At 37.0% G+C, this 144,179-nt stretch overlaps 6 protein-coding genes and 1 non-coding gene across 16 annotated transcripts; 4 read left to right on the top strand and 3 right to left on the bottom strand.

Annotated features, from left to right (window-relative positions):
- The first annotated feature begins 5,579 nt into the window (after positions 1-5,579).
- LOC149936124 (uncharacterized) lies at positions 5,580-6,941 on the top strand. Its single transcript, XM_090153631.1, has one exon. The coding sequence runs from the start codon at positions 5,580-5,582 to the stop codon at positions 6,939-6,941; it is 1,362 nt and encodes a 453-aa protein (XP_090009757.1).
- A 17,757-nt stretch (positions 6,942-24,698) lies between these two features.
- Positions 24,699-34,809, top strand: LOC149936123 (uncharacterized). Of its 3 annotated transcripts, XM_090152883.1 has the most exons (5): positions 24,699-24,871; positions 24,986-25,150; positions 25,949-26,316; positions 33,470-33,698; positions 33,891-34,809. In XM_090152883.1, exons 3-5 carry the CDS (start codon positions 25,967-25,969, stop codon positions 34,071-34,073), a joined length of 762 nt encoding a protein of 253 aa, XP_090009009.1. In that variant the 5' UTR covers positions 24,699-24,871; positions 24,986-25,150; positions 25,949-25,966; the 3' UTR covers positions 34,074-34,809. The 3 variants fall into 3 exon arrangements, with proteins under 3 accessions (XP_090009009.1, XP_090009008.1, XP_090009007.1); XM_090152882.1 differs by having other exon boundaries at positions 24,699-25,150; positions 25,953-26,316; XM_090152881.1 differs by having other exon boundaries at positions 24,699-25,150.
- A 9,324-nt stretch (positions 34,810-44,133) lies between these two features.
- LOC149936122 (dynein intermediate chain 3, ciliary-like) lies at positions 44,134-45,283 on the bottom strand. Of its 3 annotated transcripts, none has more exons than XM_090153896.1 (5): positions 45,232-45,283; positions 44,962-45,049; positions 44,720-44,866; positions 44,495-44,665; positions 44,134-44,440 (listed from the first exon to the last, which is right to left on the bottom strand). In XM_090153896.1, the coding sequence occupies exons 4-5, from the start codon at positions 44,642-44,644 to the stop codon at positions 44,333-44,335; spliced, it is 258 nt and encodes an 85-aa protein (XP_090010022.1). In that variant the 5' UTR covers positions 44,645-44,665; positions 44,720-44,866; positions 44,962-45,049; positions 45,232-45,283; the 3' UTR covers positions 44,134-44,332. The 3 variants fall into 3 exon arrangements, with proteins under 3 accessions (XP_090010022.1, XP_090010024.1, XP_090010025.1); XM_090153898.1 differs by having other exon boundaries at positions 44,495-44,650; XM_090153899.1 differs by lacking the exons at positions 44,720-44,866; positions 44,962-45,049; positions 45,232-45,283 and having other exon boundaries at positions 44,495-44,707.
- A 3,713-nt stretch (positions 45,284-48,996) lies between these two features.
- On the bottom strand, positions 48,997-53,284 carry LOC149936121 (G patch domain-containing protein 2). Of its 4 annotated transcripts, XM_090153231.1 has the most exons (12): positions 53,108-53,284; positions 52,577-52,662; positions 52,183-52,513; positions 51,676-52,074; positions 51,532-51,605; positions 51,188-51,384; positions 51,077-51,121; positions 50,899-51,012; positions 50,755-50,840; positions 50,592-50,692; positions 50,195-50,287; positions 48,997-49,467 (listed from the first exon to the last, which is right to left on the bottom strand). In XM_090153231.1, exons 2-12 carry the CDS (start codon positions 52,584-52,586, stop codon positions 49,220-49,222), a joined length of 1,698 nt encoding a protein of 565 aa, XP_090009357.1. In that variant the 5' UTR covers positions 52,587-52,662; positions 53,108-53,284; the 3' UTR covers positions 48,997-49,219. The 4 variants fall into 4 exon arrangements, with proteins under 4 accessions (XP_090009357.1, XP_090009354.1, XP_090009356.1 ...); XM_090153228.1 differs by having other exon boundaries at positions 51,676-52,513; XM_090153230.1 differs by having other exon boundaries at positions 50,195-50,284; positions 51,676-52,513.
- Positions 53,285-63,745: 10,461 nt separating this feature from the next.
- On the top strand, positions 63,746-124,332 carry RSG7 (Regulator of G-protein signaling 7). 3 transcript variants are annotated; one of them, XR_016482323.1, is made up of 17 exons: positions 63,746-64,790; positions 75,371-75,467; positions 94,800-94,850; positions 101,943-102,046; positions 104,044-104,095; positions 104,168-104,309; positions 105,864-105,945; positions 106,018-106,092; positions 111,141-111,230; positions 111,367-111,428; positions 112,239-112,352; positions 112,514-112,639; positions 112,793-112,867; positions 114,822-114,933; positions 117,564-117,656; positions 120,278-120,653; positions 122,907-124,332. XR_016482323.1 is itself a non-coding variant. In XM_090181048.1 (16 exons), the coding sequence occupies exons 1-16, from the start codon at positions 64,698-64,700 to the stop codon at positions 122,952-122,954; spliced, it is 1,416 nt and encodes a 471-aa protein (XP_090037174.1). In that variant the 5' UTR covers positions 63,746-64,697; the 3' UTR covers positions 122,955-124,332. The 3 variants fall into 3 exon arrangements, 2 of the variants coding, with proteins under 2 accessions (XP_090037174.1, XP_090037173.1); XM_090181048.1 differs by lacking the exon at positions 120,278-120,653; XM_090181047.1 differs by lacking the exon at positions 122,907-124,332 and having other exon boundaries at positions 120,278-120,915.
- TRNAT-GGU (transfer RNA threonine (anticodon GGU)) lies at positions 113,410-113,482 on the top strand. Its single transcript has one exon. It is a non-coding gene; the product is annotated as a tRNA-Thr (tRNA).
- Positions 124,333-138,671: 14,339 nt separating the features above from the next.
- On the bottom strand, positions 138,672-142,688 carry LOC149936118 (BTB/POZ domain-containing protein KCTD3). Its single transcript, XM_090152940.1, has 16 exons — positions 142,512-142,688; positions 142,380-142,433; positions 142,269-142,314; positions 142,074-142,206; positions 141,934-142,014; positions 141,338-141,866; positions 141,084-141,274; positions 140,902-141,017; positions 140,394-140,481; positions 140,209-140,325; positions 139,979-140,149; positions 139,749-139,904; positions 139,593-139,683; positions 139,393-139,525; positions 139,275-139,323; positions 138,672-139,208 (listed from the first exon to the last, which is right to left on the bottom strand). Exons 1-16 carry the CDS (start codon positions 142,571-142,573, stop codon positions 138,898-138,900), a joined length of 2,328 nt encoding a protein of 775 aa, XP_090009066.1. The 5' UTR covers positions 142,574-142,688; the 3' UTR covers positions 138,672-138,897.
- Positions 142,689-144,179: the final 1,491 nt, after the last annotated feature.

Here is a 144,179-nt window from a genome sequence, read left to right as displayed (position 1 = left end):
TTACCTACTCACCGAAATTATTGGGGTGTATCTCCCCCACAAAAGACAGCCCCTGATAAAACGTTACGCAAATATTAAGTAACATTTGGTACGTGTTTATTAAATTTTAAATAGTACTCGATAAATACGACTACTAAAAATTATCAGTAATGACCTCTGTTGAATCTTCAGATCGAATTTTAGGAACGTGATCCGTAGTCGGATGATTCGAATGCAACACGACGCCCGCGAGCAATAAAAGACCGATAAAGCGATCCTTTTAGATTTGCATTTTCATTTTACGTCTTTTTCAATTTCGAAGAGCGGCTCGTGTCCCGGAGAAGATCGGCCAGAAAAGTCGATTTGGGGAGTGATGTTGAGCGGATTCCGGAGACGCGGCGAGGAAACGATCGGGAAAAAAGGACGCGAAGCCAATCGTTTTTGTGGGCTTGACACGCGTAATAAAAGGCTAAAGAAAGTTGGAATCCGGGAAATAAAGCGTCATTCTTTATTCTTTCGCGTCGCGGCTCCCACCAGAGAGGAGCCCGCTGACAGGCTAATCCCGAATGACGAATGCCTCCCCGAAAGACTTTTTCTCGAAATAAGGTGTCCCTGCCTCCAAGAACGCGTACTGTAGCGCCCGTCAATCCGATAGATAAAACGATGGAAAACTCATTTCCAGCCGCGACGTACGCGACGACAAAAACTAAGCGTCAGTTCCTCAGCGTGTCTGTTAACTACAGATAAAGCGCGAGAGGACATCGGTAGGTGCTCCGGATAAATTACAATCGTCTACTGCCCTCGAATTTGATACACTGTCCTATTACGAGGCGATATCGCGGCGTTGAAAGAGGGCTACCTTGACGACTTGATGGATGGAATATGACGGACACGGATAGCCCGATTCTGTTAGGCGCTCTGTCGCGTCTGCGGCTTTTATCGCTCGGTGGCGACACCCTTTCTAAGACAAAGCAAGAACACGAAGAATAGAGTGAAGCCAAGTAGAAAATAAAGCTAGCAAGAAATGGCACCGCCTCGGATGAAATAAATATTTCTGGGGCCTCTGTCTCTCGAACCAATTCGTGATCAATCTGATATCAGTTTCTATCTTTTCCACTCAGGACTTTTAGATTCATATCGAAATATATTGTTTTTCCCGATTTGTAATTGGGTGTAGTCGTCATCGTCAAATTTCCGATAAGTGACTCAGCGAAATAGCCCTAAGAAAAGGTTAATTTTCTGAGGTCATTTTTCGGTGCTGGTAGTGGGTACACATTGGTCTCATTTAGTCTTATAGTTCACAACAGTGGTGGCGCCATATTGGTTTCTATATGTCCCCTATAGGCATATTTCCCAAAAACGTGGTGGTGCCATATTGGTTTCTATATGTCCCCTATAGGCATATATCCCAAAAACGTGGTGGCGCCATATTGGTTTCTATATGTCCCCTATAGGCATATATCCCAAAAACGTGGTGGCGCCATATTGGTTTCTATATGTCTGCTATAGGCATATATCCCAAAAACGTGGCGGCGCCATATTGGTTTCTATATGTCTGCTATAGGTATATATCCCAAAAACGTGGCGGCGCCATATTGGTTTCTATATGTCTGCTATAGGTATATATTCCAAAAACGTGGCGGCGCCATATTGGTTTCTATATGTCTGCTATAGGTATATATCCCAAAAACGTGGCGGCGCCATATTGGTTTCTATATGTCTGCTATAGGTATATATCCCAAAAACGTGGCGGCGCCATATTGGTTTCTATATGTCTGCTATAGGTATATATCCCAAAAACGTGGCGGCGCCATATTGGTTTCTATATGTCTGCTATAGGTATATATCCCAAAAACGTGGCGGCGCCATATTGGTTTCTATATGTCTGCTATAGGTATATATCCCAAAAACGTGGCGGCGCCATATTGGTTTCTATATGTCTGCTATAGGTATATATCCCAAAAACGTGGCGGCGCCATATTGGTTTCTATATGTCTGCTATAGGTATATATCCCAAAAACGTGGCGGCGCCATATTGGTTTCTATATGTCTGCTATAGGTATATATCCCAAAAACGTGGCGGCGCCATATTGGTTTCTATATGTCTGCTATAGGTATATATCCCAAAAACGTGGCGGCGCCATATTGGTTTCTATATGTCTGCTATAGGTATATATCCCAAAAACGTGGCGGCGCCATATTGGTTTCTATATGTCTGCTATAGGTATATATCTCAAAAACGTGGCGGCGCCATATTGGTTTCTATAGGTCTGCTATAGGTATATATCCCAAAAACGTGGCGGCGCCATATTGGTTTCTATATGTCTGCTATAGGTATATATCCCAAAAACGTGGCGGCGCCATATTGGTTTCTATATGTCTGCTATAGGTATATATCCCAAAAACGTGGCGGCGCCATATTGGTTTCTATATGTCTGCTATAGGTATATATCCCAAAAACGTGGCGGCGCCATATTGGTTTCTATATGTCTGCTATAGGTATATATCCCAAAAACGTGGCGGCGCCATATTGGTTTCTATATGTCTGCTATAGGTATATATCCCAAAAACGTGGCGGCGCCATATTGGTTTCTATATGTCTGCTATAGGTATATATCCCAAAAACGTGGCGGCGCCATATTGGTTTCTATATGTCTGCTATAGGTATATATCCCAAAAACGTGGTGGCGCCATATTGGTTTCTATATGTCTGCTATAGGTATATATCCCAAAAACGTGGTGGCGCCATATTGGTTTCTATATGTCTCCTATAGTCATATATCCCAAAAAAGTGGCGGTGCCATTTTGGTATCTATAAGTCTCCTATAGTCCAAAAAAGTGGTGGCGCCATATTGGTTTCTATATGTCCCCTATAGCGCTGCCTACGTTAACGTAGGCAGCGCCTATAGTCATATTACCCAAAAAAGTGGTGGCTCCATATCGGTTTCTATAGGTCCCCTTCAGTCATATAGCCCAAAATAGTGCAGTTTTTTCTATAACATTGGTCTCTTGTACAAGTCTTGTTAGGATTTAAACTGGTCCCCTAAACTTTGGTTAAGCTTCTCTGTTCTTTTGCAATTTACTTCTGATCCTTCCTCTTACACTTTGGTTCACCAGGAGGACCCGGAAATAATCAATCGATATTGAAATTTGAAATTTGATATATCGTAGATCGTTAGGGTAGGAAAATGTAAATTTGATGTCAAAATAGGGTTTTGGGGGTTTTCGATATTTCCGTCATTATTAAACTAAAAACTTTAAATAATACATCTATAACTATCAATTTCTCGCGTGACAAATATCGATTTGGGAAAACTAATGCATAAAAAATTGGGCATTTGACTTAACCGTTATCTTTTTAGTCAAATACGTAATAAGAATAATCAGTTAAGCTAATACCCGAGGCACCACCTAGTGGGGGCAATTAGGCATTTGATATAATCGAGATCATTAGGGCCAAAACTGTTAATTAGATATCAATCGACAAGAAATAAGAATCCCTCACCGTCGCATTATTTTGTAACTTGGTATCTCCAAAATCTTGGATTAATAATAGTGTTGCCTAAAGTAACGCGTGCATTTTGCCGCATCTACCGATGCACAATTGCGGGGGGGGGGGGGGGGTAAATGAAAACGCGACGATGTGTTTTCGACGGAAGTCGTTTGAAATCCGTTTCCGTTTGTTACAGGTTCTGCTCTTGCGATAGGGATTTTGAAAATAACTGCGGTTAAGCTTAACGACTTGGATGTTTTGTTTGCGTATGTCTCGTATCCTTGAGTTATTAATTATTATTAGTTTGAAAAGTAAATTATAAATTTGTTATAGGTTAAACGGTGCTCGTATCCGCGATGTAGAAGTGATTTAAGATATGCTCAAAAATATTATATCAAAACACGTTCTTAGGCCTAGTATTAAAAGCACGAGGTTTCCTGCTCGTTACGGGAGTTTCAAGAATTTCCCGTTACGCGGTGCGCGGGTCGTAAAAGCCATTTGTGGTCAGAAAATTGTCGAAGTGGTATATCCAGGTAGCACTATTGTTAATCCCAGCCAAATTTAATAGGGCAAGTAAATGATGCGTTAAATGTTTTTATGTTCGACGTGAAACTAAAATAACGGCTAGACCAACTTGTTTTTTTATTAGTTGTTGTATTGCATCGAGAGATTGACAATAGCCTCGTCCAATATTGATTTTTCGTCGACTATTGTTCGATATACGTTACCCGAAAAGACTGATGGATATTGGCAAATGGTTACATTGTACTCTGAAAATACATGACACTTTCTACGAGAAAATTTGGCAAAATTTGAAAGACTGTCTCGGGTTAATCTAAATTAATATTTGTCGTATGGAAGGTCATTTGGCACGCCATAAGCCGTTATAGCTTGAAAGCAGGCACGACTTTTCGTTATTTCTTAGCTAACGTCCTCCGCTTCTCTAAAGTGGAATTTTAAGAGCCGAGTGTAGAAACTTCCGACTTTGAGAGCGTCACGGGAATTTTATATACTCGCGTCAATTCCCTCTCGGAATTCGCAACGAGCGCGAGGATCCATTTAGCCCTAATGAGCCCTATTCACTGTAAAATGTGAACCTGTGAAGCTTCTATAGTAGTCGAAGGTGATCGAAGTGTAGACTGATTGAAGCTCGAGAATATTATCCCGCATATGTTTTCTCGGTCTTACTCGAAGCTTGTAAAGGTTCGAATATAGGCCCTTGTCGTTAATATTCTACTCTCTTCTTGGCTCCATTTATACGTGACCTTTTCCAGTTATTTAGACCCTCTCTTTGATTTCGTCCATAGCCTTAGCCCTATAAGTTTCGTATCGGAATTTTTCTTTTAGAAAGGAAAATTTGGGTGTCAAACCAAAGTTGGCGAGAATTTTACGGGTAACTCTTGAAAAACAGAAAATTCTTAAAACTGCCTACTATTAAAATATCATTAGCATTACCAAGAATATATTGATTTATACTTAGGGAGAAAGACTATGTTATCCAGACCGGCGTATGTATTAATCGCGTCGGAAGTCGGAAAATCAAATCAAAGAACAAATGAGATACCGAGCTGATTAGATGTTTCGGAGGGGAAGGATCCGGCCCCTTATAAAATATTCTTAAGAATGCTTAAGAAAATCTTAGGGGTTTTTCCAAAACGATTCTTAAGATTTTCTTAGGAAATTTTCTTAAAGAGTTTCCCTAACGCATTCCTTAGGATATCCATAAGGGTTTATCTTAAGTATTCCATTGGACATCATTAAGGGTTTCTCTTACGTTTTGCATTGTCAGCGCCAAACAAACTAATATCAACCAAAGTTTAGGAGACTAGCCTTGAAAAATATAATGTGGCCTGTTCTCCTATGTCACTTCTATTGATTGAGATTAAATAAAGCTTTACTCTTGACGGTATCCTAAATTTGAAAATAAATAATATTCATATTTTATTTCTTACATAATTCCTCCAACAAGAAAGTTACTTATCAAAATATTTTTTTTAAATATTTATTGACAGGGCCGTGCTTTGGTCTTCAGCGGCCCGGGGCGAAAATATCTTAATTAGCTCTATTAGTATAAAACAGCTAGAGCAAAAACACGAGAACCACCACTATGGATATTAAATCTTTGTATACGGTGATTCCTCACGCTGATGGTCTTCGTGCCCTCCAACACTTTTTGAACAAACGGACCGACAAGTACCCTCCCACCGATACCCTCGTTCGTCTCGCTGAACTGGTGTTGACGCTGAACGCTTTCTCTTTTGACGGCAAGTTCTACAGACAGGTTAGCGGTGTTGCTATGGGCACTAAGATGGGACCAAGTTACGCGAATTTGTTCGTTGGCTGGGTTAAGGAGCAATTCTTTTCAGGTTACGCTGGCCCTACTCCGGATTTACATGGACGTTTCATCGATGACGTTGCCCAGTTCGCCTCTTGCAGTCGTCTTGACCTTGAAACCTTCCTCGCATCCTTTTGCGCCATGCATCCTGCCCTGGAGTTCACGGTCAAAGTCTCCGAGACATCTATCAACTTCTTAGATTTGTGTATTTCGGTTTCCGGTGATGGCGTGTCCACCTCGTTATATCGCAAGCCAACTGACTCTCGTTCATACCTTTTGCCGACATCTTCCCATCCTCGGCACACCACTAATTCAATTCCGTTTTCCCAGTTTCTTCGCTTACGCAGAATTTGCTCTTCAGATAATGACTTCAACAACAAGGCCATCGAAATGCGCGATTGTTTTTCGGCAAGAGGTTACTCTACCAAGGTTCTACAGCTTGCTCTTACCAAGGCCTCTGCTGTTACACGCGATGATGCTCTTGCCGTTCACCCCGAGAAGCCCGCCACTGAGAGGCCTTCTGTCGTCTTGACGTATCATCCGCAAATTCATCGAATCGAAAATGTTATTCGGAAAAACTATCACCTTTTACAGATGGACCCAGACACAAGCCATATTTTCAGTGATCCGCCTAAATTTTGTTACCGCCGTGATAATAACGCGCGATCTATCCTTGTTTCTAGCTCCTTGCCGGGACATGACGCCAGCGTGACTTACGAGGGTACCCAAAAGTGCAATCGCCCACGGTGTAACACTTGCGCTTTTGTGTCTGGTGATCTACTGGTGCGTGGTCCGAAGCGAGATTTCCAGATCAAAGGGTCTTTCACCCGCACGACGTCCAATCTCGTTTACGCTCTTAGCTGTAAAGTCTGCTCGATGCTCTACATCGGCGAGACGGAAAGGCGGCTCGCTGACAGGTTCAGGGAGCATCTCAACGACATTAGAAAGACGCCAGCAAAGAACCACGTCACCCAACATTTTAATTACGTTCACAACATCAATGACATTTCCATCCGCGTCATGAAAACTACTAATCTTCCCACGAAAGGCCGCCGCACTGAAGAAAATCGCCTCATTTTTAATTTAGCCACAGAGTTTCCGTCGGGGTTAAACATTAAATTAGTTTTTAGCTAGGGTGGTTCGTTTTTAGGGGGTATTGTTGTGTGTGTTTTGCGGTCATCCCGACTTCGTGTTTTTCCCGCCCGCGTTCGACATTGCTCGATTGTCGTCTGTTTCGAACGTGGACGGTTTTTTGGTTGTCGGGTAGGGGTTTGTTCGCAAGCATTTGATGTTTGGTTCCCTCGCCTCTCGTTTTCCTTTCGTCTTTTCCCCTCCCCCCCTTTAATTGTTCATCAAACTTATTGCGAACATTCCCCTTTTATGACAGTCCTTTTTAGCTTTTTTAGCTTTTCTAGTCTCCCCCCCTTTTTTGTCGCGTGTTTGTATTATCCTTTTATTGTCGCGTGTTATCGTCTCGCGCCTCGCGTCTCGCGTTTTTAATAATATTTTTAAACATTTTCAAATTGTCGGTTAGTCGTTATAAAGTTTTTCGCCTGGAAGGCCTATCGGCCGAAGTACCGCATATTTTTCCCCATTAAATAAGCTTAGTTTTATCCCCCACTTCTTGGTCTCTTTACTTGTTCGCGTTTTTACTACTCTATTAGTATAGGCATTTATGGTTTTAGCGGTACTATTTTTAATTACTCTTTGCAAATTAAAAAATGATATACTTTTCTAGATGGGTCATTTTACGACAAATGGTCACAGGTTGTCAATTCTACACCCTTAGATTTCTTTTAAAAGACGTTCTTAGGGTTATTTATTTTTTCGAAAAAGCCGATTTCCAAAATATTTTTGGCATTCGATGAATTATAGTTTTTAAGATATTAGACGTTGAAATAATGCAAAAAAATGGCAAAAATGGCTATAAAAGTCGCTTGATGACTTAGGCCTATGGTGGTACCTTGGGTATTAGCCTAGCTGATTATTATAAGCAAATAAATATCGGAATGAATAACTATAAAATTTTAATAAAATGAACCTTCATTGAAAGGCATTTTCCAGCGCGTTCCATAAATAAATTTATAAATTTGAACCTTGACCTCTTTAATGTAGGTTAGAATCTTTGAATTTTGACCTTTGCTCTTAACCTAGGTTCTTTTTTATTTTAATTATTTATATGGAATTCCCTGGACGTATTTCAGCAGAAAATGCTAAAATCCCAATATAATATTTTTACCTCTCCTAGGAGGGGTTATACAGCGTGTCCGTCTGTGGGTGTGTGGGTGTGTGTGTGTCTGTGTGTGTGACCTGCGAACGCGTTCGCATTTTCGGGGCAAAAACCGTTTTAGCAATTTAAAGGTTGGCAAAACCACCGCGTGACGGTAAGCGTTAACGGATAAATTTGCGATTGCGTTTTTTTTCTTTCGTTAACGCCCACCGTCGCTACGTTTGTTATTGGTGTGTATTCTCCAACTCCTTCTTACTGACTTTTGGGACGAAGCGAGTGCTGAGTGTTATGGCAACCTCTCAACTTCCAATGGCAGGGTTTCCACCAATTGATTACGGTAATCGTCTTAGTATCAATTTGCGATCGCATCGGGCGGGATTTGAACCCGAGACCTTCTGCTTGACAGGCGGACGTTCTACCACAGAACCACCGACACTTATTACGCTTTATCGAAAATTAGACCTTCAGCTTTATCGGAAACGTTTATTACAAATTAACAGAGTATTAAATTTTGGTTGTTATTAAATAGAACGAAATTTCGTGTTCCATTTAAATTATTGCATCGAAGTAATTCTAATGTAGCGTATTCTCTGTTGATTAAAAACGAAAGCGCCGCCAAGGTTTCGAACCCGAGCTCTTCTGCACGACAGGCGAATATTCTACCACAGATCCACCGATAGATTTTACGCCTCTTTGAAAATTATAAACTCGAATGCAATTTTAAAGTTCAAATCTTGTTTTAGCGCAGTCAGCCGAGATAAGAGGGTTAAAGGGTAGACCCTGTGGGTGGTCCACTTTGTTAGTTTTTTGTTATTTATTTACGGGTATTATTAACGACCTATATATAGTTGTGTTAATGCAAAGGCGATAATTCAACGTTTATTGCTTTTAGAGCTGGCGGTTAGTCAAGTGGCTCTCTGTGCTTTGTTGATGGTAAGGTTTTTGCTTCTTGTAAATATATTTGGTGTGGATATTTGGATATCTACGATTTCTAACGCAGTCAATGATTTCCTGGGTGTGCGAGTCATTATATGATATTGGAAATTGGACGGCATTGGTCTTTTTCAAGCGGTATGTGTCACAACGTCAACTAGAAGTCTACGAGTGTTGAAATAAAATGAGCGTTAAAGATGCGGCAAGTATTTCGTAAGCGAGAAAAATACAAATAACATCTGTAGATATTTATTTCATTAAAATTTGCTTCGTATTATATTCAACTGATAAACTTGTACTGTAAAAAGGGTTAAATTCAATTGTGCATTGTTCGTCTAACTCACTGTTGTAACTACTTAATTTATAATATTTTGAATAAATTAAAATCGGTTGTTTCGTCTCATTTATTTTAATTATAATTAAAATTTTATACCGGGCGGGATGGAACCGGGATTACGTTGTTAGTAAATAACTCTGAATTGCGGAGATATATCTTTAAGGATCATCTCGAGAAATTAATACCACTAGGGACAATTCTTCCGAGGAGAGGTATATTTTGGCAAGCTTGCCAACTTATTAGTTTTCTAAAAACGGTTTTGATAGGAGGCTCACTACAAAATATTTTTTCTTCTCTAGAATTTAAATTATAATAAGTACTGCCATTTTCGAATTTCATAGTAAAAAAACACTCTGGGAAATCCAAAATATAGATGGAAATATTTTTGAGTTTAAATATATGGGTAAAGGTCAGAGGTCAAACATTTTAAGGGTCAATGGTTAAGGAAAATTAACTTTATAAAATTTAATTGGAAAACACAAGAAAATAGGTTTAAAATGAGCTTCGTCACTATAAAATCGGTCAATTATTGAAAAATTTATGATCTTACATTTTTAGGGGTCAAGTTCATTTTTGACAAATAACGGAAAATGAAATATGGGTTATATAAATTATTACATTTCTCGAGAACACAAAATTATTATATTGGGGTTTTAGCATTTTCTACTGATATACGTCCAGGGAATTCAAAATAAATAATTAAAATAAAATAAAATAAAAAGAACCTCGGTTAAGATCAAAGGTCAAAGTTCAAAGATTTTAACCTACATTAAAGAGGTCAAGGGTCACATTTGCAAAATTTCTAAAATTATTTATGGAATGCGCAGGACAATGTCTTTCAATCAAGATATTTACTTGCATATTTCCGGTATCAAGAGCATTTTTGCCATTTTTTACAATTTTTCAACGTCTAATATCTCAAAAAATATTCATTGAATGTCAAAAATATTTTGGAAATCGGCTTTTTCGCAAAAAAGAACCCCAAGAACTTATTTTAAAAGAAATCTGAGGGGGTAGGGTTGACAACCTGCGACCATTGTTGGTCGTGGAAAGACCTAGATCTATCTAAAACGAAGCAATATGAAATGTATTTAGAGGGCTTGGTTTGTAGAAGCCTCTAGAAATTGCTAAAATTAGGAAAGTTTTTAGCGGCTCTTAAAATACGTAATTATTATGAAAAAATATTTATTATTGCTAATTAAAACTTCACCAGTAGTTACATGATTTGATTTAATCTTAATTAAAAATAAATAAATATTTAAACTAAATAAACATCATAATCAGTTCTGATAGTTTAGTTGAAAGTAAAAATTGCATAATTAATTAAAATTTAATAATTTTTAAAACAAAAGTTAATAAAAATAAGATTCTGTAAGCAATCCCTAAAATATTGAAGATATTCTTAAGAAAGGCCAAAGAAATTCATATGGAAAATATGTAATTGAACATTTTTAAGAAAACTATGGAAAACTTTCTTAACGATATACAATTCGAATTTCTTAAGAAAAATATTGGGAACAAATCTTAAGGTAATATTTTCTTAGAACGTTAGTGAATTTCTTAAGACATCTAAAGGAAAATGTTCGTTTGAAACAATTCCCTAAAGGAACCTTCAAACTTCCAAGAGTTTTCCGAACGTTTCTTAAGAATGTTTTTATAAGGGGGGTTAATAAAAACCACATATAGAAAAGGTAGAAACGTCCAGAATAAAAGGGGGCAAAAAAGTTAAACTCTAACAAATTTAAAGGAATGATAAAACTTACGAAATTCTCGGACCAACAGGTCTTCGAGGATAAAATTATTAAAATAAAAGTATTTCGTAAGTTTAATCATTAATTTAAATTTGTTAGGGTTTAGCTTTTTTGCGTATTTGAACTTTTTATCTTTTTATAAGGGGAGCTAGCTCTTCGAGCCTTAAGGAAGTAACGCAAAAAAAATGCAATGCCAAAAATAAACACCTTTTTGGCATTGCATTCTTGGGTATAACACCCAAATGAACTCTAACACGAGAGGTTGATCACTTTTCCTAAAAATGGTATTAAAGCCCCACCTAAGTCCTTGTCAGCTAGCGAGCTTCTATGTCGCGAGTCCAGGAGGCCTGGTTATATTACGTCGGAGGGTGGGGATAAGTCCTTCATGCCACGCGAGCTAACTCCTTTAACCAGTGGATAGAGAACCTGCAAAACTCAACGCAGCAAAGCGAAAATGCTAACCACTTCACCATTTCACTAATAGGTGTAGCTTTTTCTGTAATAAAGTGATTACGTAACTGATTACATATATAACATTAAAAGAGGCTGCAAGAGTTTATGGAAGTAGTTACAACATCTATATCCAAGCAACTGTCTTCAGGGTTGTTCAAAATGTTAGAAAAATAAATTTTGCATTTTACATTTTGCATTTTGAGTTTCTAGGAAACTATTTTGAATTTTACATTTTGCATTTTGTGGGTTTGATATGTGGAAAAAACAAATTCAAAATGCTTTTTCAAAATGCCACTATCTTCAGGGTTGTTTCAAAATACATTTTGTATTTTTATTTTGAGCAGCAAATATCATTTTCAAAATGCATTTTGTATTTTTATTTTGAGCAGCAAATATCATTTTCAAAATGCATTTTGTATTTTTATTTTGAGCAGCAAATATCATTTTCAAAATGCATTTTGTATTTTTATTTTGAGCAGCAAATATCATTTTCAAAATGCATTTTGTATTTTTATTTTGAGCAGCAAAACACTTTCAAAATGCATTTTGTATTTTTATTTTGAGCAGCAAAACACTTTCAAAATGCATTTTGTATTTTTATTTTGAGCTGCAAAAACTAATTTACATTTTACGTTTCGCATTTAGATAAATAAACCAATTTTCAATATGTAGTTTGTATTTTGTAATTTGAGTTATTGAGAGAGTATTTTGCATTTTGCATTTTGAGTTATTGAGAAAGAATTTTGCATTTTGCATTTTGAGTTATTGAGAAAGAATTTAGCATTTTGCATTTTGAGTTATTGAGAAAGTATTTTGCATTTTGCATTTTGAGTTATTGAGAAACAATTTTGCATTTTGAGTTATTGAGAAAGAATTTTGCATTTTGCATTTTGAGTTATTGAGAAAGTATTTTACATTTTGCATTTTGAGTTATTGAGAAAGAATTTTGCATTTTGCATTTTGAGTTATTGAGAAAGTATTTTGCATTTTGCATTTTGAGTTATTGAGTAAGTATTTTGCATTTAGCATTTGAGTTATTGAGAAAGTATTTTGCATTTTGCATTTTGAGTTATTGAGAAAGTATTTTGAATTTTGCATTTTGAGTTATTGAGAAAGTATTTTGCATTTTGCATTTTGAGTTATTGAGAAAGTATTTTGAATTTTGCATTTTGAGTTATTGAGAAAGTATTTTGCATTTGGCATTTTGAGTTATTGAGAAAGTATTTTGCATTTTGCATTTTGAGTTATTGAGAAAGTATTTTGAATTTTGCATTTTGAGTTATTGAGAAAGTATTTTGCATTTTGCATTTTGAGTTATTGAGAAAGTATTTTGAATTTTGCATTTTGAGTTATTGAGAAAGTATTTTGAATTTTGCATTTTGAGTTATTGAGAAAGTATTTTGCATTTGGCATTTTGAGTTATTGAGAAAGTATTTTGCATTTTGCATTTTGAGTTATTGAGAAAGTATTTTGCATTTTGCATTTTGAGTTATTGAGAAAGTATTTTGAATTTTGCATTTTGAGTTATTGAGAAAGTATTTTGCATTTGGCATTTTGAGTTATTGAGAAAGTATTTTGCATTTTGCATTTTGAGTTATTGAGAAAGTATTTTGAATTTTGCATTTTGAGTTATTGAGAAAGTATTTTGCATTTTGCATTTTGAGTTATTGAGAAAGTATTTTGAATTTTGCATTTTGAGTTATTGAGAAAGTATTTTGCATTTTGCATTTTGAGTTATTGAGAAAGTATTTTGAATTTTGCATTTTGAGTTATTGAGAAAGTATTTTGCATTTGGCATTTTGAGTTATTGAGAAAGTATTTTGAATTTTGCATTTTGAGTTATTGAGAAAGTATTTTGCATTTTGCATTTTGAGTTATTGAGAAAGTATTTTGAATTTTGCATTTTGAGTTATTGAGAAAGTATTTTGCATTTTGCATTTTGAGTTATTGAGAAAGTATTTTGAATTTTGCATTTTGAGTTATTGAGAAAGTATTTTGAATTTTGCATTTTGAGTTATTGAGAAAGTATTTTGAATTTTGCATTTTGAGTTATTGAGAAAGTATTTTGCATTTTGCATTTTGAGTTATTGAGAAAGTATTTTGAATTTGGCATTTTGAAAAAAAAAAGCATTTTGAACAACCCTGACTACCTAATCGGCGCAATAGACGATAGCATAAACTCTATTTATGTCTTATTCAACTTGTTAAAATGTTAAAAAGTTCCACGCGCATTTTCATATTTTAGCGTAAACGGGCTCTAGCGATTTCGCGCGTGCTTCCTGAAATAAAAAAAATGCGCGAGCCTTTTACGCTAAAATATTAAGGAGCGCGTGGAACGTTTTAAAAAGTTGAACAAGACACAAATAATTTATGTTAATACCTATTTTGATTTGTATATATCGTTCTAATAGGAACGCGACCCATTTTGGGAAACATATTTTTGCTTTTTTCCCGCTTTCTTTGTCGCGGACATTAGCAATTAATTTTAGGAAATTCCAATTATTGAAAGTTCGTTGCATTCGGAAAATAGCCCTGAAGGGAAGAAAGGGGAGAACCAACTTCAAAGAGCAGAGAGTCAGTCACGGCCAGAAAGAGAGAGAGAGAGAGAATTCTGCTCGGCATTCGTACTTAAAAATGTGGGGTTCGTCTTTGGGGAAATCGACGTAATATCGAAAACCCTCTAGAATGGCGCTGCGCCATTTCCCCCTTCCAGCGGGCTTGCCTTTTTCTCTCCAGTCGAAAATCATTCCGCGATCAGAAAAGAGAAGTACGAAAGTTTTCCCACTCTCCCTTTTCTCCTCCGCTAATCTTCTTAAGAGATGCGCGCCTGGAAGGATAAAAAGAAGGATTTGTCGCGAATATACTCTGGCAATTACGTAAACGAAGTCCAGCCAATTTATACCGAAAGTAAAATGACTCCGGGCATTCGAAGTTTACGTTAAAGTTACTAAGACGGAATAAAAATTTTACTTCCGAAATTGTAGCTTAGAGATCAATAAAAATTTAAGGGCTTTTAGACTGGCTTATTTTTAGCTATATTCGCCACCAAAAGTTTCGATAGGTGGCGCGACCGTTGCGTCAAAAATAGTATTTGTGTGCAAAGATAATATAGAACCTAGATTCGAATTCTGAGAGCTTTCTGATTGATGGTTGTGTAACCGAGGGGTAAGACACTTATGATTTTTGTGTACACCGGGAGTTCGAACTCTGCAGAGTTCACGGGAGTTCGGGAGAGTTCTCGAGAGTTCGGGAGAGTTCTCGAGAGTTCGGGAGAGTTCTCGAGAGTTCGGGAGAGTTCTCGAGAGTTCGGGAGAGTTCTCGAGAGTTCGGGAGAGTTCTCGAGAGTTCGGGAGAGTTCACGGGAGTTCGGGAGAGTTCACGGGAGTTCGGGAGAGTTCACGGGAGTTCGGGAGAGTTCTCGAGAGTTCGGGAGAGTTCTCGAGAGTTCGGGAGAGTTCGGGAGAGTTCTCGAGAGTTCGGGAGAGTTCTCGAGAGTTCGAGGGAGTTCGAGAGAGTTCGAGGGAGTTCTCGAGAGTTCGAGGGAGTTCCGGGGAGTTCGAGGGAGTTTGAGGAGAGTTCGAGGAGAGTTCGAGGGATTACGAGGAGAGTTCGAGGGAGTACGAGGGAGTACGAGGGAGTTCGAGGGAGTTCGAGGGAGTTCGAGGGAGTTCGAGGGAGTTCGAGGGAGTTCGAGGGAGTTCGAGGGAGTTCGAGGGAGTTCGAGGGAGTTCGAGGGAGTTCGAGGGAGTTCGAGGAGAGTTCGAGGAGAGTTCGAGGAAAGTTCGAGGAGAGTTCGAGGAAAGTTCGAGGAGAGTTCGAGGAGAGTTCGAGGAGAGTTCGAGGGATGTCGAGGGAGTTCGAGGGAGTTCGAGGGAGTTCGAGGGAGTTCGAGGGAGTTCGAGGAGAGTTCGAGGGAGTTCGAGGAGAGTTCGAGGAGAGTTCGAGGAGAGTTCTTGAGATTTCGAGGAGAGTTCGAGGAGAGTTCGAGGAGAGTTCTTGAGAGTTCGAGGAGAGTTCTTGAGAGTTCGCGAGAGTTCGAGGAGAGTTCTTGAGAGTTCGAGGGAGTTCGTGAGAGTTCTCTAGAGTTCAGGGGAGTTCATAAGAGTTCCAATAGCAAATGTACACCTGAGTTCTTGAGTGTCTTACCCCTCGTGTGTAACGAAGCGTTTATCCACTTCTGGCACATGACCTCCGAAAAATCGGCCTCCATCGGTCGTTGCCATAGTTCTATAACGGCCAACTTTGATGACACGCTGTGACTCGAACATTGCATCCCCAAAGTTGGCTGTGCTTTTATCTATAGTTGTTACCATGGTAACTATTCAGCTAATTTTTTCGGCCTTCCGATAGGAAGTGGGTAAACGCTATTAACTATACGCGCGAGGCAGTTATTTCGAATCTAGGGTATGCAAGGTTTATATTATCTTTGATGTGGGGTAATCGAAAAGGTGGCTCGATTAAATTTTAAGAGGAAAAAAGGCGCTCTCGACAAGTTCCCGTAAATATTTACTATTAAATCTATGGGTTTATTAGTTTTTAACACTGTAAGTTTTTTTTTTTCAACAATTTGGTTCGGTTACAGCTTTTTCCTAAAATCGCAAAAGGCCTGCTTGGGTAATAAAATTAAAAATTTGGTTTTGTGTTCTTCTCGTTTCAAAACAAACGATTACAAACTATTCCGTATTATGAAAATACTGTTATTTATCTAAATTCTGCTTAATTATTGCCATTTGTAATGAGGAAATAAGATTAAAACCACTTAGTGTACAATAAAAGTTTTTATTAGAAAAAACGACGACTAGACTGGCCATCAGCCAGACTTCCAAAGAGTTAAGATCTTGCTACAAACAGATCATTACTTAAAATTAAACATAAGGGAATCATTGGAGATCGTTAATAAAAGAAAATCAAATGTAAGGACATTAAATAGAGATGATGGCCCAGGTAGTTTCATTGCGGCTTTGTGGATTGTCTGATCATTAAATTTCAACCTAGCTATACTATACTGTTAAATTATCTCCAGTATCGTAAGCTTTCTATATCAACGCTCGTTTTATATACACCCTGTCTGTAACTTACTAGCTTTTTTAATTTTTATTACTTTGTATTTTTTCATTATCTATTGTTTACATTCTTTACATTTTTTACAAATTAATTTTTCGGTGGCTGTATATATATTGGTGCACTTGGCACGCGTGCGCCAGACCTGATGAAGTTCCCGAATGGTAAACGAAACTAGTCGTCGGTTTTTCTAACAAGTTGGCAAGCCAAAATATACCTCTCCTCGGAAGAATGGTCCCTAGTAGTATTAATTTCTCGACACGATCCCCAAAAATATCTCCGCAATTCAGAGTTATTTACGAAAAACGTATTCTCGGTTCAAACCCTGCCCGGTATAAAATTTTAATTTTAATTTAAATAATTGAGACGAAACAATCGAGTTTAATTTATTCAGAATATTATAAATTAAGTAGTTACAACAGCGAGTTAGACTTACTAAAACAATGCACAATTGAATTTAACCCTTTTTACAGTACATGTTTATCAGTTGAATATAATACGAAGCAAATTTTAATGAAAGAAATATCTACAGATGGTATTTGTATTTTTCTCGCTTACGAAATACTTGCCGCATCTTTAACGCTCATTTTATTTCAACGCTCGTAGACTTCCAGTTGACGGTGAGCGAAAAAACACCATCCAAACCAAACCGCAAATTAATCCGTTAACGCTCGCCGTCACACGGTGGTTTTGCCAACCCTTCGAGAAACTGCGAACGCAGTGATTACACTTTGCACCGAAAATGCGAACAGAACCACAGACCCACAGACCCACAGACCCACAGACAGACACGGTGGTTGTATAACCCCTCCTAGGGGACTTTGTCCCCTCGGAGAGGTAATAAAAACTTTTATTGTACACTAAGTGGTTTAAATCTTATTTCCTCATTATTTAAATGTACAAGTGCCGTTTAATTTTTTAATTTTTTAATTCATTTTAATAAATTTTAAAATATTCAATTGCCATTTGTTACGTAATAATATATAAGGACTTGGAAGCATGACGTCACGTGGAACCTTTGGCTATGGCCGCCATGCTTTTATTCTTTTTTTTTTCAATTGGAAAAAGCATGGGTGACGTATTATGTATGCTGCCAAGTCCCTATTAAAGGGCTTGTAACTTATCCTCCACTAGGCCAAAAGTACACTAGTAAGGTACTTTTTTCAGCACGTAATTTAAAGGCTTGACACACCTATTGATTTTCCTACATCTGTCACATTCTCTTCATTTAAACGTCCATTTGTTAATAACGTAATCTCAACATTTGCATAACTCTAAAACCCTAAAGAAGTAACGAAGTCAGTGGCGTCGCCAGGGGTTAAAGTTAGGGGGCGCTTAGGCCATAAATCCGGCAGGGATGTCAGTTGGGGGGAGTGGGAGTATCACCCCGAAAGTTTAGTTTTCGACGAACCTTTTTTGGAACAACTCTTTTCAAGAAAAATTCCAAGATTTCGCCAAAATTAAGATGGAGTTGGCGCTATCCTCGAATCCTCCTCCTCGGTACGCCCTGTTTTATGTGGTTCTTAATATTAACTTTCACCGGGTAAACCAGCATAGCAAAAAATAATAATTTAATTTTGCTTAGAATAGGAGAGTTACGAGAGAAGCCAGTAAACATAGAAATAAAGGTATATTAACGACAAATTTGAAAAACTCAAGACCGAAGCAGGACAGACTTTTGATGGTTTTACTAGAATTTTAGTAGAAGCAATAGCTTCATTTTAGGAGGCGTTTATAAGAAATTTTGGGTGCTGTTTTTTAGAAATTTTAGGGGGCGCTTCTGAAATATTACAGGTGGCTCAAGCGCCGCCTAAAACAGCCTAGCGACGCCACTGAACGAAGTATGTTCGGGAATTGTTAAGCCTTTGAAATTTTTCTTTTAAGACGCGAAAACCGGTTTCGGAAAATCAGCTGATAACCGCTTCGACTACTTGGGGTACGTCAAGATTCTAAGAATTCTTCCCTTGATATTGAGAATTCTCACTTCTCAAAATTTTTACCGTCCTTCTCACAGGAGGTGACGTCATCTCGTCTCACGAGTTCACTTGAGAAGAGTGAGAATTCTCACTTCTCAAAATTTTGACCGTCCTTCTCACAGGATGTGACGTCATCTCGTCTCACGAGTTCACTTGAGAAGAGTGAGAATTCTCACTTGCTCAAAAAAGGGGGGTTGGGGATTATAAATAAAAATGGCAGCTAATACTTGATGCTGAAGAAAATAAACAGTTATGATATTTTTGTGGACGAAAATGAATTTCAGAGAAAACTGAATGTTAAGTTAATCTGCGATGAAATATTTCCTTTTAAATTATAAATAAAATGTTTCCTTCCTTCATATATTAACGTGAAATCGTGTAAAAATAATATTTATCGTCAAAGGCTTAGTTTACAACGTTCGTGGCATTCTCGAAAGCCGCCATCTTTAGAAGAACCTTTTTACATTTGACGCTTTTTAGCGAATTCTCACGGGGATAAAAATTCTCACGAAGAACTATTCTCAAGAGAAGAATTCCTTCTTAGAATTTTAACGCGTCCTAGGCTTCGTTTCGTATTCCCCTCAAACTTAGTTCATACAGATTCCGCTTGGTGACGCTACTGAAACTTTTGGTTGCGAATAGGGACCAAGGGGTAAAAGTATTAAGAGCTCGGAATGGGGGAAACATTTTAGTATAATCAAAGCTACAGAATTTGGTCATCCCCTCGTATACGCCACTGAGTTTTAGGAATTTCTGACAAAAATACGCGTGGTTTCCAAATTTCCGTATCTAAGCCATCTTTTATTGAAGAAAAAACCCATATAATGACTCCAAACTGTTGGCTTTTCTCGCTCGGTGGCGTCCTGTACCTATACCTATTTAATTAGAAGAATGTATATAAGCGTAGCAGCTCATATTAAGCAGATGTTCCAACATAAGTTCCCTTTCATATTGATCCGCAGATGCTATTGGATTTCTCCACGCTGCCCGCGTTCGCTCCCATCTCCCAGCTACGGCATCTTTACAATGTAGCATCAAAGGGACCAGTGGCGTACCTAAAGCAGGATCTTCGTTAACCATTATACTTTAACGTAGCTTTCTGGTTACGGCACTGGAAGGAACAATACAGACTGTACCCTATTTCAACAATTCACAGGAAGAGGATTAGGGCTGGTTTTCACTAGAAGCAAAACCGCCACGACGCAAAAAATTATCGTTAGGCCTAATACATTTTTTTTACGTCTTCGATCGTCGTCGTGGAGTTTTTGCTCTAGAGAAAATGAGGCTTAAAGGAGGATGGGAAATTAATATTTTGGTCCAGTCTCTCTCGCATATTTGGGAGGAGTTACAAAAACAGGACCGTTTGTGACGGACGACGAAAGACCCCGGTTATTAATGAATGGTTTCGAGCGAATGGGGAGAGGAAGTGGTATTATCCAATCCCTCCTAATTTGCCGATTTATCGCTTGTTAGTTACAATAAACTTCCGAGCTGGGTCGACACATCTATTAATTTTAATACGGAATCCCGGGAATTTTGATGGCCAACATAATCACCCTATTAGGTACTGTCTCTGTACAAAAAAGAGGGAAGCCTTGTCCCTTTTTAGACCTCGCGCCAAATGGTGGACCTCTTATCGGTTTTAGCAGAACTCATTAATCATATTTGCGTCGGCTAATATCGATTGTAGAATAGCTAATTCTTTGCATTTTTTACAACCTTACTGTTAATATTCTACGGAAAAGTGTTCACACTCTCGTGAATGGACGTTAATCCTATTTCCCTCAAGCGGTGGTTTTTGGAAGCTTGTAAAGGGACAATGGTGAAGCAGACGGTATTTTCACAGGGTTTCCACGTAGTTTTAGTTTTAATTTTTAATATTTCTACTGAAAATTGTATGGCAACACTGTTTTTAACTACATTGAAATAGGGTTGCCATACCTTTTCGAGTAAAACAAAATAAATTGGAATAAAAAATGCGTGGCAACCCTGTCCTGTTGATATAGAGTCTGCTTCATCATTTTCGCTTTATAAGCTTCCAAAAACCATCGCTTGAGGGAAATACTTCTCATGTGAACAGGGCCTGATCCAAATAGCATTTTATTCCCACCAGTCACCGTTTAATAAATTTTTTCATAATTTAGCAAATATTATCCACCACTTAATGAGTCATAAATTTACGTTCTTTTTTCGATTTCGTATTCCGGGAAATCATAGAATCGAAATAATCGGTTTCGTACACGTTTCAATAAAATCGATCTAGCAATTCGCAAGGAAGTATTATATACACAGAGCCTGAACGTACAAGCTAATCTTTATTTGGTCTTTGTCGCTTAGGCTTAATGCGGTGCCACTGTGCCAGAAATAAGGGCTACTTTCGAAATGGGAAAAATGCTGAGACTGCTAAGGTCGACGCCTAAATATATTTTCACTAGGGTATAAACGTCACGACAGCGAGCGTTGACGCAAAAAAAGACCGTTAGGCCTAAAGCTTAGTTTCTACTAGCACGCGTAAGAGTTTATTTTTCATTACGAGTGAAAAAACGTTTCTACTCATCGAAAAGTTGAATTACGTGCCGTTACGCACGATAGTGGATAATAAGCTAGAACAATTTGGCGTTTTTGCTCTAGTGAAAACCAGCCCTTAAAATTATTACGCGAGCAAGTCCACAGGTGATTCTTATTAACTTAACATTGTGAAAACTAAGCTTTAGGTGTATAAGGAAAATTTTGGCGTCTACACTCGCCATCGAAGAGTTTTTACCGTTATTAGAAATGAAAACTAGGATAGCTTTAAGGATAAAATTTCGTCTATAAAGTGAATGTCGGAGCTACTTGATTTGGTTTGACTGGAGTATGCATGGATTGTATAGCGGTTTTTTTTAACGGACTAAAAGTGTACTCTTTAAAACCTAAAACTTTTTATTCGCCTGTTCCAGAGTAGTTAGGGCTGATTTCTCTACTCCTCCTCAAAAGTAGGATTGAAGAGAATAAGCTGATAAAATCGTCTGCTGATCCTGAATTTATTTGACAAAATGGCCACAGGCAGCCATTTTGGGCAAACGTTTTTCCCCTAAAGAGAACAATTCGTCACGACAGAATCGGAGTAAAATAACGTCATAGGGTTACTTATTCTAACCCTACTCCGAAATCCCGGAATAAATTAAAAGTATCCGCCTAGAGCGGACGAAATTCTTTTATGAAAGAGTGACTTGAAAACCCGAATATTGCTTAAAATCTCTGCAGTCCCATATTCTTAAGTTTGTGAATTAATTCTTATTTTGTATCAAGACGTTTTTAATAATATAGTCATTATTTATATTGCGTTTATTTCTCGCCAAAGCCAGGTTCACACTTACCCCTAAAATCGCTTCGTTTTTGATAACTAGTTTTCAAAACCAGCGTGAGAAATCGCTTCGTGTTGGTTCGAGGTTCGGGAAGCAACTCGTCCAAGTCGGTTCGCTTTGAATCGCTTTCAAAACGTCAAGTCGGGGAAGTAAATTTGCTCGTATTTTCAAAAATAATGGGAATAAAATTCTAAATAATGTCAAATAATAATACTGTATGTATAGTAAACATGATTAACTAATGGTTTTGGAATACATTTTACTATTTTCAAAATTCTGCTCATAATTTGAAATGACGTTAAGCGAACCGGGGTGAAGCTATTTCGCACGTGTGAACCAAGAATTATCGTCGGCGGTCAAAACTGGCATTCAAACCGACCTAAACTGGGTTTTAAGCTCTAGTGTGACCGTGGCTCAATTGTAGTTCTACCTATTTATAAGAGTAATTCTAAGTGTAGACGCTTCCAATTGAATCAAACTTTTCTCACAAATAAGGGTGCCCACGCGTATTCGTTCGATAGTTCCCATCGTCTTTGAATCGCATTTCGGTATACAACGGTCAATTGAACGCCGGGATATTTAACCCCAATATTTGCTTTAGTCTCCTACGTACGGAGCTAATTTGGCTTAAAGTACATGACATCATCCCCGTAAATCCTCCATAGGCAAGCAATCTGCCCCCAGACCAACAACGTAGCTATACTAAAAGTACTTCTTGTGATGTAATAAAACTGTATGGGCATTTCTACACTATCTATAAATCCTCTTATATTTCAAAGCTAAGCTTATTTAAAAAAAAATAAACTCTTTATGTAATAGGCTTAGCCTCGAAACATTCAGAAAGTTTAAACTTAAATAAGCCTAATTAGTTCATTGTGTAAGGTTTTTTTTTATATAAAAGTAGATCAGTGCGAGTATATACGTTTTAACAGCAGAAGTACATAAGTTTAATCCGCAGAAGTATATCGGTTTTAATGTTATTTGCTTAACACAATAAGGGATTTGCTAATATAGGGAGAATAACCTTATCAGAGATTCAATTTAACCCGGCCACTGGTAATTGGCTTCACAAGTCTCTAGTTGATTTAGGCCTTTGTAGTTCCTTGGGTATTAGTTTATCTGACTGTATTTTATAAGCGAGTATTGATAACAGTATATAGAATTGAGGAAACACCTGCTAAATTAAGGGAAAAAATGGTTAAATCAACAGATATTTTAGTACTCATGAAATCCGTAATTAATATAATTAATAATAATCAATACTATAAAATATAGCGAGTTTTAACTTTTATATTTAGGCATGAATGTAATTATTTATACTTAGGGAGAAGGACTTAGTCAAGAAACAGACCAAGAGGGACACGTATCGCTGGTAGTAATTTCCATTTTTTTATGTATCTTACGTGATGCGGCTTTTTTATGAGCGCGCCGTCTCACGGCAAGTAGAGGCAGTTTTAAAGGTACGAAGAGGCTCGACAATAAAAATATATTGTAGAAGCTGACTCGCGCACGACTTTTTTATTTTTTTTCGTAAAATAAATAGTGTTGTAACTTGGAATATTTTCCGCAGAAAGTTTTCCGGAAAATGACCGAGGCCTTTTTTACGGAAAATGTTCCGTATTTTTCCGAAAAAATAAAAAAAAAAATCATTCCGTGATTAATCTAATATATTGTTTGCAAATTTAAATAAAGCGGCATTTTCGCCTCATTTTTTCGAATCTAAAAGTAAAACTAAACCTCTAGACTAGTTTAAACTGATTAACAATGTAACACTATTAATGTGTTGTAGTATGTTTACTGATATTAGACATTTTATATCGGTAAAAAGTTAAAAACATTAAAAACCTTTAAAAATTAATTTATGTTTAAATTTTGTATTTTTCCGATTTGCGGAAAATGTTCCGCGTTTTATTTTTCCGGAAATTTAACAACACTAAAAATAAATATTTTTCACGCGCTATTTTCTGTTTGCTGTAAAAAAAAGCCGCGTCACTTTTGAGACAACGTTTTTCGAGCTTGATGCGAGTCCTTCAGGGTGTAGGTGGTCTGTAGTGAAGCGATCATGGTCGAAATTTCCCACAGTCTCAACACAAATATATATACTTCTTTCTTTAGATATATGATATTCTTTTGATATCAGTATTAAAAGACTGCAAAGGAAACTCTACTTCCTGAATTCCATTTTAAGCCTTTAACGCCCGAAACAGTAGAGCGGAAAAATGGGTAGTGGTAAAATGAAAATAAACTATTCCTCGGAGAAAGTTATTTCCTTGAAATTAAAAGAAACGGCGAGTTCCTTAGTTTGGGCTATGCATTTTATACGCCAACAAAGGATGTGACATAACTGTCATATTGCGCGTGAAAGAATGTTTCGCCCCTCCCCCGCTACCTTCTCTCCAATAGCCTTGGAAGGCCGTCATTGAGGAGGGGGTGCACTAAAGGACCAGGACCGGGAAGCGCGAGAGAACCCCGAAAAAAAGGGGATGCGGTCCTTGTCAGGAGGACATTGATTTTCGACTCAACGTTATGGAGAAGGACTTGTAGATTTCGATCGCCCCCCCCTCGATACTTCACCGTTACCTTAGCTAGGGGGGCGAGCATCCGGTTAAAGGGGGAATGAAAGGGAAAATGTAACCGGATATCGCTGTTGGAGGCGTTGATAAGGCGTCCTTAACGCAGGCTGGAGTGTCCGGTAAGAGTGGGATCGGGAACGGTAGCGCCCCGCGTTGGCCATCGCGCGAAGTTAAAAGCGCTCTGGCTTTCTCCGCCAGATCCAAACTTGTTTTATAAAGATTGCAAAAGAGGTCGGATGCTCGGTCTCTCTATTCCCGGGTTGGTCTGGGAGTCAGTCGTGTCTCGGACGCGCTGATCGACGAAGTGGACACTTGGCCCGCTATAGCGACGCCCGAGTGGACGGGGAGGACCTTTAATGGGACGAAGGAGCTGTCACTTTTCAGTTGTTCCGAAAACACCCGAGTATTGTCAAGGCCCGTCTTTTTCGCTTTAGGCTGGAGACGCGTTTTTATTGAACGACTATTAAGGATTCATTGGCCTGTTTTCGACTCCGGTTTTTATTTATTTTCTTCTTAGGACACTACTTCCTTTGTCGCTCCAGCCCGATCATTTGTAATTGTCGTCGACGGAGTACGATTTTCCCGTAGACCTCGCCTTCTTCTCTCGAATCCCCACTTGTTGCCTATCATCTATTCGATGAGTTTGCCGCTTTTAAGACTAGTTTTTGCTTAGTTTAAAAAGGTAGGGATGTTTTTATTCTTAATACTTTGTCGTCTTGTCCAACCTCTCTAAGTATATTGTTGTTTCCTGGTTACTTATTTCACGTTAAAATTCTAAGTTGAGAACGATGTCGTTTAGTAATCTTGTCTTTTTCCCTAAAATATTACCTTTCCTTGAATGGTACGCAAGGGCGGATTTAGACATGGTGTTAATGGGCTTCAGCCCAGGGCCTCGTACAATCAAAGGGCCCCCTTCGCGGGCAAGAAATAAATAAAAACAATGGGTGTTATTCCTATTTCCCTCTAGCGGCAGTTTTCGGAAGCTTCCGTTAAGCAGATGCTATTTTAACAGGTTTGCCACGCATTTTTGAAGTAAAATAAATAATTTCAAACGAAAAAATGCATGACAACTCTGTTAAAATAGCGTCTGCTTCACCATGTTCCACACGCAAGCTTCCGAAAACCGCCGCTTGAGGGAAATGGGAATAACGACTATTTAAATTAAAAAGGGGTAAAAAAATTTACAAAATGTCGAATGAGTCGCCACAACTAACCAAAGTTGGGTAGGCCCCAAAAAGTGTTAGTCCAGGGCCCCCAAAGTTAACGGTCCGCCCCTGATGGTATGTTGACTTCTTTTGCCATTGCAAGATTACTAAAAAAGATACCTTTTGATGGGCAAGTTCGAAGCTTTAACATCAAATGTAGTGGCAAAATCTCAATCTCTATGTATAATATTTTGCGTAGAATGTTTATTTGTTCCGGATTACATATTTCGTATTTGAATCTTGAAAACTTTATGGGTCTCTACATTTGTATCTAGCTAGAAAGGAAATCAAGGATGGGCTGCGAACTGAGCCGCGGAGGTAACGGATCGGCCTTGGACAAGCGGGTCGAGAAGGAGAAAGAGAACCAAACCGTTCACATCCAGAAGAACAAGCGACTTAAATCGGAACGGCCATCTCCCAAAAGCGACAGGAAAGCCTCCACCGTGACCGCCAAAGAAGTGACCCATCAAAATGACCTCCAAGAGAACAACGGCGGCTTGGAGCCGACCTCGCTGCTAGACGACGAGGGAAAACAATGGACGTCAGCGCACGAACTGACCCTGGAACAAAAGGACCTGATTGAGGAAACCTGGAAAGTCCTGGTTGACAGCATCGCCGAAGTCGGAGTTATCGCCTTCATGAGGTAATGACTTGCCTCAGTCGGGGTTCCTTAGTTCGTTAATTACGTATTACGTAAAGATTTATTGATGACGGCCGGTTCATTAGCCTCTCTTTACGCCTGAAACTAACTAAAATAAGTAAAAATACTCCTCTCACATTTTTTACATATAACCCGTTATCGACTATCGTTGGTAAATATTTGCGTTTAAGGAAACTTAAAGATTATGTATTTGGAGCTTAGTTATCAAAGTTTTAGAAAGATAATATACTCCTTCGGTCCTTGTAGAATATTTATAGCGTATAACTTTTAAGATCAACAAACGCACCACGCAACCAGGCCCGGCGAAAGAAGGGGGAAAGACGATACAAATGCCCGGGGCCCGTGGAGCTTGAGGCCTTGGTTTTATACCTTTTCAAAGTTTATCTCCGAATTAATTAATACTAGCTCTCGTGGGGCCCAGAAATATGGTTCTACCGGCGTCCGAGCCCGCTCTCGATGGCCCGGTATGAAAGCCAATAGAAGAGTGGAAAGAAGAAATTATCGTATTTGAAAACGGTACCTACGATGTAATAATCGTACTAATACGATGTAATAATCGTACTAATACGATGTTGATCGTACATCTGGCAACTGTGTTTTCCATACATGCTCCAAGAAGAGCCTGGCGGGGAATGTGTATCGAAATAACTTCTTTAAAGTCTAAATGGGCGTGTTTGTTCTTCCTAGCTATAACCAAAAAATTATATTCACTTGCAATATCTAAGTTCCATCGCTTCCCCGCTGCGAGGGATAATAAAATAATAAATAATAATCAGCTAGGCTAATACCCAAGGCACCACCTTAGGCCTAAGTCATCAAGCGACTTTTGAAGCCTTTAATTCAGGTGGCCGGGTTACAATGCGTAGGAGGGTGGTGGAAAGCCCTGCATGCCACGCGAGCCAACAGCTTCCTACACTATAACTATTACCGTTAACCTCAACAGGTTTTTATGGAACTTAAACTTATTATTCTTGATAAATGGGCGAGGTTTAAACTTCATCGAATGTATGAGGTTGAGCGTGCTTTCAAATTTATTGTCGCGCCTCGTATAGAAAATTAAGGACCTTCAGTAGGTAAATAGATTTAGCAGAAAATGAATTTAAAGAACTACGAAAGGTTTTCGTATTCAAGATCTTGGAGAACTGGTTCAATTCTTCACAAAGCTGGTATAGTTCCGCGTTAAATCAAATATTTACATGAGCAAATGAGGTTTTGTCACCTCTTATTAAAGCGTAATATCGAATCGGCAGCGAGTTTACCGTTACACAATGCTAATGAAAATCTCGGCTGCTAACCCCCACCCGTTTCTATGTAAATCACATATCCTTAGACTTTCCAAGAGGTATGATATATAATTAATATATATCTTAAATTATGTACAATCGCTAAAATGACAAATATTTTGATATTCGAACTGTTGATAAATTTTAATTTAACTAAACAATCATATGGAGGATAAAAACAACCCACAAAGATTTTTGCCCTACTTTAAATGGGTTGCTTTTAAATTGAATTCTTCGTGTTTCAATGTTCCCAAAATTATTTACTGTCGTTAAAATTTAGTTTTATTTGGTGTTGGAGGTGCTAGCGATTGGTTGGGTATACTTCAACCAAACACAACAAGAGAAATAAACTCAGTTTCTCGAAGAGAAGGTTTTATCTGTCTCTATATACATTGCCAGAAATAGCGAAGAGTACTTCTTATAAATAAGAACTTAGTGAGAAAAAAGAGAGAAAAGATTTCAGTTCTCATTTTTATTATTTCTCTGCTTAAGAGGATTTGGAACGTCTGTTGAATGTTGATTCAAGGACGGAATAAAAATTTTCAACGAAAACGAAAAGGAATAGAACTTTCCTTCGCGGATACGCTCGCTTTCAACGCAGATTTCGCCCCGAGCTTCGTGCCAAAAAATAATACTCGTCCATTTCGAAAAACCTTTCTTTAGTCCGTTGGGTTTAGTTCAGCCTAAAGGTTTACTTCTCTCTGAACTTCAGTGTATCGCGCGTATAACACTTTTACAGGGGTAAATAGGTCAAAAATAGACCTCCGAAAAAAATTCCAATTCGAACCCTTCCATTTAGGTTTATCACGGTGATTCCCAAGACGTGGACGAAAACGGATAAAGATCCGATAAAAATTGACACCCCCTTAAAAAGGAAAAAAGAGATAAAGAGGATCGAGAGTACGAATCTGGGAAAATGTCAATTTCCACGAACAAAATTCCCTCGAGATTCGAAAACGAAACAAGCCCACCCTCCAATTAAAGATGGGCGCGCAAACAGTACCATTCCGCCGGCCTCCCACGAACCTCCATCGCGCGGGTGGGATTAGTCGCTCGAGTCTTCCTTTTATTGAAACGGTACAATCGATTTAAAAGTCTCTTAGATAGGTTTCCCGTTATTTTCGATTCTGGATTCGAGCGAGGACAATCATCTATTGTGGAAAATATCAGAGGTCTACAATAATTGTTCCGGTCGCTCAACAATAAAGGGAAAATCTTTGGAAAGGATGACGTCGAAATTGTCCCTTTGTTCCGACAATGGCCCCTCTCGAAGAACGCCGAGCCAAGACCGATTTTGAATCCTATTTTCCCGCTGATTTGGCGCGTGACAAACATAAACGAGAATCCTGAAATACTTTTTTTCCTTCTCTTTCGTGTACCGCCTGACGCGCATCCTCCAAGAGCGAGCGAACTCCTATTTCTCCGCTTGGGATGGTACTTTCGTCCGGTACTCGACGATAAAGAGAGGGACGGGGGGAATTTTTCAGCTAGCTCAGGAATTTTATTATGATGTAGTACTTTAGGAGCTGGGCCCTTTCAACGGCCTTTGATAAGTCCCCGAGAGATACCGAACTATGGAAGGATCAAGGATAGTTAATATATTAAGAAAAATAGGTATATTTTATAGCAGCGTATAAGCGTAAAGAAAATGAATATACGATAATATATTGTAAACGGCCTACAGTTTAGTTCAAGCGTTAAAAGTGTCCGTTTTAAACTTTGATTTATAGCTATAACCGAGATAACTTTATATACAGGGTGCTTCAAAAGCTGATGCAAAAATTTGAAGGAGTTGTAGGGGGTGAGTTGAGAAGTATGCCTGTTTTTTCCCCTATTTTCCCACCATAAGGTAAAAGAGCGCCAGAGAGCTTCAAAGTGTGGCCTACTAGCCCCTGGAATTAGGCTACAACAAGCGCAAAACCAAGCAGCAGGGAAATACGAACATAAAGGTTTGGGTTCGTGTGATAGGTAAAAAGGGAATTTGTAAACAAATCGAGGTAACCTGCGTAAAAGTAAACTTAAACAATATTTAAAGTCCCTGCTGCAGGGGCGTAGGAACCGGGAGGGGCAGGGGGGGGGGGCAATGCCCCTCCCTGGAATTTTGCTGGGAGGGGTAACTAATGTTATTGCCCCCTCCCACCTTTGGTCAGTTGAAATCTTCAAAAGACTCAAATTATCATTTTAAAAGCATATACAGTTTATAGAACCTCAACTGTGTTTAAATTTCAGTCCTTTCCCACCAATTTACATAGTAGTAACAAGTACGCATGCATTCGGAGAAGCTACACTCCATTAAAAATTAAAAACCATTCTCCAGACCCCTTTTCGATTATCTTTGCCCCCTACAATTTCTAGAACGTTCCTACACCCCTGCTCTGCTGCTTGGTTTTGCGCTTGTTGCAATCTCCTTCCAGGGGCTAGTAGGTCACACTTTGAAGCTCTCTGGCGCTCTTGTAACTCATCGTTGGAAAATGGGGAAAAAACTGGCATACTTCTCAACTCACCCCCTTCAACTCCTTAAAATTTCTGCATGACCTTTTGAAACACCCTGTATATAAAAAGATTATCCTAGAACAAAATGAAAGTGAATGGCCTCTGCTTTTGACTCTTTGATCTTCGGGATCTCATGGCGTAATCTGTTAGATTTAGTATGATATATTTCCAATAGCTAGCGAAAAACTTTAAATTTGACTCGTGCGTCATTGGTTTTCTGGGAGGAGGGCCGAATTGCATTTGTTGCTAGATGTCCGCCTTCTAGAGTAATGGCTGGTAGTTTTATAGAAGGCCACGTTGGGGTTACGCTTGTCTTACCGTAAGCTTTTTACTGCTTCTTGTTACGGGGTTTCTTTTTCGGTTTTAGATTTAGATGACCCGTGCCCAAAAGAGACATATGGATTTGGAAGGTTTATGGGTTTTTTTAACGGGTCTGTGCGTACCAAGATATCAATTTTGGGATATTTGGCTTATTTTGGATTTGGTGTTAGTACTAAGCCTCGGAAACTATTACCTTGCAACGGGTCATTTTTTATTAGAATTTATATAAGTAACATAACTACATAAGAATGACACGTGTTCTATTCGCTCAAGACTTTTATTAATGATAGTCTGTTTCACCAATGACCATCAAAATCATAATATATATCAGTTGTTACTTGTCTTTAGAACTGACATGTAAAGATGGCGGCGAAATGGCCGCCTTCAGGCTTTTAGACTGAAAATTGAAAGTAAAAATAACACTTGCTTTGGCAATTATTATGATGATATTATGTTACCAGAAGTATATAAGAAACGTGATGTGGCGTACCATAAGTAACATAATAACATATTATGTTACTTATGATATTACGCAATTTAAATATTCCTAAGTTGAAATATACTACTAGTTAGTGTAGGGAGCTGTTGGCTCGATCTCGTCGCATGAACGGCTTGCCACCACCCTCCTATGCATTGTAACCCGGCCACCTGAATTAATGGCTTCAAAAGTCGCTTGATGACTTAGGCCTAAGGTGGTGCCTTGGGTATTAGCCTAGCTGATTATGATTATGATTATTATTATTAGTTAGTGGAGCTGTTGGCTCGCGTGGCATGAAAGGCTTTCCACCACCCTTTTAAGTATTAATACAAAAATGTCATATTTATAGTTATTATGTTCCGCGATTTCCGGGGAAATTCAAAAGTTGTTATATTAAAAAATAAATACCTTCAGGAACACAACTCATATTTCTAATGGCCAGTTTTAGGTTCTGATGAATCATTTGGCAAAGATAAGTGTTGATTTTAAGTTTTAAAGCGATAAAATTTCGAATAAGCCTTGGCTACGGTGCTAAGGGCTGGCGGCGGAAATTTCTCCCGCGTGGTTCTAAGTTTAAAAACGTTCGCGCACGGCTAGCGCGCATTCATAATGCATTTCACGAAATTTATTTCAGAAATGCGTAGTTGAGGACGTAGCCACTAGAAGGTGCAGATTTTGAATACCTACCTTTTAATAACGGGTATGTGATCGTCAAAAATTTGGCCTAGGCCTTTGCTTATGGGGACCTTATGATAGGCTTATGCTACAACCTACATATTGAAATTGGATAGGCGTCCAATTTATAAAACTGAGGCGAATACAACTAGCTTGGGTAACGTATATTTCTGGCCGCCTGTCTTTTAGAAACTCGATACGAAGAGTCTGAATAAAATAAGGAGATCGGTAAAAGCAAAAGTAGCATAAGACCCAAAAGTGTGTCAGCTGTACCTTCGCGCCTGTTAAAATTTCTAATGAGACCTAGTCACACTATAAACTACATAACCTAGTCACACTATAAACTACATAACCTACTAGTTGGAATAGTACTAGCAACACTATATTTAGTCTATGGTCTGGCGCGATTTTCCATCTGCGATTTACTCGCCCGTAGACATACGTTCGAAAACGCCTCACTCGGTGGCGCTGGAGTAACTCGATTTTGATGACGTATTTTCCGAACCCCCTTCGTTTCCCTTTTTAGTTTCACATCGAATATATATTCGAATTGACACTATTGCTATGGACGGAATGTCGTTAAGTGTTTGTTGTTGTTGTTTGTCGTGGAAAGCGACGACACGGTAGATGGAGCTGCGAAAAATAATTTTTAATTTTGACAATACCGGGATTCGAACCGAGATTTCTGACCGCGTAGTCTCCAAAACCGACGCCTTATTCAAGTGAGCAACGCCGTCCTCTTCAAAATTCATGCTTGAACTTTTAGCCTTGAACACTTTTATAGTTTGTATAGTTGGTCCAGAGATATAGCTCTTGTCCGAATGTTTCAGCGCGTTTTTTTGTTTGAATATTTCATCGAGCAGTTAGTTTGGCGGAAAGTTTGAATTAAACCCGGGTCTCCTGAGGGTGGGCGGGTTGGTCTCATTCTATATAACTCTTTTTTCCGCCCCCTCCGACCAACCCCCTTAAAGGGAGAGTGACCGAAAAAAAGTTGGTCTCATTCGATAGAACTCTTTGACGCGCACGCAGTGCCGTTAATTTCCGCCCCCTACGACCAACCCCTTTAAAGGGAGAGTCACCAAATGGTACGATATCGTACGCCACGAAAATTGTAATACGCTCTAAAAATTGCGATGAAATCATCGCACTGACGGGTCTTCAACTGATTTCCTATTTCCTATAAAACAAATCCTATATATATATATAACGATAAGAAATTACGTAGCCTCAACAGCTTTTGTATTAGTTGGCCTACCTGTGTCTACTAAGGTTGTGTGGGTTTACCCACCCGAATGCACCGATGCGGAACTAATATTACGGCCTGGGCCGACTTGTGTACTTTGCGACAAACTCTCATTAACTACTATACCGTTCTGACACACTTTTGGTTCTTATGCTACTTTTGGTAAAAGGTATATCATAAAAGGTCGAGTCTATTTTTTTGTCTAAGATATTTACCGGGTTCGCCGGCAAACGGATTTTGACCAAACACGTGGGAGGGGTGTGTGAGAGAGAGAGAGAGAGAGAGCTGATAAAAATAGAGGCTACTTTTTCTTTCTTTTCCATACTTTCTCCTGATTTTCGGGAAACCCTTAAGGTAAAGTAAATCTGTATTGGCGCGACGTCGGAGAAAAATTATACGGTAAAAATCTTTTATCGCGGTTGGGTGGGTCTCCCCGCATCGCGTACTTTCGCGAAGAAAGGGTCAATTTACGCTCCGACAGAATCCAGGTGAGGTCGCCTAAAATATCGAAGATTCCCGGGAAATGTGGGAGCGATTTTGGTTCAATTCGGCGCACGTTCATAGTTATTTACTGTTTCCTCCGGGTGTACCGTCATCTACGAACGCTCCGGAGAAAACCAATTTTCGTGATTATCTTCGCAGACTCTTCGAGACTCACCCGGATGTCCAGCAAGCCTTTTTGCCTTTCAAAGAACTGTCTGCCGAGGAGCTGCACTTTAGCCGTGAGTTGCGAGCTCACGCTTTAAGGGTCATGGGCTTCGTCCAGAAGGTAGTCGCCCGACTGCGAGAACCCAAAGAGAAGACGGAGTCTCTCCTGAGGACTTTGGGGACGAACCACGTTACCTACGGTGCCAAGGAACAATATGTTGACGTACGTAGATAGTCATTGTTCTACCTTATAAACCCTTAGCTCTCAGAGGCATATTTACTCGCGAAGATGGTTGATGGCCTTCGGGGCTTTTAATCCCCTTTAGTATTGAAACCGAAAGTAGTCAGTCGTCCGTAGCAGTCCCTAGGCCATCCTTTCCGAACAACAGGCCCTTAATTACTACGTTCTTTGCAGTTAATAGGACCGCAGTTTGTCTTCGCCATCAAACCTTCGCTGGAGGAACAATGGACCCCGGAAGTGGAGGAGGCGTGGCTTCAAATCTTCCGGTACATGAGCGACGTCATGAAAGACGCCATGACCAGGACCCGCCAGAAGAAGGAAGCTAAGGACGGTGCCAGAAAAAACACCGCGACGTGACCGTCCGTGTTCATCTTAGCGAGAGTGCCCGTTATTGAGAGTCTTTACTAGCTGCTCGTTAATTTGTTACGGTTGAAAGACGCGATGACCACCACTAAAATGTTAGCGCGCCATTGAATTAACGTAACAGCCCGTTTTTCATCGGGCTAATGGTCGAAAGTGAACGGTTCTCGAGTCTTTCTTGCTAAACATATCGTCGAATGTCCGATTTATTTTCAAACTGAAGCCGCCTCTTAACGGCTTCGGCGATGGTCCGAAACAACGTCGTTCAAATGAACGTTTTTAACGTATGCCTGACTTATTATAGTCAATTTTTAATCCAGGTTATTGTAACGCGATGATATTGAATTTCTTTTTTTTTGGGGGGGCTCCTTTTCTTATTTACTCCCGCAAAGTTTTTATAAGCCCAGGGCCTTTATTTTAGATGGTTGTTATTTTAAGATTAGGTTTCTACTCTCGTACTGGTCAAACTATACCGGGGTTACGTGGGCGAGTTAATTTGAGACGCCGTGAAGATTCTGACTATATATACACTGTCCCCAGTGGGAATAAAAAGTTCGGGGGTTTGCAAAGGAAAGAAAATACTGATTTTTCCGTACGTCTAAGCTATTCCCCGTACTGCGAAGTGATTTTGAAGTTAACTACATACGCTTTGTAAAAGGTTTTTTCCTCCGATGCGCTTCGGGGGATAAACACACTGTGTAGTTGCTTTCAGTGAAAAATAAAGAAAGAAACTTTCAAGGGTATTGTTCGCTGTTTTTATATCATTAAAAATTAAATCAAGTCTCATAAATATACATGGAAAAAACCAGCGACAATATCGCTTTTACATCGCCAATTATCGGTGTCGTGATTCAACGTTTCTCGTATCGCTACACTCAAACCAACTGACGAAATAAAGGAAAACTAATTTTTGGAAGATTGGGTTTAATTACAAGTTTGTCACCGTTGCAAGAAGAAATTTTCGCTCCTTAGAGGGATTTCATTACGTTGAAACTGAGTGCCGAAAGCTATAGTTGACCCTCTTTGGTACCACCTAGGAGCAACAAACACAAGGAGAACGCAGCTAGCCTTTAAACACGCTAACGCAGTGTTGTGTACAAATTTCATTGGACGAGCCTTTACGCTGAATGTTTTAGGAAGATAATTTCTGAATTTTCCCCTTCCGACGGCAGCAGGCGCTAAAGCGTCTAACCAATGAAAAATGTACGCCAGAAAATGCACGATTTTTGACGGGTTGCGTTCTCCTTGTGTGGAGTGCTAAGTTTGTTGCTCCTAGGTACCACCAAGAGTCAATAAGGTAAGCCCTGCTGCCACCAAAAAATTGGACGTTAACAAAATGTATCCTAAATAAGTCTATTCGCGACCGAAACGAGTCTAGGTGGCGTAGTGGCGAGGTTGCGCCTAGGATCTAGCGTCTGCTACCGACAAATTAAAAAGTCATAAGAACGTTTCCCCTTAAATAAACTGATCAAAATATAAATAAACGATCTTAACGATGCAAATATTATATTAAAATGCAAGTATCATTATTTATAAAGTCAAATTTACGAATAACGACGAGGAAAAACTAATAGCGTCTGCTTTAGCAGCTATCTATCTAGGTTTCAATGGCGAACCAAAGGGGGCGTAGCGATAGTATTCGGTCGGGAGTAATTTTCAAGTTTCAATAAAATTACCGCCATCTATCGGTTTCAAAAATTGAGCTGTGCGTTCTGAAAATTAGTCTAGGCGCTAAAGTACCATCTTGGCCAATTGCGATAAAATAAAAGCGCGTGTCAAAACTATTGAATTTGGCTGTACTTGTGGTATTTTAAAATATTTTAACTTTATTGAAACTGGTGAATTATGTCTATGAAAGATTATCTCTTACGTCACAAGGCCGCTTTATTAGTATAAACGATTTGAACGCGCACTCAAAAATCCGAAATTCCTCTTGCGACTCTATCACGAGCTCCTAGATTTGTAAAAGTAAGAGACAGTAGACGAAAATTATTCTTTTATCCGGGGAATACAGCATAGGGCAAAAGGTGTAAATTGAATTTCGAAGATGACGTCAGAGTGTACCCTAAAATGTTCAATCGAATAATTTGTAAAAGCACAATTTCGGAGACCAGACCGGGAGTAGTGGCTCACTCCTGTAATCCCAAGCGTCTGGGAGGAAGAGTTTGTGGATGGCCGTGTGAGGACGACCACCAATCCCCCAACGGGTGGTCGGGGTACTTCCGCCACGGGTGTCTCCACCCCTGTCCCCACGTATCCCCCCGTTGGTGTGGCCGTTACACATATCTCACCCTGATTAGTCAGTTATTGTGTGTGCTGGTGTCTAAGGCCTAGGGTCGACACCGTTTGTGTGTATATAAAAAAAAATCGGGGACCAGTTTTAAAACCAAAATGGCGGAACTTGACACGCTAATGGAATTTTTAGGTTCATCTTTATCATCTGAGGAAAAAAATGAAATAATTGATACAATTTTTCTAATTTCCCGCAACTTTAGAATGATTATTTTAAATTACGAAGCAAATGTAGTTAAAAATTATAGGCCTACCTCTTAAGAGTTTAAAAACCTTTTTTCATGATAAGCCTTGCGTATTCGAAAGCTTAGCCAGCAACCCGGTGAATCAGTTTTATCAGAAGTAAATGAACCGAAGTTATCGAAATAGCGCTCAGAATCGGAGGGCGTTTTCCTCATGAAAATGATCAGAAAATCGAGGCAACTAAAAGCTAATTTCAATCCCCGTCGTTTGACGCGATAAATTGCATTTGGGAATTGTGGGTATAGCTATTTCTAAGTATAAAAAATGGTTTCATAAAAACAAAAACGTTTTTTTTTGGCCTAGGAGCGCGCAAAATTTCCAATTCGAGGTCAAAATGTAACTTCACAAGGAAAACGCCTCCAGCATGGGGATTATAGCAGTGATAACTTAGGTTCATTTACTTTTGGTTTCATGGATAAATTTTGGCCATTGAAAGGGTGTCTTTTGACGGTCAAAATAAAACCTTAAACGTCAACGGGTAATTCATTGAAATGCGGTAACATCTAAGTTGGAAATACTATCCCCTTAACAATAATTCAGAAAAACTGCTAAGCAAAACATATTACCCTCTCGAATGATATGATAATTATTGTTTTCAATGCAAATAAAACCAATAAGAGTCTTTGGAAAACAATTAATAGTTGGTCTCTCATCATTAAATTCGTGAAGCACTAGCTATAACTTGAGTTATAGCTAGACGCTTCCATTGCACCAGCCGAATTAGTCGGAGCAGACTACAAATTAAACGTGTTTTTAAACTATTTACACCGATTGCCCCTACTACCGAGGGGGGGGGGGAGTGTAGCACCATAAGTTCCAAATACACAGAAACTCTAGTTTACGGTGTAGTGTATTTTAAGTAAAATTGGGACGCGAATAATTTGAAAAAGCGTAAAACGTATACACTTTTCGTCCTGGTGTAAGCGAATAATTTTCGCCTACTAACGTAAAAGAAACATTAAAACAATATAGAAATACCAAGAATGTATTTATTTATACTCAGGGAGAATGAATATGTCGAGACTATCGACGGACACGTTGAGGCCCTAACCCCGTCCCGTCATGTTAAGGGGGGGGGGAGGAAAAAAGGAGGTGGTCTTATTTTTTGCGTTCATCGCAGCAGCGTTAATTGCGTCGAAAACGTAATTTTTAAGAACCAATGAGATTGCAGTATTATTTGATTTTATTAAAGCGGAGGAGCATACCGGGGGCCCCAACGGGGGGAATTGGAGAAACGCTAAAAATAATCTCGACATATTCATTCTCCCTGGGTATAAATAAATACATTCTTGGAAATACCTATTGCGTCAGTCATAGGTCTTTATAGTAAGTTGCTACTCTTGCCCGTATTGTATAACTTGAAATAATGCAGTCAAAGCCTACGAATGATTTCATACGCTTTTCGAAGATAAGTGCCTCTAGCGCTAAAAATACTAAACTTAAAAATAATAAAGTTTGTAATAAGTTCTTATTTCCCTCTAAATAATGTTGATTATATATAATCATTTAGGGCATGAAGGGCTTGCCACCACCCTCCTACGCATTGTGACCCGGCCACCTGGATTAATTGCATAAAAGTCGCTTGATGACTTAGACCTAAGGTGGTGCCTTGGGTTTTAGACTAGCTGATTATTATTATTTTATTATATGGTAAATTATGTTAAATGGTAAATCAAGAAAATAATTAAGAAAAGGAATATATCAACTTTAGAAGATCTTAAACGTTATTTTCATAACTCTACAAGTCTGTTCTAATTTTAAGATTTTATCTCCTTAAATGTAGATTTAAGTTTTAAATACTGAAAATAATTCATGGAGATATATTATTTACCATAATCTACCATTATTTATCACTTTTTCATTTTATACGTTATTAACCATTATTTACCACATAATTTACCACCTGTTAAATACCACTGAGGAACCCATCTACTTAACCCAATTTGAATACGATTATTCATTCCACCATTTCATAAAGCTTTGGCCTTACCCGCCATTGTGGGTGCGAATTTTTTATTAATAGAAAAACGCATGGGTGACGTCGTGTGACGTAGCCCTGCCATTAATCTATTAGGCCCCTTATATTCCTTACACCATATGTAACATAATAAATCATAAGTATGCCACTAGCTCTATTTCTTCACTAACTGTTTGTTTCACAGATATTGCGTCATCCATACCCTACGTAATATTTGATGTCATCGAATCTCAAATGCCGATTATGCCGTCGCACAATTAGCTCTACGTTGGTAAACAAACCGGTTTGAACAACCACGGCCAACTTTGATTTCGCGCTGCCGCGCTATAGCGGCCATAACAATCGCCGTGTTTTTGCAAAATAAGATTTTTCCCGCCAGGGAGAAGGAGCGCTAGAACTCCTCACATATTTTCTCTTTTTATTGCCGCCTTCCAGTGCAATCAGCTGTTATTCTTCAAAGAAAAAGTCGTTTTTCCCAGGTTTTATATTTTTATTTTATTAACGAAAGAGTAAATTAATATTTTAGTTATATTTAAATTATAATTTAGCTTTGAAATATTTTTAATACTCTATTTATATTCTACGACAATAAAAATAAAAAATGTGTATCTCCGGCTCTGCTCCAGCAGATGTGGTCAACACCTTATCACGGTAATGCGTAATTATGAATAGTATTTTTTATAAAACCAATAATTCAAATATTTTAAATTAGGTAATTATTTACCTACATCTTTAAAATAATGTTGTTGATAATTATTCTTGATATTAAATAGATATATTTTTAGTATAGTTGTAAAGTGAATCTTTGAATAACAAAGTAAATGTTACTGAAGTTTGTATTCTTTTCTAGATATTGGCTTATATACAAGCTCTTTTACTTTTTCATGCTTAGCAGAAATTGTGCGCGTTATGTTATCCATAACCGGAGGGACTATTTTCTGACAGACTATTCCTGCAATTAATTTGGCAGGTTCTGGATCACAACTATAAAATAGTGGACAGAGTTCGTGCTTTGGCAAAATGCATTTCTCAAGTTCACCGTAAACACCTTGAGACCCGCAAATGTTCTTGATACAATTAATATGAATGGACGACTTGGATATATAAGATTTCCTCTATCTTGGTTTTTAATCAAATCCAATAGTGGAGAGCTGTGACATGGCTGGGAAATGTTTACAACGCAGCAGCCACAAAATTCCTTCTTTGTAATTTCCTCAAAACATACCCAGCTAAGTATGCTTCACAGGCTAATTTTAAGGTAGAACATTGAGTTTCAGGAGTGATCAAAAGGGCATCTAAAATATTTTTATAGTCTTCAGGAATTTGATTGTCGGACAATTTAGAAGGTATTGTATCACACCAAGGAGATGGCTTTTGTAACTCCCGTTTCACCATTAATTTTTCCAACGTATCTCTTCAGGGTCATCTTTGATGGGAGCTTGAGGAAACCATTTTTCCTTGAAATTTGGTAACCTTTAATTAACCTGTAATTTTAGGTTTTGACGCCAAATTTTTGATTGCAAGTTATTTATGGTGACTTTTATTGAGTTTTTATATTTCTACAATTTCTTTTTCGATTTCATCTTCAGCCACCTCAGAAATATTTTTTCCTGAAGAACTTGCACTAGCACTTTCAACATGACTGATAAATATTTTTTTAAATAAAGATACAAACCTGAAATATAATCGTCGTCCTTGAAATGTAGACTACATCTTTACCATTTTCACTCATTTGAAAATCTTTTCATTTAAAGATTTTGAACCATAATAACCGAAGATTTTCATAGCTTGGGAACTCGTGAAAAGACAAATCTGTCATATTTTTTGTATTTGAGGTACAAGACGGTATGGTTTCATATTTATATACGTTTTATTATTAATAACAATAAATCAAAAATTAACCGAGACGTTTCTAAGCCCGATTTTCAAAAATGGCGCCTTGTATCAATTACGCGTCTCTTTATATTGAAATTCTCCCCTCTGACTAAAAAACACATTTCCTTTAATTAGTTTAGTTTATCTGGCAATTTTACCCGAACATAATTCTAAAACATGTTATTTTCATTTCATTTATGCCAACGTGTTTTTTCCGAAAAATTATGTTATTACGAGAGAAAACGTTTTTTCCGGATTTAATTCGAATCCCCCGCCTTTGCCTGTAATAAAATTTACATATTTTGTGAGGAGACGTAGCGCCCTAGCGGGACAATTTTCTTTCGCTTATTTACATGGGATTTGAAAATTTTGTTATGGCCGCTATAGCGCGGCAGCGCGAAATCAAAGTTGGCCGTGGAACAACCAAGGCTTCGGAGCTAAAATGAACTACATACTGTCAAGTGCTGTTAATGCATTTAATATGCAAATTAATGAAGTTTTCGGAGACTCCAGTTCTAAAATAAATTTGTACTGTCAAATAAAAGAAGCAGGTTTATTGGAAGAAATATAGTTGAAATTCATGTTGAGCTTTTCTGGGGCATCTACATTCTACAAGCACAAGGTTGGAGTCTATGCAGATCGAGGATGCAGATTCTTTTGAGCCTAGGCCTAACTCTTCTAGGCTTGGTATGGGTTTTAAAAACGCTGGTGGAATATCTCAGTTAGACGACTTGTTCCATTTCCGGAAAGCGATCACTGAACCGAACCGTAGTGGTAATTTTCCTCAACTTTTTTTTCTAAACTACTCAATACTCATTATTAAACTTCATCCGCACAAACCGAGCGAGTTTATAAATTTCAATAAAGCTACATTGGGCTGACTAAAATTCCGACACAAAAATTCCTTCTCAATTTAGAGGTTTTCCATTAACTACTTATTTTAGTAGCCAATAGTGTGACTCATAAAATTACTAGGATAAATAAAAAGATGAAAATCTAACGTAGTCCACCTTTTTACTGGTTCGTGGTGAAACAAACCCTTAGTGAAGATTTTTGAATGTAATAAATGTACAGTGGCTTACTTACAAGTAATTATGTTACATATGCTAACACGTTTAGCTATGCTGTTGTGCATTTAAACTTCTTTAATGCCTTTTTCGTGAGTGTGTGTGTGTGTTTTTTTTTTTAAATTTTAAAGGGGCTAAAAAGTTCGGTGGCAAAAAAAAAAGAAAATTGAGTATGCTTTTCATCCCCCCAACCACTCACTCGGCCTTGGCAGAGGCGGGCAGAGTCAACCGTAAATTTCGCATTTTACTGACTTTACACACATTTTGCCACCGAACTTTGGAGCCCCTTTAAATGTTCGTTTTGTTTGGCACACATATTTTTTCCACAGTCACAAAGGTTTGATAAATTATACCCCTAGAGTCATCTATATTTTTCGTTTGGTCTATTTTTAAATAAATCAATTTTAAATGATTATTAGTATAATTGATTACCATTAATTATTTAAGCTATCTTTTGGTTTTTCAGGGGCGTAGGAACGTTCTAGAAGTTCGAGGGGGCAGAGAGAAACGAAAAGGGGTCTGGAGAAAGGTTTTTAATTTTTAATGGAGTGTAGCTTTTCCGAATGCATGTGTACTGCTTACTATATACTATGTAAATTGGCGGGACAAAACTGAAATTTAAACACAGTTGAGGTTTTTTAAACTGCATATGCTTTTAAAATGATTATTTGAGCCTTTTGAAGATTTCAACTGACCAAAACGTTGGAGGGGGGCAATAACATTAGTTGCCCCTCCCAGCAAAATTCTAGGGAAGGTCATTGCCCCCCCCCCCCCCTGCACCTCCCGGTTCCTACGCCCCTGGGTTTTTAGTTATTAGTAGTTCTAAAATATATTTTCTGAGATTCTGACTGGTTATTCGCGAACGAAACGAGTCTAGGTGGCGTAACGGTGCTAGCTCCTAAGCTTCTCCGAGGTTGCGCCTATGATCTAGCATCTGCCTACCTACAAATTAAAAAGTCATAAGAACGTTTTTTTAAACTTATCAAACGATGCCAAAATTATATTAAAATGCAAGTATCATTATTTATTAAGTCAAATTTACGAATAACGATGAGGAAAAACTAATAGCGTCAGCTTTAGAAGCAACATATCTAGGTTTCAATGGGGAACCAAAGGGGGGGTCACGATAGTAGTTAATGGCTGCGTTCAGTAACTCTAAAAACGCTCATCGCTGCTGGTGGTTGGTGAACGATTCAACCATCCCTAACTTCTTGAAGTCAGCGTTGCCAGACGTACGATAATTATCGCACAGTGCGATAATTTCATCGAAATTTTTAGGGCATACTATAATTTTCGTGGCGTACGATATCGTACCATTATTTCGCTAATTCTGCCTCAACGTACGATAACTTTTAGATTTTTTGAAAAACTTACGAACTATTTAAATTTTATTATTAATTTATATAACTTCTACTTAAGAATGAATGATATACATTTTCATCCTGAACGTGAGTTTATTACTCCTAGCTGTTACCGCAATTTTTTTAATACATTTTAAAACATATTAAGTTCAGTTAATAATGATAATAGGCATTTTGTTTATTTCCCTGAAATAAAAGTCCCATAGTGCTTTCAAAAAAATCATTTAAATTCAACGCATTTGTGTATGAATTCAAATTTAGCGCCAAAAAAAATGTATGATAATTTTCCAGGAAAATCTATATTTTTTTGGTTTAAATACGATAATTTCAGATTTTCGATCTGGCAACGCTGCTTGAAGTTCTGAGGACGATAATAAAGTAAGAACAAAGTGCTCAAGTTTCTAAAGATTTTCAGACCACTGGGTTTATAACTTTTTTACAAGAAAGAGATAGGACATGGCCATTGAGTTGGGAATATTAATCTAGAGGTCCAATCAAAACGTCGGATTTCAGTATTTCGCGAAACAAGTTTTTAAATATTCCCAACTCAATGGACATGGCCATTATTACAGATGATATTTTGTCTCCAGAGTGGCTCTTGTTTTTGCGATTTACAGCTACCACTTCAGTTTCTACCATAAATCTGGTTGGCTGTATATAATCTTGGATTATATTATTAGAATTATGGAAATTATATTTAACTTTAAGCTCGGACCCTTATATTCCAAACAAGTACCACCACAGTCTTTATCCAATACCTGTCAAGAACTGAGGATTCTCCAGTCTTTCAAATTCCTTGCTTCCCACAATGTAGAAAGGCAATAAGCTGCCTTTGGTTTTGAAGATATTAAACGCCAGTCTGAAATTATAGAATTGAGAGATCATTATAACTATTTACTACAAGATAACACTTCCATTTCATTCTAATTTTCCCATTATATTAAAATCCACCTAGTGAAATATTGAAATCGTTTATATACCACTACTACCCAAGTGGTGATCTTGACTTTATTTGGCTGATTGGAAATTTATCTTGTAAATATTTGAGCATCAACATCACTGAACCCTTGTTTTGGAAACACAAATATGAAATACCAGAATCCCAAATACACGAATGAACGGGTTTCAGTGGCAAATTAGCAATGAATTCTAAAAATCATTGTGCCATGGCTAGATTTTACAGTTTACAGAGCAACAGGATATTTGGAAACAGAACGAATGAAAGTACCATAAGGTTTAACTGACGGTTTTCACAATTCTTTGTCTGTTATTATTATTATTTTCTTAATATACATTTTTGGTGGAAAAATATGGCTCACAGCGTTTGATTGCTATATAATGCTTAATACAGTGCAACATAATATAATTAACAGTTTAATTAAACTTATCTATATTGTTAAACATTATATATTTTTATAATTTTAATTAATAAGTTAATTTTTATTCATTTCTTTCAACTTTTTTCCGTAATCTAATTTTTTGGTCTTCATCATTAGGATCGATATCTTTAGACCAACCTCCTTTATGATTAGTACTCTCATTGTATATCTAGAAAATAAATTAAAAAGTTAAATGCGTTTAAATTATTTTTAATGAACATACTGGTAATTCGTGAAAGCCACATTGAGTTCCCATATCCATAACTTTAAAAACTTCTAAATCTTTCCTGAAAGACTCATCCGGCAGAATGTCAACAATCAATTCCGCTGCTTTATAATTGAGTTTATGATAACGTGGTACATCACTAGCCATTTTGGGCTTTGTGTAATTGTTCTGAAAATAAGCTTTAATGTTCTGATGTGTGATTTGTCTTATAAAAATTAATACCTAAACGTAAAAACAAAGATCCTGATGAGGTTGTTTGTAAAGCTTCGTTGCTATGACAATTCTCAGTTCTAGACCTTGTACCTGTTTGTATTGTCTGTCAAATTGGTAATTCGGTAACTAACGCCTTCGAAGGAAGTACGCAATTTTCTAACAAAATATTAATTTTAATATTACGTAAAATATTTTTCTTTTGTAGGCAAAGCAAAATCTGGCTTTAGGCTAAAAAATTTAATAAATCTTACGCTTCTGATAGCGCTTTTGTACCAGTGAGTGTAAAATCGTTATTCGCAGATTGTCTTCCGCTAGATGGCGATCATAGCGCGTATTTTTCTGTAAGTGACAAATAACCTAAAATGTTTATTCTTTGTCTTTTGTAAGAAAAAGTCTATTTTTAAATGGTTGTTGTAAGATAAACAGTTTTTGATATATTTGCTATTTAAATTTTGTCAGATACGATAAAAATCGCCTCAACGGTGTCTGAATCCCTAATTGTTATAAACGGTAGTCCATACCTCGACCAAAACACTTCAGATTAGAAGCAGTGCTTCCACTTGGACGATCTCATTTCTCACTCTGTCGGTTCTAATAAATCCTTTTGTATCCCTTTCACAATTTTTTTAACCAAAACAATAATATTTATAATTTTTAGGCCTTATAAAAAGAAAAACAATTTTCTTAAAAATATTTTAAAATCTATGACACACTTCCGAATCCCAGTTAATTTCATTCTTGGATTCCAATAAATTTAGAGGCGCGGTATTTGAAGTACTAGACCAAAATATTTCTAGCGAAAATTAGAAAAATTCCAAAATCCTTAATTTTCGAAAAATCCCTAAATTTTCCCTTTTTCCCTCTCTTTCAAAAATGAAAACCCTTTTATGTCGGAAAATCCCTAAAAGGGATAAAATGCCTCAAAGGGGAAGCACTGATTAGAAGCAAATTTAAAATAACTCTGACAGTTTACACTTTTAAATTTTAATTTGTGATTATCAAACGTGTTCGTAAGTTTCCAATTTTTTGAGGAAACGGGAAAAAAAAGAATTTACAGTTTTTGAGTATAATTCCAGGAAATTCAAATTATTCAATGGTCGAAGGGATTAACAGGTAGAGGGGTTACCCTTCATCAGGGGCGTAGGAACCAGGGGGGGGGGGGGCAGGGGGGCAATGCCCCTCCCTAGAATTTAGCTGGGAGGGGCAACTAATGTTATTGCCCCTTCCAACTTTTTGGTCTGTTGAAATCTTCAAAGGGCTCAAATGCTCATTTTAAACGCATATAAAGCTTATAGAACCTCAACTGTGTTTAAATTTCAGTCTTTTCCCGCCAATTCACATAGAAGTAAAAAATACACATGCACTCGGAGAAGCTACACTCCATTAAAAATTCAAAACCATTCTTTAGACCCCTTTTCGTTTATCTTTGCCCCCTCCAACTTCTAGAACGTTCCTACGTCCCTGCCCTTCATGCTGGCCAACTAAGGCTCTGCGTCTTCCTTAATCCAAGGTGTAAGGTATCGTGCTGGGGGCTGAATGGTACTCGGGAAGCGAATACACGGTATCACTATAACGATCCCCTCGAGGGCGTGAACCAGGCGAAACCCCGTTGCAACTAGAATTCCGCACGGAGAAAGGATTAAGAGCGGCAACCTTTTACTTTCCTCGTTTCTCGTGGGACCATCATGGAAACACAAAAACCACTCGGGCAAGGGTTCGACAGAACCCGGCTCAAAACAAGGGAAGGGTAAATTTTCTGATGTAACCCGCCCTGTTACCAAACCAGGCCTAGGTCCAACCCGTGATGTGACCCGGTGAAGAAAGGGTCCATTGGGCAAAAAACGCAATCAAAAGCGGAATCCGCTCCGCAGAGAAAAGAAGCGGTTGGAGGAGAAACCCCAATTTTCCCTGAAAAATTTCCGCATTTTATTTTTCCGGAAAATTAACAACACTACTTGTGATTGATTGTTCGTTACACAGCTTCATTTAGGGTCATACTTATGGATATTGTTACTTATGATTGTAACTTACACAGCTTCATTCTGTGTCATACTTATGGATATTTTTAACTTATGATTGTACATTGTCGTGAGCCATCGTCAGCGCACCCGAACCCGGAAGAAGGTACAGTCATTCATATTTAAAGCCACAAAAGGTGAATTTATTTATGGCAAGGGCAGTTTAATGTTATATGTTCGCCGGAGATCTATAGGTACCCACCCAAAAGCATCATCGAAAAAAATTAATTTTAATTAATTATTTTTCCGGCCAATTTCGCTATAGAGTTATTAAAGGGGAACGGCCAAGCTTTTCCAAATATCGCCTTATTTGCATTTCAAAAGATCAACAAGATGTTCAATATGCTTACACGTACCTTATTTTGTCATTAAAAAATAGTTTTTGGCCTAAAAAGTTGAAACGCAAAATAACGCCCAGTATTTGGGTTGAATTTACGCCGCCATCTTAAGGTGTATCGCCAGCGCCAGCAACACCTTAGTGAGCGATTTGCGAACTATCTTAACTTTTAAAATCGCGCAATGTAGGCTTAGGTCATGGGCAAACTGCTTAGGTCTCGTATAACCTAGGAATATGAAGACTAGCCGTAACTAGCTGTTACATCCTCCTAGGTATAACTGGAACGCGCCGCGCGCTTTTATGTTGTTTTTCTGTCTCACCGATTCCTCGCCAGGTGCCGCAGCGGACGCGCGCTTTTAAATTTCCCGTAATGTCTTTATTTTATTAAAAATTAACCACTTAATATTTGTTTATGCGGTTTTCGCCATAAATTTTAGTTTTTAACCGGCTATAGGGCTACCTAACTGGATAAAGCTTGACCGTTCCCGTTTAACGGGACTCACCAGGAGCCACTCACGCAGTGCGCGTCCATCTAGGGGCTGGAACAAATGAGGCGCCAAACCCCCCCTAATTAGTTTAAGTTGACGGGATTTTTTATAATAGACAGAAGGGAGACAGTTGAGTATTATGAAACAGGAAAGAGATTGATAGGTTGCCTTGTTAAATGGCTAAGCGAGCTCGTAAATGTTTGCCGAAATTTCGAAAAGGGGGGCCAAATCCCCCTAATTAGTTGAAGATGACGGGACTGCGTTTGAACGATAGAGACTATCCAGATAAATGTCATTAAAAAGGAACGACATTGATTAGCAGTTGTGGAAAATATTTATTAGAGTGCGTAAAAAATAACTATAACTTCAGGAGGGGTAAAATTAAACGATCTACCAAATTGTAATTATATAGTTTAAGCTGACGAAGTTTGGTTCGGCAGGTAGCGAGTAGCATTATACGCATTTTGAAAAAAAAGAGTGAGGTTGATACGAAGCTCTGATAAAAGGTTATGAAAGGTGTGGCATAGTAGGACTACTACTAATTTTCAAAGAAACAAATAGTTCCACTTCTATCGAAATATATATTTCGATGTGTAACTAAAAATCAAAAATATAATTATTAATACTTCGGTAGAATGACTCTACGTTGAGATAGATCCGTCAGCATCATGGACAAATTTTTCCTAGCACAAGAGGGGTGAAGGAAAAACGTCACTGGCGTGTGCTTGACGCAAGTTTTGGGCTAGGAGCAACAAACACAAGGAGGACGCAGCTAGCCTTTAAGGCAGTGTTGTGTACAAATTTCATTGGACGAGCCTTTTCGCTGAACGTTTTACGGAAAGGGGGAAGACAATTTCCTAATTTTCCCCTTCTGACGGCAGCAGGCGCTAAATCGTCTAACCATTAAAAATTTTACACAAGAAAATAGATGACTTTTGACGGGTTGCGTTCACCTTGTTTGTTGCTCCTAGATGCCATAAAGGTGAAAAATTTACATTATTTTAACAAGCACTATATAAACAATACCTTGTTTAGGGTTTAGCTTTTTTATCCCTTTTCATAATGGACTAATCTACTTATTCGCTAATTTTTTCATCCTTTGCATTGCAGTCCATAGGTGGTTCCTTTTAACACTATATAAACAGTGACTTGCAGGTCCTGACTTTCGGAAATATTACTTTTTGGCTATTTCCTGGGAGGATGATTTATTGAAGCTTCTATTACTACAAATACATTCGTGAAAAATGAAGGAACAGAATTGAAAGAAAAGTTTACTAAATGGATAGAGGAGATTCAATTTGTTTCCAGAAATTATTCACTTGGAATATTTATAAAATTAATTTATATACTTAAATATAATGAGATCCAATTCATAACTCTGATAAACTATTTGTAAATACAGGTTTGATCGAATATTAAACTGTTCTTACTTCAAAACAACAATTTGTGCTTTAAATAAAAATTTAATTCTAATATCAACTAAATAAAAAGTTACATAGAGCTCCTTCCCTAAATCTCAAAAAAAAAAATTACAAAAACCACTAATTATATTTTACTTGATTCTACAGAGCAACTCGCCCGTTTCAGTTATGTACAATTTCCTTAATCATTTTTTACTTTATCCATTAATAATTACAAGTCTTTTTATGGAACTTTACTAAATTGATCACCTTACTCCCACATCTGACATTTCAGTTTTGTCAGTCGAATGGTTGTGTTGAAAATGTCCCAAAATGACGGAAGACATTGCATCTAATGATTCAGATTGGGGAGTGTCACCGCCGCTGCTTACTGGTTGCGGAGAAGGTGGAGGGGGTGGTGGTGGTGTTGCCGATTCCAAATTAGAATTCAAACTTCCGAAGCCTAAGCCTTGATACTTGGCTCTGACGCAAGCCATGAGAGGATTAAGTATTCCTAAAACGGATAGATACTTTATTAGTTTGAAAATCATTTAATTTTGCAGTTCACAAAAACTGGGTGCCCAGAGTAAAGCTCAAAACATTTTATGGGAAAAATATGAAATTTGTCTCCAATTTATGAGTGTGTTAGAAAAATATAGGATAATTTCTGTTGAAGTTACAGAAAAATAAGTTTGAAATACTTATGAAGTGAAAATCCATGGCTTTTAAAGGGAATTTGTAGGGGTGTGCAAGTTTCCATTTTTGCATACCAAGTCATTTTACCCAAAAATTAATTTTTAATGCTAACGGACTCGCGACGGAAATATTTTAAGAGATAAGTGTATTTTTATCCAACCAATATTTCGGAAAAAGGTGCCATTTGTATCTAATATGTTTGCATCTACTCTAATCTGGATGTACTTTATTTACATCCATTTGCAATATTTTACGAGGGAAAAATGTATTTTTTATCCAACCAATGTTTTGGAAAAGGTTCCATTTGCATCTACTCTAATCTAGAAGTACTTTATTTATATCCACTTTAAGTACTTCTAGATTAGAGTAGATGCAAATGGCACCCTTTCCCTAGGAATTTGGTTGAATGAGAGACGGTGTCTGATAAGGTTAAAAACATTTTGAATTAAATGTGCATGATGTGATAACTGATGTAATTTTAGGAAATATAGGGAAAATTATAAAATATACAAGTGGTCAATCGGTTTGAAAAAATCTATAATTACCTTGCCCATTAGGACCCAGTCCATTTCCAGGTTCCCATCCCATTGAACGAAGCATTAAGTTTCCAATATTCGCGTCAGGAATAGGATGATCTGCTATGATTAAATGATGTGAAATACGCTTAAGTAAATCGATATAAAAAACTTAGGCATGTGCAAGCCTTGATTTTTGGGTTTTGAGCAGAGCTTCGAGTATGAAAAATTTCACTTTTCGAGTATCGAGCTGAGCTTTAACATTTTATCGAGCTTTTAGGCTTAGCTTAAAAAGGGGGTTTCAAGTCCTAGAATAATTAGGCTTAGATCTATAAAGGGGTTTTTTGAGTACTTGGCTCTAAGCTCGAACAAAATCAAGTGCTCGCACATGCCTAGAAAACTTAAAATATTCAAATATAAACCTTACTGGATGAAGAAGCTCCCATGGGAGGCATGCGTCTCCTTCGTTTGATATCACTCAAAGAAACTTTGCAATGATCGACTTCGTTTACAAGTTGAGTTGTTTTTCTAAATATACACCAAGAATTCCATTAATGTAGCTATAAAATTATAACAATAACAATTCATACCTAGTTTTCACAAGAGTTACGCTTCCATTTGGACTTTGTCCCTCCTTCTGCACTCGCAAAGAATAGAGCGTCGCTAAATGATTAAGCTAAAAAAATAAAATTAATTTAATACTATTCGCAGAAATACCATAATAATACACCTACTTGCTCATCATCTGACTGCTGTAAATTTTCCAATTTTAACTCATTTAACGACGGATCTTGCATAAATTTAGAAATGGTTTCGTTGACAGAGGACATGACAGAAAATGATGGTCTCTGTAGCATAAATTAAAAAATATATAAATTTTAAAGGCAATATATTTATGCATCGATAACTTACCATATCACCTAATCTTCTTCGTCCTGATCGAATTTCCCTTCCAACCTAATAATTATAATAACTGTAATTACAATTCCATGTGTATTAATCATTTCTCAAGTATATTCTTACCCCAGTCATGTAGCGAGTAACACTGTCATGATAGGCCTCTTGAGCTTCTTTGGACATGTGCTGAAACGTGTTGCTGAGAATGCTTTGAAAATGAGCATCCATTCCGTCAATAGTGCCATCCTCCCACCATGGGTTTATCGAGGGTATTCCGCAAGTGGGGCCACCTTCGTGAAAGAAATCACTGTGCTCATCATCCGCTAAAAAATAAAAAAATGGGCATTATTGATACAAAAAAAGAAGTTAGAACTGTTGGGTTTTAAATTTAAATTAGGCTGTGAACATTATTGTAGATAATGCAAAAGTTATTTTAAAAACCTATGGTATTTATTTAAAAAAATTTAAACCTTCTCTTCCTTCATCGTTGGTAAAAAGACCTCCATCACTTTCGCTACTGCTCAGGCTACTGCTGCTTCCTTCCCTACAATTTGGAGCAAGATAAAACATAAAGAAGACTAAAAACATTTGAGATTTGTTAGTATTAAACTCACATGTGATTTTTCCCTCTCTGACCATCATCACATTCCATACTAGAATACCTAGTCATATCTGAATCGCAGTACAAGGAAATTCCAGGAATCTTGAACTCGTGATGAACTTCGTGACGAGCACATTCAACGCTACGTTCTCTCATACTTCTTTTCCTTTTACCACAAACGCTGGCAGACTCCCTTTTCATAGCTGCTAGTCCGCATAAATTTTCAATATCAACATCAATCAATCTCGAATGTCTTCCTTTGCTCTTCATGGTTCTGACACTTTTCATTTTCCTTGGTTTTGGGGAAATGGAGGCGGTAGGTTTACTCGCAGGATTGGCGCACGCTGACGCTTCATTGGAAGTGGCTGGAACTACTGGATCTATAGCCATTCTTTTAAACTTCCTTTTTCTTCTATGAGGTAGCATTGGGAGAAAATTTTCATTCACAGAATCAGATTCAACGAGGCTTGCCACACAGTGTCTCCATGATAATAAATGATTTTTGTTTTGACCCACTAACTCGTCCGAATCTGTCTGAGGATGAGAACTTCCCACGCATATCTCCATATGGCATCTCATGCGATCATCCAAGCTTGATTCCGAATCCTCGCTAACTGCGCTAGATTTTGGAAAACTACTACCTAGAAATGACGCGCTTGTGACACCAGTTCCGGCTTTGGGTCTTCTTTTCCAACACTTTCCTTTCTTTGGTTTCCCACTAGAACGTGTAGCGGTTTCATCAAGGGCGGTATTTAAATCATGGACTAGTTCATCCATGTTATCATAGTCATAAGGTGTCAAAACCCGAAGTCTTTGAATTCCTTGGATGATGAGTCTTTCCATTAGTAATGCTAAAATTACAGATGGAACACTTACAAACCAAATTACGAGAATGAAACCAAAGATGACATTACCTGAATTCATTAGGTTCCCTTGAAATATACTAAAATACACATTTTCTAGTAACCTCTATGAAAGTGAAATAATTTTTGTTCGTTGGCTTGTTCAAAAGAGGAAAAAAAGAGAAAATTAAATAACAAAGTGTGCGCATGGTGTTTAAGAGCTAAATCTATAGGTTACAATATCTGAAGCCGCAATAGTTGTCACATTCTAATAAGTATACGCCACATAATTGATAGACATTCACTAAACTTAAAAACTTTTGACTTTCTAAAATAGCCTTAAATACTTTAGATTATTGAACAACGACACTTTTCTGATAGCCTCCAGATCATTGCTAATAATTTCAATTACCAATAATGTAGAAAGGGGTTGGGAAATTTTGTGCAGTTGGGCTTAACTATTTAGGCAAAGGCTTAGATAACTAATTGCCCAAGTTCCTCAACAACAACTGATAAGCCTAAGTGCAGCATGAGAGTATCAGGACACACAAGCCTAAAAACCTAACAAGCAAATAATGTTTAAAACAAAATTTCATAACTTACAGACGATTTTAGCATTCGAAAAAACGTCACACTTTCACTTTAATCTATATTAATATTTACGACGAATATTATTGTGTACACGTTTCAATATGAAGTTAATTGGTAGGGTAGAATTTAACCCGAAAACCCGAAAATGGCGAATCCGCGAAGAGCTAGAAAACATTCTGCTACATTAGTTCCAACCATTGAGTTGGGAATATTAATCTAGAGGTCCAATCGAAACGTCGGATTTCAGTATTTCGCGAAACAAGTTCCTAAAAATAAGAATACCGTCGTCTGCTTCCAAATGACGAGAAAACGTTATCATTCTACCCGTGGCGCCGTCTATCTCTCGATGGTTCGTTCAAATAAGACGCGTTTTCCGGCAAAAAGATTTTGCTTTTCAAAAATAATGGATGGCGTTTTCTCGTCATTTTAGAGGAGACGACACATTCGTAATTTTCAAAAACTTGTTTCGCGGGGAGCAGATGTGATTGGATCTCTAGATTAATATTCCCAACTCAATGGTTCCAGCTCCTGGTAACTTGACTTGAGAGAATAGTTTTTGCGTTTTTCGAAACCGAATTTCAACTTTCATTTAAAGTAAAAACATTAAAAATAGTGCCGATATAATTTCAAAGTTATCTTTTTTTTATAGAAATTCTTAAGAGCATTGCGATATACTATAATTCAAAACAAATAATTTTTTACTCAAATTTACCCTTTTCAGATACTTGATTTTGAGCTGAGGTAGCGATAGAAAAGAAATAGAGGGAAGATTATCGCGTTAAGGCACCCCTGTTTTTGACCGGGAAAATTCATCCCCTCCCCGCGCGCATGTATGAAAGCAGAATTTGCAACGCCATCTATCCTTCCTTTGTTTACATCATATGACAGTTGATTTTCAAAAAGGAATAATGTATTTCTTTTCACCGCTCATCGATGGCGCCACGTAATCTGCCCATCTCATGGCTTCCTACATTGGCGAAAAGTGGTCGGCACTCGCGGTCAACTTCGCCAGATACAATAGTACCTCTATTTCTTTTCTATCTCTATGGATTTGACCGTTCTTGATAGTGTTGCCATATCTTGAAAATTAAATTTCCGGATATCTTCAGTTTTTCCCTTTCGCTAGGTGGCTCTGTTTCTCATTCTTTTTCAAATAGGCCTTTCAATAAAACATCTTCAAAGAAATCGCCAAGACGTACGGTATGCAACAAGTGTTTCCTTTTAACCTGGTAGCTTTTTTTAACATATTAAAACTTAGCAAAAACATGACGTTCTGTTTACAGGTGAAAAGTTTCCATAATTGCAACAAGCACCAAATAAACAGTATATTTCAGGTCCTTGTTCTCGAATATATTACTTCTTGGTGATTTCCTTGATGATGTTTTGTTGAAGCGCCTATTAAAAGATCTCTCCCTCGCACGCGTCATGAAAAATGAGATGGCCCTATGTTAAAACTGGAAAAACTGGAATAAGGTGGAAATTACCCAGACTGGAATAAGTTGGAAAGTACCCAAACTGGAATAAGGTGGATAATACCCAAATTGGAATAACGTGTAAAATTAAAAAACTGGAATAACGTGGAAAGTACCAAAACCGGAATAACATGAAAAGTAAAGTTAAAAATATTACGCTTACGATTTCAGTAGACACCATCTCATAATCTCCCACCGTTAGGGGTACGGGGGGCGGCATCCATTCCCCCGATAAGGAAAATTTAGATATTGTAGTTTGAGTGATCTCTCCCTTTAATGTTCTACTTTATTTAGTTTCCACGTTATTCCAGTTTTTATACTTTCCACATTATTCAGGTTCGACGTTATTCAGGTTCAACGTTATTCCATTCTACGTTATTCAGGTGATCCGAAGTGCTTTTATTAAAACGTACAAAAAGTGGTTTTTATTAAAAGATGCTCTACATTTAAAATTTTTTGTGTTTGACTGTCTTGCTGAGGTGTCCCCACCTATGCATTAGAGGTCCTAAACTTTGCACAATTGTTCTGATTGCACAACGTGTAGCCCATGCAGATAAAATAGGATTAAACCTGGAATAAATTAGGAAGAAAACTGAATTTTTGTAAAATGATACTATATGACTAGATAAACGAAATCCTATCATTCCGAGCGCCGCTCCTTATTTCCCGCCCACCCAAAGTCCTAAAATGGGGCCCAAGCTTTACGGGTCATATAATTTTAACTACTTTGTTGATCATCTGGCGCTCGTTAGATAGAGTATAACACATTCTACATTTCGTTACCAAAGATCAAACCTGTATCTCTAACCACAACTGAGATAATAAAATTTTTCCCCAAATTTTTACAAATAATTAACTTTTAATACCCTTTAACTTTGACTTTATTTTTTGGTTAACACCATATTGTAGAGCCGGTGATAGTCCTTTACATGATATAGTTACAATGACGTTAGTAGAACTGTAGAATGCAACGTGGGCGCATACGGGAAAAAAATCTCGCCTCCGTTTAAAACATTCGCTTTTCTCTTTCTCTGGATTTTGCGATTTCTGTAGACCGAATTAGAGGGGGCTTATGGCGTAGTTTCAATTGTCTGTCGTTTCTCTTTTTTATATTCCCGTTAAGATTCGAACTATTTTGAACTGTGTGTCGGTATATATAGGTAGTCTCGAGTTTAACATTAAAACCTCATACTTCCCACACCGTAACGCTATGGAAAAATTAACCCATTTTTCCACCAAATGCTATGGGACTTTCACGCTATGGCAAAATCAACTATTTTTTGCGCATTTTTAACTTAAGAATGGTTTATCCGATTGTTTTAATTTTTTTAAAGGAATCTTCGTTTGAGAGTAGGTTGTGTGCTTTTGTATATTTTATTAAATTAATTGCCAAATAAGTCTTTAAAAATTAATTTACAAACGTTCTTGTGAAAATTGATACCACCAGATGTCGATACAACTACAGCTCTAAATATTTTAACCTTTGTTGTCTAGCCTCTATTGATTATGTCTGTACTCTATCATAAAAAATAAAATGGCGTATCGCCGCGATGCACTAGCTCGTGTTTTACCTAAGCCTTGGCTTACACTTGTACTTTCCTGTTAGTTATACGTGCGTGGTCGAATGGTTAAATGAGAAATATCTGCGCTAAATGCGGTTGAGGGATAAACGAGTTCGAATCTCATCAAAAGGGAATTAGTATTTTTATACAGGGTGTCCACTAAAAAACGATCCAGGGCGAATATCTCAGAAACCGTTTTCTCTAGCAATTTAAATTTTTTTATGTTACGTAGCACGTGCAGGGGGCCAAAGAAGAATGATAACCTCGATGACCTTGAACCATGTCTTCAAGGTTATCCAAAAACTATCTCGAGAACCGTAAGTGTTAGAAAGTTGGTTCCAAATAGAAAAGTGTTCCCCGTCACGTTTTATGTCTACATAGCGTGAACATGATCGGATTCGACCAATAGTAAGTCGAGAAAATTGGTACCAAAATCACAAATGTCGTAAAAGGGAAAATTACAAGACAGCGCTAATAACTCCAAAACAATTCGTGCTACATTATCGAAATTTGTTAGACAATCGCATCATGGTAGGATATTTTAATATTTGGAAAATTGTATGACCTTGAACCATTGTCTTCAAGGTCATACTAAAATTATCTCGAGAACCATTACGTTTAGAGCAAACGTTCCAATTAGAAAGTTGTTCTTCGTCACATTTTATGTATTAATAACTTTAAATTATAATTTCTAATTGGAATTTTTGCTCTAAACGCAATGGTTCTCGAGATAATTTTAGTATGACCTTGAAGACAATGGTTTAAGGTCATACAATTTTCCAAATATTAAAATATCCTACCATGATGCGATTGTCTAGCAAATTTCGATAATGTAGCACGACTTGTTTTGGAGTTATTAGCGCTGTCTTGCAATTTTCCCTTTTATGACCTTTGTGATTTTGGTACCAATTTTCTCGACTTACTATTGGTCGAATCCGATCATGTTTACGCTATGTAGGCATAAAACGTGACGGGGAACACTTTTCTAATTGAAACCAACTTTCTAACACTTACGGTTCTCGAGATAGTTTTTGGATGACCTTGAAGACATGGTTCAAGGTCATCGAGGTTATCATTCTTCTTTGGCCCCATGCACGAGCTACATAACATAAAAATTTGAAATTCCTAGAGAAAACGGTTTCTGAGATATTCGCCCTGGATCGTTTTTTAGTGGACACCCTGTATTAAGATTTTAATTTGATAATACATATTAATATATATCCTGTTTACTTAATCTATACAAGACGGAATCATATTATTTTAATTATTATTATTATTATTCAGTGGCGTAGATAAGGGGGTTTTCGAGGTCCAGACTCCCTGATCTTGGGCCTAGCTTTGACTGTACTACATTTTCACCCCCTTCTCGACCCCTTTTAACATTCACATACTAAATAGATCCCCTTTTGTTGAATTTCTGGCTACACAGTGTTGGGTAAAATACTTTAATTTCGGTATTTAAAAAAGTACTAAATACTCAAACGATAAAGTATTTAAAATAATGAAATACTAAATACTCCTACGGTAAATGATTTAAAATATAATACTAAATACCCACAGCATAAAATACTCAAAATGCTGTGATTTCTTGAAAAGCGGTAAAAATGAAACTGTTCGAAAGATGGAAAATATTCCACTTTTATGCGTGATCTAAAAGGCAGATTGTCTCGTAAGTCTCGATTCGTCGCTACTCCAACGCCACCACGTGCGATAAGCGAAATTTGTCACGAGTTTGTGCGTGAGTATAAATTAGGCGTATTTCCTCCGCTTGATGGTGTTGTATGGAGACTATTTGATGGATAAAGTATTTTTGCTAAAAAAATCAGTATTTTGTTCAAAATATCAAAATGTATTTAAAATATAATACTAAATATATTTCTTTAAAGTGTTTGAAATAAAATACAAAATACTGAAAAAGTATTTAAAATACTACCCAACACTTACTATGTAAGTTAATGTTTAAAGGGGCTCCAAAGTTCGGTGGCAAAAAAGAAAAGAAAATTGAGCGTGCTTTTCATTCCGCCCAGCTCGGCGTTGGCAGAGGCGGGCAGAGTCAACAGTAAATTTCGCACTTTACTGACTTTACACACATTTTGCCACCGAACTTTGGAGCCCCTTCAATTTAATCTTCCTTTCGCACTATAAACAAGACGTTTCTAAGGAGTATGCCTATTCAACCGAATCCCATTTCAAAGAATTTTTCTAGCAACAATTTCAATTTACAGCCATGGTATGATTTTTCTTAAATATCTGAATTTCTGAGTTTCAAAGATATAACAGGGTACGTGACGAATTTAATTTTTTTCATACTATAGTACACTTCACTTTAGGAAATAGGAACTTGTAGGTCATCCATCACAGGGGACCGTTTTAAAAGTTATTAATTGGGAATGTTTTAGCGGTATTTTCAAAAATTTAATATTGTTTGTATGCAAGTACAGAATGTAAATTTTTGGTGGCGAAATACAAATTGTTTTCTGTTACTGAACATCACAATGAATATTGTACCACGGGTTACATGCTGTCACATGGAGTTGTATAAGATAGGTTAGGTTAGGTTAGGTTAGGTGACAGGGGGTTCCCGGAAATAGACTGCTTTTGTTCTCGACCCAAAGCCCCTGTCGAATAGCTATTTTATTAGTTCAGTATGTACTAATATCAAAATATTTCGTAGGAGGGATCCTACGAAATATTTTGATATTAGTACATACTGAACTAATAAAATAGCTATTCGTCAGTTTTACTTCGCCCAATTTTATTGTTTTGGTAACACATAAAGTATAAATTGAAATCTGGCCAATTTGGCGAGTTTTTCGTTCGCACGGGAATCGATTGAATGGGATTCCGTTGAATGGGCCAGGAGCGTTTCTAATGCAGTTAAATGCATATTTATTAACTTTTTTAACTGGTAAAAATCAGAGGTACCAATGCCCTCCTTGCCCCACCCGAATGACATGATTGACATCCCTGCTTGGAGGAGAGAAGTATTCTGGAGTGGAAACGTCGGGTGCCACCTGCGGCTTTGTAAAATTCCCATCATGCTCTTTTTGGTCGGACGTGATCAAGTCAGAATGATGACAGATAAAGCTGACGTCCGACCAAAAACCGGTTTAACCGGGGTAGTCTGGGTAATTTTAACAGTAATAGGTGGGAAAGGACGTTCTTATTACCGCTATGGGATTTTCCACTCCAGAATACTTCTCTCTTCCAAGATCCCTGTACATATGATACATTCCCTATTGAAAATATAATAGTTTTTTAGTATCCGCATAATTTAGTAGTAGTTACGGTATAGCGACATCTTTTATGGCGTTAAAAAGTTTAAAAACCTACACTCAATAATTCACCGCTTGGTTTTTTTAAATATTTAGATTTAAATATTTTTGAAAATGATAGCTTTGAAAATAACACTGGTGGTACGATAAATAACCACGCTGGTGGTCAGAGAAATAATATTGATAGTGATACGAGGAATGCTGATCATTTGGTTGATTACTTTGGTGGTAAAAACATCACAATGCTACCAGTGAATCGTATTTTTATACAACGTCGTAACAACGATGCACAAATATGATGGATGAAAAACCACTTGTAATTGATGTTCAAGGACGAGTACATAACATACAGACAAGTGTGCTGGTTCTCACCAAGTTAGAATGGGTCACCCACTCTACTGCCTTGATTCAAAGAAATGTACGAGTTATTTGAGAACTCTGATGGAATTAGCTCCATATTTTAGTGCGCTTCGTATTCTTCTAAAACATATTTACAAGGTTAAAGCTTGGTCTGACCTTTATCAAAAAATGTGTCTGCTATTAAAATGGGTAATTTTGATAAGCTACAGTGTCTAATAAAGTACATTGCGGCGTTCAAGGTAGGTTTACGGAAAGTGAATATTGAATCTGACTAAGTATGGCATGCAGCTAGTAAGTTGCTATAAAGAGATGTACGAATTTCATGATTCGCATTGCGATAGTTGTGAACAGCTTTTTAAGAATAGCAAGCTCAAATCTGTGGGAAATTGTTTTACACACATAATTTAGATAGCAACGAAGGTTTAATGCTTTTAATTGCTGCCTGGCAATTCAAAGAGCCTCTAATTACAGTGGCAGATATTTTAAAGGTTAATATTGCAGAGTTCGTTTTATGTTTGACGAAAAGCGATTATGCATGTTATGTACGTAATATCTTTAATCGGGTAAAATACCGCCGCAATGTTTTCTTAATGGCCTAATTGGCCTTCAAGTAGATCCCGTGCCAAATGATATTTCTAAATTAAATTTTATTGAGAAAATGCTAATACAGAAAGTAAAAATGTTTCAAACTATTATTCGTCTACATACGCTATTGGGGAAAAATATTGTTAACCATTCTGGATTAACGAGAGCCGTTAGAAGTTGAGCAGTTTATTTGCTTCTTCCCTTAACTGAAAATGTGGAAATGATTCCTACTGATCATCAATTATTTATTATAGTGAATGGGCTGCCTACCAAGAATAAAACTGTTTGGCAATCAGTGGTGGATATAAATTTAGTTAGGAATGCTTTACTAACTTAAAAACCATTCACCCACTCTATAATAATATAGATATTATAGCGTTCACTGAAGAATTGCTTTATGGCAGCGCTAACGCTAAGGATATAAAAATGTCTTCTAACGAGAAGACTTTGCTTCGCAGAATCTCTGCAGTTGAACAGAAATAATTATTTGACCGCTATTCAATACACCCTGTAAATAGCAAAAATGCGGAGGGTATTTTAGATTTTTTCCAAGCGAAGAAAATTGAAGAAAGTGGAATGAGCATTTGGGAAAAAAATCTGGATTTAATGTGTTTTCCGGACTTCTTTGTAACTGGTAATTATGGAAAATACTTAGAAAGACCATTTGCCAAGCTGTCTGAATCAGATTTTCGTCCTCAAAGAATTTTAAAGAAGGTGTTAAATCTTCGCTAAGATTTCGTAATTTTTGTATTTACTTTTAGTTTGTATATTTCATTGAGAATTCATTTTTAATTTTATAAGGTATTTCTATTTTTTCTAAGTGTATTTTCCCACATTATTATTTACCCCCCCCCCCCTTTTTATTCTTCGCTTCTCGAAGAATAGTTGTAAAGCCCCAATATTGTCCTCAGTTTCTTTCCGTGGTGAAATCGTGGAAAGTTTTTCTCCGTGCGTAAGCGGACCAACAGTTTCCACTCCCAGGGTACAAAACCCGAGGACCGGCCCGAAGCTGGAGACCTGGGGTTAGTCCTCACCTTGCTCATTCCGAGCCGAGAGTAGCCAGAGAGAAAGGACAGTAAGGACTCTCTTTTTTTATTAGTGAAACCTTTTTCGGGACCTTCTGCGATTTTCAAACCAAGTTCAAATACCTTGGTTTTTTTCTGATACGTTCTACAGACTGTTATTCCATAAGTCAGTAATAACGGAAGCTTGACCTTAAAACAAAAATATCAAAACGTATGGTTTATCGTCGGTTCTTCAAGTTCAAAATTTAATTAATCAGTAACTAGATGGTTAAAAAAATACCTTTGAAAAATTCGAGAATATACTATTTTAGTTTTATCTCCAAAAATGAAACAGCAGGAAAACTGATCCAAAAATGACATTGTAATAAAAATTATACTCTTTGAAACGATTTGTAATCGTAACCAACGTTTGGGAGTAGACGATCGAAGCTGGTAATTTTTAATTTCTGAAATGATTAACACCTGGTAAGTAGCCGCTGCACACCCTGGCTGTTACTATTCGTAATTTTGAAATCGAAGCCTCAGAAGTTGGTCATTTGCCCATTTGAGTGATCTACCGACATGGTTGAAAATTATATTTGTAGTTTACGATTGCATTATGAAATTTTTGGAAAATTCACGGGACCCGACAACCCACGTACGCACTATTGTCATATTTGACTTCCGTTCTCATTCAAGATTCAGAATACAAGCAAAATCTGTCTTCGACCTTGGAAACCTCTACGAACTGTGTTCTACTTGGATACTTTCGGCGTGCTTTTAGGGCACCACACCTTTGTTATACCATAGAACAAATCAACGCTAAGGTCTTAGGCCAAGGAATAAAATCAACATACCTGAAAAACCAATTCCTTCATCATCACAAGGTGCTCTTTTTTTAATATTCCCTAGGTCTACTTCAGGAATACCTAACGTTTCATACGTATTTGCACTAAACATTATCACAGCTAAACCGCTTAAAAAAACTATTATAATATATTAAATATAAATATAATATATTATACATATGAAAGGGTTTATCACAAGTTCGCAACTGTACATTCTTAAGCCTTAAGTCTAGGTAACAATTTGCTTTTCCCTCTGAGTGACGTCCCTGCCTCCAAAAAAACTGAATTACCTTTCAAGCGCTCTGCGAAGATCCGCTAGGAAGCGTTGTTAAGGAACTTTTTAAAGATTTTCCTGCCTGCAAACCGTCCCTAGCGTTGATTAGTTCCATGGTTATACAGTGCTATGCTATGTTATTCTAACTTGACTCTTACTAGATAAGGTGTTGGCTATGCCATTTTAAGATATTTTGGGTATTGCTATACAGGGTTTTGGCTATGATATATTGGGTACTTTCGGAGTTTATTTTTAATGGCGCTAATTTTCTTATACATTGTGTTTTTAATTATACCAATGATTGATGAAATTGATTTTTCGCTGGATGAATGACAGAGTGATTAGTAAAGCGTGGATATGGGTTTTTCTTTGAGTTCAAATTACTCTTAGGTTGTTAATGCTTAGTGGGTTAGTAATGTTAAACGACGGGGTGATCGAGATATTGTTTTTAACCCTCATTTCCTCATTTTAAACGAAATTCCTTTGGCGTTATTATAGTACGTTTATTAAATTTAATGCTCAAGATGGTTGGAAATTTGCTCAAATTTAAATTTAATATTCAAAATATATTTCATACATCGGGGGGATTGTGTGTACTTAAATGTCCGTGACATCTTGTTTCTACCCTTGTTAACCAACTTGGAGACGTGTTAACAGCATGTGTAACTAAATCCCTCGTAAATATGCTCGAGAAATCCTTTAAGAAAAAGTAATTTGAAAAATATTTTAATAAAACGTAACTTTAAAATGTCCAATGAGTAATTTAATTTCCGTTTTTGTGTAATATTATATAATAATTATTAATCCACTATTGAAAATGATATATCATTAATTGGACTTACCCAAACGAACTAGATGAAAATATCCGAAATGCAAAAGAAAACTGAAAAATAATATATATTTCATTACGTCGCGAAAAGGCCAATTTTCCAATCACAATCCAGAAAGTAGCGCCCCTAGCGACAGTTCTGCTATAAAACATTCTGGCTTTATACGTCTGGCAACTCGATGTCTCGCTAACTTCCTTTACGAACTACTGTTGAAGGAAACTAATTTTTGAAATAATCAATCAATTATTTAACTACACGAATAATGTATTTTATTAACTATTATATAAAGCATTCTGGTATAGTTTCTGTTAAAAGTATAGTAAAAATTTTAGTATTTCTAAATATCGATTTCGGTACTACCATCCTCACGATGGCGCTACCGTCGCTGTAAATTAACGAGAGTCTGAGTAAAATATCTATGTAGCTTTCTCCTTGGGCGGGAACAGCGGGAAGAAACGGTTCCGGGCGGGTTTCGGAGAAAACCTTCAGAGCAGGTGCGTAAGGTGAGGTTTTTGCGTTACGGAGTTCGCGATTTGTCGAGTTTGATGAACACTAATCGACTATAATTAAATTGCACGAATCGAGAACGCGTTTCCGTTTCTATAATATCCCAGAACGAACCGCGTACTAGCCAAAACAACTCGTTCCGCGAGCTGGAAAATTTTCCGATTAACATTGAACGCAAAGCCTTTGAAATCCCGGAGTTGGCTTTTCCCGTTCGTCTTCTAGGGATCCGGAAATTCGTCGCGTTGATTATCGCGTCTTTCCAGTTTAGCGTTTTAGTTTTTACGCGAGCGGACACGAGATATCTTTAGTACGGCCGCATTCGGGCGATTCAAAGAGTGTTCAAAGAGTCTCTCACCATGAAGTTATCCGCTGCGCGATGGCGGGCGGCTGCCGCGGAGGACTCGCTCTGATCGCGAACGATCGGCGGCCGCTTTTCCAATGGCTTTTTCGACGCGCCGAACGTCCGATTTGAGTGTCATCCCGGGTCCGCGTGCTATTTAGTACGCGGAAGAACTACGCTACCGCTTCCGTTTAAATAGCTTCCGTTTTAGCGATTAAAAGTACTGGCGAAAACAAAGCGTTCTAGAGCAAAGAGCGATTCCTCCGCGTATTTATCAAGATCGGGCGAGCCATGAAGGAACACGACGGTTTGCTCAGCACCCGATATTCGCGAACGCGTCCCGGTTTCGAGATGACATAAAACCCTCGCTTTCCCGTTTCCCCTTCGCGCTCGCGATGATGTCGTTCGAGCTGTGAATTGGAAGGACATAACAGACCGATCCGAGGACATTCGACTTCTTACCCCGCCTGTTTGGGTGCCTTCTTGGAGGCCCCAGTGTCAAAATATTTATAACGGCGAAAGTCGGGGATTGCAACAAGATAAAAATGGCCTACCGGCGCAAAGGGGACACCAGTAGCAGCAATGGTCAGCAATCGGCCTACAGCGACGAAAACCCCAATCAAATCGTCTATCGGAAGGTGAGCTACCAGCACTCGTTAAGCTTCCTTCAATTTCCCCCGAGAACTATAGCCGCGCCCAGAAGATATTATTCAATTTTCACACTCCTTTAAATATAATATAACACCCTTTAATTTATTAATAATATTGCCTGCTATCATTTCATTTTCACTTAAGCATTACAGTTTCCCCCGCATTACAGTTTCCCCTCATAACCCTTATTTTAATACGGCACTTTTGAATATTTGAGGAGAGTGGAAATAAATATTTCATATTTTAAAATAAATGCTGTTTGTGAATTCGAGGAAAATTTATTATTCAATGAAATATTTGCGTATTTGCTTGGCTAAACATCAAGTTTACGGACTTCTTTTCTAAGATATAACAGTAATAATATATTAAGTCTAAGAACTTTTCTCAGCTCCTGGAAAAAACCTTGTAGAAACGTTCTTATCCGTCTCAGATTTTACTAGGCTGAAGTGGCTGTAAACACCGCAAATTATTACTTACATCGCCATTATATCTCATACCCTATTGGATAAAAATGTTTTGTATAATATATAGGATTGTAAAATGACTTCCTTTCCAACCATTGAAATGATTTATAATTTGGGGTATATCACTTGATGGGCATCCCACGAGTTTGCGCTTAACTCAACGTGCCAACCCACTAACCCTCCTGACAGTAACAACCATTTAAATTCGGTTTTACCCCGACCGTAGTTCGTCTAATTTGTAATCGCGGCGTTTTCACGCGAGTGGAGAAGAACAACAAACAAAAGAAGGCGAGAGGAATCGGGAAGTGCGGGTTCATCGATTAGACACCCTCGCTGTTGCGGCAGTTGAACCGAAAGATCCCCCCGATTGCCAGAACTAGCGACCAGCCTGTAGGGTCAGCGTATTTATTCTCGCCTCGCTCTGGCAACTGGCGAAAGAAACGTCCGCTAATGGCTCGCTGAATGTCAAAATCGTACGAAATAACCGCGATAGGGTATAGCTTGACATCGTAATCTCGACTGATACGATTAAGCGCTTTTAGCCTACAGATATTTCGTGTATAAATGTAAAAATGTGAGAGCGGGATTAAACGCTGATAAGCTATAGGAAGACGCGTTTTTCCGCGAAAATACACGCGTATAAACGTATAGACTCGAAGTAGCTTATACGTCTACAGACTGTACTCGCTTTAACTTCCCTATAAATATGTCGAATGTCGATATAGATAACGTGGAATAGCGGGGAATGGCCGTTTCCGTTCCAGATAAATACATTCTTTCTGATAAATTACGTAACATATTCGAAGAGGGTACGCGTGTTTAGCGTACTTCAAATCAGTCTAGCTGTGCTGGCGTGCCAAGCACCAAACTCTCATCAACTCCGTAATCCACAAGGCTAACGGAGTGAGTATCCATCTCCTCATGGACACGTCCTCCCGTGGTTCAAATCGCCTCCCGCATCCTCCTTTTTTTTTTTTTTAAAAAAGGTTTTTTTTACGATTAAAACAAGGAATTATATTATACATTTTATAAATTACCACAATAGCTTATAAATGCCCAAAAAAGTTCAATTATCTTCATTTTGAGATGCATTATCAGTATCATCATATTCCCAGGGTAATTACCATTTTCGTAATTTACCTGAGAAAATTGTAAATTACTGTTACCCTGGTAATTTACCACGGCAAATTACCGATTCGTATCTCTATTCGGAAGCACTCTATGGCATACCTTCTTCGGTTTTGGAATGCAACTCTTTACCGGATTACTTTAAGTCCCTCACTAACCGTTCAAAATTCACCCGTTCGGGCTTATCTAATTCTGCCTTTCTATACTTTGGCGGGATGGTCAATGCTTTTTGCCGGCATTTGAAAAACTTTAGAACTTTAGTTTTATGGCGTTTGCGGGAATCACGCTCCCGATCTGATTGGAATAGGAGTGCATTCCCCGGGGAGAATAGAGTGGAATTCGACTAGCCGGGGCCACCTTTCAATTTATAAACATTAAACAAGTTCGGTGGTTTAGTAAATTCGTTTGTATACCACTAAAGGTATTAAAGATCACGTAAACAAACAAATAAACGCGATTTGAATAGGGTGCGTAGTTGATATCCGCCGTAATATGTCATTTATTAAAGGGACTATAAACTATAACAACGAATTTAATATTTTTGTCACCAGGTTTAACAAACGCTAGAGGAGATTGGCGCTAGTCACGTTATAAACAATTGGTATACCTCCTTGTTTAGAATTTTGGGAAAATTTTCTAAGGGTCACAAGTCACTTTGTTGACTTAGCTCAGCAACCCTTTGTTAATTCTTAAAATCTCTTTAAACCACTTATTATAATTATATGTATTTTTTAAAATGTACAAAAATTAATTTCGGAACAAAGTACTAATTAAATTTAATTAATATTAATTTAAATTTTTGTTTAGATTATCAATACATGCAAATTATTGATAAATTGTCAAAAGAAAAAGGAAGCGTAAAATGTTGAAAAATCAATTTAAATCAAAATTCGATTTAAATCAATGTTTTCTATTTCCGTATGGCACAGTAGCTATATTAATTGCCGTCATGACCTGTTGATCGTGATGGAAGAAACGGGATAAAAGATTTATCTCTGAAGAAGCCCTTCTAACGCGTTTATCCCCCGAAAAACCCAAGAGCGGATTAAATAGGCCACCACCCTATCATTATAATCGCAATCGCCGCTTCTATGGCTCGCAACAAAAACAACTAACAGGGCTAAACAATCGATTTCTCACCGTACTTAAACAATAGAGAATGGTGCGAAATGAAATTGTTCGCAAAATAGCTCACCGAAAGAAACTAAAGACTGTTATAGGCTCCCCTTACGATATCAAATTTTGGCCCTTGTCCGCGAAACGCAATTTCGTTTAAATAACAAACCTGGAGGAAGAAATGGAACGCGTTATAATTATCCGTTTCTTTCGTTTGCAGAAATATTATTATAAATAGAATAAGGGGAAAAATATATCTCGGCAACGATCTCGAAGATCTCAACCCGGAGAGAAACTTTTTAGGCCTTGGTCCTTGGATTCGGTTGCCACGGTTACCGAATCTGGTAACTTCCACTCTCGCGGAAAGAGCGAATCGAGGGGGTGTTTCGCGGAATCGATGCGGAGCGGCACAGTGACCGAGGCTTACGAGCGTTGTCAGCTGGCATTGAAAGTAAAGTCAGGTTTAAGGCGAGAAGGCCTAGTCGCCAAGTGTCAGATAATCGAAACGAGGCGTCACGCGCGGGATGAGATAAGTTGGTCGAGTTCTCGGCGTCAGCATCTCCGGATTCTGCCTCCTCGGAGCGGAGCGGCTCAGGCTGGCCTTCGAGTTATTGGCCGTCTCCGATTTTGACGGACGCTCATCGGGGGAGGGGTATTTATTTTTTGCTGATAAGGCCACCATTCCAAGGATAGATGGTCCCTTTTTCCATTTTAAAATAGAATGCCCCTACATACGTCACTTTTTCTACGGTGTTATTTCAATATTGATTTAATATGAAAGCGACATCGGAAAAAAATAAATGTTCGAAACATTTTATTCCTTAGGGTGAGACCTCCGCACCAATCAACGACGAATATTACTATTCGCGTAAGTAACGTAATAAAATAAGTATGTCGCAAGACGATATTACTTAAGTACGGTTTGATACAGAGATTGGATAGTATGCTCTTGGCGCGATGGCTTATGGTTTAAATAAGGCTTAGTAAATCAAAGTTTATTTTTTAAAATGAACGAAGCTATGTGTTATAACCAGTCAGTTTTTACCAATCTATTTGACATAGTAGAAAATTAGCATTGATTTATGTTACTCGCAAACTGAGACCGCTCTGCTAGCTTAGTATATTAGATCTTTACATTGGAAAAGTAGAATTTGTCTTTACCATGAGTGCACTCTTACTAAGAAACCAACATTTTAGGGAATGAATCACCATTACATTTAATACCTCTGATAGAAGCAGAAAGCGTGGAAGAGAGACCAAGATATTGTTAAGAAATTACGAGACTGGTTCTAAGTTTAACTGTGAGAAACCCGTATATCCTATTCCCTACCACACTCGTACCCGTGAAACTAATCAAAACACTAGGCATAGACATCAGGCCTTGTCTCTAGGCATTGAATTGTTTAAGTACGAGGGCGTCGGCACTCTCCACCTTTATCGTGATTCCACTGGCTATTTATATCGAGTCTGAGGGCAGCAGGGAGGTCGGAACAAGGTACACAATTTATTAAAATATATTTGCAAATAAAAGGTTATTCATATTTACAGATAAAAGTTTAGATATTATTTTTATCTTAACAATATTTAAGACATTTACTTGGAAGCAGGCTTACTAACATGATTTATTAAGCTTATATTGGTCCATAAATATTTAATGAAGCAATTTATTATTCCATTTCAATAAAAAAAATACCACGCATGTAGAATTGAAAACGCGAACAATTTAGGGGTGGAAACTATTCACCGGCCTTGAGCTGTCCGTAGCTACACCACTACCAACTTTTTAAATTCAATCTCAGCCAAAGCGTAGCTCGAAAATGTCCGTAAATCGCTCAGGGTACAGGCCAGACGTATTCGCCTTCTCCGAATGATAAACTTAAAATAAGAGTAAGCGCGCATTTTGTAGTCATTACGGTGCGATATTTGTAAGCGCGCTTGATGGAGAACTGGCACGATCACGCTACTATCATAAATTGAAATTCGTCGGATGCGATTAAATCGGAAAAAGCCGTTGCATTCCGTCTCTCTCCGGAATGCGCGGAGCATCCATCCAACGGGCTTCATTCGAGGGAGCTAGTGCTTGTCTCATCGGGCAAATCCCATAAACAAAACAAACAGAAGCGGAGGCGCCAGGGACGGAAGAAGGGTAATAAAGCGGCCCTGCCTACAGTTGATCCGTGCGCCTGACTCGTTTTTTAGTGGCAGCGCGGCGGAGAGCGACGACTTCCGAAATAAATAAAATGGCAGCGACGCGTCCCTGGCCCGATGCCCCTCGCTTTGGTCCGACCCCTAATTCCGATTCCGACTGGTGTCACTTCCTCGCGATGCCGATATTGAGGCCGATAAACGGCGGGGTCGCGAAAGACCGTCTCAGATAGATCAGTGTTCGAAAGTGGCCTAGTGGATTAGGCCAGCTTTGAGAGGTCAGATCTCAGTCCGACGAAATATATATACGGAGACGTCTCGTATATTTCGGCTCCTGGTAATATCCGTTGCTCTTTCTTTTCGCTCGACTATTTTTAGTCTTCGCAATTTACAGCGATTCTCTCTCCTCTTATCTAGAGAGTCTTTAAACAAACAAGACGAGTTAGCCTCGATGAATCTTTCCTCCGTTCCTTTTTCGCTGAAGTTGCGCGGCCGATTTCAGGGTTAAAACTATACACCTGATCTTAAGCTGTCCGTAGCTACACCACTACTAACCTTTTACATTCAATCTCAGTCAAAAGTGCTGCACGGGGGAACAGGATAAACGTACTTGCCTTCTTTGAATGTTACATGCACAGTCAGACAAAAATGCAGATCGAAATTTACCTTTTACCGTTCGGAGGACTGGCTAAAAGTATTCGCCTTCTTTGAATTACAGAAGTGTTAGTGACTAAATGCCTATCGTGGCGTATGCATGTTACCAAAAGTGAGTAGGAAGATAAAGTGGGGTGGCGGAGTGGTTAGCACTTTCGCCTCGAGGCAAGAGGAGCCGGGTTCGATCCCAGCTTGTGGCACTGGGTGAAAACTCGGAACCACTCCTTCCACGTTGAGTTTGCAAGTTCTTTCTTCACTGGTTTAAGGGGTTTTCCCCCGAGCTCTTCGGTTTCCCCTTCCATAAAAACTTGTTGAGGTTAACGGTAATAGTTAGTGTAGGGAGTAGTTGGCTCGCGTGGTATGAAGAACTTGCCACCACCCTCCTACGCATTGTAATCCGGCCACCTGAATTAAAGGTTTCAAAAGTCGCTTGATGACTTAGGCCTAAGGTGGTGCCTTGGTTATTAGCCTATCTGATTATTAAGTATGGGACATTTGGCGTATCCTAACTTCCTCTGTACCCGTCATGTTTTTAAATGTGCTTGAGAATGAGAACACGTGATTCAAAGAGCCAGTAGAACAAATCCTCTAGCAACCCAAAGTAATTTTTCAGCAAAAGACAACGATATGGTTTAGGCATTATCAGAAGCTTATAATATATATCTTACTTGAGAAGTATCCATCTTATAGCCATAAAAATGCCGGTTTCATTGTGCACGAATTTCCCGAATCGCGGCTCAAACTTTACCGCATTTCTTAATGATGAAAATGTTTAACGTGCGCCTGCGAAGGTACATGTTTCAAACGAACAACATTAGAAGGATAGGAAGATGAATACTTATCTTACCCAACCTAACGAAAACGGCACTAATAACTAGACTTGATTCGCGAAATTCATAGACGCAGGAAAAGATACAAGATGGCATCATCTTCAGCCAATGAAATTGAGAACCAATTCACTTTTAGTCACTTCTGTGCTCTTCTAGACGCTTCTGGGTTAACATTTGAGGACTGGGCGATGTTAGTCGTGATCAAATGGTCATATCTCCACCTCGGGCTTCGAGCAGATAGGGGCCAGAAACTGTATTTCGGCTCAGGCTAATGGAGAGGGTCCAGGCATCCGGGCCACTTCGGATGAATTGGTAGCCTGCTGTGGGGCGGTGTGTCTCCGTATGAGGCGCTGTGACCCTGTTTTGGAGTCACAACGGGATCTCGTGCAGGGTTGCAGTGTGCCTGTCGTTCCCCTTTAGGAGCCTGTTATGAAGGGTATGACTCTCTACCTACGTAGGTAGGGTGTCGGCTGAAGGTGCTAGAGCATCCACTCTTTATCCCACAGCTGTGCGCGAAGTGGAAGCTATAGTAGCCCCATTGCTGCGCTTATTGTCGGGATGAGTGGCTTGCGTCGAGGGTGCGACTGTCAGTGGTACGGATTTATTGCCCATGGCTGTTTTGTCACCTGTCCAGGCTTGTGGACGCTGGCGTAGGTCTTAATCATGAGACCACCAGTGTAGTAGACGCTTGGAGCACCGGTATACAAATGTCCCCTACTACCTCCTATTTTATTCCGATATTATTAGTGTTTTATCGACTGACATGACGTAGTGTAAGTCTGAGGTAGTCTCTTTCCGTTTCATAAACTTATTTCTGATCTTAGAAACTTGGAAGCCTTTATATTTTATTTTTTATCATAAATTTCTATAAGTCCGTACAGTGACGTAACGCTATCGGTATATCATAACCTTCGCTCTATTTTCGTACGGGTATGTATAAAAATGTGCCCAGTTTATTATTTTTGGGCGACGAATGATAAAAAATGTTTACGGGGAGGGAAAAAGGTTTACCGAAAGCGACGCGTTTTTAGCTTTTGACGTAAAGAGCCCATGTACGCGAGTCGCCATTTGTTTACACTTCGGTTTTTTCACTCTCGCGGAATTAGTCGTTGATTTACGGCTGTCTTGATCTATCGCCTTTTTTCTGCCGACTTTTTAATAATATGGAAGCGAAAAAAACCCATATTTATGTCAGCCCGGTTCTGTTTTGCGCTTGAGAATTTTAGCTTCCATTTGATTTATTTGAAAAGAATGGTATAATAATAATCATCGTGCAGTACACGCTTCAAAATCGTTGTTGTTGATATATCGATGAGGAAGTTAAAATAATTAGACCAAGCAAATTTAGTGAATTATAAGCGTTATCTGAAGTTAATAATAAACGTTCTTTGAGGGAAGTATCTAACTGCGCGATCTAGTTTGGTAAAAATATACAACAGATTCCACATATTGTAAATTATTGACGTAACAGACAAATTTTTTGTTATTACACTACCACCATCTCTAGATTCATTATTTAGCAGATGATAGTTTCTAAAATACAAAGAGCGAATTGAAATGTCGTGTATCAACATTTTCAATTCTAATAATAATAATCAGCTAGGCTCTCCCAAAGGCACCATTTTAGACCCAAGGATGATAAAATACGCGAAAAAGTAGATTAGTCCATATTTAAAAGGGATAATATATCTAAATCCTAAACAAATTTGAAGAAATTAAAAAAACTTACTAATAACTCGTACCGATAGGTCTTCGAGCGAATCTCGGATCAAATAGATCTTCGAGTAATAAATTACATTAGTTTTTTTTAGTTTTTTTTTTAGTTTTTTTTTAGTTTTTTTTAGTTTTTTTTTTAGTTTTTATGTAATTTATTACTCGAAGATCTATTTGATCCGAGATTCGCTCGAAGACCTATCGGTACGAGTTATTAGTAAGTTTTTTTAATTTCTTCAAATTTGTTTAGGATTTAGATATATTATCCCTTTTAAATATGGACTAATCTACTTTTTCGCGTATTTTATCATCCTTCTCACAGTCCATAGGTGGTCTCTTCTAACTTAATTTTAGACCCAAGTCAGGGTTACAATTCGTGCGAAGGTGGTAGAAAGCCCTTCATCCCCGCAGTTCCCTACACTTACTATCTGCAAGTTTTTATGGTAAGGGAAACCCGAAGATCTTGGTAAAAACCGCTTGAGCCAGTAGGGAGAGAACTTGCAAACTCAACGCAGAAGGAGGTGTTCCGAATTTTCACCCAAACATGTATCAAAGACTATTATTACCGTATTGGTCAGTTCATACTCGAGAAGTGAATTATTTATTCCTTGCCGTAAAAAGGATGTTGCACATTTTTAACATGGGAGGAATTTGGAGGTAGATACTTCCCTCTAAGGAGGTTTATTATTAACTTCTGGTGATATGACTTCCTCCTTATTGTAAGGCATTGAAATATTACACTTTTTATTAAATTGACTGATAAATAAATAAAAAAATCCACCTTAGAAATAAAATTAATCTGGCCAAAACTTAATTAAGAAGTGCTAAATATCCAATACCATCTAAATTGAGAGCATTACAATTAATTGAAATTATTTAATATTTGCGAAATCTACGAAAGCTTTCGAAGGTTAATCATTTATTAACACCAGAATATTTTATAGCTACATGTAGGAGGTTAGATGGCGAAAAACGGTGTTTTTAAATCGAATTTAGATGCTTTATTTAAATATCAATAAAAACCTCGAAACAATTTGATTAATATCCGATAATTATATTAATAATAAAGTTAAAATGATTCGAAGTCATTTTCACTCCTTATCAAACACACCGTTTGTAAGAATAATATTTTGCTAAAACATTTGGACCTTTAGGTGCGTTTAGCATCAATTTCATAGGTAAAATATGACGTAGGGTTTATGGCTATTTTTCATGACCTCATCTCTTTATGAAAAATTGGTCTTTTTCGGCCAGAGCATCTTTATTGGTACGTTTTCAAGCAGGGGCGGATTAACCCTTTCGGCGCCTTTAGGCACAGAAAAATTAGGCGCCCCTTGGCATTGGTCAGCTAAGGAGGGGCGTATCGGTTTTTAATAAATAAATAAATATATTTTAGTTTCCCCAAACCTTTTTAGCGTTATTTTTAGTAGGGGAAAGCCAAGTACATGGACCGTGGGGCTTTATCAGAGTTTTGGCGCCCCTAGAAAAATGGCGCCCTAGGCACGTGCCTACTTTGCCTAATGGTTAATACGCCCCTGTTTTCAAGTATGCTCTACAGCTGTATCAAATTTTCGTCTATCACCTACCGGTCAAAAAATAAATTTCTGAAAAACTTAAAAAGTAGAAATTAAAATGTTCCCTGTGTCATACGTATACCGTTAAAATTAAGCTATATTATAGTTTTGCTATGTCAGACACCCTTTATAGGCAGGACCCTGTTCACCTCGTGAATTCCCGGAAGAAAAACCACGGCCCTCCACCTTTCCTCGAGTAATATTTCTCCTTTCATTCTTGGTCTAACTCGGAGATGGGAGATCTGAGCCATAAAATAAAAAATGTACATTATGTATAACATAATATAATCGATTTATTGTATATTAAAAATACCATAATATCATTAAAAATATTAATAAGACATAGTAGTTGACGGTACATTTATTACCACCAATTGTAATGAAATTTTTTTTACTACCTTGCAACAGTATTTTGATATGATATGACATAAGATCAAATAGTGCGATCAGTTATAAATATATAAATTTTTAAATATTTTTAGTAATTATTATTATAACAAATATAATTAAAATTATCGAGTTATCTTTGGATACTTCAATTTTAGGCACTTCCCATTTGTTCTGGTAAAATTATTTTTACCTTTAATTTTTTTGGGAGCTGAAATTTTATTTTTTAGCCTTGGTAAATATAATTTATTTTAAGCCTTGGTAAATATAATTTATTTTAAGCTTTGGTAAATATAATTTATTTTAAGCCTTGGTAAATATAATTTATTTTAAGCCTTGGTAAATATAATTTATTTTAAGCCTTGGTAAATATAATTGCATTTAAGCCTTGGTAAATATCATTTATTTTAAGGCTTGGTAAATATAATTTATTTTAAGCCTTGGTAAACGTAATTGATATTAAGTATGATAAATGTAATTAATTTTAAGCCTTCGATAAATGTAATTTACTTTAAGCCTTGTTACATGATATTGAATTGCGTGTATCTTCTTTTAGATGGAGCATATCGTAGACCGGATGCAAGATGAGCAGTGCGGAGTGCCGGTGAAAACTGTCAAAAGTTTCATGTCCAAGATACCCAGCGTCTTCACCGGTATGTTTATATCTAATTTAATTTAAGAAAAATATGAATAAGTGCGGTTCCAACGAAGCCCAGAGGACAATAAACCGATTCCGAAAGAAGATCCTTTCTCAGAGATAAAGACATTGGAGGTCCAATTTTTAATACCCGAAGTTTAACTAGATGGCGCCAATAATCTGAAACGTAGAATTTGTGAATATTCTTAAATCCCCGAATAAATATCATTTTTTTCTTATTTCTTGTAGAGGGAATTTTCATTTGGTTTTTTTTTACATAACACTTTGCTTCGTAATTATATTACCCTAACGCCAAAAAGATTGAAATTGGCGCCATCTAGTATAAACAAAAGCATTATAATCGAACCTCTAAGGGCTTCCCTCTAAATGTTTGTTTCCCTGTAAGCACATTGAGAATCGGTCTATGACCTTTCTATAAATACGGCAAAGCTTTGGTCTCGTGCAATTGAAACCTACGTACATAGCTTAGAGCATTCAATATTTTGATAAAGATTAGGAGTTCTAAAATAAATCTTTTTAGCGCGTGGGTGTAGTTCAAAACAGAGGCTGTACTTTCTTCTCTGCCCGTATAACCTTTCTTTAATTCTTCCCATCTATATAGTTAAAAATGAATTTGTCCTTCTTGTCTTGACACCCACGCGTGGGGTAGATAGAAATTAACGTGAACTGAAATGAAAAGCGTAGAAAGAAGAAGGTCGTGTAGCCTTTGAGTGTAGTATTAGGTAGGGTGTATTTTTCCGTATGGTGGCAAAATGAGGTTTTCCGCCTCCGTAACCCGAAGCATCCCTCCGCCAACTCCGCGTATCTCTCGCTCTCTTTTATTTTACGAGATTTCCCATTACAGCTCAGTCAATGGCAGGGAGGCCCCCTTTGAGCTTGGCACACGCATTGTACCCTTTCTGTCGCCAGGGGCTTTACGCTACATTTCGGTTTTTAAGGTTGGCCTTTTTTTAATCAAAAATTAGGCCGTGACCTTTCTCGAATATGACACTTATCGCTGCTCTTTTTGAGGGTATGAAAAGAGCTCCGTTTTTGACACTAACGGAGTCTATAAAAGGATTTATTTACAGGCTATTATTTTTTTAATAATTTCGTGTGTGGTTTTTCAACGAATTGTGTCCTAAACTCTACCTTTTTTAGTCAAAGTCAAAGTATTTTATTATTTTAAGTTAAGTCGGTTGTCAAAGGGCCAAGTCTTCAAGCGACTTATAGCACTTTTTTTGTAATTGATAAAATTAACAATTTTGTTTATTAATAAAGAAAAAAAACAAACAAACCAAACATTAATAAAATTTAAAAAACCCCAAAAAGGGAAATTAACAAAATTGAAAAAAATTAAAAAAAAGAACAAGAGTACAGACAGAAACGAAAAAAAAACCAATAACTCATTCACATTATATAAAAAAGGTCTTAGAAGATTAAATTCATTTATGACCTACATGTAAAAGCTATTTAGTATTGTGTTTTTAAAAAAACTTGTGACTGCGTTTATAGTACATGTTAAATAAAATAACTCCTTGGTAGAAAACAGATCTAAGTTTTTAAAAGTGTTAGTAAAAGTATAATGCTTAATTGACGAGGGAGTAGACACAGGTGTAACGCCATCGGAGGCCTAATTTAAAATACTCTAAACCATACCAGATGGCGCCAGCAGTCTGGAACGTAGAATTTTTTAAATAATACGAAAACCTAAAAATGTTTTATGTACAAAATTTTTCCTTAATTGAATTTTTGTTTATACTTTTTACATAAAACATAACTTAAATAGTATTTCTAGTATAATTTAAATAAAGCGATAAGTATTAGTTGCCCTTTCCGCCAAAAGATTTTAAATTTGCGCCATCTAGTATAGAGAAAAGCATTAAAATTGAAACTATAATGCAGGGCTGATAAATCAGTCACTAAAAGTAACTTTTTTCAAATTTGGTCACTAAAAGTCACTTTTTTAAAATCAGTCACTAAAAGTCACTTTTTTAAAATCAGTCACTAAAAGTCACTTTTTTAAAATCAGTCACTAAAAGTCACTTTTTTAAAATCAGTCACTAAAAGTCACTTTTTTTCAAATTTGGTCACTAAAAGTCACTTTTTTTCAGTTTGATAGGTTTTCTCATCAAAAATATTTTTCAGAGTGAAATTTCTTAGGGAACGTTACTAATAATCTAACAAAAATGGTTAATTTAACTCAGATATATCATAACTCTATTTTTAAATTAAGTATATTTTCCCTTCAAGGTCGATTATCTTATTTCTACCCCTATAATTTAATTACTAATTGTGTTTAAGGAAATATAAGAAAACACTACTTTTAAGAAATAGAAAGTTACTATTGCAAAAACGGTGATTTTTACTTTAATAAACTGTTTATTTTAAGTGACAATTAATTGCGTATCGACAAGACGCTTCGAAAGTGGCTACGTCCCGAAACCTTGAGTAGTTTTAAATATTTTAATAAAAATAATACCATGAAGTATCCGTCGTTGTGAAAATTTTATTAATTTTAAATTATATATTAACCATGGTAAAAACTTTTAACCTATATGATTGGCTAGTCAATATTTTCACTAAAATGTAGGCTAACCTTGGACGAATAATTACTGGACTAGAAAACTAAGCAAAATCCCCGGTTCCACAATTTGCATCGCCCGTCAGCGCTCCTACCGAAAGGATCAAGAAATATTTATATCCAAATACAAAACACGTGCGTACAAATGGGCTCCATTAAGTTGGCCCGCGAGGGATTAATTTAAAAATATTCGAAATTAACATATTTTGAATTACTCGAGAACGGTATGGTGCAAAATTAAAATTTTGATGGTGCATTAGGGTGGATAATGGGTGCTATTCAAATTTTAAAGAAACGAGAAGTCGCGGGCTGCATTAAGTTGGCCCGCGAAATTTCAAATTTGAATAACTCGAAAACCGTTTGGTGCAAAATTAAACTAAGTTCGGTGCATTTGAGTGCACTCTTGGTGCAACATGATAAGCTATTTTTTGGTCAGAATATCAATATATCGCGGGCTGCATTAACTTGGCCCGCAAAATTATTTTTTTTAATTACCATTAAACGGCTGCGGTGCAAAATTCGAGAGTGACGGTGCATTTTGGTGCATTATGGGTGCAACATGATAGGCTATCAAAATTTTTAATTAAATAAGGACGCGGGCCAACTTAATGGACCCGTAAAGATGTCAGATGGCCGGCATTCCGTCGTATGTTCTGCTGTTTCAATAGAAGTGAGGCTTTTGGAATTTTAATAGGCTTTAGATTATTCAGTAATAATTGTATTGGAATAAAAATGAAATGATTTAATTAATTTAAATAGGAAGTTCGCTGTCATGTTTTTGTATATATAGTTTGTGTGAAGGTTTAAATATATTATAAATTTAAAAATGCCTAGTCAAAATGGAAATAAAGGTGTAAGCTTTGACGACAGTGACGAGCTAAGAACGCTAGGCCTAACGTCGTCGTATTGGGCACGTTTTTATTATTTGGATAGAAATCTTTCCAATACTTGACACTACGGCGCTGCTGTAAAAGCACCAAGTGCGTTATTTGGTTTCGAGTCCAGTAATTATTCGTCCATGAGCTAACACTGACAAGGAGAGTACCCGAGGTGTTTATGGCCAATTTTGTTCAAAGTCGGGCGTAATGTAGACCTATATGAGATATGAAATTTACCAAAAGGAGACTTTGCACTATCCATTCGATTTGCCATGGCAACCGTAAATATTTTTGACCACATAAAAAAAAATATGATTGTTTCCTTATTTAACCCAAAAATGTTCCAATTTACTCAAACTTTATGAAATTTACCTAAATGTGGTCCAAATTACCCATTTCGTGATTTTAAATTTAAAAAAAATTCGTACAGGGTAAACCGAGAAAATCCCATGCTTTTTTAAATGGATATTTTTTGTTTTAAGTGGTCAAAAATATTTTCGGTTGCCATGGCAAAACGAATGGGAAGTGCAACGTCTCATTTTGGGAAATTTCATATCTCAAATAATTCTAAATTACGCTTGACTTTGAACAAAATAGGCAATAAACACCTCGGGTACTCTTATTGTGAGTTACAGCACTGAAAATGGCTTATCTCTAAATTTTCGTTTTCCCCCAAGTAATTTGTGAATCGTCCTATTTTCCAAATATAATTCTGTGATTTTTCGAAGTGAATTCCCCTTTGGCTTCTCGGCGAAGTTCGATTCGTCTTCGCTAGAGTTTTCTTACGTGTCGATGAGAATAAAATTAAGACGAATCGGCACTTATACACCAGCTTATTTCTCCTCGTAAAAGAGGGGCCATCGTGGTGGTGGCGTGTGAAAATATTACAAAGAACAGTCATAAAAAAGTAGCGTTACTTATTTGAAAGGGGCGGCTCCAACAGTCATAAATCGAAGACGATTCGTGGAAGAATAAACCTAAAACCGCTTTCCGTGTGAGTTTTCTCCTCCGCCATAGTCGATCCGTATATCTCGTTTCCAAAAACGGTTTTCCCGCGTTCCTAACACGCTGCCCTTTAAATTTGGTCGTTCTTATAGGTATCCGGGAGGCGCTGTCAACTTGACTTGGCAATGACCCGCGGAAAGAGGCCAAAACCCCTGTCACGCGACTTCACCGTGAGGCGCCGTTTAACTGAGATTCTGAAATTCGCCAACACCGAAAAAAATATTTCACCGCAGTCATGCTCGCTCGACTGGCTGATTACTCCCGGTAATCTTTGTACACGCTTACTTAAGTACGTAATGTTGGCGTAATACGAGTACTCTTCACGTACTCTCGGCGTATTCAGTGTAATAATAATTATAATCAGCTAAGCTAATACCCAAGGCCTCACCTTAGCACCAAGTCATCTATATAGCGACTTTTAATGCAGGTGGCCGGGGTATACTGCTTAGGAGGGTGGTGGCAAGCTCTTCATACCACGAGAGCCAACAGCTCATTACACTTATTATTACCATAAGTGGATAATAAACGTAAGTATGACACATAATGAAATGATAGTCTGTCGTGGACCGATTGCGAAATAGGAAGTTTCCGAACAGGAAATTCATCCCTTCCTACTCTTTCCGTGGCAAAATAGTTGGTTAGTTTGATGGCGAGCCAGAAAGGCTCGCGTTTAGGTTTGAAATTCGAAAAAAACTAACTTCTGAAATGGAGCCAGTGTTTATAATAGTTATATTTATTTTCCAATTCAATAATTAATTATTATTTTCCGAAAGTAAGCGTTATTTACACTTTAGAAAGCATTTAAATTTTCAATAGGCCTTGGCTGGTCCGTCGAAAAGGGTGCCGGCGGACCGTCGGCGATTTTCAGGGCTCCTCCAATAACAAGGAGCAGTTCGCGGAGAGTTATCAATCCGTCGGTACGTAATGATTTACGTTGTCATTGGCGAAACAGACTATCATTAAAAAAAATTCATTGGGTGAATAGGAAGTGTCATACTCATGTTTATTATCCACTTATGTTATTACGGTTATCTTCAAGAAGGATAAATTTAACCTCGGCGTAGTCTTTACGTAATAATTTTAATCTTCACGTTATCTTTACGTAATAATTTTAATCTTCACGTTATCTTTACGTAATAATTTTTATCTTAACGTTATCTTTACGTAATAATTTAAATCTTCACGTAGTCTTTACGTAATAATTTTAAGTAGTCATTACGTACTCGTGGTAATCTTCAAGTAGTCATTACGTACTCGTGGTAATCTTCAAGTAGTCATTACGTACTCGTGGTAATATTAAAGTAGTCATTACGTACTCGTGGTAATCTTCAAGTAGTCATTACGTACTCGTGGTAATCTTCAAGTAGTCATTACGTACTCGTGGTAATCTTCAAGTAGTCATTACGTACTCGTGGTAATCTTCAAGTAGTCATTACGTACTCGTGGTAATCTTCAAGTAGTCATTACGTACTCGTGGTAATCTTCAAGTAGTTATTACGTACTCGTGGTAATCTTCAAGTAGTCATTACGTACTCGTGGTAATCTTCAAGTAGTCATTACGTACTCGTGGTAATCTTCAAGTAGTCATTACGTACTCGTGGTAATCTTCAAGTAGTCATTACGTACTCGTGGTAATCTTCAAGTAGTCATTAGGTACTTGTGGTAATCTTCAAGTAGTCATTACGTACTCGTGGTAATCTTCAAGTAGTCATTACGTACTCGTGGTAATCTTCAAGTAGTCATTACGTACTTGTGGTAATCTTCAAGTAGTCATTACGTACTCGTGGTAATCTTCAAGTAGTCATTACGTACTCGTGGTAATCTTCAAGTAGTCATTACGTACTCGTGGTAATCTTCAAGTAGTCATTACGTACTCGTGGTAATCTTCAAGTAGTCATTACGTACTCGTGGTAATCTTCAAGTAGTCATTACGTACTCGTGGTAATCTTCAAGTAGTCATTACGTACTCGTGGTAATCTTCAAGTAGTCATTACGTACTCGTGGTAATCTTCAAGTAGTCATTACGTACTCGTGGTAATCTTCAAGTAGTCATTACGTACTCGTGGTAATCTTCAAGTAGTCATTACGTACTCGTGGTAATCTTCAAGTAGTTATTACGTACTCGTGGTAATCTTCAAGTAGTCATTACGTACTCGTGGTAATCTTCAAGTAGTCATTACGTACTCGTGGTAATCTTCAAGTAGTCATTACGTACTCGTGGTAATCTTCAAGTAGTCATTACGTACTCGTGGTAATCTTCAAGTAGTCATTACGTACTTGTGGTAATCTTCAAGTAGTCATTACGTACTCGTGGTAATCTTCAAGTAGTCACTACGTACTCGTGGTAATCTTCAAGTAGTCATTACGTACTCGTGGTAATCTTCAAGTAGTCATTACGTACTCGTGGTAATCTTCAAGTAGTCATTACGTACTCGTGGTAATCTTCAAGTAGTCATTACGTACTCGTGGTAATCTTCAAGTAGTCATTACGTACTCGTGGTAATCTTCAAGTAGTCATTACGTACTCGTGGTAATCTTCAAGTAGTCATTACGTACTCGTGGTAATCTTCAAGTAGTCATTACGTACTCGTGGTAATCTTCAAGTAGTCATTACGTACTCGTGGTAATCTTCAAGTAGTCATTACGTACTCGTGGTAATCTTCAAGTAGTCATTACGTACTCGTGGTAATCTTCAAGTAGTCATTACGTACTCGTGGTAATCTTCAAGTAGTCATTACGTACTCGTGGTAATCTTCAAGTAGTCATTACGTACTCGTGGTAATCTTCAAGTAGTCATTACGTACTCGTGGTAATCTTCAAGTAGTCATTACGTACTCGTGGTAATCTTCACGTAATCTTTATTTACTCATATTAATCTTCACGTAGTCTTTACGTACTCATTGTAATTTATGTATAATCTTTACGTACTCATTGTATAATCTTTACGTACTCATTGTATAATCTTTACGTAATCATTGTAATCTTTGTATAATATTTACGTACTCATTGTATAATCTTTACGTACTCATTGTATAACCTTACGTACTCATTGTATAATCTTTACGTAATCATTGTAATCTTTGTATAATCTTTACGTACTCATTGTATAATCTTTACGTACTCATTGTATAATCTTTACGTACTCATTGTATAATCTTTACGTAATCATTGTAATCTTTGTATAATCTTTACGTACTCATTGTATAATCTTTACGTACTCATTGTATAATCTTTACGTACTCATTGTATAATCTTTACGCACTCATTGTATAATCTTTACGTACTCATTGTATAATCTTTACGTACTCATTGTATAATCTTTACGTACTCATTGTATAATCTTTACGTACTAATTGTATAATCTTTACGTAATCATTGTAATCTTTGTATAATCTTTACGTACTCATTGTATAATCTTTACGTACTCATTGTATAATCTTTACGTACTAATTGTATAATCTTTACGTAATCATTGTAATCTTTGTATAATCTTTACGTACTCATTGTATAATCTTTACGTACTCATTGTATAATCTTTACGTACTAATTGTATAATCTTTACGTAATCATTGTAATCTTTGTATAATCTTTACGTACTCATTGTATAATCTTTACGTACTCATTGTATAATCTTTACGTACTCATTGTATAATCTTTACGTACTCATTGTATAATCTTTACGTACTCATTGTATAATCTTTACGTACTCATTGTATAATATTTACGTACTCATTGTATAATCTTTACGTACTCATTGTATAATCTTTACGTACTCATTGTATAATCTTTACGTACTCATTGTATAATCTTTACGTACTCATTGTATAATATTTACGTACTCATTGTATAATCTTTACGTACTCATTGTATAATCTTTACGTACTCATTGTATAATCTTTACGTACTCATTGTAATCCTTACAATCATTGATTAATATTCGACTAATTTTTAAAATCATTGATTAATCTTCGACTAATTTTTAAAATCATTGATTAATCATCGACTAATCTTTACAATCATTGATTAATCTTTGAATAATCTTTACAATCATTGATTAATCTTCGACTAATCTTTACAATCATTGTATAATCTTTGAATAATCTTTACAATCATTGATTAATCTTCGACTAATCTTTACAATCATTGTATAATCTTCGACTAATCTTAATAATTATTGTATAATCTTCGAATAATCTTTACAATCATCGTATAATCTTCGACTAATCTTTACAGTTTACTCTACCTTACATTTTCCAATTTTTATTAAAATACACTCTCTCTAGTGCTAACTTCGAGAAAGTCCTCGGTCGATCTCATAAAGACCTTCTACGGCGGATCAATGAGTTCCACGTTTTTTGGCTGATACTAGCGCAGTCGATTGAATTTTAAGATGTTGGACAAAAACGCTACGACGCAAAAAAAAGCATAGATAGGCTTTATACGATATTTTAGCGCTTGCCACCCCTAGTGAAAACTAGACTATAGGCTAACGGCAATTTTAGTTATATACCATTTAACCGAACCCCAATCGACCAGAAAACATTTTGGACGTCATACACTGTAATAGATATTGGCACTTTTTCATACCCTAAAAGGTATATATCTTTTTTCCAACCCAATCGCGGATTTCGATTAAGTGAGCTTTACGTACGATATCTATAGATACGATTGCTCTAGATACAATATCCTCTAGGTTACGACTAGAGACTTCCCACCGTATCAAATAATTCCGATCGCATTTCCCTTTACATACCGAATTGAAAAGATATATTACGATACTAAAACAAGAGTCACGGACATTTGAGTACACACAGTCCTCCTGATGTGTTAAGTACATCTGGCATATTAAATTTAAATTTAAAACAAATTTACAATATCGCTGTACGCTTAACAAGCGCATTATAACAACCTAAGATGAGTATTTACGAAAGGGAGCGCTTTCCCAACCACCCTCTTCATTAAGAAGAATATTTCCATCAGCCATTCCTAAAAAAAGCTCACTAAGCAACAAAAACCCAAGAGAAGAATTATATATATCGATCACCCTTTCTTTAAGAACAATATCCCATTCAACGACGTGTTACTCACCCCGTGAAAAATCCGTTACAACCCTTTCTCAATAAACATGACCATTGGAAAGAGTAAAAAGTAACACTTCGCTACTAAAACTAGCACCTGATTAAAGCTATCCAATTTCTGATGCTCGCGCTCGTGTCATTTTCCCCCTAGTAAAAACCAGCCTTTAGGCCTAACGGGGATTTTTTTGCGTCGATGCTCGCCCTCGTGTCATCTCCCCCGTTGCAAAAACCAGCCTTTAGGCCTAACGGGTATTTTTTGCGTCGATGCTCACCCTCGTGTCCTTTCCCCCGTAGTAAAAACATGCCTTTGGGCCTAACGGATATTTTTTGCGTCGATGCTCACCCTCGTGTCCTTTCCCCCGTAGTAAAAACATGCCTTTGGGCCTAACGGGGATTTTTTGCGTCGATGCTCACCCTCGTGTCATTTCCCCCGTTGTAAAAACCAGTCTTCAGGCTTAACGTTTTTTTTATGTCGATTCTCGCCTTTGAGTCATTTTCCCCCTTGTGAAAACCAGCCTATAGAGTGAAATAATTTATTTCTTCTGCTTTGCGCAAAATTTAGGCATGCGTTTCCAATGGGCCAACTTTGTTAGTGGAATAAAATTCGTTCAAAGATGATTTTGCTTTTCGACTCACTATAGTAGTATCCGAAGTACAGACTTGGTAGAGTGTGAAATCTTCGACAAATAAACTACTGAACTCGAATTTAGAAGGCGAGCTTGGTTCTTTTAGAGTAGCGGCGTTTGTAGTGCCACCTAGGAGCAACAAACACAAGGAGAACGCAGCTAGCTTTTAAATACGCTAACGCAGGGTTGCGTACAAATTTCATTGGACGAGCCTTTACGCTGAACGTTTTACAGGCAGGGAGGGAAGACAATTTCGGAATTTTCCCCTTCCGACGGCAGCAAGAAAATGCACGACTTTTGCGTTCTCCATGTGGGGGGTGCTGTGTTTGTTGCTCCTAGGTGCCACGGTGTCCGATATCGGGAAGATTTTCACTCAATAGGTGATTATGAAAAAGAATTGCGCGCAGAGGCTCACGGGAGTTGGTTATTTTTTGACAAAGCGTCGGCTGCTTAAATTCGTCTGCACCTACCGAGGCCCGCGGCCGTCCGCGTTTAGTAAAAAGCACCAACCACGGATTGATTGTTTGAAAAGTTAGTATTTTTTAAAATTATTTAAAATACATAAAGTTAACAAATTTATTATATATTTTTTTATTTCTTATAGTTCTAGACCAAGTATTGATAAAGAAACAAGCCCAATTTTAATAGAAGACACAAGGTTATATTTACATACATGTTTCCATTATTCCTGAAAATGAATTAAAATCAATTTGGATAGAATTTAAAAATATTTCATTTAATAAATCAATTACCTTAATTTAACGACTTTGCAAACTTCTCTCAAAACGAAAAAGGAAAAATTGAACAATGAAATAATAGAAATATCGCTAACCCTTGCCCAACTAGCCAGACGAATTTTCAAAAAGGGCCAATTTTGATACTTTCAACTTGGTAGTACTTAACCAAATCACGTGACCACCGATATTTTTCATAATCACCTATTGTAAACAAGTGACTAATATTTATTACTTCGTCATGCAAGGTTTTGCAAAAATGGGGATTGGTAATCAAAATACTGCCCGCAAATATTCAAAATACTTTATAAATCAAACACTGCGAGTTAATACACGTCTTACACAAAAACTAGCGAAAAATAAACGTCATGTACTTAATGAATTACAGTCTCGTTTTGAAGGCCGAAAAGATTTAAATGAAGAGACGGTTTTGCCATTATACCGCATAATCTACATCTCTAATGCATTACACTTCCCCCATTTTTTAAAAGCGCATCTAGGTGAGTTGGGACTTAAGTAACATTTAATAGGAGAGTGTATGCTTAGGGCTCTTAATGGCCATTTTATAATGGAAGCCGTTGTTTCAGAGATGGAAAGGGTACTCTCTTTTCATTCTTATCTTTTTTTTGGGGGGGGGGGATGTTTCTCCCGTCAACAGGGTTAATAAGCGACGCTCAACCCTTTTCCAGGGATGTAAAGTAAGGTAACTATACTTTTAGGGGAGTGTCTGAGAGATCCCCCGATGATTAATATTTATCCGGTGGATGGCGCGCCTGACTTGACAAATCACTCCGCGACTGAAGAAAACGCTTCGTATCACTTAAATATACTCGAAAGAGAGTGGCGGCCTCTTTCGGGATGAAAAGCGGCAAACGAAAAATGGCAATCTGAGAAAATTACTTTAATATTTTTCCTTTATTCTTGTCCCGCGTATAGATAAAAATATTGCCTCCGAAACCTTCCTCATCCACCGCGCGTTTTTCTCGTCCTAAATAGGTGACTTTGGAAGAGTCGAGGTTAAACGGGGAGACGGGAAATATACTCACTTAAGGTCCTGTTTAATAAATGCCCTTTAAATCATCGCGTGGTATTTCCTCGTTTTATTATTTATTCAAATCTCGTCTTTCATTGGTCCAGCATGTCAGCGAGCCAATGATTGAAAGCGACCGGGAAAAGAGGAGACTTTCCGAGGGCTATAAGCGTTCGATTTTATCTCTTCCACATGGATCGCCGCTATATATTGGCGACGATATATAAAATTCAAATTTACGAGCGGCCCGTTCCTCTTATTACTTGGATCGTATAAAATCTTTCTTTTTTCTCTCGGCGCGCGTTTCTCTCTAAGATCTCCGGAGCTTTCAAAGTTTTTATTATCATTATTTCGCGAACCTTTCGTATTTTTCCCGAGCTTTTTCTCGATTTTTCTCTATTTCGGAACAAAGACATTTCTGTCCAAGGTTCTATTCTGTGTTTTTTTTTGTCTTTGCCATCAACGGACTTGTATCTCGAAGGCGGGGCCTAAAGGGGGCCAACCAGAAGAAAGGGTGTCCATCGCATTAGGATCTCTTTTTTAGATAAACTGAAAAAAAGACTTATTTTAGGGGGTACTTCAATCTAAAGGCTAGAGTTATTTCCAACGTTCTTGGGAGATTAAGGACTAACCGTTTCTTAATGTCGTGGATGAAAATAAACAAAAAAGTTGCTTTATCACGAAAACGTTTAATTATAAATATACTCGAATTGATTTTTTGTTTCAGCGTGATTGGAAGCGAGCCAGGTCTTGAATTTTTCAAGGTTTTTGTTCGGGCAATCTATTAGCAATTCAAATTCCGCTTTATACTGGAAAAAATCGACTTTGTTCGTGTCTTTTTCTTCTTGGGCAAATTAAAATATTTGCCCAGTATTTTGTCTGTCGTATTTTTAAAATCTCAATGGCTTTAGTTTTCGTAGTAATTAATTTTGCGGTCTAGGACCGTTTCATTTTAATTAGTTCCCAGAATGTATTTACTTTTACTTAGGGATAATTAATCTGTTGACTCAATCGCGTCGGCAAATTTCAGTTTTAGGGATCCAATGAGATACCAGACTGATTTAGAGCGTGAGGTTATTCTAAAGGACTGTTGACTTTCATACGTAACATGCTGCGAAGTCACTCAATATACAGGGTGTTTCAAAACGTGATGCAAAAACTTGAAGGAGTGAGTTGAGAAGTATGCCTGTTTTTTCCTACTATAGCCTATGGAAGTAGGCTGCAACCAGCGCAAAACCAAGCAGAAAATGGTCAAAAAAAATTTCGGTTGCTTTGGCAAATCGAATGAGTAGTGCAACGTCTACTTTTGGGAAATTTCATATCTCATATAGGTCTATATTACGCCCGACTTTGAACAAAATCGGCAATAAACACTTCGGGTACTCTCCTTAATTGTGAGTATAGTCCTAGTTTCCGCACGGTTTTTGATTATTTGTTTGGATAAAAATTAACCACTTATTTTATTTTTATCCATAACTTACAATTATCCGAAAATATTAATTAATTTTTGCATATTAAATCGCTGTTTATCCATGGATGATATCATATGTAACATAATCACTCATAAGTATGCCATAAAAGCATTTTCCTAATGAAACCTTGTTCACGGGATATGACGTAAATTACGTCACTTACAACTCCGTGACGAAATACGCGTCATCAACTTTACTGATGGGAAACGGAAGTTAGTGAGAATTCCTCGCGCGTTTCTGGCTTTGCCCATGTCAAGTTTAGTTCGTGCCTCGAGATCACATGATTTCATTTCCATGGTAACCTTTTATAGCGCAAGGATTATAAGAATTTTGGCATTTTTAGGTCCGCTCAATGTATGTTCCGCGTGAAACAAGGTCTCATTGAATTTTTTTCAATGGAAATATTATACAGAGGCATACTTATGAGTAATTATGTTACATATGATAATATCCATAAATAAACAGTTAACCAAAATATTTACGATTAATCGAAATTTTGTCAGTTAATTTTTCTGTTACGCAGAGCTCTAGGTTAAAGTTAGTTTAGGTTTGATTTAATTAATTTACTGTAATATCATTTGTATTTCGCTTGCAAATTTTCTTTGGCTTACGAGAGGACTCTAGCTTCTGGTAAACACGGTGTCTAATACTTTTTGGTAGGCCAAGTTAGTCAATTTAAATTTTGAACGCCCCATATTTATCTCCTAAAGCTAGAAAAATATTGGGATTAATTTTTATACTTCTTGTAACAAATTCCAATAGAATTTTGAAGATTTTAAAAGCTAACTCCAATCGTTTCCACTAATTTTATTATGTTTCGGAAACCCCTTGAGGGATTTAGGAGAAATTTTAAAATGTAAGTTAGGTTACATCCTAGCTGGCTTACTCGATAACGTCACCAATTCGTTGATCCAGAATAAATATGGAAGTTCACATAATGTATTATCGGATGTTTAATTTGGAGTTTTGTACGGAATGTTTTCTCTAGATGTAATTAGCGAGTTTACGTATATTCTTTAAATGAAGTTGAACCCCGAGTGTCCATGGATGGTTTTCTTGTTCAGGAGGGGAGAGGGGGGGGGTAGGGGAGTTTGTAGCGACTAGCGAGAGAGGGCCCGCAGTCTTGTAAACCGTTTCCTAATTTAAATGAATTAGCATAGCGGAAGAAAAGCGGCCGTAGCGACGTTCTCCAGTTTGGAGGATCTCTTTGGGGTGGGGCTAATTAAATTAAGCCCGAAACGGATTAACTAATCTTTGAACCCCGCGGAACTCCGACCGCCCTCTTGTTTCTCCAATTGGCCGTGAAAGTTTATCGCTGATTGCGGAGGGACCCAAAATGAGGATGTATCTTAACGACTAATCTTTTTATCAAGCGAAAGTCAAAGCTTTGTATTCCACTGATAACTACATTCATTTGAACTACCGAGACTAAGAATCATGTAGAATCGATGGTAGAGTATAAACTCTACTTCATTAGTGATATAATTGGATTTAATAATCAATTGAACGTGACTTTATGGCTAAAATATTTCAACAGTGGCGCTATCTATTAAAATAATTGAGTTATATAATTAATATAATTAATTAGGGATTAAATCCAAGGCGTTCCCTCTTTTATTTGTAGGGGGGGGGGTACTTGCAAGTTTTTAGAGTTCAAGGTAGAGTTGTAAGTCTGAAATTTCCCGCTCGGAAAATGACCGAGGCCTTTTTTCCTGAACAGTTTCTGTATTTTTCCGAAAAAAAGAAAGAAAAAGTTATCATTCCATGATTAGTCTAATATATTGTTTACAAATTTAAATAAAGCGGAATTTTCGCCTCATTTTGTCGAATCCAAAAGTAAAACTAAACCTCTAGACTAGTTTAGAATAAAAACAATGAAAAATAAATATGTGTTTCAATTTTTTTTCCGTTTTGCGGAAAATTTACCGGAAATTTCTCCACATTGAACTTTTCCGGAAAATTAACAACTCTAGTTCAAGGTCATTAACATTTCGGTTCCATCTGGAAAAATGTGAGAGATAATGACTCCTCCTTAACCCCCCATGGCTTAGTCCTAGGCTTAAATACCTCCCTTTCGCGAGGATAATAAACTAAAGACTAGGGCAGTGTGAGTACTCAAACATCATCGAGTACTCGACCTCAAATAAGTAATTGGAGAATTCTCGTCGATTACCGAGTACCAAAAAATTGCATATTCGGGTACCCGATTACTCGTTGCTTCAAAGTTCAAAAAGGGGGTTTTACAACTTTTTGGGAGGCAATAAACGGTACCTACAAAGTTTTTTTTCAGCATTGAAAGTTACTTTATACTCCTTTTAAAGTTAAATTCATAAATACTTTAATAAAACCAGCTCCTAATCAAGTACTCGATAAACCGATTCGTTAAAAATTTTATTCGAGGTTTATTTTAGTTACTCGACTCGAATAAGAGAAAGTTTCCCCTTAATCAAGTACTCGATTACTCGACTCGACTTCAATACTACTCGATGAAAAAAAATTGATGCTCGATATCCGACTCGATTGTCTAAAACCACTAATCGCACAGCCCTACTAAAGGCACTTTGTTTTAAAGTATTCTAGCAGGTAAATGAAACGAATTTTTTAAATCAATGATATATTTAGTGTTGAGAACTCGTGGTTTTCGGCGGCCGTTCCTCTGGATTGAACAGAGATCGCGTGCCGAAGTTGATTAACATTTTATTAATGTCCTTCGCTTTATTTTTGTTGCCGTGGAAACAAGCGGAAGCAAACTCAACTGGTTTACGTCGGACAAAGCAGCCACGCGGCGTACAGCGCTTCTGAATAAATCCTTCGCCGTGTTTTATTTCGAGGTTTTGCGGATCGTTATTCGGCTCGGCGTCACCATGTGATTTGACTAAATTAGACCTAACGTTAAGGTTGATTATACCTATATAACTTATCCGGACTTTGAATTCGATATAATAGAGTATAACAAACTGTACAGGGTGTTTCAATCGGTTAAGCAAAAATTTTAATGAGTTGTAGGGGATTATAGTTGAAAAGTATGCCTGTTTTCCCCCCCTTTTTCCGACGATGAGTTAATAGAGCGCCAGAGAGCTTCAAAGTGTGGCCTACTAGCCCCTGGAAGTAGGTTGCGACAAGCGTAAAACCAAGCAGCAGGGCAATGCGAACATTAAGGTAGGCCACACTTTTAAAGCGCTCTGGCGCTCTTTTAACTCATCGTAGGAAAATGGGGAAAAAAACAGGCATACTTTTCAACTCACCCCCTACAACTCATTAAAATTTTTGCTTAAATGATTGAAACACCCTGTATATAATAAGACTTTGGCATAGAGGCGTTTGAACTTCTGTTGCTATAGACGCATTCACATATTGCCTACAGGGAAATATGCAAAAAGGGGCGAAATACACCCGAGGTACCTTCCTATTTAATAATGTTTGAGGTAAATGGCGACACTATAAAATTTATGAAAAATAAACTTTTTTAAAAAAAAGTTATTTATTAATTACTAAATTATAGTACTTTAAATTCTTATTAAAAATATATAGTTTTTGTAATTTAAATAAACTATTAATTTTAACAGTAGTTAACACTCTCTGCCATAGATGGCACTATAATACAATTTTAAACTATCCAATCAGGGAAGATAATTCGGTATTTTAAATCCCGACAAAACCGTTGTCAACTGAAAACTTTCAACCAATCGTTGAAAATCAAAATTATGACGCCATGTTGCTATCAGAGCGCCATCTACTAACAAATAACGCCATCACCACGTTACCTCGGATGAATTTTACCCCTTTAAAGTGGTCTCTGCCCCTTAAAAATTGTAAATCGATCTATAATGATTAAGTCCTTTGTTTTATTACGCGTTTAACGGGTACTAACTCGGTATCTTCGGTCTCTGAACGAAGGAAGGAATTTCGACCGCGAGCTGGAATCCTATTTCCATGATTGCGATTCGATCCCACGAACTAGTCGCGGCCTCGACGCCATGTTAGGCTTTTAATCTACTCCTCAATTTTCTAATTTGGATTCGCGGTGACGTTCGCGTCCGGGGATCTTTGCTCCGCTAATTGCGTTGTACTTGTTGTCGTCCTTATGGACGGACGTTTTCGGCGACTGAACTTTCCAAACCATTTCCAATTCTTTATTTCGTAAATTCACCCACCAAAAACGAATGGTTTTGTTTATCCGAAGTGTTGGTTTTGGTTTGGAACCAATTTTACTACTCCCCAGCACCACCGTACCATTAACCTCGAGGGGTATGTGGGCGAAATATTTCGAAATGTTCTCGTTCATTTTCCGTTCACGGTAATCAGCCATCCCTCAGAGCCCTAAATGAGTCTCTTACGAGTGGTGATTGAAAACGGTTCTCCGAAACGTGAATGCCTATTCATTGTCGAGTAATGGACAAAGCGACTTTCGGAAGGCGAAAGGGATATTTCCCAATTTCTCTGAAAGCGCGTTAACCCCTCGTGGAGAGAACGATGGGTGTTGTCCTCGCGCGGGTGTCGGTCAATCGCGGCCTCTTTCCGGACAAGCGTTTCGAGACCATTTCCGCTTTGGCTCTCTCGTTCAATCTCCTCCTCTCTCCGCCACCGCGCGCTTCCAACCGAGCGGAGCCCTGACCCCGGCCGACCTTTCATTCAAAGAGCCGCCAGAAGGTGAAGGCCATCCTTGTTGCGCTCAGGTGTCTCCCTTTTATTGGTCGTCCTAGTGACGAGGGTAGCCACCCGCCCGTATGGCGGCTCCCCGTTGCGCGGAGGGTTTTTGTCTTCTTTACATCTTTCGCGCCTTATCCACTTACATCAAGCGATAACTACCCTAAAAGCGCCGATTCTCTTACCCTCGTTGTAATTCATACGCGTTTGTTTAGTTTCGCTTACAGTTTCTGGTTTACATACTCCAATTTCGGATAAAAATAGTGTTGTAAGTCGGAAAATTTTCCGAGAGGGAAATTTTCCGGAAAATGACCGAGACCTATTTTCCGGAATATTTTCCGTATTTTTCCGAAAAAAACTAAAAAAAAGTTATCATTCCATGATAAGTCTAATATATTGTTTGCAAATTTAAATAAAGCAGCATTTTCGCCTAATTTTTTCGAATCTGAAAGTAAAACCAAACATCTAGACTAGTTTAAACTGATTAACAGTGTAACATTACTACATTAGTAATGTTTTTTACTATGTTTACTGATATTAGACATTTCATATCGATAAAAAGTTAAAAACATTAAAAACCCTTTGTTTCAATTTTGTATTTTTCCGATTTGCGGAAAATTTTCCGCATATTATTTTTCCGGAAAATTAACAACACTAGATGAAAATCAATAGCATATTTCGAGTTAACTATATGAAAAATACACGCGGGTACGTGACTCGGCTCCTCAGTTCTTTATTAATAATTCCAAAGAAGCCTTCCAGGAGTAAACTTTTCAAATTGAAATATCTCGCGAAATTCTTCCCCTTTTTTTATTATATAATTTTTTTAACAGTTTTCATTTTTACAATAAAAGTTATCACGTATGCGGGCTGTAAAGCCTTTTATTATTTTAGTTTCCAAATCTCTCGGCTTTACTTTTTTACGATATCTTTTGGTTTAAAAGGGGAATTTTCGGGGAATCCCGAATTTTTTCCGGTCCATTTCGTAATTGGCTAGAGTGCTTTCGGCTTTTTTATTATTTTTTTTTTGGAAAAAGGCCTCTCGCATCAAGTTCACTCGGAAGAAATCGTAAATTTCAATTTGTATTCCCATCTACAGTAGACTGTCGCCTATCCAAGTTTTTCTAAAACTACTTTTCTTAAAAGCCATATAGAGGCCTATAAAGATTAAGGTAATCCAGATGCCAACATTTGGGGTCTATAAGTATGGTTTTTTTTTTACGGTTGAATAGTCAAATTATTAAGCTTATACGCGTCTAAAGGGTTAATATTTATTCTTTGTTTTTTTTTTCAGGTTCAGATTTGGTGATTTGGATGATGAAGAATTTGGATATCGACGACCAAAGTGAGCTATTGTTTTTACCAAAGATAATATAGACCTCCCGTACCTTAGATTCGAATTCTGATAGCTTTACGATTGACGGTTTTGTAACGAAGCTATTACCCACTTCCGGCACGTGACCTCCGAAAAATGGGCCTCCAACGCGATCGGTTGATGTAGGGTTACCATGGTAACTATGGAGCTAATGTTTTCGGAGTTCCGGCAAGAAGTGGGTAAACGCTATTGACGCGAGGCAATTATTTCCAATCCAGGGTACGAGATTTAATAATCTTTTGTTTTGGCTAAATTACGCGGTAAAAACTAACTAAGAGGCTACGCATTCATTGTCCCAGAAACCGTAAACCCTTCTAAGCCCTTAAAAAATGCTATTTAGAGCCTAGTGTGTACGGTCGATACCGTAACCAACGTCGGATAACTGAGAATGTCGTATTTTTGTAGCGACCTTTCCACCACCATTAAAAGAAGGGGTTGTTGGGTGGGTTTGGGGGGAGTAAGCCCTTTCAGAAGCGGACAGATATGTTGGTCAGATGTTTCCGAGAAACTCGGCACCATCGGCGTACGCTTACTTCGGCTTCGCTCCTCACTGCCTCTTATTAAATTGCTCCATTAGAAGTTTCTTAAGCTAGTTAGTCTTAGTTATCCTCACACCGCGAACCGAAGGCGACCGGCCTTTTTTATATCGTTTTATCTCGGCGGATTTCCTACTCGCCGCCGCTGTCTTGTCTTCGCCACCATTCTCCTTTTGGCTTCGGAGACTCCCGAAGAAACCGGACCGCACCCTTCCACCGAGCGAACTTTACCTCCCAAAACGCGCTTCGAGCGAAGTGTCAGTTGATTCGAAAGCGATCGGAGGCTGCGAGGCCCTTTGGGCACTCTTTCTCTCTCTCTCTTTTCGCTTGGCCTGCAAATTTGGCAACGAATGTTCTTGGTAAGAATGCGGACCTAAGCGTATTTAATTATCCTCCCACACCATTCCACCTAGTCCCGTTCCCCGCTCGTAACGCCTTCGTCCGGAACCGCGAAGTCTTTAAAGTCACGCTTTGCTTTTGGATCGTTCGCGCGCGTGGACCTTGTTTCACTTTCCTTTTTAGCCACGCATTTTCCCCGGATTTTTTGCGGCCTTTCCGCCAGCACTTGGGTAATTGTACATTATTCGCTTCTCGCTTAATAATGGACGCTGTACCGAATGGTTGAGTACCGTTGAAGATGGGAATGATTGCGGAGATAAGCGTTATTTGTTATTATTAGCGGCATACCACTTTAGCGGTATACCTCAGACTTGTAGTATATTAAGTACGAGATCAGCTCCAAATCTTTTTATTCGATTTTCCCGACCGTACAAACTTTGGTCTATTTTTGATCTACGAGCCCCTGTAGAAGTGTTCCGCACGCGTCGCTTTGCTGTTCGGAAAGAAGTCGCCTTCCAGGGATTTTAAACTTTCATATTGATACTTTCGGTGAACCGTGTAGTTCGTGGCCGGAAGGAGGGTGGGATGTTGAAAACTTGAAATGGGGGACTCATTCGTCCGTACTCTTATTCGAGAAGGACCTCTAAACCTATTGACCCGGATTGTAGCGAAGGCCCTCGGACCCGACGTTGCGCGCGCCTCCTTCCATTTCATCCTAGTCGCTCTCTAAGCTCCAGGGAGTTTTCCCCATCTTCGTTCGATTGAAGCTAGTTTCCTTAGCGGTTAAATTACCCTGTCCCCCCTCTCTCTTTATTGATCCAGTGATGGAGCGGCTAGGAAGTCGTGGGGTGGGCGATTTCGCGTCTGCTCGTATAACACTGCATTATAGGCCGATGATCGGGCCAACAGTTCGGAGCCGCCAGTTTCTGGGCCTATTATGCCTAATTGCCTTCGCTTTTCCACTCTCTATTTAACCTTTTCTTCTCAGTTTCCATTTTTCATTATTCCGATAGCTATTATTTCGAGATTCTGTTGCCGGGGCTTTTCTTCACCCTTCTATAACCGCCACCTAGCGACAATTTTAAGAAACGTGAATGGTATTTGGCCATTTCGCCTTAATTAATAAATGATTGAAATTTTTCACTTCTCACCAACATAATGTAGCCTATTTCATTTGGGCCTTCCTCTCTAGGCCCTCTAGGGTCATTTGTATCTCGAAAGTATTCCGCGCGTAGAAACTATAAGGGCCTATTACGGCTCTAAAGTCAGAAGGTTATACTGTATCTCTTAAGAGAGGTCATTAAAATGAATTTTGGACTTTCGTAGGCACTAGGAATTTTACAACGCGAGCTCATTTCTGACGCTCTCACAGCGTCACGGCTCAAAATTAACTCCATCTAACTACGTAAAATGGAAAAATTCTATTCCTTTGGGATATTTACTTAAATAAATTACAAACCATGTAATAGTTTTAGAAAGTTAGTAATACGAAGTATTTAGCGTTGCACGGTTTTTTCTTCCGAAACTTGTTTTATAAAATCATTGGTACATATTTCAATTAAAATAATAAATAGCATAGCCTCCCCAAACGAATATTGGTATGAATATTTTTTAAATTTAGTGTTCCTCGTTTCCCCCAAAACGGAACCCAAAAGCTCTCTAAATAATCGAGATATGGCAGGAATCCATACCTCTCCTTAGAATGCTTAACTTGGCAGATTTTCGTCTCGACGTGACTGACGCTTTTTTTGACGTAACTATGTAAAATCTAGGAGCAACAAACACAGCACCCCACACAAGGAGAACGCAACCCATCAAAAGACGTGGGTTTTCTCGCGTACAGTTTTCATTGGTTAGACGCTTTAGCGCCTGCTGCCGTCGGAAGGGGAAAATTCGGAAATTGTCTCCCCCCCCCGCCTGTAAAACGTTCAGCGTATCGTCCAATGAAATTTGTACACAACACTGCCTTAGTGTGTTTAAAGGCTAGCTGCGTTCTCCTTGTGTTTGTTGCTCCTAGGTTAAATTAACCAAACAACAACGTGAGAGGGGAGCGCGTGCAAACAGAGTCGTAGTGAGGGGGGCAGGGGGGGCATACGCCCGGGGCGCCTACGGTCAGGGGGGCGCCAAAGAAGCGCCTAAAGTATTAAAGCGGATATTGGAAACTTGAAATTTTTTTAATATATCAATTAAATTGTAATATATTAATATTTATTTTGTTATTGATAATGATTAAGTTTCGTTTAAAAACAAGGAATTTTATGGTGGAAATTGGGGCCGGCGTAGGCGGGGGGGGGGGGGGCAATTTTGGAGTTTGGCCCTGGGCGCCAAATAACCTCACTACGCCACTGCGTGCAAAGGGAATTTTTTCTATCGTAGGCGGGGCCAAGGCCGTCAGCGTGATCTTACCATACGCGATACGGCAGGATAAGCATTCCAAGTAGAGGTATGGATTCCTGGAGATGGATACTTTAAGCGATATATTATACCCTTCTGCTAAAACGTATAGCACGAAACGGAAACTGCAGTGGAGAAGGAATTAGAGAAGTGAGGTGCACTAGCGTCTTTCACTGGTTCTTCCGCCCTGTTAGTTTTTTTTTACTTTCTCTTTTCATTTGCGGAGGAAATTGGTGTCTGGCAATGTTGTCTCTTGTTAAAGGGGCGGGTTTCGACGCCGACAGAAGCCGAACCATTTCTTTCTTCTCGGAGCAGACCCGCCTTCTAGTTCCGCTTTCTCTCGGTGGATGGCAGCGCGAGACGGAGAAAGGCCTATTTTAGAGTTCGCCGTTGATAAGGACCTCTTTGCTCGCTGCGCGGTCCATTTTATCTTCTTCAACTCGGAGGGGGGAGGGGACGCTCTTGTTAATAATTGGAATCCGCCGATCTAATAGGTCGGAACCTAAATCAGTCGTGTTACAAAGCTAGATCCGGGAATGCTTATTAGCTACATTTTATTCCGGGTTTAACCCAGAGATGGGCAAAAACCGAATTTTCCGAGCTCACTGCGGCTCGCGCTCTTTAATATTGAGCTAGATAGCGGCACTCGCGCTAGCGCTCTTCTCTTTTTTTTGCCGGAGAGTGGAGCTCGCGCTCTAAAATAGCTCTCGCACTATTTGGAGCTCAGAGCGCGCCCACCTCTGGTTTAGCCTTATGACTTCATTTTACTCTAAGTCTCTCTAAGAATTCTTCCCTTGATAGTGAGAATTCTCACTTCTCAAAATTTTTACGGTCCTTCTCACAGGAGGTGACGTCATCTCTTCTCACGAGTTCTCTTGAAAAGAGTGAGAATGCCTCCGAGCATTCTTACCGGGTCAAAATTATAAATAAAAATGGCGGCTAATATTCTAGTCAGTTTACTTGATGCTGAAGAAAATAAACAATATTTTTGTGGACGAAAATGAATTTCAGAGAAAACCGAATGTTAAGTTAATTTATAATGAAATATTTCCTTTTAAATTATATATAAAATGTTTTCTTCCTTCAGATATTGTCGTGAAATCGTGTAAAATAATATTTATGGTCAAAGGCTTAGTTTACAACGTTCGTGGCATTGTCGTTCACCGCCATCTTTAGAAGAATCTTTTTACATTTGACACTTTTTAGCGAGTTTTCACGGGGAGAAAAATTCTCACGAAGAACTCTTCTCAAGAGAAGAATTCCTTCTTAGAATTTTGCCGCGCCCCTGGTAAATAGTTGGAGTAAAAAAGGAGTAGGATAAATATTTTTTTCAAAATGACCTCGTAATTTACCGTTTCAGGGTAATTTAAAATTAATTCCTAAATGTATATAATTTCGTTTTGCCACAAAACATAAAAAAAGGATAACGAAGCTGATAATTTTATTAAGAAACCAAAAGAAATACAAAAAATACTCTTATTTTTATCTTTTTAAATTACTCCGGTATATTAAATGGGTCAATTTACTCTGGTAATTACAATTTTCGTATTGTTTTACAAAAAATCGTAATTTACTGTTACCCTGGTAAATTACTGCGTAAATTACCTAGACAAATTACCAATTCGTATTCCTAATTTGAACTAATTTTGAACAGGCTTAAAACGTGTAGTCGTAACAACCTGGAACAGCCTAAAAGATTCTATAGTGCAGCGTAATTCTTAACTTTGTAAAGGGGGAATAGATCGTTATAGAGTAAAAAGGGTACACTTTTAGTCCGAGATCTGGCTAAATGAATCCTCCTAATAGTGTAATTTTTAGTTTTCAAGACCGCACTTTTTAAACTTTTGTTGATCAATTAACCTTTTAATCAAAGATAATATAAAATTCTGACATCTTTCTGATTGACGGTTATGTGGCGAAGCGTTTACCTTCCTCCGGCACGTGACCTCCGAAAAATCGGCGTCCATCGGTTGCTGGTGGGCGCTAGCTATAGTTGGTTACCATGGTAACTATAGAGCTAATGCTTTCGGAGTTCCGGCAGGAAGTGACGTGAAGAGCTATTTCGCATCTAGGGAACGAGGTTTATATTATCTTTGTTTTAACCAAGTACACTGTTTAGGCTAATAAAAATGTTTAATCAAAAGTTGTATAATGTGAACAAAGCTTAATTCCCGGGAAAAATTGCAAATATATAATCCTATAATAGCTTTCACCCCCCTCTTTAAGGCTTTGGGTACTATAATCTAAAAGCACTGTTTATTAGTAAGTCGCTGTACATGCATTTAGGATTATTATTTATTTTTTATAATTTTTAGATTCTACGAAATGGGTGTGGTTACTAAACTAGTATTGTGTTTGAAAATTACCTTCTCTGTTGACAAATAACTAAGATATTTTCGCTAGTTTTTTATACTTTGCAGAGGAGTTATAAGCCTAGGGCGATAGAACATCATTAATAATAGAGAGATTAAGAACTCGACGTTGTGTACGTCTAGGCGTTCGTCGAGCTAACTTGTTAGCGTTCCGTAGTTGACGTTGTGAAGCCTGGAAATTGTCGGCTTATGTTTAAACCATGTACGAGAGTCAAACTGTAAAACACTCTTTATTGTATTAATAACAGGGGCGTAGGAACCGGAGGGGGGCAATGCCCCTCCCTAGAATTTTGCTGGGAGGGGAAACAAATGTTATTGCCCCCTCCAACTTTTTGATCAATTGAAATCTTCAAAAGGCTCAAATTCTCATTCAAAAATTAAAAGCATATAAAGCTTTTAGAATCTCAACTTTTTTTAAATTTCAGTCTTTTCCCGCCAATTTATATAGTAGTAAAAAGTACACGTGCATTCGGAGAAGCTACACCCCATTAAAAATTCAAAACCATTCTCCAGACCCCTTTTCGTTTCTCTTTGCCCCCTCCAACTTCTAGAACGTCACTACGCCTTTGATTAATAATACTAATAATAATAAGTTACAAGGCATGGAAGTTAAGTTAATTTATCTAGAAGAGATAATTGAAAAGATTCGACAAGCTAGGTTGCACTCCGGAACCGGAGAGAGAGTGACCTAATTAACTGCATGGAGAAGAAAGTCCACCAAGAAATCTTTGCGGACCCACTGTGGTGCAATAGTAAGCGTCATCGGTGACTTAACCCTTCGTGTCAGAGGTCGCCACTTTCGGAGAATTAATAATAATAATAATAATCAGCTAGTCTAATACCCAAGGCGCCACGTTGGGCCTAAGTCATCGAGCGACTTTTAAAGCCATTAATTCCGGTGGCCGGGTTACAATGCGTAGGAGGGTGGTGGCAAGCCCTTCACGCCACACGAGCCAACAGCTCCCTACACTAACTATTACCGTTAACCTCCACAAGTTTTTATGGAAGGGGAAACCGAAGAACTCGGTGTAAAACCCCTTAAACCAGTGGGGATAGAACTCGCAAACTCTACGCGGAAGGAGTTGTTCTGAGTTTTTCACCCAGTGCCACAAGCTGGGATCGAACCCGGCTCCTCTTGCTGCGAGGTGAAAGTGCTAACCACTCCGCCACCCCACAACCCAAAGGTAGACAACGCGAGCGAGGATGAGTCATCCGTACCTTCGAACGTTTAAACTTTGCTTAAGCTCTAATGATTTCGTCGTCATGCCTATAGCATGTTTCCTTTGCGGCATGTCTGGCATTCGAAATGCATTTAGTGTCGGCCATTACGGGCCCTATGTCTTGGTACGGGAAACAAGCGATGAGTCATTTTACTTTCCGACCCGAATCGTTTGAACTCCCGCTTTTTCACTAATTTACAGAAGCGTTACACCTGGCTCATTTGATGTCGGCTCACGGCTACTTTTTCCCTATCGACGATCACGTACTGACCGTTAAGGCTGACGGAACCTTTTACAGGTTTCAGGTAAGTCAATACGCTTTCTAATCAAACAGCTAGCGTCCATCTATGGTACCACCGTTGGGACTTTATTCCGCTCGATAGTTGAACTAACAAAGGTCGCTGTTAGTTCATTAGTCACAGTACACTATGTTTTGTAGGACCTTATATAAAATTTAAGCTGTTGGGTCTTAAGTAAATAATTTATTTTTTCGAAAATGTTTAAAATAAAGTTAGCTAATTATATTGACGAAATATTTGACTTAATTAATTATAAATTAATTTATAATTACTTATTTATAAATTAATTTATAATTACTTATTTATAAATTAATTTATAATTACTTATTTATAAATTAATTTATAATTACTTATTTATAAATTAATTTATAATTACTTATTTATAAATTAATTTATAATTACTTATTTATAAATTAATTTATAATTAATTACTTATTTATAAATTAATTTATAATTACTTATTTAGAAATTAATTTATAATTACTTATTTATAAATTAATTTATAATTACTTATTTATAAATTAATTTATAATTACTTATTTATAAATTAATTTATAATTACTTATTTATAAATTAATTTATAATTACTTATTTATAAATTAATTTATAATTACTTATTTATAAATTAATTTATAATTTATAATTTATAATTACTTATTTATAAATTAATTTATAATTTATAATTACTTATTTATAAATTAATTTATAATTTATAATTACTTATTTATAAATTAATTTATAATTTATAATTACTTATTTATAAATTAATTTATAATTTATAATTACTTATTTATAAATTAATTTATAATTTATAATTTATAATTACTTATTTATAAATTAATTTATAATTTATAATTTATAATTACTTATTTATAAATTAATTTATAATTTATAATTTATAATTACTTATTTATAAATTAATTTATAATTTATAATTTATAATTACTTATTTATAAATTAATTTATAATTTATAATTTATAATTACTTATTTATAAATTAATTTATAATTTATAATTATTTATAAAATAATTTATAATTTATGATTTATAATTTGAAATTTTAATTTGAAATAATTTATAATTTATGATTTATAATTTGAAATTTTAATTTGAAATAATTTATAATTTGAAATTTTAATTTGAAATAATTTATAATTTATGATTTATAATTTGAAATAATTTATAATTTATGATTTATAATTTGAAATAATTTATAATTTATGATTTATAATTTGAAATTTTAATTTGAAATAATTTATAATTTATGATTTATAATTTGAAATTTTAATTTAAAATAATTTATAATTTATGATTTATAATTTGAAATTTTAATTTAAAATAATTTATTTATAAATTTATTTGTTAATAGATGTTTGTATAGAACAAATTGAATAAAAAATATTATTTTAAAATGAATAAATAGTGGAAATATAAAATGAATAAAAAGCTGAAATATGAAATGAATAAATTTATCTCTTACCTTACAAAATAAAGCTTTGTTTGTGTAGTCTTCGCGCGGTAGCACGCGCTGGTAGACTTATAATGTAAGAGACAGTGACGTAAAACCTACTTTAAGACGTAACTTTTAAAATTAATATTATCTGGACTTCGCCCCCATTCCAAAATACTATGCGTGTGTTAAGGAATACAACTCCTTGGATTGATCTATTCAATCTGCAACTACTCTTGCTCATTTTAAATGAAATTCTCAAAGCCCAAATAAGTTTAGAATCTCTTTAATTGTTGTTTTTAATGGTTTGCCTAATCTTGACAATTTTTTAACATTGTTCACTTTCTTTGTTTTATACTAAAGTTATTTGTTATTTTTTTAATTCATTATCTTGTATCACTGTTTTAATATAATAAACAAGGTTTACAAGTCGCCTGTTGACTTAGCCCTTATGCTAATTATGTATTTGCTCGAGAAATCTGCTACAACAAAAATAAACTAAACTAAACAAATCCCCTGAATAGTAATTGGAATTTTGGTATTTGGTATTTAGACGCCTTACTTCTGGCCGTCCAATAGCTGGGAACCGGAGAACACTGATTACGGTAAAAATAAACTCAAATTTAATTATCTTTGTACGTGAAATTTTCGCTAAGCTCTCTTGTATCTCGGGGCAGCTGTGTACCTGTGCAAGAGGACGATGCAGAACAAAACCCGCTTGGAACTGGCGGACTACGAGGCCGAAAACCTAGCTCGCCTTCAAAAGATGTTCTCCAGAAAGTGGGAGTTCATTTTCATGCAAGCGGAAGCTCAAGCCAAGTACGACAAATTCTCATTTATTTCCAATTATCCTTTTACATTTTACCTAGAGCCACGTAGCAGTCAACGTGAGAAGCTTTTAAATTGTTGGATTTTCGTCCGCTAAGCGTAAGCTTTCGGATTTATCGTCAGACCTGAAATCCAACAGTTCATGAACTTATCACGTTGGCCGCTACGTGGCTCTGTACCAACTGAAACGGCTAATTAACCGATCAACAATTTCCACCTTTTTTCTAAGATTCCATTAACATCACCTTGATTAGAATAACAAGTCTTTTAATTAAACTTCATTACCACTTTATGATATCGAGTTAATAGAGCTTTTTCCCATTAATTAATTTGCGTAAAAAATTCTTCGAAGAAAACCTAAAGAAGGATAGATTGTTTATTGAATAAATAATGTTTTTCTCCTCTTAGAATACTTAATAAAGGGTTGCTTTCGCGTGTTTCGCTACACTTAATCTTAAAAAGAAAGCGCAACTCGTATAGGAACTCGCTTTCGACCACGCTTAACTTTAGATTAACCTTGCAACATGACATTTTGTTAGTGCTAGACTGTTAGGGTAGAAAACAAATACAAGAACCATTACCCACCAAATGGCCCCGTGTGTTTGAAATAAACTAAGCCAAACAATTAAGTAAATTGACCACACCTACTGTATAACTTTTTCGAAATGTACTGAAATAATTATTCATACAATCATACATTTCGCGGGGAGGACCCGTGTGTCCCCCTGTCTACGCCACTGTAATTAGACAATTTTCTTATATATTTTTCCATTTATCACGTTCTTATTTCACGCTTTTTACATTGACTGTAATCAAAAACATTCCCACCCAAACGGTAGTGGACTGTGACCAAAAATATTGGTGGTAGAGGTGTGCAAATACCATTTTTTGGGGATCGAATCGAATATCAAATATTTTTTTCAAAGCACGTCAAATACCAAATCGAATATTTATAACGTCAAATAATTTGGTAGAATATTTTTAGAGCAAAATTTTAAGCCAGTTAACTGATCAAATACCAAATAGTATTTCAAATACCAAATAATTCGACGTATTTGGTTTTCGATCGAATTATTTGGTCTAACCAAATATTTTGCACACCCCTAATTGGTGGTCATTAGACCAAGGCGCCCACCTAGAGGTATAAGGCTATTATTTCGTTTGAGTTATGTCTAATATTTACGAGTGCCCACTTTCCACACAGTCCAACACTCGACCCGAATAAAGCCATTTATGGCACCACTCAAATTCATCCCAAAATGTTTTCAACACTTTTAGAAATCACGCTTGGTCAATTATTAAACAAAATTTCTTTAAAAAACGCGTAAATATTTGAAACAATTATATAATATAATTCTACCCTTTTTTATTTTCCAACAAAAAGAATACACCATTAAAATTCAATAAATCAACCTATTTTTCCTGTAGTGGTTTTCACTTTAATTATAGTTATTGCGAATGCCTTTCTGACCCTATAGCCTTCAATTGAACGATTGATATAGATTTAGTTTAATCAGTACTCTAATAGTTCGTTGTGACACGCAGGGTGGACAAAAAGAGGGACAAGTTGGAGAGAAAGGTACTGGACAGTCAAGAGAGAGCATTTTGGGACGTTCATCGACCAGTGGTGAGAACATTCGCGAATTCAATCTCGCTCCGGACACTAAGTTAATCTCGTGAATTCTTTGCAAATTAAAAGCCTGGATGTGTAAATACGACGGAGATTGATATTAAGAAGGCATGTCGGATGAACAAACCCATCAAAAGCGCCAAAGTGAGAAGACTCTTTTGTTTTAATCAATGTACAGATAGGCCAATCGGACATTAGGATTATCGGCCGGTAGGGTCGGACATTTGCCTTTTTGCGTACGGGATTTTTGATTTTTTAAAAATCTTGGCCATTTTTTTTGGATTTTCTGGCCATCATATTTAAAGATTTTGTGGCCATTTTTAAAGAGTTTCTGCTCATTTTTAGGATTTTCTGGCCATTTATCTGAAGAATTTTAGGTCCATTTATTTTTAGGTTATTCTGACCATTTATCTGAAGAATTTTCTGTCCATTTATTTTTAGGTTACTCTGACCATTTTAAAGAATTTTCTGTCCATTTATTTTTAGGTTATTCTGACCATCTTAAAGAATTTTCTGTCCATTTATTTTTAGGTTACTCTGACCATTTTAAAGAATTTTCTGTCCATTTATTTTTAGGTTACTCTGACCATTTTAAAGAATTTTCTGTCCATTTATTTTTAGGTTATTCTGACCATTTTAAAGAATTTTCTGTCCATTTATTTTTAGGTTATTCTGACCATTTTAAAGAATTTTCTGTCCATTTATTTTTAGGTTATTCTGACCATTTTAAAGAATTTTCTGTCCATTTATTTTTAGGACATTCTGACCATTTTAAATAATTTTGCCCATTTATTTTAAGGACATTCTGACCATTTTAAAGAATTTTCTGTCCATTTATTTTAAGGACATTCTTACCATTTTAAAGAATTTTCTGTCCATTTATTTTAAGGACATTCTGATCATTTTAAAGAATTTTCTGTCCATTTATTTTAAGGACATTCTGACCATTTTAAAAAAAACTTTTAAGCGATTTTTACATTTGTTCCGGACATTTTTAAAGAATTTTCAAAGTTAAAGACCGAAAATTTGGTATTTCTACTGCAGATTTGGTCCGCTATTGTGGCAAGTGGCCGACCCTTCGATGTTGACCATCGTGGTGTGACCTCAATCGTTTAATTGGATTTATTGCGCAACCTTATTTATGTCCCAGATTTCACTACACTTAAAATACGTGTAGCGTACTTTGATCGGAATGTGTTCATCGAAGTATATTTGGTCGCGGTACGTTGTCCTAATTTTAAGGTAATTCCGAATATGAATCACGTACACACGCGAAATCGCGTAGCGTAAGTCTGACCGGTAATCAACTCACTCCTTTTCGTATTCCGGAAGGAAACTTGTATTACTTATGTAAATTCCCGCAGTTCGTTTTCTTCTAAGCCTTGGTAAAACAAACGCGCCCTTCCTGGAACACGGTCCCTGAGTCCGTCCAGAGTAAATAGATATAAAAAATCCTTCCAGCACCACTGAAAATTCCCTAGAAAGCCATTAGCCCCCGTCTACCCCTTCTTCTTCGTGGCTGTTGTTAAACACACGCTTCCCTGGCTACGGAAGAGGACTTTCGTGGAAACAATCCTTCGGGCTTTTCAAAGATTCCGCGAAACAAACTGTACATGACCCGCACTCTGATGGATCCCTCTCGTATTTACGACGAAACTACCAAATGTTCAGAGAAATCTCACAAAATATATAGAGTTTCTTCGAATTATATTTTCCCTTGAAACTAGATAAATAAAGATATATATAGACATAAATAATGATATATATAAAGATATAAATATATATATACATATATATATATATATATATATATATATATATATATATATATAAATAAAGCTATATATAGATATAAATATAGATATATATATGAATGTATATATATAAATATATGGTTGACTTACAATACTAAAGCCATTAATTCAGGTGGCCGGGTTACAATGCGTAGGCGGGTGGTGGAATGCCTTTCATGCCACGCGAGCCAACAGCTCCACTAACTATTACCGCTAATCTCAATAAATTGAAATAGTCACAATAGTAATTATCAATATTTAATAATTTATCAATCATTTTGCTATTTGTGATAAGGTGATGAATTATATTATTAAACGTAAGTAAATAAACTAAATTAGTTTATAAAATGAGCTTCCATTGTCTCCAAAAATTAAAGAAAACGTTCTTATACGTTGACTAGACGGAGCTATACAATTTTATAAAATGGAGAAATAGTAAATGATGCCAGTGGGTCCGAAAGATACGAGCCATCCGGTTTCAGTATCCTAAACACGTTCTCGATATTAGATATTTAAATTACGCTACAGCTCTAACAAGTCAAAGACGAAATAAATTCACTTACACACGCTTATATTTGAAATACTTAGTTTCTTTCTTTATTGCAGTTATTTTATTGACGGCCAAACATATAGATTTGTCATAACCCTTTCCTGCGCTCGTGCTATCAATATAAAGGAACTTATAAAGGAATTTAAAATTTCTACCACTAGGGGTAATTGAATGTAGAGGTCAAAGGTGATAGTCGCGTTGAAATTACGTCACATCGATCTCCGGGACGAAAAACACGTCATAAACTTTATAAAAGGGAAGTTCGTGTGGCGTATTTTTAAAACGTCCAGAATTCCACGTGCGTTTCTAACTTAAACCTAGGAGCAACAAACACAAGGAGAACTCAACCCGTCAAAAGTCGTGGATTTTCTTGTGTACATTTTTCATTGGTTAGACGCTTTAGCACCTGCTGAAGTCGGAAGGGGATAATTTGGAAATTGTCTTCCCCCTTTCCGTAAAACGCTCAGCGTAAAGGTTTGTCCAACGAAATTTGTACACAACACTGCGTTAGCGTGTTTAAAGGCTAGCTGCGTTTTCCTTGTGTTTATTGCTCCTAGCTTAAGGCTAATATAAACTGGGTCTGGACCCAAATTGTTTAAAATTCACGTAAAATATAAAGTTTATATTTGGTTGAATTCCGCGGGTTCTGCTTTATGGATTTCCTAAAAATAAATTTCAATTTGAAGCTAATTAAACACACGATACAATGACCTTTAAAAGATCTAGAAATAAAGTATCATAATTTAAATATAACTTGACAAACTTTAATTGAAATGAACAGCATTTTAAGTTTTACGCACAATGTATTATTCTGAGAATCTTGAAACTTTCATTATTTACGTTTGACAACGTTGTCTATCCAGTGTTTTTCAAATTTTCTTCATATCTTAATTAGTTTTAAAGATATTAAGTATAATGTTCAATTAAATTAATTTTTGACACTCTTAGAAACATGAACTTTTAAATATTTCAAAATTAATACATTGAAAGGTTCAATAGCTAATTTAATTAATAATGAATTTTGAAAAAAAAAACGAAATATCTATTTTAGTGTCGATGAACTATTCAAATTTAAAAACGACCGAAATTATACAATCTACCCTATTTTAAGTTTTATGGGAAAACTACATAACGAAATCACTATGTAAAGATCTCAAAAAAATCTATTGAACGTTTCAATGTATTAATTTTAAAATATTTAAAAGTTCGTGTTTCTAAGAGTGTCAAAAATTAATTTAAATTAACATTATACTTAATATCTTTAAAACTAATTAAGATATGAAGAAAATTTGAAAAACACTGGATAGACAACGTTGTCAAACGTAAATTATGAAAGTTTCAAGATTCTCAGAATAATACATTGTGCGTAAAACTTAAAATGCTGTTCATTTCAATTAAAGTTTGTCATGTTATATTTAAATTATGATACTTTATTTCTAGATCTTTTAAAGGTCATTGTATCGTGTGTTTAATTATTTATTTTTAGGAAATCCATAAACCAGAACCCGTGGAAATTAACCAAATATAAACTTTATATTTTACGTGAATTTTAAACAATTTGGGTCAAGACCCAGTTTATATTAGCTTTAAACAGTCTATATCTTAGCTCGTGCCTCGCGATTAGTATTTTTCGTTTCCATGGTAACCTTTTCAATCACGCAAGTATTATAAGTATTTTCCGTCCACTTATTGTATGTTTCGTGTGAAACAAGGTCTTATTGAAATTTGGTCCATGGAGATGTTATACCGTGGAATACTTGTGGGGGATTATGTTAAATATGATAGAAATATTATATATATGTTAATAAATTCAAATCCAAACGAGGATGTGTATAGGAATATTGGCAACATTGTATTATCCTCTTATTAGAGCGATATGGAATGAAGGCCCTTTGCTGATTATAGCATCATCATACATAAAGCGACTTGATATATTATACCGTAGTCCGGAAGCACTATGCTTATCTCTTTTCCTTCCTTATTAAAGGATTTGGAAGAAATCCCATAAAAAACAGGGGTTTCTTCGCGGAGCCGTCATAAATATCCCGGCGCGTAAGATGATATCTAATAGCCTTGAAAATAGTTTCGCGTTTGTTCCGGATTTCGTTCTTTTCGTTTTTATTGCCTTCTCGAATTGTCCGCGTAGATCGATACGAAATGAACCGAGTCTATCCGGTTCACGAAACTCAAACCTTTGATTTTGTAGGTAATAAAAGTGAATTCGCAGTTTTATCGCTACAAAAATTATATCGTGAGTATATTTCATTTAATTCAACCGGTGAGTTCTCATTTGCATTTCAAAGGAAATATTCCGGGAGAAAAAATTCGTTGCTCTAAAAGAAAAGGAATTTTATCCGTCTGAATTATAGTAATTTATTTCGAGAGATTTTGCAAAGCGGGTTCTACGTTAAAAGGAATTTCTTTAACGGTATCCGGGTTCATATTTTCGACGAAAAATTAAGGTCAGGCATTAAAAATTCCCATTGGGGATTTGCTCGGGCCAAGCGTCGTGATTTTATAACCACGATAAATAGACAACTTTGGCGTTTCATTAGCGATTAATAATTTATCAAACTCGGTCAATATTATTCGTTTAAATGGAAATAAACCTTAATGGCGCTTTCACGTATCATTAACGCCGCGTATAGATGTTACAAAAACTTATTATTATTTAATTTACTACGTTACGTTTCCCTACGCAAGAACGCGAAAAATATTAACGATTGAATTATACCGTCTAGTGTGTATCTGTTAGTGATTACGATTTTTCCGTTATTTGATATAAAGGCACGTAGATTTTTTGGTAGTTGTTAACTGGGCGTCATATTTGTGTGTGGTTTTATTTGCAGCACATGCAATGTACGGTACCTGGAGGTCGAATTAGTCCCAGCGTCTCTGAGGCTGATCTTGGCAACCCTGTCGAGTCCATTAAGAAGGAGGTTCGTTTGACGGTCTTTAGAGCCTCCTCACCTTAATCAATTATTCATTGAAGCATTATATCTCGAATATATGTATATATATATATATATATATATTTTATTGTCGTTTCTTCCAAATTACCCACCCACTCTTTAGATCGAAACCTTGAAAAGTCGCTTAGATAGGAGGAATGTCAAAGTCTCCAAAGTCGCCGAACAGTGAGTCCCATTTTATCCATTTTTCGTCATCGTCGATGCACCCTATTTAATAGATTTTGCCACCTTTTTAAAACGGTTCGCGCGTTGGACGATTGACCGAGTTTGAAATGACGTTTTTGAGCGCGACACTACCACTACGTGTATTGGGAAAACTGGCTTATTTACCCTTTTTTGTGAGCGTTACGTGTAGAGGTGTTTTCACGCGGAAAATAAAATTTAAAAGGCGTCAATAAAAATTAAACATTTCCTCAGTCAATAGTTCTTTCTATAAAGTAACATGGCCTTCTTGTTTTAATGTAGCTCTTACGTCACTATATTTACCTTTTCCAACACTGCGAGCGCGTGCTCGAATCACGAGGAGCTTCCTATTTTCTAACGCTCGTGCAAATCGCGTGTGCTATGATAATTCCACCAAAGCACAGTCTTGTGACGTAAGAGCAACGTGTTATACTTCTACTTTTAACAAGTTGGGTAAGCGTAAAACATTTATAGAAAGAACTATTTTCCTTTAATACGCTAGGTCTATTTTTGATCTATTTACCCCTGTAGAAGTGTTCTAGTGGCGATGCGCCGGTGTTCGGGGACAAGCCGACCTTCAATATAAAGAGGATTTTATTCCCTCACCGTTTTAAAAGGGAAATATTCAGCTCTCGCGTAATGAGATTTCATCCCGCACGAAATGTTTTATCCAGCTTCGAATCGTAGAACTGTCATTTTCATTTTCTTTCCGCAAAATTTCTCTCATTGTTTTGTTTTCGCTTAATGGGCTTGAATATTAACGAGGCTTTCCTGTCGCCGTTGTCCGTATAGATTCGTGAGTTTCTTCGAGCAATACCAGGAGTACGATCCTTTCATAACGTCGCCCGAACCATCAAACCCATGGATTTCCGATAGCGTCGAATTCTGGGAGATGGAAAAACAAACGTACGGTTTGTTTTTTTTTATTAATTTGCGCGAGCGTGTTTTCGTTTACCATCCCCCCCCACCCCCCCCACCCCCCGATTCGTAATTTGCTCGTTTTCCTTTTTACTAAACGAATCAAACCCCTTTTTGTATTTTTCCCCGCGCTCCATCGGGTCTCGCAGGAAAGACGTTCCCGCGAGGAGAGTGCGTAGGTGGGCCTTCTCCTTGCAAGAGCTCTTGAGGGATTCTGCCGGAAGAGAGCAGTTTTTCCGCTTCCTGGAGAAAGAATTCAGTGCCGAGAATCTCAAGTACAGCTTCCTCTTTTCCCCTTTCTGTCTCTTCGTCTTTTTGTATATAAAAACACACGCGTACAGACATACTCTCTTCTCGATTTTTCTCCATCTTGAAATTTCTAATTTTCTTGTAAGAGTCTTTTTTGTCTTTTCACTTTTCCTTCGAAGGTTCTGGGACGCGGTCCAAGAACTCAAACAAGTCCAATACACTGACGTACCTGTGAAAGTCGAGGAGATATGGAAGTAAATACCCCTGCACCCCCTTTCCACTTTTGATAAATTCGTTTAGTCGTTTCTTGGGTTGAGTGGTTTTGCGTGGATAGTGTACGTTTTTATTAGCGGAAGTAAATATTATAACTCTTACGAGAGAAGTACCCAGCATATCGAAAATTACTTGATCCAATGAACAAATTTTGATCTAGCTATTTTGAATCCTGATTATTCGTGGCTTCGGTAGTCCAATGGTAGTGGCGTTGGGACGGTAACCCAAGGGTCGTAGGTTCGATTCCTACCCGAGGTGATATGATTTTTCTCAGTCACTCTGGTATGGAACAATACCCAGAGGTATTCCTTGATTTAAATGAAACTTCTAATTATATTAATTCCTGCGTAATTATAAAACATAAATTATCAATGTTATGACTACAGGCTATCAAGGTTCTGTTATAAATTAGTTGACGTGAAATGCTACGGCACCGTCAACAACGGGTTAAATTTATCCCGTCAATAATGTGAACCAGATCGAGTCATTCTTAAATTGGATGTCCGAGGCCTGATTATTCGTGGCCTCGGTAGTCCAATGGTAGTGGCGTTGGGACGGTAACCCAAAGGTCGTAGGTTTGATTCCTACCCGAGGTGATATGATTTTTCTCAGTCACTCTGGTATGGAACAATACGCAGAGGTATTCCTTGATTTAAATGACACTTCTAATTGGATCAAATGAAATTTATCAAATTGGAATAAAATAGTCGAATTTATATCTTCCCAATTTTGGAATCAAAATTGATCCATTATTTCCGTAAGTACCTTCGCAGGCCCCGAACCACTTTTTAATGGGTACTAATAACTAAAATTGCGGATGAAAAATATAAAAATTATACTAACTATGGATATTAACTTATTTGTAAACTTTATAGAAACACCAATAGAAAGATGAATATATCTCTCTTAAGATATATATTATCCACTTCTGACTGTAGAAATTTATTAATTGCAAATCCATAATATTACGGGTACAACCCAAGATAATATAAACTTTTTTTAAGACGACATTGTGGTGTCGGCTAGACGCCTTAGACACCATAGATAATATAAACCTAGTACCCTGGATTCTAAATCACTACTTCGGGTGTAGTCAATACACTCTTTTACGAAGTCGGCCATTTCATTACAGGTAGAGGTCGGCGTTTGAATAAGAAATTATACGATTGTTTATATTTATCCATAACCGAGAATTATTCAGAAATATTCGAAAAAAATTATTAATTTTGCATGTTAAATCGTTGTTTAATCGTATAATTTATTCGTATAAAACAAATAATACTAATTTTAATGATTAATTGAAATTTTTGCGGTTAATTTATTTGTTCCGCCGACCTCTAATTACAGGCCTAATTTAAAATAGTACAGGCACGTGCTCATCAGCTCGAGACGTCGCGTGCATTCGACCGCGTGAAGTGGCCTTGCATGCACTATTTGAAATCAGACCTGTAATAAAATGGCAGCTCTCACAAATAAGGATATAAAAGAGTGTATAGCGTTTACCCACTTCCTGCCGGAACACCGAAGAAATTATCTCCGCAGTTACCATGCTAACCAACTATAGATAAGAACACGGTTCGCGCAACAGCGCGTCATCAAAGTTGGGTGTGATTTTACCTATGGAGGCCTATTTTTCGGAGGTCACGTGCCGGGAGTGGGTCAACGCTTCGTTACAAAACTGTCAATCAGAAAGCTGTCAGAATAGTTCGTTTTATAAAACCACCTGGGCTATATTGTTTAAATCCGTTTAGTGGATCCGTTTTCTCTCCCACTAAAGAGTTTATGAACTATTCCAGGGCAACATTTCAACAAGTTGGGCAAGAGTAAAGACATTTTATAAAATCAACTATTAGAATCTAGGGTGCGCGGTTCTATATTATCTTTGGTGCAACGTAGACTTGCAAATTGGTAACGTGTGATTTCCCATTCCAACAGAGAATACCTAGCTCCCGACGCCAACTGCCCCATAAACATCGACTCCAAGAGCTTCGAGATTACCAAGAAGAATATGGAGCATCCAGATAGGAGAACCTTCGACGAAGCCGCTGTACGCATTTCTTATCGGCCACAATCAGGAATTCATACAGCTAACTTGGAATGCTTATCCCGCCATATCCCCTATGTTACGATGTGGCTGATCGTTTAGGCTCCGCCTACTAGAGAATATATTCCCTATCTGTTTCGTTCCCCCTCATCATCCTCGTGTAGCTCGGCTGTCCCATGGCAAAACCTTTTAACCAACACGATCGTAGTTTTGAGATATTTGACTTTTTCAAAACCTAAGTTATAAGATTTTAACGTGGTTTTTAATGCGAAAATTATAAAATCCAAAACCATTTTTTAAGTCATAAATAGTTAAATATTTATAACTTTTACCTGAAACTTTTACAATACTTTTGTACATGTCTTAGTAATACTGATGCGTAAAAATCTAATTTTTCAAAAATTTGGTGGTTAAAAGGTTTTGCCATGGGGCAGCCGAGCTGTTTTGATGCTAGAAAACTCTCCCGTATATCGTCGAATCAAATGTAATTTGTGATGCTTTTTGGATCTCAGGCTCGATCTGAAAGCCAAAACAGTTCATGACATTTCATCTTCAAAACGAGTAGTAATTATTTCGCGTAAAAATCATTTCTTTTTCCCGAAGAACCCAATTTACTCCTTCAATAATATCACTTGACTCAATGGAATTTACCCTTTTAACTTGACTCAAAGCTATCGCCTTCGCGGACATTTTAGGCCTAGTCAACTCATAAATTTCAGATTTTGAAGCAGACAACTTCGTACTGAATTATTGGTCCTTTTGGTAGTCACGTTTTAAGCCAATGAAACGCGCCGAAAGAAATACGTGTATTTCGACGTCAGAGGGAGGAGCCAAAGCGATCAGCCAGATCGAGACGAAAAACAGCCCGGATAAACATTCCAAGTTAGCTGTATGAACTCCTGCCACAATGTATTCGGGTTTACGGAGAATATGAAGCTCCAACTACAACCTCGCTTTTCAATATACCATAAGTAACATTATAACAAATACATAAATAAATAATTATCAGCTAGGCTAATACCCAAGGCACCATCTTAGGCCTAAGTCATCAAGCGACTTTTGAAGCCATTAATTAAGGCGGCCGGGTTACAATTAGTATGTCAATAGGCCTTTTTTATACTGTTTACTGTTCTTTTTTCACTTCTACAAGGTTTCCCTAGCTCTCCCACTAAAGAGAACTACTGAATTCGTCCATAGGTTTGACTGCACTATCACAAGAACAAGTTTGGCAGTCGTAGCGAATTTATGGAAAGGCCTATTGTGAAAAATCATCACCGAACTGATTTTCAGAGCTATTCCGCAATCTAGGTTTAGTTCTCGGAACAGAGCCCCCTAGGGTCTAAATATGCATAACAGGGTTCATACAGACCTGGTAACCCTTGAAAACCGGGAAGTATCAGGGAATTCGAATGTAGACAGAAAAGTCAGGGAAATATCAGAAAAATTCCCATTTTTAAGTAAACATCAGGGAAATCAGGGAAATTTATGAGGGTTCAGAAAGTTTTCCATAAGGAGTACAAATATACAGGGTGTTTCAATAGGTGATGCAAATATTTGAAGGAGTTGTAGGGGGTGAGTTGACAAGTATGCCTGTGTTTCCCCATTTTCCTACGGTGAGTTAAAAGAGCGCCAAAGAGCTTCAAAGTGTGGCCCCTGGAAGTAGGCTGTAACAAGCGCAAAACCAAGCAGCAGGGACTTTAAATACCGTTTAAGTTACCTTTTTACGCTGGTTACCTCAATTTGTTGAATGACTACTTTTCGATAAAAATTTAAGCCTAATATCGGAGAGCTCGTTCTGGAGTCGCTAAGGGGTTTTGGCTTTGTTTTGAAGCCCGCGTGCGAATCATGCGTGATAAAAAACATGACCTCGTGGCGCCGAGAAAAAACTTTTTTTTAATTTTTATCATTTTAGCCTAATATTCCGTCTATCTATCGGAAACCAGGGCTGCGTTCAACAACTATCAACGGAGAAAAACCGTTGAGTTATCGTTGAGTTCTTTTAATCAACGCTACGTCACAAAAATCTAAAGTTGTTGTACGATTTATATAGTTCGCTGACTTAACGAACAAAATATCGTCTGCTACCCCTCCTTTAACTTTGTCGAATGACGTCACGACACCGATGAGCAACGGAAAAACCATCTCGCCCAGCCGATGTTTCCGCTGAGTCTCCGATGATCAACGTGACGTCAAAACCGGAAGTCAAAAAACCCGTTCAACAAAAAACCGCTGACCGTTGAGCTCAGCGCTGAGCTATTTTAGAGTTGTTGAACGCAGCCCAGATATTTCGGCTTAGCGGAAGTCTCGCGTATTTCAGACACTAGAGGGCTATGTGCTGAGAAAACATCTTGATTACTCAATAACTATGAAAATCAGTTTGGTTGTAAATCTCGTTAATTATCATACTTATTGTTATTATGTTACTTATGATGATACCCTACACAACGATAAAACATAAGATCGTACCGGAGTGTCTTCGCCCTTATTGGCATAAGGGCACAGGGGCGTGGTCTCGGAGGGGAGGGTTTTTCTTCACTAATCGAAGAGACTGCGCCCGCCGTATTCTCTACTCGCCCGAATACATTTGGTTTCTTTCAATTCGAACTCGTCTCGAAATTCTTTTGTATCCGCAGGCTCACTTGTACCAATTGATGAAAAGCGATAGTTACCCTCGCTACCTCAGGTCTGATATGTATAAAGAATACCTAAACGGAACAAAGAAAAAGGTGAAGTTTCAAATCGTTTTTATAATGCAATTATCGTTTTTTCGACGCCGTGTTATTTTCGACGCGACTATCTTCCGTCATTACCCAATTATTACAGTAATAAAAGTTTAGACTTGTTCTAACTTCCCGTTAGATCTAGTATCTTCTTTTAACCCTCTAGAAAAGCTATTCAAATAGTTTGTGTCCGTTTTCCCAAATGTATCTGCTGATGACCGAAATAGGTGCTGCCAAATGCAGTAGTTGATTCTTTTTAAAGCCTATCTATACCTGTCAAAACGTAGTACGATTTTAGTGACGTAGTAGTAGTAGTAGTAGTAGTATTAGTAGAATTGGTAGAAAAGCTGAATATTTTACTTCTAATGCGCATGCCTCTGCCGCTTTCCTTTTCTGATAGTGATCGTTTTCGATGATATATTTGCTCCAAATGGCAGCCCCCGAAACCTCCCATTTCCCACCAGAACCTCTTTATTTCGTGTTGGTCATTTCGTGGTTTATTTCGATATGTTAGTAATAGTTTCTTAGGTGAAATTAGATCTCGTAAACATTAACTAACGAGGAGACTACCCGAGGTGATAATCACCGATTTTGTTGAAACTAGGTGGGTATGTAGACCTTATGGTAACATGAAATTTCACCAAGGGAAAATTTGCAATGGGCATTAGTTTTGCCATGGCAACCGGAAATGTTTTTGACAACACAGTCTGTATATTGTCCCATTGAAAATACAAATTGGTCAATTTTTACATATTTTGATCAAATTGACCAAAATTCATCAAAATATCATAGAATTCATTTCATTTGTCAATTTTGATCTATTTTTTTTGGTTTTGAAATTTGTAATTTTTTTAAAATTTTTCACCTGGGGGACCCTTAGAAGTGCTCAGATTCCCATGTTATTTTCAATGAGAAAATATACATACTGTGTTGTCAAAAACATTTTCGGTTGCCATGGCAAAACTAATTGCCATTGCAATTTTTCCCTTGGTGAAATTTCATGCTACCATAAGGTCTACATACCCACCTAGTTTCAACAAAATCGGTGATTATCACCTCGGGTAGTCTCCTCGTAAGAAAAGTGGACTGATTGACGTGTAAAAATCCTAATTCTTAACTCTAACGCTAAAGTAGTATATAGCGGCTTAGTAGTTTTTAGTTGATAGTTTTTTTTAAGTATAAATCGATTATCTTGATCGAAGGATTTTTGAGATAATAAATCGTTACTCAAAACAATCGATTTAATTTTGTATCATTCCACGAAAAGATTTCCGCAGTTTTTCTAAATATTGGTTACGCAACCCTAAAAGATATAGTTTTGAACTGGTCTTTTAAGAAATAATTTAATTTATCAAATAACGATACCCGATTTCTATTCAAAGTTCGTCCCATTAGCATAATGAACGCCAGTCGCGTTTCAATCAGCTGATTAGACTGGGAACCATTTATTAAGGCACGTTCACTTAACTGAGGGAGATTTATTGGCTTATTTGATAGGCGAGCCGTCAAATATTTGGGTGCCGCAGTCTGGCCATATTCTAAAGCGATGGAAAGTCGGTTCGTATACTTGAAGATCCGTCAGGGGAGAGCGCAAGTGGCAAATTTAAACGTGAGGAACACGCTCGCGAGACGTTGCGTGATGTCGTGATCATCTCAAAGTTAAATCCGGTTTCCTGATGCGAGCGTCGACGAATATGGCTCGACTGTGTGGCTTCTGCAGCTATTTATTGCTGAGAATATTCATATCAGGGTTCGTAAGAAATCTGCAAGAACATGGAATAGTAAAGGACAGCAATAAGTCAGAGATTTTACATAGTTAACTAAATTACGCGTAGCTAAGTACACTTCCATAGCAAAAATAGATAAAAATGAATAAAGTATCTTAAATTAATGTTAATTGTGACGCGTTAAAGTAATTTAAAATTCTACACCAGTTTTGAGAATATGTACACCAGTTTTTGATAATATCTACACCAGTTTTGATAATATCTACACCAGTTTTTGAGAATATCTACATCAGTTTTTGAGAATATCTACACCAGTTTTTGAGAATATCTACATCAGTTTTTGAGAATATATACATCAGTTTTTGAGAATATCTACGCCAGTTTTTGAAAATATCTACACCAGTTTTTGAAAATATATCTACACCAGTTTTGAAAATATATCTACATCAGTTTATGAGAATATATCTACACCAGTTTTTGAGAATATATCTACACTAGTTTTTGAGAATATGATTTTTTTAAAGAGTCAATTTAACAGTGAACACTACCCTCTATAGGATCGGACATTACGGCTTTAACATATCACAAGTGGTAGTTATTCGTTGTTCTTTCATAAAATAAACAAAACACATGTTCAGGCATATTACAAAAAATTGTCATGGATATTAGCAAAAATTTGTCATTAATAAGCTGGAAAAGTCAGCGATTTTAAATGAGAAAATTTCGTACGAACCCTGTAATATAATAAATAAAAATATTAAAGGCCAATAACTGTTTAACAGCGCGGCATGTTTCATCCTAAGAACTAACCTCAATAATTAATAAAACGATGTATTTTCTTTTTCTTTTGCGGATGCGACGTCTCGTGCGAAATTAACGTGTGACCCTGTAACGCAATAGACATCTGTGAAGGGAATTCGCTCCGTGATATCATTTACCGCCAAGAAAGAGCTGGCCACCTCTTAAAACACACACAAACCAAAAAGACACAAAAGCGTTTGCGTTTCGTTGGGGCTCTCTTCCTTTCTCTCGTTCCGATTCTCTGTCTCTCGTACTCCTCTCTTTATTATATTCTTGATCTTTCTCTCTCTGAAAAACAAAAGAAACGCGCCAGTTTTGTCTCTTTTGTCTCTCTCTCCGAATCCACCTTGATCTCGTGTCCACGTCACGGATGCATGAGGAACATGACCAAAAAAAAACGAGCCTTTAACCAAACAAAATACCACCCAAAAAAATCTAAAACTGCGTTCTCTCCCGTTCAGAAGGTCGGGTTCCGGTACGTTCATTCCACCTCTCCACCACCCCTCCCCCCTCAATTCGTCTCTTTTAATTAAATACGACTTAAACCGTACATGTTTGTGTCATCCCTTCCTCCTCCGTTTCCGAAGCTGCTCTGATATTATTCGGTACTTCATTAACGAGAGGTAATCCGTGACAATCGCTCGCGGTTTTTTGCTAATTGTTAACCAAACTTGCGAGGTACGAAAGTTTGACCTAGTTTTTAAATAATATTGAATAATATCAGAAGAAGGGCTTGATGCGGAAAATTATCACCTAAAGATCAAAATCGTTTTTTTGGTGATGATTCCGCGTCTAGTACCGGAGGTTTTACGAAAACCAATGACAGTTGAATTTGCGTGTTAGATCCGTGGTCAAACAGCGTTCTTTCGCGTAATTTCTGTCTACAACGACACGATATAACACGCGGATTCATCTTTGTTGATCCTTATTTTTCGTTTCTTTCAAATCGTCGGAACGTTTCAATTTGTCTTCTAAATTCTTTTTCGCGTAAGCACGTAAATTGCAACGATTCGACGTAGTGAACATTGCGTGAAACCTTAACCAAACTAACGCGAAGTACGAAACGGTTCCCATACGTTGCCCGACAGAATTCTCTAACGGATGAACTAAACGAACTCGCAGTCCATTCTGTTGACCGTCTCCCCGTTGCTAAGCTGGCTTATAAGTGTGTGATATCCCTGAGCTTGCTTTTATGACTTATCTCTCTATCATGCACGAAGACTTTCGGTAGTGCTTTATTGCTTTGGGCTTCTCGCTCGCGATCTGTTCCTCTGGGTATTGGCGTGTTCTCTTTGCTTATACTCCGTCACTGACCAAAGGCTCTCAAACCAAACGCCGTATTGGTTTGAAATCTTTCGTCATTGCTATTCGAAGGGTTGTTCCGTAAAAGATACGCTTCTGAACATACTCTTTAAATGATTTGTCGTGTGGTGATATTTCTTCTTGCAATTTGGTATTTACAATAGAACCTTTGAAGTTGCTTCTATAAAGTGTTACGAAGTGTGCCGTCATTGGTTAACTTATTTATAATCTGTTATGAAAATCATTTGCTACCTGGGGTGCTTTCGTCGCATGCTCGTTTCAATTCTGTTTGCGTGTCATTGTAGATATAGCTAACCATTTTTAATCCCTTTTCTAAGTTTTCTTCTTAAGGAATTGCCCAACTAATCGTCAGTCGGTATATTAAATATTTAAGTAGATTATACTTTAATTTAACCTTTTAACCTTTTATCCTATAACGCACCACTTTTTCAATTCACCTTGGCACTAATTTCCCTCTAAATTGGTTATCGGGTGGGTATAATAGTTATCGTTAAGCGCACTAATCAGTAACAATTTTAATTAGACTTTAGATTCTGTCTAAACGCTCGTTTAAATAGACGCAACTTTGATATTCATTGCCGCGTAATTTTCACGTGTCATCATTACTTTTATTTTAAATAGATGGCATGAAATTAGATATTTCACTCTCATTAACAGTTCGTTAAAAATACGAGTGGGAAATTTTTTGAATGAACGGGTTTTTTTAGTAGATTTTTGTAGCAATTTCATAAATTAAATCACTGTTTTTGGCAACTATGTTGCACTGCACTACATAATTATACGTATATTATATATAATATATTACATATAATATATATTTACGGCGATTTTGTTTTATAAAAGATTGTTTTTCTTTGAACAAAATGTCGCTTATCTGTGCCATCAAATTGTAAAGGTCCGTTCGAAGTAAGTGAACGAATGAAAAATACAATTGATGGAACAGGATGGCGTTCGTATGCGTGGTGAGATTTGAATGACAAATGCTATGTGTTCTCACTATATGAGTGTCCTGAAAAGGATTAAAAGTTGTATTGGATTGCTTCATTTACATCGTAATGTATTCAACTTAATCGTTATTCCTCTTTCGAATTGATATTGGCATTGCAAATACTTCATTGGTGAACGTATCGGAGCCAGGGTAATTCGAATATTGTTTCGTCGGTTGAACGACTAATCTTTTGCATTATTAATCGTACGAATTCACTTTTAAATCTTAATTTTAATTCAGATATATTTAATCGATAAACAGAGGCGGTTGAATCAAAGTTAAATTTTATTCCCGGCCCATATATTGCAATTTATCGAGTCTGTAGGAGGTTTCACGAAATATGGCTTTTTTATTTACATTTTTACAATAACCACAATTCAATTCTAATCTATTTATATCGCGTGATTTGTTTTACAGCCGAACAAGTTATTTATTCCTAAACTGCCGAGTCTCAGTATTGGATAACTTCACGCAAATTTATATTTATTACGTAACGTAAGAATCGGTATTCCGTATTTCCAATACGTTTAAATTAATTTAAAAAAGAAAAAACTTAAAACGAACCAATTTAAAAAAAATCCGCCAAATAATAATATAGAGCCAAGGAAATGCGGTTTCCGCTGTTCTTTCCGCTGCGGAACACCTTTGCAGCATTTTGATGACCACGTGAAAAGGCAATCTGTACGCGACTAATTTCATTCCATATTGGAGAACTATTACAGCAGAAACCCCGATCGCGGAAAATAAAATCACAGTGTTTGCTTGACTTAAAACGAGTCTACTTCCGCGCTCTTATATATAGTGTGACAAAATCGTGTTTTAAAAATTCACTCTAGTCAAATTTGCTTTATTTATTGAAATTCAAAACAGTTTAAGATAAAAAAAATCCCATCGTCGATAAATTACTTACTTGTACATAATATTTTCCAAAAACAAAATGGTGAAAAAAAACAAAGACTTTAACTGAAAACGGACAACTTAACGAAGATTATTACTGCTATAATCCTGTATATAATGAGTTATTTTTGGTAGTACTATTAATGAATAATATAATTAAAATTAAGAAGTTTAGAAGAAAATATATTACAATTCATCAAATTGAAATTTAAATGAAACTGGGTTTTTAAAATTTATTGAAAACATGGCAATATTATAATATATACATAGCGGTCGTTTTAATATTTGAGCACGTTGAAAACGCCGCTAGCTAGACCTCCTACTATAACATACTGTACGCGTTGTTACAAATTGTTAACCAAAAGTACTTTAAAAGGATCCAAAACTGGCTGTTGAGTCAATGATGTTCTGAAAACCAACCAATTTGGATTTTTTTACCAGCCTTTTGAACCCTTAAATTTTGCCATTCGTCTGTCGTCGACTTTTAACAATCCAAATCACGCGAACGTTCTTGATCAAAATTCCATATAGACCGATACATATTTGACAAAAGTGAAAATCCTTTCACGGGGGTAACGCCGATTTTTAAATAACCTAAGTCTTACCAGATGGCACCATCAGTCTGAATCGTAGAAATTTTAAATTATTAGTAAACCACGAAAAATAATATTTTCGTGTTCGTTTCATTTGGATTTTTTTTTTTCAAATTGAGATTTTGTTTATTGTTTGTACATAAAACATCGCTTATAATAAATAAGTATTTATTCCCATCCCAACTAACATTTTCAATTGGCGCCATCTAGTATAAATAAAAGCATTAAAATTCAACCTCTAAAGGCTTCGTTCTATATGTTTGTTTCCCTGAAAGCAATTTGTACGCGTAAGTAGCGTCCATCTGGAAAGATTTAATTTTTTGAACAACGAAAACAACCATTATTTTCGGTCCTAATGATTTAACAGATAATATATGGACCGAACTATTAACTGTCGTTTTAATGATTCCCGAAAGATGTTATCCCCCTTTCCGGCGAAAAGTAGGAAACGCGTGGTTTTTCTTTTGGGAATCATGAGACAAATATAGTGTGGCCTAAATATTATTATAAATTCTTGATTATAATCCCTTAACTTGAATACTTTCTCAACTAAACCTATTATTGTAGGCGATTCTGAAATTTTTGATCATACCTATGTATAATTTCCGTGTTTTCCACCTTAGTTAAAAGTTAAATCACTTCCCAGTTGAATGTTTAGCGTCTCTAAGTGTAGATTTTTTTTGCTGTTTGTTTTGAGTTTCATAGACATTTTGGGACCAACATTAATTTATTATTTATGTAAATTAGTTAAGTACTTCTGGTTTTGTTAAGATGCGGTGACTGATCCCTAACACTAAATGGTTCAAATACCATCTTTTGCAAACCGTAAGTTTGTCATACACGACGACAACCTGATAAAGATGCCCTTATATTTTTCGAAACCAACTTTCGCGATACATAATATAGGTGGAAGATCCTTTTGATGTTAGCATGAAGAGACTTATGCAACTATGATTTGCAGTGAAGCCACGATTCTCCACCCCCTCCCCCGAATAAATGTTACGTTCCACTTACATTTTTCCGGTTACCGAAAGTAAATTCATTTTTTCCGTAATTTGTCTTCCAGTTTTGCATTAACACTGTACATTTTTATTTTACACTCTAAAAGAATATTACACGCATTTTGTTGGGACCTCTAAGCCATGTAATAATGAAATTGACTTTAAAAATTGTCTTTAAAATTAGAAAAAATATTGTTAAATTAAATTAAATTAAAAACATATCTTAAAATTTCGGTTAAGAATAGAAATATTGAATATATATATATATATATATAAAAAAATAAGTAGAAAAATTTAAATGTCAAAATGCATTATTTTTAAAAATTCGTACTTTTAAGGTAAAATATTACAATTTAATAGGAATATTACTCCGTCTTTTGGTATGGTTGAGGGTTGTCGAACAATTACGTTAAATATGGTTTTAAAATTTAAATCTTCTAGGACCTAGGTATTACGGTGGGTTTATTTCTATCCCAGAAGGCATTTTGACTCTGGTTCAGTGATTGGCAGTGTCTGATCCAAAAATTGTCTAGCTAGAACTATTTAGGCGGTCGACTTAGGATTGCTTTTGTTAAAGCGTAAAAACTAACAATTTAATCTCGGGTAATATTCCTTTTAAAGCAAATAAAATCATAATTAGAATCTGACTAGAGTCCGTTTGGCCCCGTGTTGAGAATTTGAGATTTTACTGGTTGCCAACGGTTTTCAAATATCATTTGTGGAGATGTAGGCGGCCTACCGCGTTTATATTTTAAAGGCTTGTTGAACGATGAAGAACATTGTATAGTGTTATGTAGTTAGGGGATAATAAACATTTTTCATTGCTAAAGCGCTCAGATTTGCTAATACAGCTTCCATACAAATTTTATTTTGAACTTCATACACTGACACAATATCTGGTCGATAAACTACAATCGTGAATGAAGGATACGCTTGAAACTCAAAACAATCATAAGGATAGACAACTCTATGTTCAACCCCAGCGCCACCTAACCCGTGAGGATGGTACTACAAATTAAATTCGAAAATGAACGATATATCTTGAGTGGCAATTAGATCAGTTAAAATGTAAAATTAAAACTTTTAAAACGAATTTAATTATATTTCTGTAACCTTCGTCATGTGCATTGGCTTCCCGACCGGACGTTCCAGTCCGACAATTTATGCGTAAAGTTTCCTTAAAACGACTAGATTAAATTAAAAAAAATTTTAAACGATCCATGGAGAAATAATAAGAATAAAATTTAAACGGAGGAAACACATGGATTTTCAGAACAAAAGTTTATTTAAAAACTGTCGTGAGCTTTCGACCCGCGGGTGTTTGTCAAACTAAGACAAAGACAAAGTTTGACAAAGACCCGCGGGTCGAAAGCTCACGACAGTTTTTAAATAAACTTTTGTTCTGAAAATCCATGTGTTTCCTCCGTTTACATTTTATTCTTACGACTAGATTAAATTAATTGCGTATCCTTCGTTCATGATAGTACGGTACTTGCAGAATTTTTGGACCGTGGTAAGTTGAATTTTCAGTAGCAGCAAGAAGTAGACAATACAATTTCACCAACTGGGAATCTGGAACACTTAACCATTATTACTAGTATGTATTAACTATTTTTTAATGTCCAAGGTTATTTAGATTACGGTGTCCTTTGTAAAGGTTCTTCGGAGTCACGGCCAAACATGGTATGCAAGGTTTTATACACCTATCTTCATATACCATACAGAGTAGTGAACCAAAGGGGCACATCCATAATTTATGGAATAGTAACGTTTATATTTGGGTCCAGATGGCGTTGATAGTAAACTCATTACTGATTGGCTAAAAAATACTTTCTGAAGTCTTTATAACCTAACGTAACGGTTTTTCGTGTTAGTCGTGATAAATTAACCATATATTGTTAAATTAACGTTGGCCAAGTTTTTACAAGTGAAACGAAGACGACTCATGATTGGCTAAAGCGAAAATTGGTATTAACGCCATCTGTTATCCAACCTTGGTACAATTTGTTTATACATTATGAAATCTTGCCCCTGTGAAAGGCTCTTTCCGACAAGAATATGAAGATAGGTGTATTGTTAATCACAACGGGCCCCATACATAAGATAAGTTCCCAGCCATACACCCTAATATACAGGGCTTTCGTTTTGAGCATCGTCACGGGTCCCAAACCATCGTGATCTATAGTTTGGCCGCCTGAGTCGTCACGGGGGCGCAACCCACCGGGCTGTATATTTTGGTGTCCATCAAAAGAGCGAAATATTCAATTATTTGGTCTATTTATAATTTACTGTAAGGGCACCATTAAAGGCTGGAAAATTCACCGTCAGTGATGCACTTTTTCTGAAGGGAGAATTACAAGTAGTGAATTATACTTCCACTTAACACATTTGTGCTACTGTGAATTTCCTTTGATTTTCTTTAGTTTTGTATGAATATTGCTTTTGAATCAAATTATATTTGAAATTTACTTAACTCTACCCTGATTATCCTTTAAAACGCGTAAAAATGTTCAAAAATGCCAAATCATTTATTCTGGAGCATTTTTGGCCTTTAGTAAACGTTTGAATTGACTTTCCTTTGTCAACGCCCTTGCTAGTATGGATTTCTTTGGATCTTGATTTTGCTAAGTCTTTCCCTTCAACCAAACGCTACTTTTAACGCCATTTAACACAGAAATCCAGGGCTGGACTGGGTTGATAAAGACGCAGTTGGCGAAGTCAGTAGGGGCGCCGACGGAGAAAGTTTAATTGAAATAAACTTACAGCGCGTTCCACTGCCGAGATCGCTTGATTTTTTATTTTAAAGTTCCACTGGGAAATCGAGAGTGGGTCTCGCCGAGATTCGTGTGCTCCACTGGCGATCGCGATCTAGCAGCGACCGCTCGAAGTTGATCCGAAAAGTTTGGCAGATCAACAAATTGCGAGCATTTATTTTTTATGTGCGAAATGTAGGCTGCTAGAGACAGCTCTGATGAAGAACGGGAATATTATGCTCCGAACATAACTAGACCCAAAATTATGAATTATGTAAATGATATGGTTATGAATTATGTAAATGATATGGTTATGAATTATGTAAATGATATGGTTATGAATTATGTAATGATATGGTTATGAATTATGTAAATGATATGGTTATGAATTATGTAAATGATATGGTTATGAATTATGTAAATGATATGGTTATGAATTATGTAAATGATATGGTTATGAATTATGTAAATGATATGGTTATGAATTATGTAAATGATATGGTTATGAATTATGTAAATGATATGGTTATGAATTATGTAAATGATATGGTTATGAATTATGATGATAACTAGGTAAATAGTTAAGCCTTGTCTTTGTACTACTCCATTTTAACTTTATAAGGTTGATTAAAATTTCAACGCGTGTTCCACAGTAAAATATATCAGTGGCGCTCCAACAAAATAGGAGGCAGATCTATGACGTCAGATATCAATTTTAGAGCACTCTGAGGTCTTATACCAGTGGAACGCGCTATTAATCTCTCACCATCCCAGTGGCGTAGTCGGGGAAGCACTGGTAGCATGTCCCACCCGAAATGTATTTAGTGCAGTCGTTCTAGGGTTTGACCCGGAACTCTTTGCAACTGAAATTATTTTTGGATTTTTAGGTAGATATAGTTTAGTTAGTTAACACATAAATTATTTACGTACGTAACTTTATGCAAATTTGTTTTACGCGCGAAAAACGATTCGCTGTTTTCCCTCTTTTTAGGCATATCTGGGATTGCGGTTTTTCAACTATTGGGGTGAATCTAATTGCCGTATTGAAGAAATATTTTGAACTGACATAGAATACAGTATGTTGGACATGCGTGACATGAAACACACGTAAGAATATAACGATGACGTCATAGATTCAAGATGGCGGACCACAAAAGTACCAATTTCATGTTATTTCCGCTAAATTTCATGTTTACTGTTACACGGCGATACGTATATTAAAATTTATAAAATATACATAAATATAAACTAAATATATTTTTTTATAGAACAGCATAAACCGTTTTTAAAAAACCGCGGTGTTATTCCAGGTTGAATAACACCCCATCTATCCGGTTTTTAACTTTCAAGATAAATTACAAAATGGTTATTCTAATTTTTTACAGTCGAAACTATTACTATTTAGGCTGTTAATTATATATTTTTAAATATTTTTATATTAAAAACTTTAAAATATGAGTCTCTCTAGATGGCGCCAGCAAACTAAATAAATCATATCTGTAGGTAGTTCTAGTTTTAGTTTGTTTCAAGAAACCATGCTGCAACAACGAGCATTATTAAGATAACCTAACAAATGGTCGTACATTGTAATTACCTTCTGCTACATTAGTACTGCTGGAGATGGACAGCTGTTGCCTTTGTTCAAACGTTTTAGAGTCAGCAAACACCTGGGTAAATTTGACAGACAAAGGCTTAAAAGCAATCTTAAAGGCTAGTCATGACCGAGGAGACAAACTATATGAGGTGCTTGGTCAACAAGCTGAAAGAAAACAAGTCGGCCAAGGCCGTAATATTAGTTCCACATGGATGAATTAATTAGTTATTCTCTAAGACTTGGCGCGTGTTAAAAGGCTTAAGCATAACGTTAGACGTAAGCTTCTTTATCTGTATTGTAAGTTTGAGCTCCGTATCTCAAATCCAATAGGAACTTAGAAGAAAATTCGCATACGGTCACTAACCCTTGGCGCGGGTTAAAAGAGTTAAACATAGGGTCAAACTTCAGCCTCTTAACTGTATTAAAAATTTGAGCCCCGTATCTCAAATCCAGTCCAAACTATGAAGAAAATTCGTGTAGGATCTATAAGCCTTGGCGCGTGTTAATATGGTTAAGCATAGTGCCAAACGTAACCACCTTTACCTATATTCAAAGTTTAAGCCCCATATTTCAAATCCAATAAGAACTACGAAGATTATAAATTTTTCTCTAAGCCTTGGCATAAGGGTTAAGCTTAGCGTCAGACGTAAACTTCGTTATCTGTATTCTAAGTTTGGGTTCAGTATCTCAAATCCAATAGGAAGTAATCTATTAATAACGCTTTACCCGGGAGATTTTTGGGAACTTTCGTACTCTGCGTAAATCAACGCTCAAAATAGGAAAGGGGGGCTGTTGCGCCCCCTGTTTACCTGACAGAACTGAAACGTGCACACAGAGGAGAGGTATAGCAGTAATATAGATTAAAAATGAAACGGAATTTATAAGTCAATCGGATCCAAAATGATAAGACTGCGTAAAAATGCTTAATTTCAAATTAAGTCTGGTAAAATATCCGCAATACCCATCCCAATAACTACATCAAGTTTCAAATCGCACTCGAATAGCGTTAAAATTAGGCCAAAACAAGCTAAGCCTTCGTTAAATTAAAATTAAGTCTGGTAAAATATCCGCAATGACCATCCTAATAACTACATCCAGTTTCGAAGTTATATCTCAAATCGCACGCGAAAAGCGTTAAAATTGGACCAGAACAATTTAAGCCTTATTTATATTAAAATTAAGTCTGGTAAAATATCCGCAATACCCATCCTTATAAATACATCCAGTTTCAAATTTATACCTCAAATCGCACCCGAAGAGCGTTAAAATTAGGCCAAAACAAGCTAAGCCTTGGTTAAATTAAAATTAAGTCTGATAAAATATCCGCAATGACCATCCTAATAACTAAATCCAGTTTCGAAGTTATATCTCAAATCGCACGCGAATAGCGTTAAAATTGGGCCAAAACCAGCTAAGCCTTGGATAAATTAAAATTAAGGCTGATAAAATATCCGCAATGATCATCCTAATAACTACATCCAGTTTCGAAGTTATATCTCAAATCGCACCCGATTAGCGTTGGCCATACACGGCTCCGTAAAGTAAGTGTCACACTTATTTGTTACTTCTGGCCATACGCGGCTTCGATAAGTAAGTGTCACACTTATTTGTTACTTCTGGCCATACGCGGCTTCGATACGTAAATCACGCGCTCTAAGTGTCACACTTATTTATTTCTTCTGGTCATACGCGGCTTCGATAAGTTACGCACTCTGCGTAAGGCAAAAACGAACGTCAGCGGTAATGTGGTTTATGCGGCGCCCAAGGGCCCCTAATTTTTCTAGGGCACCGAAACCTGGCAAACCATTAGAGCTACAGTAAATACGTAATTTAAAAAAGAAATTAAATTTTTAAGTCACTCAGTTGGGTAATAATCAGCGTGCGTAAATCAACGCCCACAATCGGAAAAGAGCTGAAACGTGCGCACATTGTAGAGGTATAACGGTTATAAAGATTAAAACTTAAACGGAATTTAAAAGTCAATCGTATCCAAAATTATAAGACTGCGTATTTTTAAAATAAGACTGCGTATTTTTTAAAAGTGCCTAAGGGGGGTCGGATAGAAGAGGCTGGCAAAGCGCCGCTAACTAAATTTAACCCGTGAAACTTGGTTGTACAGATAGTGGCAACCATATTAAGCATTCTCAGAAAAAACGGCGGGGTTATGTCACCCCGTTCAAAAGATATGGAAGATGTTTAAAAGGTGGACGACGACGACGACGACGACACTTCACAACATTCTAACGAAAACAATAGTTCCACTCTATATATATATATATATATATATATATATATATAGATGTGGAACTAAAAAGTGCATATTTTCTGTCGCGCTAAATACGTGAACAAAAATCGTATCAAGGAACTCAACTGGCTTTGGAACCATCTAGCAGCGGAACTTTAAGATCTGAAATACCCTTGTTTAGTTTCAAAGACTGTTGTTTATTCTGCGGAAATTGCATTAGCGAAAACGAAAAGCGTGGAAAGGGCGAAATATTTTACGTGCGAACTTTAAAATATCAAGAAAATGTTCTTAAAACATGCAAAACGAGAACCGATGATTGGACAAAAAATGTTAAGGATCGAATAACTTCAGCTATTGATCTACCAGCTGCAGACGCCCTTTACCACCAAACGTGCGATACAAACTTTCGAACTGGGCGCGAAATACCCAAAAAACATCAATGACACGCAACGCAAGATTGCCTGCGAGATGACGACGGTGAAGACTCGAATTCGCCATTTTTAAGAGTCTGTAAATGGCTTGAAGAGGAAAACCAGGAACCAATGGCAATACCTCTCAATGAGGTTAGGGAAAAGTTGCGATCTTTCATGCCCGATGATGCGGAGCCATATGTTCCAAAGTATCTTCAGACGAAACTACAGCGCCACTTTGGAGAAAATATCGTTATTTCCACCAAAAAAGGTTTACCTAATATGATTACTATTGGGAAAAATGTTTCGAGCATAATACGAGAATATCACAAACAAAAACGAGTAGAAGATACTGAAGGGGAGAAACGTCGTATTATTGAGACAGCTGCTAAATTAATAAAAACGGATATAGAAATGCTATGAAAGGTACAAGATTATTACCCTTCAGCTTCCGAAATAAGTTCCACCTTAAAGAACGCCGAGTATATACCTGAAACATTATTAAGCTTCTTACGAGTTCTAATACCGTTTCAAAATTCGGAAGTAAAGTTGATTTCTTTAGGACAAGCCATAGTTCAAGCAGCCAGACCAAGGTCATGCATTTGTCCTATACCCTTAAGTATCGGAGTTAAAATTAACCGTGAATTTGTATCTCGTATTCTCGGTGACGAATTGCATAATATGGGTTTTAGCGTTTCTTATGTTGAAGTTCAAAAATATCTTCAATCCGCAGTGGTCGATCAGAATTTGAACTTCTCCCTACCAGAAGGCCGATTTTCTCAGTGGGTTGCGGATAATGTTGACCACAATATTGTCACGATTGATGGTCATGACACATTTCATGGTATGGGGATAATATTACGCACTTCCGGGCTAGAATCCAACAACCCACCCCTACTAAGAAAAAAAAAGATCCAAAGAATTTCAAACAGTTTATCGTCAGTTAACATTTCATCTAAAGCGAGAATACCAATTTTAGCGTACAATAATGCTATAGGATCGGCGCTTAAAAATATTCGTTACGAGGGAATTGAATTTAAAAATCTTCAAAAGAGCCCCATTGATCCGCTTTGGATATCGTCAAAGATGTTTAAAAAACCATCCGCTGATTGATCAGGGTACATGGAGAAAACAGTTACAGGCGACAACGCTGGAATCTGTACAACAACATTCCTACCAATGATAGATCTAAACCCAACGTCCCTTAGTTCCCATTATCCACAAATTTTTCGATTTATTTAAAAAACGTTGGTAAAAAGAATATCATTTTAACTTATTTAATTATGTTTTTTACGCAACCAAGCATTTATTTGAATAAAAGTGGTATTTATTTAAATAATTGTTTGTTTTATTTAAATAATAGGCTTATTCACTTTCGATTATTTAAACATTTAACAATTTTTATTCAACTATTGGTTATATAAATAAATATTATTTAAATATAGCCGAGCTTATTTTATTCATGGATAAAAATTAATCGACTGCCGAGCACTAAGCGTACAGACTCCGAATTAAAGTACCAGTTGTAACGTTTGATCAGTGTTTATGGATAAAAGCGATTGAAGTTGTCAACGCGAAACCGGAAGAGTTTTCAAATTTAGTAATTCGTTTAGGTGGGTTCCACACTCTAATGTCGTACCTTGGAAGCGTTGGCGGGTTAATGAGTGGGTCGGGCATTTAAGACATGTTAGAGGTCATCTACGCTCCCAATGCTGTCACGCATATGCTAACCGGAAAGGCATTTTCCCGCGCAATCCGAGGTCATCTTCTAGTCTTTACGGCATTGAAAGTCATTGTCATAGCAAATGCCTCGGATTACCAGCTTAAAGAAGACTTGATTGCAGCAGAAACGAACGACAATGTAACTGATCATACTCAAACTACAAAACGTTTTCGATTTACTATTTGATAATGATATTACAACTGAAGAAGCTCAGAGATCCGATGAACTAATCGAGCTTACAAAGTTAATTGAAGAAAAGGAAACTGTTTTAAAAGTTCAAAGCAGGACGGCGAAATTATGGCTCATGTATTTGCGCATGATAGACTTTGCGAAACCGTTTATTTGGGCGGAACAAACTGCCAACTTTAAAATGCACCTCGATGCGGTCGAACTCATGTTACCGTTTTTCGCAAGTTCCGGTCATAATAACTACGCTAAGTGTGCTAGATTATACCTACAGCAAATGAGACAACTTAAAACAGTGCAACCCGACTTATACATAATTTTTTAAGAAGGACACTTTACACTAAGAAGACAAAATAAAATGTGGGCCGGTGCTGGGATTGATATGTTCATAGAACAAACTTTGATGAAAAATTCGAAAAGTAAGTCGGGATTGACACATGGTGGCGGAATGCCTGAAAGTCAACGAGCGACTTGAATTATGAGCCACCCTGCCGAACTTTCTTTTGCTTTAAGCAATCTTACTGGTGTTTAACGCGGTGGATCTGAGCAGCATGTTGATTTGTCAGATTCTAGAATATCGAGAGTTTAAAGACTTTTCAAAGTTTTGATTTTTTTTATGTCACAACGTAATAACTGGAATTACCGACAGTCCAAATAAAGTCAACGTTGAAGAGTCCGAATTAATAGGCAAGAAAATTCAAAAAGGTCTAACAGGGAAATCGTTTAAAGATGTCGTGCTATCTAAGTCCAACCAAGCTATCACAATGAAAGTTCTTAAAAAAGGAATTGTCGTAGGTGGGGTAACTCACCATGTTGACCCCCGTCTAATGACGCAACGCATGATAGTGTGTTTGTCCGTTGAAATTAATGTTAATGAATGTAAGGAGAGCTTTAAGTTCGAATTAAGTACTTTGCCTACTTCATTATTTGACCCATCAAGTCAATTTATGCGCAAAGCCGACAAGTCTACTTTGGCAAAAACATTGGATAATATTGCTGGAACTCAAAATTCGGAGACAAATGAATGTACTAATTACATTCTGGATGGCGGTGCTCTACTTCATAAAGTACCATGGCCAAAATGCTGTCGTTTCGAAGAGATATTTAAACTCTACGATAGTTACGTAAAAACGTATTACGGCAATGTCACGGTAGTTTTCGATGGGTGTAGTCAGTCCAATACAAAAGATATGGAACATAACAGAAGATCGAAACAGTACTCTGTTACTGTTATTTTTAACGATAATTCTCAGTTACAAATTAGTAAAGCACCATTTTTTTCCAACAAAATTAACAAAGAAAGATTTCTACACTATCTTGGTAACCATCTGAAAAACAGTGGCCATATGGTCATACACGCTCCTTCTGACGCTGATACGGTTATTGTAAAAATGGCCTTAGAAATGGCTGAAACAATGAGTGTCACTGTGGTGGCCGATGATAAAGATATTTTGGTTTTCCTTCTTTACCACACCATGGAAAACATATTTTTACAATCGTTTATAAATCATGATAACGTTCATGATATTAAATGCATGAAAAAAGAAGTAGGGGATAAATCGTGCAAATTACTTTTATTTGCCCATGCTTTGACCGGGTGCGATTCAACTAGCGCTTTATACGGAAGAAGTAAATCTGCGGTTTTTAAACTACTTGCTAACTCCGACCTGTTAGACGCTTTTATATCCACGTTCGGATACGAAAGCAGCGACTTGGAAATATTGAAAAACCTCGGTCTGAAAGCTTTAATTTTGATTTACGGTGGTAATCACGAAACACAAAGTTTGAATCCCTTACGTTACGAAATTTACATGAAGAAAATTGCAACTGCGAAAAACGAGTTGCCGCCCACAGAAAACGCCGCCATTTTTCATTTACTACGTGTGCAATGGAAATGTGTCACGTCCCCGTTTTGTGGGGTTGGACAAAAAACAACGAAGAACTGCTTCCTATTGCCACAGATATTGGGCCAGCTCCTGAAAAATTATTAAATATGATAAGGTGAAGAACCATGTGGATTAAGATGTTCTTGTAGAAAATTTGGAGTGGAATGTTCAACAATTTGTAAAAACTGTTCTGTTGTTGATTGTTCTAACAGCACCAAATGTGACGCGGTAGAAAGTGAAGACTTTTTAATTGGTCTGTAAAAAATTTAAATAAAAATGAAAAAGGTTCCAAACTAATAATCATTGTAGTTTCAATTTTTTTCCGTTAAAGAAATATTTAGTTTTATATACGTATCGCCGTGCAACAGTAAACATGAAATTTTGCGGAAAAAAACATTAAATTGGTAATTTTGTGGTCCTCCATCTTGAAAACCGCGTCAAAAAATATTGAGTGGTTAATTTTTAATAAAATAAAGAAATTTCGGGAAATCGAAAAGCGCGCGTCCGCCGCGACACCTGGTGAGAAGTCGGTGAAACAGAAAAACAACGTAAAAGCAAATCGCTCATACGGGGTTTAGGGCGCTGGCGACAACCCCTAAGATGGCGGCGAAAATTCAAACCCAAACACTTGGCGTTATTTTTCGTTTCAACTTTTTGGGCCAACAGCTATTTTTTCAAGACAAAAAAAGGTACGTGTTAGTATATTGAACGTCTTGTTAATCTCTTGATACGGAAATAAAGCCATATTTGGAAAAGCTTGGCCGTTCCCCTTTAAGCTTGTTTTCCACTGGCGCGCGCAACGACGTGTTTCTCAGCTTTGAAACGTTCAAACGTTTTTACGCGGGTAAAGAAAATAACATTATGACGCGCGCTAGTGGAAAACAAGCTTAAAGGGGAACGGCCAAGCTTTTCCAAATATGGCTTTATTTCCGTATCAAGAGATTAACAAGACGTTCAATATACTAACACGTACCTTCTTACTTCTAATGTTATATTGTTATACCTTTAGAACATGGTAAGGCACTCTGAAAAACGTCAATAATAGATTTCTGTGTTGGCGATTCCAACTGCTTTCGCGTTCAATTTAATATTTGTTGCACCCCTTTTCTTTTAAACTGTACAGTATGCATTGCAATTAACCAGACAGTTTTGTTTGGACATATTAAGGGTTCGCAAACACATGACGTACTTTTTACAGGTGGAAAGTTTCCATTATTTCAACAAGCACTATATAAACAGTATGTTGCCGGTCCTGGCTCTCGGAAAAATTACTTCTTGGCGATTTCCTTGATGATTTTTATTTAAACGTTTATTGCTTCAATATTAACTTTCACCATAAGTTTATAATAAGTCAGAATCTCTAATAAATTCTCATATAGACTGCCTTGACAACAAATGGAAATTTTCCCATTGAAAATAACATGGGATTCTGACCGATTCCTAGGACCCCCCTCTGAAAAATTTGAACAAATTTCAAAATTTCTAAAATGCCAAAATTAGAAAAAATAGATAAAAATTAACCAAAAAAACAACAAAATTTATCAACTTTTGATCAATTTGAGGTCAAAATCCCATGTTATTTTCAATGGGAAAATTTAATATTTTGTGTTGTCAAAAAACATTTTTCGTTGCCATGGCAAAACGGTTGCCCATTGAATAAATTCCCTTTAGGATTTTTCAAGTTACATGAAGGTCTACCAATCCCCCCAGTTTGAACAAAATCGGTGGGTTACACTTTGGGATGTCTCCTTGTTAGTAGTCTCCATAAAAGGGCTCTTCTCTCTGGTTGTACCAGTAGCGGCGCTAAGGTTTTTTCATAGGTGGGCTAATTATTTTGTGGCCCCTAAGAATTTTGTGGTCCTTGCAACTACACTCCATTTTACAAATTAAGTGACCCCTTATAAATTTTCCAGGAAGGCGATTAGAGCAAGGTCGTTTTCTTGGTGCGGCTCTCGTTGTGTTTACTGGACCCCCTATGACCTTGTATCCGACCTGGAGGGGACACGCGCATGCCCGGGGTATTTCCCTAAATTCCCTTTCTTTTCGTTCTATTGTCCATTCAACTTTCTCTCAATTTCCGCTCCCTTCCTCCCGAATCTATCTTATTGAGTAAACAAATTGATTTTGAAAGTTTTTTTCCAGAAAAATTTTTCATGGCAATAAAACAAATTTCTAGAGATAAAGAAAATTCATAAATTAAAATATGTGGCCTCTTAATTATAAATATGTGGCCCCTCTCAGAAATGCAGGGGGGCTAAAGCCCACTTCAGCCCACCCTTAGCGCCGCTACTGGGTTGTACCGGCTTCAATTATTCTCACCACTAACTTGCGGTAGATGACGCCACCTAGGAGCAGCAAACACAAGGAGAACGCAGCTAGCCTTTAAACTTGGAGGAGGGAATGTACTCATACTTCTCTCCTCCAAGCTTTAAACACGCTAACCAAGGGTTGTGTACGAATTTCATTGGACGAGCGTCACGAGCCTCTACGCTGAACGTTTTACGGGCGGGGGGAACACAATTTCCGAATTTTCCCCTTCCGACGGCAACAGGAGCTAAAGCGTCTAGCCAATGAAAAATGTACACAAGAAAATCCTAGGCTTTTGATGGGTTGCGTTCTCCTTGTGTGGGGTGTTGTGTTTGTTGCTCCTAGACGCCACCAACTAATGATAACAGTTTCACTTATTTTCAAATACAAATAAGTCCCCAGATGTTATGCAGAAAAATCAGTGACAGAGCTAGGATTTTTTGATGAAGTATTACATGGGGTCCCTTAGAAGTATTTTGGGGCTGCCCCTTATTCACTTCCTTAGCTAGTTTTTTGGTTCAATGTAGTCCATCCCCTGGGCCCTGACGCCACCATTAAGATAAATAAATCAAAACTTTCAGTTTATAAAAATTCAATAATACGTAAACTTCTACAAAGATACAACTCTATAATTAAATATAATTTTTTTAAACTGTCCAGCGATTTGTTTTCCACAAAAGTAAAATTTAAGGCAATTTCCCAAGAATAAATCAGGTGGATGGTGGACAAAAAACCAGAATATGGAGTTTGGTGTAAGGCTACACATTAGTGATTTGTGGGTGGGGAGTTAATATTAGGATTTAACCATTGATTTCAACACCTAGTTACTTTGCCATCACCTTCTTTCTCATAATTCTTCTTTTCGTTACTAGTATCACTATTAGCTTGGGATGGAATGTTAAACCCAGATGGCCCCAGCAACATAGGTCCAGACGTAGGAGAGCTCTGATGCGACAGAAAGGCAATGTTTGAGGCTTTAACGCGGCTAATTGAAGAAGCCGCTGTGGCCAAGAGAGTTGGGCATGGACTAATACAAGGCGTAGAGCATCTAGAATTAGTCAAATCGCATTGATCCAACAAATATAGAAGCTCTTGAGTAGTTGGACCTCCACTTATATTTGAAGCTGAAAGAAAGATGATATTTAATAACTACGGAATGAAAGGAGATGTTTTATGGTCCAAATTCGTACTGGTTTCATTTTTGGATGCCAAGTCTAAGGCTGTTGTCAAGTCCCACATCTATTATTTGGAAAATAAAATAAGCTTAGGGATTCATCGTCAAATGCTGTTCAATATAACGGCATTAACCTGAATGGATCCATTGCTGTGTCCAGTAAATAAATATCGCCGTGGCCTAGATCCCATTCTGTTTGACCCTTCACATTCGTGAACGCAAAAAGCAGTAACAGTTGTGTTATCCACTGATTTTATAACGCAGATTCTAAATTTAAAAATATTTTAAAATTATAAAAAACACAACTAGAACATCTTGGTTGATAAATTTAGACCTCTTTCCAGTAGAAGCGTAACGAATGTATAATTGATCAGTTTCCGGTACCACTTTTTGTATAAAAATTTCATCTTCTTCACCAAAAGGACCTTGGCAAAAAAGGGGAGAGTTTAAGCTGATAAATCATGCTTCAGCTATATATGGGATTAATCACCACTATCATTTCCAGCTGAATAACTAAAACTAGGTTCCACGTCTTCCAACGAGACAATTTTGAAAGAGGCCAGGGGTGTTGATCCAGGCTGAGTTGAAATCATTCCCCTAAATCTTGCTACTGTCCATGTCCGCACGTGGTTATATTCGCAACAAACTTGAGAATAATAGAGTTATATTTGGTTTTTTTAAATAAAAATTGTAAAAATTATCCACTCGGGAAAACTATACCAGATATGAGATATTTCTCAGAGAGCATAACTTTAGTAACTGGACTACGATGAACGGTGAAAGTTTGAAAGAGTTGCGGACCATGACCCACTGTTTCAGGATGCTGAACAATAACCCTGACAGTTCCAGCACTAGTTCCATACGCTATTTCTATCCAGTTACCGCAGAGGCCTTGGAAGGGTTTATAAATTAGAGATAGAACCAAATTCAATCTAGTTTCAAACATATACTTGTTTTTGGGGTGAGATAAACGGAAATTGCGGTTATGATATCTTGAGATGGATCACGATATAATTCTGTTACTAAGAGATCATTATCTTTCATACGAAGTGGAAATTTTTGCATATCTGTGAATAATATATGGATAGTATTCATCAAAATTAGTTTTCCTTTTTGACAATAAAAAATAAAATACCAATATAATATATAGAGCCATTATTGCAACCAAGCAAAAGGAAAGATCCGGCAGTGTCAAAACTAGCAATAGGAATGACATCTTGCACCTGATTCAAAATAAAATATGTAATAAGACTTTCAATTTGACTGCTCAAGAAGTCTCTCAAAATACATCTGAGGTTATTGATCTGATCTAACCACAATTGAGAGAGAAACGGTACATGTTATGAAGATACAAGTGTTTTATTCCAGAGCTGACAATAGCCACACAAAAAAATTGATACAAGCGGAATGAAGGTGTTGGAACACAATAAAACTTGCCCTGGGAGCAAGCTTGATCCGTTGATCTGTCAAAATTGGCAGATCAGTTTCAAGCGATCTCAGAGCACTTGAAAGCAATAAATGGAACACGTGAAAATTGATCGGAGCAGATCAGAGCATGCAAATGGAATAAAAAGGGTGATGGGGTAATCTCGAGTGCTAATTGGAAATCGCTATAAATCAAAATATTATATCATTAGATTTACCTGCCAATGCAAAGTCATAGCGTGCCAAACTCCAACTTTTCCAGTGTGGCTTAACGCTACTAATTGACTGCCAATAAAAAATAAACTATCTACAGGAACATGAAGATTGAATGTACCTAATAGTGGGAAAAATTGCGTTATTTATCCAGACTTTAACAAGTTGGTGGAATGTTCAAACTCACCAACATCCGACTTCACTGCCTCTTCGCTAATGCCCCATAATCGTACATGATGGCCATAAGACGCAGCTAGCATCTTACTCGTATTATCAGACTGATTTCCTAGGACTTTGGCGTTAAGAGCAATTCGTTCAATGGGCGTTTCAATATATGGACTAAGAAAGGCTAATTGCCAACCAGAAGAGTCTTTCAACCTATAAATATTTTTGAAAAATGCATATAATGCAAATAACACGTCAAGGACATGTTAACATTACCTATAACAAGCGATATAATGCGCGAAAGCAACAGCCACCCAATTCTGATGGCCCCTTATGACTCTAACTCTGAGGGGGTCAGTCCAACCACTATTGACAGGTGCTTGACCATTCAAAAATAAGCCCAAGTCTCCTCGAAATCCTTTATTTAAATCAGCCGAAGAATTTCTAGAATGTCTCATATCTAAAGACGATGTCCTAGAATGTCCTCTAACTGGATTTCTTAAATCAGATGAGCTTCTGGATAAAGTACCCAATGGCGATCTCATATCGAAAGAAGGATTTCGTGAATGACTGGCTGGATGTACGGTTGGAATATCTGGCATAACTCTAAAAACTGATCCTGGACGGGCTTCGACAGAGGAAGACTGTGCTGAACCAGCAGTATCAATTACGCTTGATTTACCACCAGTTGGTGTTGGAGGTTGCTGAGAGGTACTAGCAGAGTCATTGGCACTTCGGGAATTTACATCTTTTTTATCAGTATTTGACCGTGTCCCAGATGTTCCTGGCTCACACAATGGTATACCTATAATATGCTACTGTCTCATTTCAACTATTAATTGATACAACACTAAATATTCTAATTAAAATACCAGCAGCTGGAAGGTATCCGTGAAAAAGAACATCACCACACGATGAATAATGAAGGTCTTCACATAAGATTAATCTCTTCACTATAAAACAGATATTTCAATATTTGGAGAATTAGATTTTTCACCTTTTCTGAAATTACCAAGAGGAGTGATTCCATAAAACTCTGCTTCATGTCTTAGAACACTAGGATCAACGTCTCTCAGATCAATGTCTTTAGTTCTCATAAAATTTAGAATGACACTAAATAATCTTGGATCTCGATCAATGAAAATCTGAAAAAATATTGAAAATATTTAGAAACATTCTTAAAGGTACACTATTAAAAATTCATTACCGCTCCTCTGTCATCTTTCAATGTTGATATTCTACCACTGAGCATACTAGAAGTTTTACATCTTAATAATTAACATTAATTTTTCAAATGAAGCCTATATTGTATGCAAACCTCGTAAAAAATGAATCTGGAACCCATGTCAAAGTTTGTTTGGACGTCGCAAATCTAAGAAATATTTTGTAAAACACGTCATTAGAGAAACCAAGGGCTTACTTAGCCCACGCTTAAATAAGCTCATCTTACTGTGTTCCTCCAACATTTAAATTAACAATATCACTTGGCGATAATGATAAAGACTGAGACATAGTTTTTGTTAGTTAATAAAATTAATTTTAATGTATTGACTAGGCCTAGGTCTGTCAAAATTCCAAAATGAAAACACCATCCAAGAAACTGTCACCTCTTGCGTAACTGTAGCAATCACTGTCATGTAAAGTGTAGGAGGGTCCCAGCCAAAGACTATATATACGCGTATATATAGTCTTTGGTCCCAGCATTGCCAGCAGTGTTGCCGGCTGCCACTCCGTATTTTCTGAATGCATAGAATACGGGAACGTACTTTTTGTACTTTTGCTATAAAAAAACAGGGCGCCACCTATTTCTATATATTTTTAATGCAAACAAGTTTTAATAGACGGCGCTCAACTTATTTTTTTCTCAGAAATGTTTCAATTTTAAATTGAAATGTGGTACAACCAAATTTTGGTAACTTTGAACATGTGAGTCTCAAAAGCCTAATTTTGTATATTATTGTAAATCTAACCTAGTCAGGAGCTTATTAAACGTACTAAAATTATCCTTAAAATTTTAAAAATGTACTTTTGTACTTGGTTATTTCCAATCTTACTGAAAAAGTACAAATGTAACAGTTTCGGCACACTTGCCAGGTCCCAAAACTGAAATTATAGTATCGAAGCCAAAAATTTATCGAATTTTCTAGAAAATTATAGTTCAAGGTTCAAGGTTTTATTTTTGACTTGTACAAGAGTGCACCCCTTTAAAACGGGGCGGCATCACCAAAATGGGAGCACAGTATAGCATATTACACAAGTACGGCCAGCTTTGATTACTCGCTATAGCGTGGTAGCACTTTATCCTAGTTGGCCGTTACTAACATATTTCGTTTTCGTTAGGCCACAACACGCTTCATTAGTCAAGTTGGCTGTATTTTCGAGTACAAACCAAACACTCCAAGGAGTATTATATTTCAATTCTTAGCCTACTAGCATGAGTAAAATAAGAAACTGGAAACACCGTTTGTTCGATTGTACACATCGTAATTTTGTATAGTACATGTACCTATATTCGTTTTCAAATTTTTATATAGCGCACGCGCGCGTGAAAGTGAGTTTTTGGTTGCTGTTAAAAAAGGTGTTATTTTGCGCGTGTAAAAATAAATTAACGGCCAGTTCTGTTTTGAAATAAGAGGAAAAAGGTTTACCGGTTTTTATGTCGGAAAAGTTCGCGTCTTTTATTTCGCTGTTCACGACATTTTTTGGTCCGTCGAGCCGGATACATTCGTCAACTTGATTATGTTCCTCAACTAATCATCGAATCGGCTATCTTTCCGTGAGAGACAGTGAAAATTAGCGTGGATTCTCCGTTGGAAACCGTTTAAACCATCGATCATATCTCGATCGTAAACGAATCAACATAAGTCATCATGGATGTTCTGGTGAGAAGAAGAGCAGCTATCAAGGGACAGATCACCAGGATTGAAAATGCGGTGGGTCAAACAGCAACGAATCTATCTGACGTCGCCTTGAAGCTGTATGTAGACAAGGTGGAAAAACTATCGAAAGACTTGGATGAGGTTCACGATGCCGTAGTTGCAAATATCGATCCCGACGACGACGATTTCGCGGATCACGAAGATGAATACAACCCCCTAATCGCTCGACTCGAAGATCT

This window comes from Leiobunum rupestre, chromosome 7 (assembly GCF_980474605.1).
Source record: "Leiobunum rupestre chromosome 7, qqLeiRupe1.1.hap1, whole genome shotgun sequence".
Taxonomy (NCBI): domain Eukaryota; kingdom Metazoa; phylum Arthropoda; class Arachnida; order Opiliones; family Sclerosomatidae; genus Leiobunum; species Leiobunum rupestre.
This window is presented reverse-complemented; position numbering and strand designations above follow the sequence as displayed.

Excerpts from the sequence above, each read along its gene's own strand:
- LOC149936124 (XM_090153631.1), top strand. The coding sequence starts at position 5,580 with ATGGATATTAAATCTTTGTATACGGTGATTCCTCACGCTGATGGTCTT.
- LOC149936123 (XM_090152883.1), top strand. The coding sequence starts at position 25,967 with ATGGGCTGCGAACTGAGCCGCGGAGGTAACGGATCGGCCTTGGACAAG. Across the intron at positions 26,317-33,469 it reads GGAGTTATCGCCTTCATGAG|ACTCTTCGAGACTCACCCGG; the intron begins GTAATGACTTGC and ends TTATCTTCGCAG. Across the intron at positions 33,699-33,890 it reads CCAAGGAACAATATGTTGAC|TTAATAGGACCGCAGTTTGT; the intron begins GTACGTAGATAG and ends CGTTCTTTGCAG.
- LOC149936122 (XM_090153896.1), bottom strand. The coding sequence starts at position 44,644 with ATGGCTAGTGATGTACCACGTTATCATAAACTCAATTATAAAGCAGCG. Across the intron at positions 44,441-44,494 it reads GTGGCTTTCACGAATTACCA|ATATACAATGAGAGTACTAA; the intron begins GTATGTTCATTA and ends TTTATTTTCTAG.
- LOC149936121 (XM_090153228.1), bottom strand. Across the intron at positions 50,841-50,898 it reads AGCAGTCAGATGATGAGCAA|CTTAATCATTTAGCGACGCT; the intron begins GTAGGTGTATTA and ends TTATTTTTTTAG. Across the intron at positions 50,693-50,754 it reads GTAACTCTTGTGAAAACTAG|AAAAACAACTCAACTTGTAA; the intron begins GTATGAATTGTT and ends GTGTATATTTAG.
- RSG7 (XM_090181047.1), top strand. The coding sequence starts at position 64,698 with ATGGCCTACCGGCGCAAAGGGGACACCAGTAGCAGCAATGGTCAGCAA. Across the intron at positions 112,640-112,792 it reads TTCAGTGCCGAGAATCTCAA|GTTCTGGGACGCGGTCCAAG; the intron begins GTACAGCTTCCT and ends TTTCCTTCGAAG. Across the intron at positions 114,934-117,563 it reads GAACCTTCGACGAAGCCGCT|GCTCACTTGTACCAATTGAT; the intron begins GTACGCATTTCT and ends TTGTATCCGCAG.
- LOC149936118 (XM_090152940.1), bottom strand. The coding sequence starts at position 142,573 with ATGTCTCAGTCTTTATCATTATCGCCAAGTGATATTGTTAATTTAAAT. Across the intron at positions 141,018-141,083 it reads GGCAGTGAAGTCGGATGTTG|GTACATTCAATCTTCATGTT; the intron begins GTGAGTTTGAAC and ends TCCCACTATTAG. Across the intron at positions 140,150-140,208 it reads TTATCTCACCCCAAAAACAA|GCCTCTGCGGTAACTGGATA; the intron begins GTATATGTTTGA and ends AACCCTTCCAAG.